This window comes from Paramormyrops kingsleyae, chromosome 5, assembly GCF_048594095.1.
Source record: "Paramormyrops kingsleyae isolate MSU_618 chromosome 5, PKINGS_0.4, whole genome shotgun sequence".
Classification (NCBI taxonomy): Eukaryota; Metazoa; Chordata; class Actinopteri; order Osteoglossiformes; family Mormyridae; genus Paramormyrops; species Paramormyrops kingsleyae.
Genome location: NC_132801.1, coordinates 31,090,412 through 31,234,590, shown reverse-complemented (window position 1 = coordinate 31,234,590; position 144,179 = coordinate 31,090,412). Strand labels below are relative to the sequence as shown.

At 39.5% G+C, this 144,179-nt stretch overlaps 3 protein-coding genes across 4 annotated transcripts; all 3 read left to right on the top strand.

Moving 5' to 3' along the window:
* The first annotated feature begins 23,999 nt into the window (after positions 1-23,999).
* Positions 24,000-39,677, top strand: LOC111845464 (uncharacterized). Its single transcript, XM_023814896.2, has 30 exons — positions 24,000-24,195; positions 24,338-24,450; positions 24,585-24,691; positions 24,835-24,984; positions 25,187-25,401; positions 25,506-25,591; positions 25,724-25,851; positions 25,967-26,092; positions 30,835-31,025; positions 31,281-31,372; positions 31,510-31,640; positions 31,807-31,931; positions 32,383-32,494; positions 32,576-32,788; positions 33,383-33,553; positions 33,693-33,839; positions 34,360-34,409; positions 34,566-34,698; positions 34,860-34,942; positions 36,008-36,134; positions 36,315-36,505; positions 36,743-36,833; positions 36,917-37,037; positions 37,125-37,303; positions 37,452-37,607; positions 37,700-37,836; positions 37,926-38,059; positions 38,588-38,682; positions 38,822-39,068; positions 39,160-39,677. Exons 1-30 carry the CDS (start codon positions 24,029-24,031, stop codon positions 39,267-39,269), a joined length of 4,128 nt encoding a protein of 1,375 aa, XP_023670664.2. The 5' UTR covers positions 24,000-24,028; the 3' UTR covers positions 39,270-39,677.
* A 1,725-nt stretch (positions 39,678-41,402) lies between these two features.
* Positions 41,403-72,273, top strand: LOC140590966 (uncharacterized). The gene is made up of 36 exons (XM_072712807.1): positions 41,403-41,477; positions 50,803-50,877; positions 51,014-51,106; positions 51,239-51,267; positions 51,423-51,444; positions 53,246-53,270; positions 53,462-53,528; positions 53,840-53,974; positions 61,996-62,195; positions 62,287-62,390; positions 62,470-62,588; positions 62,699-62,914; positions 64,118-64,192; positions 64,563-64,819; positions 64,930-65,011; positions 65,300-65,443; positions 65,628-65,827; positions 66,624-66,727; positions 66,874-66,992; positions 67,503-67,679; positions 67,778-67,809; positions 67,898-67,995; positions 68,128-68,150; positions 68,730-68,751; positions 68,993-69,020; positions 69,278-69,362; positions 69,515-69,661; positions 70,091-70,302; positions 70,404-70,507; positions 70,641-70,759; positions 70,867-71,031; positions 71,214-71,413; positions 71,499-71,611; positions 71,753-71,853; positions 71,957-72,133; positions 72,232-72,273. The coding sequence occupies exons 3-36, from the start codon at positions 51,055-51,057 to the stop codon at positions 72,271-72,273; spliced, it is 3,795 nt and encodes a 1,264-aa protein (XP_072568908.1). The 5' UTR covers positions 41,403-41,477; positions 50,803-50,877; positions 51,014-51,054.
* Positions 72,274-72,296: 23 nt separating this feature from the next.
* mslna (mesothelin a) lies at positions 72,297-91,983 on the top strand. Of its 2 annotated transcripts, none has more exons than XM_023814963.2 (37): positions 72,297-72,472; positions 72,558-72,652; positions 72,748-72,773; positions 72,939-72,960; positions 73,069-73,096; positions 73,197-73,281; positions 73,417-73,563; positions 73,784-73,992; positions 74,185-74,288; positions 74,537-74,655; positions 74,847-75,002; positions 76,600-76,814; positions 77,101-77,186; positions 77,530-77,657; positions 77,774-77,899; positions 78,264-78,445; positions 78,690-78,781; positions 79,721-79,848; positions 80,129-80,253; positions 81,478-81,595; positions 81,745-81,951; positions 82,209-82,379; positions 82,603-82,758; positions 82,985-83,034; positions 83,136-83,262; positions 83,592-83,674; positions 83,830-83,959; positions 84,377-84,567; positions 84,727-84,817; positions 84,919-85,042; positions 86,240-86,418; positions 87,035-87,190; positions 87,301-87,437; positions 87,556-87,689; positions 87,876-87,970; positions 88,651-88,873; positions 91,132-91,983. In XM_023814963.2, the coding sequence occupies exons 1-37, from the start codon at positions 72,306-72,308 to the stop codon at positions 91,206-91,208; spliced, it is 4,689 nt and encodes a 1,562-aa protein (XP_023670731.2). In that variant the 5' UTR covers positions 72,297-72,305; the 3' UTR covers positions 91,209-91,983. The 2 variants fall into 2 exon arrangements, with proteins under 2 accessions (XP_023670731.2, XP_023670728.2); XM_023814960.2 differs by having other exon boundaries at positions 73,781-73,992.
* The last annotated feature ends 52,196 nt before the right edge of the window (positions 91,984-144,179 follow it).

Genomic DNA, 144,179 nt, shown 5'->3' with positions numbered 1-144,179 from the left:
CAGATATCGTTTTCTCAGACTTTGGCTCTGATATGTCATTTTTTCCCATGACATTCATGGCTTTTGGCAATTATGTGGACAGTGTTCAAAATCTAATTTTTGTCTTCTTTTCAGAGAAACTTAACCGTCATCGAAAACTCTGCTGTAAGGGATATCATGCTAAACCTGACGTTGACAGCACTGGCACCCAGATTTGATACCTTTCAACCAGACGACTTTGCACTTTGGTTCCAACGCTATTTGGTGGTGCTGATGCCTAGCCTTCAACCTAGCAGTTTGGACGCCATCCCCAGGAACATTACCTGCCAGTCATACCGTGCCATGTAAGATTGTTAAGGCTTACCTTGAGGTCCCGTGTTTTACAGACCAAGGCTTTCACCTGACATGTTACAAACAAAGACACATGGCACCTTTTTCTCTGTTCATGCTCACTCAGATTCACTGGGCTTGACCAAAGCATTGAATCTCTTCCACAAGAACTCACCCATGGCATTGAATCCTGCATGGTCTTGCTAATGCAAAGAGCTCCTAACAGTAGGTGTTCAAGGGATTCTTTTAACCCTGTGGAGGTTGGATCCGTAGCAATGAGCTGTAATTTTAAATTGTCCTTTATTCATAAATATCAGTCTTGCAAATGTAAAAAAAAAAAAAACTGATGATGCCTTTTTTCATCCTCCCCTCCTCCCCTTACCCAATAAAGTGTGCACACCGTTGCCAGTCGCTGGTCACGTAAGTTAATTACGGAATTATGCATATTCAGTCTCAAAGTTTAACACTGAAATTCTTCCATTTACATACACAGATGACAAAGCAATTGAATGACTTTATACATTGTAACATGTTCTTGACTTTATACATTGTAACATGTTCTTCACTTTTTGTCATTTTTTTCCAGTGCGAAGATACACCAGTCGATGGTGAGTTCGTTTTGGAGAGTTATTTTATTTTTAATAATTAGCAAGCAAAAACTGATTTTGATTGTCTCTATTACGTTAAAACTAACTCTGTCTTCTCTCTGCTTTTCAGAGAGAGATGTTTGTGCCGCTCTTCAAGGGTAGGTTTTTCTGCAATTAATTACAGAATATTCTTCAGATGTTTAAGGGGCTGTTTTATTGTGAGAATTCTTGTGTTGGAAGCTTTACAATTCAACTTACAAATGGGAGCAAGAGTGAATGCATCTTGACATTTATTTATTTATTTATTTATGTACGTAAATATTGCACCACTGAATATGGACTTTATTTAAAATCCAACTTTCCCTGATTCTCTTCATAGATCTCCATCGGACCAGTTGGTGGCACCTCAGAGTGCAGCTGGGATGCTGTGCAACTTCAGCATTGCTGATTTTGCCTGCTCCTCAGTACGTCACTTTCCACGATATTCCTAAATGTATTAGGAGCACCTGGATCATGTTCTGTGCTCATGTCGCAAACATTTGAAATAGCAGTTAAATTGCCTCTAGTACAAGGCTAATTCTGTTGTCTTTCTTTCTTTTTTCTGAAGGAAGTGAAAGTCACAAAAGAAAATCTGATCAGTCTCTTGCAGTGCAAACTGGCCACTAGCCTAAGTTACTCGTTATCAACCTGGAAGCTCATTATCACCAAATTCTCTGCAGTCCTTGATGAAGCACTGGATTCATACTCAGATATGGTACACCCAATTCCAAGCCTATCTAATACGTTCTCTTTCAGTTATATCCCCATTTTGCATCCCACTAGATATTCTTTGATAACCTTTAGGCAACTGTGGTCCATTTTAAAAGCTTTGCCAGTTGTCATTGCCAGGTCTCACTGAGACGCTACCTTTCCTCTCCTTCAGTCCAACCAGATCAATAGCTCTGTCGGCTCAGTAGTCCTGGATGCAATCGAAGAAGTCAGAATTAATAACTTCAGCAGTACACAACTCCAAAACATCAGCTTTATCAACCAGTGGTTCCAGAGGAGACTTCACCCGTTCTTGCCATCAGTGTCTGAAGAGTTTCTATCCTGTCTCAGCACAAAGAACTTCAGCTGTGAGACCTACCAGGCTGTGTACGTACAAGGCTGTCCCTCTGCGTCATGGGTGCTTTCAATGGACGTGGATATTATGTTGACCTTTGAATGGAATGGTCACACTTACTGGAATTAATGTCTCCATTTCAGTGTAAAGTCTCTGAGCAACCAAGTCTCTTCCATGGACACGGCACAACAACAGTTGGTTTACACTAATTTCATCTACCTCTTCCTATCGAGGAACGACGCTTCAGGTATTTTTCTCTTTCAGTCTGAGATATTGTTTATTATACATTTCTTCTCGTTTTAAAGACGCTGCTATTTGCAGCATCCAGAGTTTATGAATGGCAACACACTGGTGTTTGTCTTTCAAAAGAATGCTAAAAAGACAGATGGCTCAGGTGTTGTTTCTGTTTTGTTTTCAGACACTGGATGTGTCTCCAACACTGACAGCAGCTTAGACTGGCTTCAAAAGAACTTTGGGGAATTTTCCGTCCTTGCACCTCTGGAAGATCTCGTCAGCCTGAACAGCAATTTCTCCTGTGTAAGTTGCAGTGAAACACATGGTCTCTCAAACAATAATAGTGAATAGATCTGCCTTTGGTTAAAGATCCTTACACTTTAATGAATGACTACCTCTTTTCTTTCATTTTTCTCTTTTTTAGTTTGAGTCATTGGTGGCACTCACAGCTAGCCAAACCGCGGATATGATACTGAGCTCTGGTGCACCGTACAGCGTAGACCAGATGGATGCCGTGTTTGACCACCTGGAGAAAGATAACCCCTTCCAAGGCGTTGATGAGTTTCTGACAGAACTGGCTAAAAATCCTCAGGTGACTGCCTTCAAGTGTAAATCAAAAAGCCTTTGAAGTATTTACAACAAGACAGAGCCAAGTCCATTTTGAAATTCCTCTTTTGTTCTTCTCCAGCTTCCATATATCACACCTGCAGTACGGGATGTCATGATGAATCGGACTTTCTCAGTCATCAGCGAACGTTTCCCTGAATTTGATAAGCAAGACTGGGTCGATTGGTTCACTGTCAAGCTGACAGTTCTCCTTCCCAGCTTCACCGGCGAGATGCTTTCCATCACACTCTCTTACGTCAATTGCACCGAATACCAAGTCATGTGAGTTGATAGACAGTTTCATTTATGAAAGTTTTAAGGCATGAAAAGTCCTGGATTCTCAATGGGGCAATGTGGACATAGCTAAACAATGGTGTCTAGCAGAAGGACCGGAGAACTGCAAAGCACTCACTTCTGAAACTTTTTCCTTTATAGTATCTATGGAATGGACAAGGCCTTCCACCAAATGACATCCGAAAGAATCGGAGAAATCACCAGCATTCTGGTCGCATACCTCAAGGGTTACATTGGCCAAAACCATGATCCTGGTAGGGTTGGAACAGCCAGAAATTGTCTATGTTTTGGTGTGACATTTGCTGCTTTTGCCATTTTAAATGCTAAGTAATCAGTTTTATTCAGTTCACAGTATGTTAAGTGTCTTCTTGATCTGGATGTAAATTGCTTCTTACCCATACCTTTCAGCCTGTCGTCAGAAGATCCATGATGATGCTGAGTGGCTGTCCATCAACTTGGGATTTTTCTCCACGTACCTCAATTACTCTGTGCTGATGGACTTCAATATTACAGGGGTGCGATACCTTTGTTTATTAGTCACTTTTCTCCCTTACGTTTTAGGAAGTTCACACTGAAGACCCTAAACTCTTTCAGTTTCAGCACATTGCACTGCTTTGACTGTAATTAAGCATCTGCCCCCCCCCACATTACTTGTACTATTTTCCAGATTGAATCACTGGCAGCACTTTCACCAACACAAACAGCGGACATGGTACTGAGCTCCGGTGTACTGAAAAATGCAAGCCAGATAGATGATGTGTTTGACCACCTAGTGGAAAATAACCCATTCCAGAGCGTTGACGAATTCCTGACGGAACTGGCCAAAAGCTCGGAGGTGAGTGCCTTCAAGTGGATCAACTGGCGATTGCAAAACCCAGCAACACTCAATACCTGAATGCCCACCAAATCATTTAATCTCTTGCTTTTTCTATGTCCAGCTTCCAGATATCACACCTGCTGTACGGGATGTCATGATGAATCGGACTTTCTTAGTCATCAGCGGATATTTCCATGAATTTGATAGCCAGGACTGGGTCGATTGGTTCACTGTCAAGCTGACAGTCCTCCTTCCAAGTTTCACCGCTGAGATGCTTTCCATTACACTCTCTTATGTCAATTGCACCGATTACCAAGTCATGTGAGTCATTTACCAGTTTCATTGTGAAAATTTTTATGCATATTGTCTCTTTGAGACAATGGTAATGTAGCCAAAGAGCCGAGTCTAACAAATGGACCGGGGAACTGTAAAGCACTCATCTCCACTTTGTCTTCTTTTATAGTGTTTTTGGAATGGACAAGGTCTTCCCAGAAATGACACCTGATGAAATCGAGGAAATCACCAAGGCTTTGGTTGCATACCTCAAGGAAGCCATTTTCCAAAAGCATGATGCAGGTAGGATTGAAAAACTTGTACTTGCTCAACTGGATACATTTCCAACTTTAAATACTATGCTTTCTCTGAACACCATTAGTATCGTTCATCTTGAAAAGTTTCTAGTTCCACTGCCTTCATTATTAGGCTTGAGAATCATTGACCTGAAAGCAAATTGTTTCTTTGCTATGCCTGTCAGCCTGTCAACTGAGCACTCAAAACCATGCTGAGTGGCTGTCCATCAACTTGGGAAATTTCTCAGAATATGTAAACTACTCTGATCTGAAGATCTTTAACATCACTGGGGTACAGTACCTATTTTTATCCTCTAGTCTCTTTCCTCATGTTTCGAAATCATTCATGCTGAACTCATTCCCTTTTAGATTAAGCATAGTAGTACAGTGTTTTGGTTTCAGTGTAATTACAAATCTGACTTCTTTCTGGTCCTTTTCCAGTTTGAATCACTAGCAACACTAACACCAGCCCAAACTGCTGACATGCTACTGAGCTCTGGTGCACTGAGCAACACAGGCCAGATAGATGCTGTCTTTGACCACTTGGAGACTGGTAACTCCTTCCAGAACATCGACGAATTTCTGACGAAACTGGCCCAAAGCCCAGAGGTGAGCGCCATGAGATGCAAATCCAAAGTCCACTGAATTGTTTTATATATGACCAAATGCAACACCTTAGTGCTCCTGGATGGGAATTTTCAATTATCTCTTTTGTTCATGTCCAGCTTCCAGATATCACACCTGCAGTACGGGATGTCATGATGAATCGGACTTTCTCAGTCATCAGCGAACGTTTCCCTGAATTTGATAAGCAAGACTGGGTCGATTGGTTCACTGTCAAGCTGACAGTTCTCCTTCCCAGTTTCACCGGCGAGATGCTTTCCATCACACTCTCTTACGTCAATTGCACCGAATACCAAGTCATGTGAGTCATTCACCAGTTTCACTGTGAAAATGTTGATGCATTTTGTCTCTTTGGGACAACGTGAATGTGGCCAAACAACTGAGCCTGACACATGGACCGGAGAACTGTCAAGCACTCATCTCCACTTTGTCTTCTTTTATAGTGTTGTTGGAATGGACAAGGTCTTCCCAGAAATGACATCTGATCGAATCCAGGAAATCACCAAGGCTTTGGTTGTATACCTCAAGGAAGCCATTTTCCAAAAGCATGATCCAGGTAGGACTGAAAAACTTGTGCTTGCTCAACTTGATACATTTCCAACTTCAATACTATGCTTTCTCTGAACACCATTAGTATCGTTCATCTTGAAAATGTTCAAGTTATGCTTGGTTCATTTTTAAGCTTGAGAAGTATTGACCTGAAAGCAAATTGTTTCTTTGCTATGCCTGTCAGCCTGTCAACTGAGCACTCAAAACCATGCTGAGTGGCTGTCCATCAACTTGGGAAATTTCTCAGAATATGTAAACTACTCTGAGCTGAAGATCTTTAACATCACTGGGGTACAGTACCTATTTTTATCCTCTAGTCTCTTTCCTCATGTTTCGAAATCATTCATGCTGAACTCATTCCCTTTTAGATTAAGCATAGTAGTACAGTGTTTTGGTTTCAGTGTAATTACAAATCTGACTTCTTTCTGGTCCTTTTCCAGTTTGAATCACTAGCAACACTAACACCAGCCCAAACTGCTGACATGCTACTGAGCTCTGGTGCACTGAGCAACACAGGCCAGATAGATGCTGTCTTTGACCACTTGGAGACTGGTAACTCCTTCCAGAACATCGACGAATTTCTGACGAAACTGGCCCAAAGCCCAGAGGTGAGCGCCATGAGATGCAAATCCAAAGTCCACTGAATTGTTTTATATATGACCAAATGCAACACCTTAGTGCTCCTGGATGGGAAATTTCAATTATCTCTTTTGTGCATGTCCAGCTTCCAGATATCACACCTGCAGTACGGGATGTCATGATGAATCGGACTTTCTCAGTCATCAGCGAACGTTTCCCTGAATTTGATAAGCAAGACTGGGTCGATTGGTTCACTGTCAAGCTGACAGTTCTCCTTCCCAGTTTCACCGGCGAGATGCTTTCCATCACACTCTCTTACGTCAATTGCACCGAATACCAAGTCATGTGAGTCATTCACCAGTTTCACTGTGAAAATGTTGATGCATTTTGTCTCTTTGGGACAAGGTGAATGTGGCCAAACAACTGAGCCTGACACATGGACCGGAGAACTGTAAAGCACTCATCTCCACTTTGTCTTCTTTTATAGTGTTGTTGGAATGGACAAGGTCTTCCCAGAAATGACATCTGATCGAATCCAGGAAATCACGAAGGCTTTGGTTGCATACCTCAAGGAAGCCATTTTCCAAAAGCATGATCCAGGTAGGACTGAAAAACTTGTGCTTGCTCAACTTGATACATTTCCAACTTCAATACTATGCTTTCTCTGAACACCATTAGTATCGTTCATCTTGAAAATGTTCAAGTTATGCTTGGTTCATTTTTAAGCTTGAGAAGTATTGACCTGAAAGCAAATTGTTTCTTTGCTATGCCTGTCAGCCTGTCAACTGAGCACTCAAAACCATGCTGAGTGGCTGTCCATCAACTTGGGAAATTTCTCAGAATATGTAAACTACTCTGAGCTGAAGATCTTTAACATCACTGGGGTACAGTACCTATTTTTATCCTCTAGTCTCTTTCCTCATGTTTCGAAAACATTCATGCTGAACTCATTCCCTTTTATATTAAGCATAGTAGTACAGTGTTTTGGTTTCAGTGTAATTACAAATCTGACTTCTTTCTGGTCCTTTTCCAGTTTGAATCACTAGCAACACTAACACCAGCCCAAACTGCTGACATGCTACTGAGCTCTGGTGCACTGAGCAACACAGGCCAGATAGATGCTGTCTTTGACCACTTGGAGACTGGTAACTCCTTCCAGAACATCGACGTATTTCTGACGGAACTGGCCCAAAGCCCAGAGGTGAGCGCCTTGAGATGCAAATCCAAAGTCCACTGAATTGTTTTATATATGACCAAATGCAACACCTTAGTGCTCCTGGATGGGAAATTTCAATTATCTCTTTTGTGCATGTCCAGCTTCCAGATATCACACCTGCAGTACGGGATGTCATGATGAATCGGACCTTCTCAGTCATCAGGGAACAATTCCATGAATTTGATAAGCAGGACTGGGCCGATTGGTTCACTGTCAAGCTGACAGTTCTCCTTCCCAGTTTCACCGGCGAGATGCTTTCCATTACACTCTCTTACGTCAATTGCACCGAGTACCAAGTCATGTGAGTCATTCACCAGTTTCACTGTGAAAATTTTGATGCATATTGTCTTTTTGGGACAACGTGAATGTAACCAAACAACTGAGTCTGACAGATGTACCGGAGAACTGTAAAGCACTCATCTCCACTTTGTCTTCTTTTATAGTGTTGTTGGAATGGACAAGGTCTTCCCAGAAATGACATCTGATCGAATCCAGGAAATCACCAAGGCTTTGGTTGCATACCTCAAGGAAGCCATTTTCCAAAAGCATGATCCAGGTATGACTGAAAAACTTGTGCTTGCTCAACTTGATACATTTCCAACTTCAATACTATGCTTTCTCTGAACACCATTAGTATCGTTCATCTTGAAAATGTTCAAGTTATGCTTGGTTCATTTTTAAGCTTGAGAAGTATTGACCTGAAAGCAAATTGTTTCTTTGCTATGCCTGTCAGCCTGTCAACTGAGCACTCAAAACCATGCTGAGTGGCTGTCCATCAACTTGGGAAATTTCTCAGAATATGTAAACTACTCTGAGCTGAAGATCTTTAACATCACTGGGGTACAGTACCTATTTTTATCCTCTAGTCTCTTTCCTCATGTTTCGAAAACATTCATGCTGAACTCATTCCCTTTTATATTAAGCATAGTAGTACAGTGTTTTGGTTTCAGTGTAATTACAAATCTGACTTCTTTCTGGTCCTTTTCCAGTTTGAATCACTAGCAACACTAACACCAGCCCAAACTGCTGACATGCTACTGAGCTCTGGTGCACTGAGCAACACAGGCCAGATAGATGCTGTCTTTGACCACTTGGAGACTGGTGACTCCTTCCAGAACATCGACGTATTTCTGACGGAACTGGCCCAAAGCCCAGAGGTGAGCGCCTTGAGATGCAAATCCAAAGTCCACTGAATTGTTTTATATATGACCAAATGCAACACCTTAGTGCTCCTGGATGGGAATTTTCAATTATCTCTTTTGTTCATGTCCAGCTTCCAGATATCACACCTGCAGTACGGGATGTCATGATGAATCGGACTTTCTCAGTCATCAGCGAACGTTTCCCTGAATTTGATAAGCAAGACTGGGTCGATTGGTTCACTGTCAAGCTGACAGTTCTCCTTCCCAGTTTCACCGGCGAGATGCTTTCCATCACACTCTCTTACGTCAATTGCACCGAATACCAAGTCATGTGAGTCATTCACCAGTTTCACTGTGAAAATGTTGATGCATTTTGTCTCTTTGGGACAACGTGAATGTGGCCAAACAACTGAGCCTGACACATGGACCGGAGAACTGTCAAGCACTCATCTCCACTTTGTCTTCTTTTATAGTGTTGTTGGAATGGACAAGGTCTTCCCAGAAATGACATCTGATCGAATCCAGGAAATCACCAAGGCTTTGGTTGTATACCTCAAGGAAGCCATTTTCCAAAAGCATGATCCAGGTAGGACTGAAAAACTTGTGCTTGCTCAACTTGATACATTTCCAACTTCAATACTATGCTTTCTCTGAACACCATTAGTATCGTTCATCTTGAAAATGTTCAAGTTATGCTTGGTTCATTTTTAAGCTTGAGAAGTATTGACCTGAAAGCAAATTGTTTCTTTGCTATGCCTGTCAGCCTGTCAACTGAGCACTCAAAACCATGCTGAGTGGCTGTCCATCAACTTGGGAAATTTCTCAGAATATGTAAACTACTCTGAGCTGAAGATCTTTAACATCACTGGGGTACAGTACCTATTTTTATCCTCTAGTCTCTTTCCTCATGTTTCGAAATCATTCATGCTGAACTCATTCCCTTTTAGATTAAGCATAGTAGTACAGTGTTTTGGTTTCAGTGTAATTACAAATCTGACTTCTTTCTGGTCCTTTTCCAGTTTGAATCACTAGCAACACTAACACCAGCCCAAACTGCTGACATGCTACTGAGCTCTGGTGCACTGAGCAACACAGGCCAGATAGATGCTGTCTTTGACCACTTGGAGACTGGTAACTCCTTCCAGAACATCGACGAATTTCTGACGAAACTGGCCCAAAGCCCAGAGGTGAGCGCCATGAGATGCAAATCCAAAGTCCACTGAATTGTTTTATATATGACCAAATGCAACACCTTAGTGCTCCTGGATGGGAAATTTCAATTATCTCTTTTGTGCATGTCCAGCTTCCAGATATCACACCTGCAGTACGGGATGTCATGATGAATCGGACTTTCTCAGTCATCAGCGAACGTTTCCCTGAATTTGATAAGCAAGACTGGGTCGATTGGTTCACTGTCAAGCTGACAGTTCTCCTTCCCAGTTTCACCGGCGAGATGCTTTCCATCACACTCTCTTACGTCAATTGCACCGAATACCAAGTCATGTGAGTCATTCACCAGTTTCACTGTGAAAATGTTGATGCATTTTGTCTCTTTGGGACAACGTGAATGTGGCCAAACAACTGAGCCTGACACATGGACCGGAGAACTGTAAAGCACTCATCTCCACTTTGTCTTCTTTTATAGTGTTGTTGGAATGGACAAGGTCTTCCCAGAAATGACATCTGATCGAATCCAGGAAATCACCAAGGCTTTGGTTGCATACCTCAAGGAAGCCATTTTCCAAAAGCATGATCCAGGTAGGACTGAAAAACTTGTGCTTGCTCAACTTGATACATTTCCAACTTCAATACTATGCTTTCTCTGAACACCATTAGTATCGTTCATCTTGAAAATGTTCAAGTTATGCTTGGTTCATTTTTAAGCTTGAGAAGTATTGACCTGAAAGCAAATTGTTTCTTTGCTATGCCTGTCAGCCTGTCAACTGAGCACTCAAAACCATGCTGAGTGGCTGTCCATCAACTTGGGAAATTTCTCAGAATATGTAAACTACTCTGAGCTGAAGATCTTTAACATCACTGGGGTACAGTACCTATTTTTATCCTCTAGTCTCTTTCCTCATGTTTCGAAAACATTCATGCTGAACTCATTCCCTTTTATATTAAGCATAGTAGTACAGTGTTTTGGTTTCAGTGTAATTACAAATCTGACTTCTTTCTGGTCCTTTTCCAGTTTGAATCACTAGCAACACTAACACCAGCCCAAACTGCTGACATGCTACTGAGCTCTGGTGCACTGAGCAACACAGGCCAGATAGATGCTGTCTTTGACCACTTGGAGACTGGTAACTCCTTCCAGAACATCGACGTATTTCTGACGGAACTGGCCCAAAGCCCAGAGGTGAGCGCCTTGAGATGCAAATCCAAAGTCCACTGAATTGTTTTATATATGACCAAATGCAACACCTTAGTGCTCCTGGATGGGAAATTTCAATTATCTCTTTTGTGCATGTCCAGCTTCCAGATATCACACCTGCAGTACGGGATGTCATGATGAATCGGACCTTCTCAGTCATCAGGGAACAATTCCATGAATTTGATAAGCAGGACTGGGCCGATTGGTTCACTGTCAAGCTGACAGTTCTCCTTCCCAGTTTCACCGGCGAGATGCTTTCCATTACACTCTCTTACGTCAATTGCACCGAGTACCAAGTCATGTGAGTCATTCACCAGTTTCACTGTGAAAATTTTGATGCATATTGTCTTTTTGGGACAACGTGAATGTAACCAAACAACTGAGTCTGACAGATGTACCGGAGAACTGTAAAGCACTCATCTCCACTTTGTCTTCTTTTATAGTGTTGTTGGAATGGACAAGGTCTTCCCAGAAATGACATCTGATCGAATCCAGGAAATCACCAAGGCTTTGGTTGCATACCTCAAGGAAGCCATTTTCCAAAAGCATGATCCAGGTATGACTGAAAAACTTGTGCTTGCTCAACTTGATACATTTCCAACTTCAATACTATGCTTTCTCTGAACACCATTAGTATCGTTCATCTTGAAAATGTTCAAGTTATGCTTGGTTCATTTTTAAGCTTGAGAAGTATTGACCTGAAAGCAAATTGTTTCTTTGCTATGCCTGTCAGCCTGTCAACTGAGCACTCAAAACCATGCTGAGTGGCTGTCCATCAACTTGGGAAATTTCTCAGAATATGTAAACTACTCTGAGCTGAAGATCTTTAACATCACTGGGGTACAGTACCTATTTTTATCCTCTAGTCTCTTTCCTCATGTTTCGAAAACATTCATGCTGAACTCATTCCCTTTTATATTAAGCATAGTAGTACAGTGTTTTGGTTTCAGTGTAATTACAAATCTGACTTCTTTCTGGTCCTTTTCCAGTTTGAATCACTAGCAACACTAACACCAGCCCAAACTGCTGACATGCTACTGAGCTCTGGTGCACTGAGCAACACAGGCCAGATAGATGCTGTCTTTAACCACTTGGAGACTGGTGACTCCTTCCAGAACATCGACGTATTTCTGACGGAACTGGCCCAAAGCCCAGAGGTGAGCGCCTTGAGATGCAAATCCAAAGTCCACTGAATTGTTTTATATATGACCAAATGCAACACCTTAGTGCTCCTGGATGGGAAATTTCAATTATCTCTTTTGTGCATGTCCAGCTTCCAGATATCACACCTGCAGTACGGGATGTCATGATGAATCGGACTTTCTCAGTCATCAGCGAACGTTTCCCTGAATTTGATAAGCAAGACTGGGTCGATTGGTTCACTGTCAAGCTGACAGTTCTCCTTCCCAGTTTCACCGGCGAGATGCTTTCCATCACACTCTCTTACGTCAATTGCACCGAATACCAAGTCATGTGAGTCATTCACCAGTTTCACTGTGAAAATGTTGATGCATTTTGTCTCTTTGGGACAACGTGAATGTGGCCAAACAACTGAGCCTGACACATGGACCGGAGAACTGTCAAGCACTCATCTCCACTTTGTCTTCTTTTATAGTGTTGTTGGAATGGACAAGGTCTTCCCAGAAATGACATCTGATCGAATCCAGGAAATCACCAAGGCTTTGGTTGTATACCTCAAGGAAGCCATTTTCCATAAGCATGATCCAGGTAGGACTGAAAAACTTGTGCTTGCTCAACTTGATACATTTCCAACTTCAATACTATGCTTTCTCTGAACACCATTAGTATCGTTCATCTTGAAAATGTTCAAGTTATGCTTGGTTCATTTTTAAGCTTGAGAAGTATTGACCTGAAAGCAAATTGTTTCTTTGCTATGCCTGTCAGCCTGTCAACTGAGCACTCAAAACCATGCTGAGTGGCTGTCCATCAACTTGGGAAATTTCTCAGAATATGTAAACTACTCTGAGCTGAAGATCTTTAACATCACTGGGGTACAGTACCTATTTTTATCCTCTAGTCTCTTTCCTCATGTTTCGAAATCATTCATGCTGAACTCATTCCCTTTTAGATTAAGCATAGTAGTACAGTGTTTTGGTTTCAGTGTAATTACAAATCTGACTTCTTTCTGGTCCTTTTCCAGTTTGAATCACTAGCAACACTAACACCAGCCCAAACTGCTGACATGCTACTGAGCTCTGGTGCACTGAGCAACACAGGCCAGATAGATGCTGTCTTTGACCACTTGGAGACTGGTAACTCCTTCCAGAACATCGACGAATTTCTGACGAAACTGGCCCAAAGCCCAGAGGTGAGCGCCATGAGATGCAAATCCAAAGTCCACTGAATTGTTTTATATATGACCAAATGCAACACCTTAGTGCTCCTGGATGGGAAATTTCAATTATCTCTTTTGTGCATGTCCAGCTTCCAGATATCACACCTGCAGTACGGGATGTCATGATGAATCGGACTTTCTCAGTCATCAGCGAACGTTTCCCTGAATTTGATAAGCAAGACTGGGTCGATTGGTTCACTGTCAAGCTGACAGTTCTCCTTCCCAGTTTCACCGGCGAGATGCTTTCCATCACACTCTCTTACGTCAATTGCACCGAATACCAAGTCATGTGAGTCATTCACCAGTTTCACTGTGAAAATGTTGATGCATTTTGTCTCTTTGGGACAACGTGAATGTGGCCAAACAACTGAGCCTGACACATGGACCGGAGAACTGTCAAGCACTCATCTCCACTTTGTCTTCTTTTATAGTGTTGTTGGAATGGACAAGGTCTTCCCAGAAATGACATCTGATCGAATCCAGGAAATCACCAAGGCTTTGGTTGCATACCTCAAGGAAGCCATTTTCCAAAAGCATGATCCAGGTAGGACTGAAAAACTTGTGCTTGCTCAACTTGATACATTTCCAACTTCAATACTATGCTTTCTCTGAACACCATTAGTATCGTTCATCTTGAAAATGTTCAAGTTATGCTTGGTTCATTTTTAAGCTTGAGAAGTATTGACCTGAAAGCAAATTGTTTCTTTGCTATGCCTGTCAGCCTGTCAACTGAGCACTCAAAACCATGCTGAGTGGCTGTCCATCAACTTGGGAAATTTCTCAGAATATGTAAACTACTCTGAGCTGAAGATCTTTAACATCACTGGGGTACAGTACCTATTTTTATCCTCTAGTCTCTTTCCTCATGTTTCGAAAACATTCATGCTGAACTCATTCCCTTTTATATTAAGCATAGTAGTACAGTGTTTTGGTTTCAGTGTAATTACAAATCTGACTTCTTTCTGGTCCTTTTCCAGTTTGAATCACTAGCAACACTAACACCAGCCCAAACTGCTGACATGCTACTGAGCTCTGGTGCACTGAGCAACACAGGCCAGATAGATGCTGTCTTTGACCACTTGGAGACTGGTGACTCCTTCCAGAACATCGACGTATTTCTGACGGAACTGGCCCAAAGCCCAGAGGTGAGCGCCTTGAGATGCAAATCCAAAGTCCACTGAATTGTTTTATATATGACCAAATGCAACACCTTAGTGCTCCTGGATGGGAAATTTCAATTATCTCTTTTGTGCATGTCTAGCTTCCAGATATCACACCTGCAGTACGGGATGTCATGATGAATCGGACTTTCTCAGTCATCAGCGAACGTTTCCCTGAATTTGATAAGCAAGACTGGGTCGATTGGTTCACTGTCAAGCTGACAGTTCTCCTTCCCAGTTTCACCGGCGAGATGCTTTCCATCACACTCTCTTACGTCAATTGCACCGAATACCAAGTCATGTGAGTCATTCACCAGTTTCACTGTGAAAATGTTGATGCATTTTGTCTCTTTGGGACAACGTGAATGTGGCCAAACAACTGAGCCTGACACATGGACCGGAGAACTGTCAAGCACTCATCTCCACTTTGTCTTCTTTTATAGTGTTGTTGGAATGGACAAGGTCTTCCCAGAAATGACATCTGATCGAATCCAGGAAATCACCAAGGCTTTGGTTGTATACCTCAAGGAAGCCATTTTCCAAAAGCATGATCCAGGTAGGACTGAAAAACTTGTGCTTGCTCAACTTGATACATTTCCAACTTCAATACTATGCTTTCTCTGAACACCATTAGTATCGTTCATCTTGAAAATGTTCAAGTTATGCTTGGTTCATTTTTAAGCTTGAGAAGTATTGACCTGAAAGCAAATTGTTTCTTTGCTATGCCTGTCAGCCTGTCAACTGAGCACTCAAAACCATGCTGAGTGGCTGTCCATCAACTTGGGAAATTTCTCAGAATATGTAAACTACTCTGAGCTGAAGATCTTTAACATCACTGGGGTACAGTACCTATTTTTATCCTCTAGTCTCTTTCCTCATGTTTCGAAATCATTCATGCTGAACTCATTCCCTTTTAGATTAAGCATAGTAGTACAGTGTTTTGGTTTCAGTGTAATTACAAATCTGACTTCTTTCTGGTCCTTTTCCAGTTTGAATCACTAGCAACACTAACACCAGCCCAAACTGCTGACATGCTACTGAGCTCTGGTGCACTGAGCAACACAGGCCAGATAGATGCTGTCTTTGACCACTTGGAGACTGGTAACTCCTTCCAGAACATCGACGAATTTCTGACGAAACTGGCCCAAAGCCCAGAGGTGAGCGCCATGAGATGCAAATCCAAAGTCCACTGAATTGTTTTATATATGACCAAATGCAACACCTTAGTGCTCCTGGATGGGAAATTTCAATTATCTCTTTTGTGCATGTCCAGCTTCCAGATATCACACCTGCAGTACGGGATGTCATGATGAATCGGACTTTCTCAGTCATCAGCGAACGTTTCCCTGAATTTGATAAGCAAGACTGGGTCGATTGGTTCACTGTCAAGCTGACAGTTCTCCTTCCCAGTTTCACCGGCGAGATGCTTTCCATCACACTCTCTTACGTCAATTGCACCGAATACCAAGTCATGTGAGTCATTCACCAGTTTCACTGTGAAAATGTTGATGCATTTTGTCTCTTTGGGACAACGTGAATGTGGCCAAACAACTGAGCCTGACACATGGACCGGAGAACTGTCAAGCACTCATCTCCACTTTGTCTTCTTTTATAGTGTTGTTGGAATGGACAAGGTCTTCCCAGAAATGACATCTGATCGAATCCAGGAAATCACCAAGGCTTTGGTTGCATACCTCAAGGAAGCCATTTTCCAAAAGCATGATCCAGGTAGGACTGAAAAACTTGTGCTTGCTCAACTTGATACATTTCCAACTTCAATACTATGCTTTCTCTGAACACCATTAGTATCGTTCATCTTGAAAATGTTCAAGTTATGCTTGGTTCATTTTTAAGCTTGAGAAGTATTGACCTGAAAGCAAATTGTTTCTTTGCTATGCCTGTCAGCCTGTCAACTGAGCACTCAAAACCATGCTGAGTGGCTGTCCATCAACTTGGGAAATTTCTCAGAATATGTAAACTACTCTGAGCTGAAGATCTTTAACATCACTGGGGTAGAGTACCTATTTTTATCCTCTAGTCTCTTTCCTCATGTTTCGAAAACATTCATGCTGAACTCATTCCCTTTTATATTAAGCATAGTAGTACAGTGTTTTGGTTTCAGTGTAATTACAAATCTGACTTCTTTCTGGTCCTTTTCCAGTTTGAATCACTAGCAACACTAACACCAGCCCAAACTGCTGACATGCTACTGAGCTCTGGTGCACTGAGCAACACAGGCCAGATAGATGCTGTCTTTGACCACTTGGAGACTGGTGACTCCTTCCAGAACATCGACGTATTTCTGACGGAACTGGCCCAAAGCCCAGAGGTGAGCGCCTTGAGATGCAAATCCAAAGTCCACTGAATTGTTTTATATATGACCAAATGCAACACCTTAGTGCTCCTGGATGGGAAATTTCAATTATCTCTTTTGTGCATGTCCAGCTTCCAGATATCACACCTGCAGTACGGGATGTCATGATGAATCGGACTTTCTCAGTCATCAGCGAACGTTTCCCTGAATTTGATAAGCAAGACTGGGTCGATTGGTTCACTGTCAAGCTGACAGTTCTCCTTCCCAGTTTCACCGGCGAGATGCTTTCCATCACACTCTCTTACGTCAATTGCACCGAATACCAAGTCATGTGAGTCATTCACCAGTTTCACTGTGAAAATGTTGATGCATTTTGTCTCTTTGGGACAACGTGAATGTGGCCAAACAACTGAGCCTGACACATGGACCGGAGAACTGTCAAGCACTCATCTCCACTTTGTCTTCTTTTATAGTGTTGTTGGAATGGACAAGGTCTTCCCAGAAATGACATCTGATCGAATCCAGGAAATCACCAAGGCTTTGGTTGTATACCTCAAGGAAGCCATTTTCCAAAAGCATGATCCAGGTAGGACTGAAAAACTTGTGCTTGCTCAACTTGATACATTTCCAACTTCAATACTATGCTTTCTCTGAACACCATTAGTATCGTTCATCTTGAAAATGTTCAAGTTATGCTTGGTTCATTTTTAAGCTTGAGAAGTATTGACCTGAAAGCAAATTGTTTCTTTGCTATGCCTGTCAGCCTGTCAACTGAGCACTCAAAACCATGCTGAGTGGCTGTCCATCAACTTGGGAAATTTCTCAGAATATGTAAACTACTCTGAGCTGAAGATCTTTAACATCACTGGGGTACAGTACCTATTTTTATCCTCTAGTCTCTTTCCTCATGTTTCGAAAACATTCATGCTGAACTCATTCCCTTTTATATTAAGCATAGTAGTACAGTGTTTTGGTTTCAGTGTAATTACAAATCTGACTTCTTTCTGGTCCTTTTCCAGTTTGAATCACTAGCAACACTAACACCAGCCCAAACTGCTGACATGCTACTGAGCTCTGGTGCACTGAGCAACACAGGCCAGATAGATGCTGTGTTTGACCACTTGGAGACTGGTGACTCCTTCCAGAACATCGACGTATTTCTGACGGAACTGGCCCAAAGCCCAGAGGTGAGCGCCTTGAGATGCAAATCCAAAGTCCACTGAATTGTTTTATATATGACCAAATGCAACACCTTAGTGCTCCTGGATGGGAAATTTCAATTATCTCTTTTGTGCATGTCCAGCTTCCAGATATCACACCTGCAGTACGGGATGTCATGATGAATCGGACTTTCTCAGTCATCAGCGAACGTTTCCCTGAATTTGATAAGCAAGACTGGGTCGATTGGTTCACTGTCAAGCTGACAGTTCTCCTTCCCAGTTTCACCGGCGAGATGCTTTCCATCACACTCTCTTACGTCAATTGCACCGAATATCAAGTCATGTGAGTCATTCACCAGTTTCACTGTGAAAATGTTGATGCATTTTGTCTCTTTGGGACAACGTGAATGTGGCCAAACAACTGAGCCTGACACATGGACCGGAGAACTGTCAAGCACTCATCTCCACTTTGTCTTCTTTTATAGTGTTGTTGGAATGGACAAGGTCTTCCCAGAAATGACATCTGATCGAATCCAGGAAATCACCAAGGCTTTGGTTGTATACCTCAAGGAAGCCATTTTCCAAAAGCATGATCCAGGTAGGACTGAAAAACTTGTGCTTGCTCAACTTGATACATTTCCAACTTCAATACTATGCTTTCTCTGAACACCATTAGTATCGTTCATCTTGAAAATGTTCAAGTTATGCTTGGTTCATTTTTAAGCTTGAGAAGTATTGACCTGAAAGCAAATTGTTTCTTTGCTATGCCTGTCAGCCTGTCAACTGAGCACTCAAAACCATGCTGAGTGGCTGTCCATCAACTTGGGAAATTTCTCAGAATATGTAAACTACTCTGAGCTGAAGATCTTTAACATCACTGGGGTACAGTACCTATTTTTATCCTCTAGTCTCTTTCCTCATGTTTCGAAAACATTCATGCTGAACTCATTCCCTTTTATATTAAGCATAGTAGTACAGTGTTTTGGTTTCAGTGTAATTACAAATCTGACTTCTTTCTGGTCCTTTTCCAGTTTGAATCACTAGCAACACTAACACCAGCCCAAACTGCTGACATGCTACTGAGCTCTGGTGCACTGAGCAACACAGGCCAGATAGATGCTGTCTTTGACCACTTGGAGACTGGTAACTCCTTCCAGAACATCGACGTATTTCTGACGGAACTGGCCCAAAGCCCAGAGGTGAGCGCCTTGAGATGCAAATCCAAAGTCCACTGAATTGTTTTATATATGACCAAATGCAACACCTTAGTGCTCCTGGATGGGAAATTTCAATTATCTCTTTTGTGCATGTCCAGCTTCCAGATATCACACCTGCAGTACGGGATGTCATGATGAATCGGACCTTCTCAGTCATCAGGGAACAATTCCATGAATTTGATAAGCAGGACTGGGCCGATTGGTTCACTGTCAAGCTGACAGTTCTCCTTCCCAGTTTCACCGGCGAGATGCTTTCCATTACACTCTCTTACGTCAATTGCACCGAGTACCAAGTCATGTGAGTCATTCACCAGTTTCACTGTGAAAATTTTGATGCATATTGTCTTTTTGGGACAACGTGAATGTAACCAAACAACTGAGTCTGACAGATGTACCGGAGAACTGTAAAGCACTCATCTCCACTTTGTCTTCTTTTATAGTGTTGTTGGAATGGACAAGGTCTTCCCAGAAATGACATCTGATCGAATCCAGGAAATCACCAAGGCTTTGGTTGCATACCTCAAGGAAGCCATTTTCCAAAAGCATGATCCAGGTATGACTGAAAAACTTGTGCTTGCTCAACTTGATACATTTCCAACTTCAATACTATGCTTTCTCTGAACACCATTAGTATCGTTCATCTTGAAAATGTTCAAGTTATGCTTGGTTCATTTTTAAGCTTGAGAAGTATTGACCTGAAAGCAAATTGTTTCTTTGCTATGCCTGTCAGCCTGTCAACTGAGCACTCAAAACCATGCTGAGTGGCTGTCCATCAACTTGGGAAATTTCTCAGAATATGTAAACTACTCTGAGCTGAAGATCTTTAACATCACTGGGGTACAGTACCTATTTTTATCCTCTAGTCTCTTTCCTCATGTTTCGAAAACATTCATGCTGAACTCATTCCCTTTTATATTAAGCATAGTAGTACAGTGTTTTGGTTTCAGTGTAATTACAAATCTGACTTCTTTCTGGTCCTTTTCCAGTTTGAATCACTAGCAACACTAACACCAGCCCAAACTGCTGACATGCTACTGAGCTCTGGTGCACTGAGCAACACAGGCCAGATAGATGCTGTCTTTAACCACTTGGAGACTGGTGACTCCTTCCAGAACATCGACGTATTTCTGACGGAACTGGCCCAAAGCCCAGAGGTGAGCGCCTTGAGATGCAAATCCAAAGTCCACTGAATTGTTTTATATATGACCAAATGCAACACCTTAGTGCTCCTGGATGGGAAATTTCAATTATCTCTTTTGTGCATGTCCAGCTTCCAGATATCACACCTGCAGTACGGGATGTCATGATGAATCGGACTTTCTCAGTCATCAGCGAACGTTTCCCTGAATTTGATAAGCAAGACTGGGTCGATTGGTTCACTGTCAAGCTGACAGTTCTCCTTCCCAGTTTCACCGGCGAGATGCTTTCCATCACACTCTCTTACGTCAATTGCACCGAATACCAAGTCATGTGAGTCATTCACCAGTTTCACTGTGAAAATGTTGATGCATTTTGTCTCTTTGGGACAACGTGAATGTGGCCAAACAACTGAGCCTGACACATGGACCGGAGAACTGTCAAGCACTCATCTCCACTTTGTCTTCTTTTATAGTGTTGTTGGAATGGACAAGGTCTTCCCAGAAATGACATCTGATCGAATCCAGGAAATCACCAAGGCTTTGGTTGTATACCTCAAGGAAGCCATTTTCCATAAGCATGATCCAGGTAGGACTGAAAAACTTGTGCTTGCTCAACTTGATACATTTCCAACTTCAATACTATGCTTTCTCTGAACACCATTAGTATCGTTCATCTTGAAAATGTTCAAGTTATGCTTGGTTCATTTTTAAGCTTGAGAAGTATTGACCTGAAAGCAAATTGTTTCTTTGCTATGCCTGTCAGCCTGTCAACTGAGCACTCAAAACCATGCTGAGTGGCTGTCCATCAACTTGGGAAATTTCTCAGAATATGTAAACTACTCTGAGCTGAAGATCTTTAACATCACTGGGGTACAGTACCTATTTTTATCCTCTAGTCTCTTTCCTCATGTTTCGAAATCATTCATGCTGAACTCATTCCCTTTTAGATTAAGCATAGTAGTACAGTGTTTTGGTTTCAGTGTAATTACAAATCTGACTTCTTTCTGGTCCTTTTCCAGTTTGAATCACTAGCAACACTAACACCAGCCCAAACTGCTGACATGCTACTGAGCTCTGGTGCACTGAGCAACACAGGCCAGATAGATGCTGTCTTTGACCACTTGGAGACTGGTAACTCCTTCCAGAACATCGACGAATTTCTGACGAAACTGGCCCAAAGCCCAGAGGTGAGCGCCATGAGATGCAAATCCAAAGTCCACTGAATTGTTTTATATATGACCAAATGCAACACCTTAGTGCTCCTGGATGGGAAATTTCAATTATCTCTTTTGTGCATGTCCAGCTTCCAGATATCACACCTGCAGTACGGGATGTCATGATGAATCGGACTTTCTCAGTCATCAGCGAACGTTTCCCTGAATTTGATAAGCAAGACTGGGTCGATTGGTTCACTGTCAAGCTGACAGTTCTCCTTCCCAGTTTCACCGGCGAGATGCTTTCCATCACACTCTCTTACGTCAATTGCACCGAATACCAAGTCATGTGAGTCATTCACCAGTTTCACTGTGAAAATGTTGATGCATTTTGTCTCTTTGGGACAACGTGAATGTGGCCAAACAACTGAGCCTGACACATGGACCGGAGAACTGTCAAGCACTCATCTCCACTTTGTCTTCTTTTATAGTGTTGTTGGAATGGACAAGGTCTTCCCAGAAATGACATCTGATCGAATCCAGGAAATCACCAAGGCTTTGGTTGCATACCTCAAGGAAGCCATTTTCCAAAAGCATGATCCAGGTAGGACTGAAAAACTTGTGCTTGCTCAACTTGATACATTTCCAACTTCAATACTATGCTTTCTCTGAACACCATTAGTATCGTTCATCTTGAAAATGTTCAAGTTATGCTTGGTTCATTTTTAAGCTTGAGAAGTATTGACCTGAAAGCAAATTGTTTCTTTGCTATGCCTGTCAGCCTGTCAACTGAGCACTCAAAACCATGCTGAGTGGCTGTCCATCAACTTGGGAAATTTCTCAGAATATGTAAACTACTCTGAGCTGAAGATCTTTAACATCACTGGGGTACAGTACCTATTTTTATCCTCTAGTCTCTTTCCTCATGTTTCGAAAACATTCATGCTGAACTCATTCCCTTTTATATTAAGCATAGTAGTACAGTGTTTTGGTTTCAGTGTAATTACAAATCTGACTTCTTTCTGGTCCTTTTCCAGTTTGAATCACTAGCAACACTAACACCAGCCCAAACTGCTGACATGCTACTGAGCTCTGGTGCACTGAGCAACACAGGCCAGATAGATGCTGTGTTTGACCACTTGGAGACTGGTGACTCCTTCCAGAACATCGACGTATTTCTGACGGAACTGGCCCAAAGCCCAGAGGTGAGCGCCTTGAGATGCAAATCCAAAGTCCACTGAATTGTTTTATATATGACCAAATGCAACACCTTAGTGCTCCTGGATGGGAAATTTCAATTATCTCTTTTGTGCATGTCCAGCTTCCAGATATCACACCTGCAGTACGGGATGTCATGATGAATCGGACTTTCTCAGTCATCAGCGAACGTTTCCCTGAATTTGATAAGCAAGACTGGGTCGATTGGTTCACTGTCAAGCTGACAGTTCTCCTTCCCAGTTTCACCGGCGAGATGCTTTCCATCACACTCTCTTACGTCAATTGCACCGAATATCAAGTCATGTGAGTCATTCACCAGTTTCACTGTGAAAATGTTGATGCATTTTGTCTCTTTGGGACAACGTGAATGTGGCCAAACAACTGAGCCTGACACATGGACCGGAGAACTGTCAAGCACTCATCTCCACTTTGTCTTCTTTTATAGTGTTGTTGGAATGGACAAGGTCTTCCCAGAAATGACATCTGATCGAATCCAGGAAATCACCAAGGCTTTGGTTGTATACCTCAAGGAAGCCATTTTCCAAAAGCATGATCCAGGTAGGACTGAAAAACTTGTGCTTGCTCAACTTGATACATTTCCAACTTCAATACTATGCTTTCTCTGAACACCATTAGTATCGTTCATCTTGAAAATGTTCAAGTTATGCTTGGTTCATTTTTAAGCTTGAGAAGTATTGACCTGAAAGCAAATTGTTTCTTTGCTATGCATGTCAGCCTGTCAACTGAGCACTCAAAACCATGCTGAGTGGCTGTCCATCAACTTGGGAAATTTCTCAGAATATGTAAACTACTCTGAGCTGAAGATCTTTAACATCACTGGGGTACAGTACCTATTTTTATCCTCTAGTCTCTTTCCTCATGTTTCGAAAACATTCATGCTGAACTCATTCCCTTTTATATTAAGCATAGTAGTACAGTGTTTTGGTTTCAGTGTAATTACAAATCTGACTTCTTTCTGGTCCTTTTCCAGTTTGAATCACTAGCAACACTAACACCAGCCCAAACTGCTGACATGCTACTGAGCTCTGGTGCACTGAGCAACACAGGCCAGATAGATGCTGTCTTTGACCACTTGGAGACTGGTAACTCCTTCCAGAACATCGACGTATTTCTGACGGAACTGGCCCAAAGCCCAGAGGTGAGCGCCTTGAGATGCAAATCCAAAGTCCACTGAATTGTTTTATATATGACCAAATGCAACACCTTAGTGCTCCTGGATGGGAAATTTCAATTATCTCTTTTGTGCATGTCCAGCTTCCAGATATCACACCTGCAGTACGGGATGTCATGATGAATCGGACCTTCTCAGTCATCAGGGAACAATTCCATGAATTTGATAAGCAGGACTGGGCCGATTGGTTCACTGTCAAGCTGACAGTTCTCCTTCCCAGTTTCACCGGCGAGATGCTTTCCATTACACTCTCTTACGTCAATTGCACCGAGTACCAAGTCATGTGAGTCATTCACCAGTTTCACTGTGAAAATTTTGATGCATATTGTCTTTTTGGGACAACGTGAATGTAACCAAACAACTGAGTCTGACAGATGTACCGGAGAACTGTAAAGCACTCATCTCCACTTTGTCTTCTTTTATAGTGTTGTTGGAATGGACAAGGTCTTCCCAGAAATGACATCTGATCGAATCCAGGAAATCACCAAGGCTTTGGTTGCATACCTCAAGGAAGCCATTTTCCAAAAGCATGATCCAGGTAGGATTGCAGCAACCTGAAATTGTTCATGTGGATACATTTTGTTATGACAATTCTTGTCTTTTGCTATTCAGCAGCTTAACGTATGTTAAACAAGTCATTGATCTGGATATAAACATTTTCTTACCCTTCAGCCTGCCTGGAGAATATCAATGATGATTCTGAGTGGCTGTCCGTCAATTTTGGAGATTTTTCTAATTATATAAATTATTCAGATTTAATGGATTTCAACATTACTGGGGTATAGTATTTTCCCCTTAAAATTTTCCCTTTCTTTTTCACACACTGTATCAAAACATATTCGTATTTCATAAGTTTTGCTACGTATCTTATTACACTGAAGTAATCTTATATGTTTTTAAACATGCTTTGATCTGTTTTTAGGAGGATAGTATTCTCACTCAGAAACAGTTGGCGCAGTTCGTAGCCACTCCTGGGGAGCTGAAGCGACCAGATGATATCATCAAAATTATGGCAATGATTCATTTCTCCTTTATAGGACCATTCTTTGACATTGTATCTCCAGTTATTCAGGTATACATTGTCATCAAATGTTACAAGCAAGTAAAAATGGAATGATAACCATATATTTGTGTGTTATCTGTTTTCTAACTGTTGCAAAAATGCAAGTATAGCTACATAAATATACATGTTGTTGCCCCTTTTGTGTGTTTGTTTATATTGTATTTACTCAAATGCTCGTTTGTTCATTTCTTTTTTTGATTCATGATTGCAGAAAAATGAAGGAAACTACAGCCAAGAAATAAAATCAACATTGCTCCAAGTGGTGTTTGACAGAGGGAATTTGTCATCACCTGGTGTCTCAAACAACGAAATTCTTTTATGGCTTAAATTAAGGCTGAGGCCTTTGCTCCCAAGTCTGAATTCATCTCAGGTGGCTCCTTTCTTTAACATTGTGAGGAACAGGAACTGCAACATAAGCCAAGAAGCGTAAGTGCTGAAATAATCTTTACCTTTATTGCAACTCTGAGGTTAAGAGTTTTCCTTCTGTGCTGTTTGATGTTCATAAGTTTTTCCTGCTTTTGAATTTTCAGTATTGATATACTTAACCAAGTTCACTCTTCACTGAATGATGCTACACAGAAAGAAATCTACAATAACATAATGCTCTTACTCCAAGGTCTGTCAATTCAGATATATTCATATCAATATGAAGTATTAATCATTGTGTGTGTGTGTGTGTGTATATTTGATATATATATTGGAACAACATAGCTTTTTTCAAGAATTTCTAACTGTTGTTTGTTTGCAGAACCAAGTGCAATGCAGTGCTATACAAATGGCAGCTTCTATCTGTTCCTGAAAAAATATTTCAATGACTTCGGATTTCCTGATTTAACCGACTTTCTTTTGTTAATGCCAAAAAGACAACAGCCCAAGGTATTTTTTTTTCTTGAATTTGACATTCTGGTGTAGCAATCAATTTTATATTTCAATACTATTGCATTATCCAGGACCATGGCAGACTTTTAAACTTGTTATTGTTGTTCTGCAGCTGATCAACTCCATTCTTGAATCTGAGCTGGAAATCTTGCTTCAGCAGCCCGGTTTTGTTGGAAACACCACAGATCTATGTATTTTATTAACAAACTACAAAAGTATCAGCCACTTCTTGGAAATTGTAAGTACATGATAATATTAGCTAAAGTACTAATTAGAGATCCAGTCCCATACCCACTGTTGCTTTCGGGCCAATACTAGCAATGTAGGCTGGATCAGATATTAGCGGGGGGAGGGGGGGTTAAAGACCGATCCAGTTACCTATCAGATATAATAGTGATAATGCTCATAGCCTTAATGCAACATACCATAAACAGAACTGAGTCATGTGATTTCTAGTTGCTCAGCAACGCATGTGCGTTGGAGGTGTTAATATTAAAAGTCTTGGCTTGGGTATGCCACACATCATTGTTTTGACAACCAGTCTGACTCATGTGTTAGCTGTCTTTGTGACCTTGAAATCTCGCTTTTCTTGCAGTAACTTTTTAACTTTTCGGTACCGTTAATTTCAAGTATGTTTTGCTGCTAGCTGCAGGAAGGTGGGTTTGGACATTCAACTCCACCCACATCCAACCTGAGCCTGTCAATCATGCTGTACGTTCAAGAAGCACTTTGCAGCTCTTGATTTACGCGTGTCACAAGGACATTCTCAAGAAGCACTTTTCCAATTTCTTTGTTAGTTGTGCGAACATCATAGACTGTACTTACATGATATGCACAACATGGGATACTGTTTTACAGTGAACCTTTTCCTATTTAATAAGTAAAAAGATCCACTCTAAAATAATGATAAAAAGTACAGTATCGTAAGTACATAAATATAGTTATTATCAAGTACAGTATTATTATTGAAAATCTTAGAAGACCACCATCACATAGGCTGTGGTCCCTCACTGACTGAAACGTCATTATGCAGTGTGTGACTGTGCATCATTGTTGGTCACAGCCACAACAGTCGCATGGTGGTCTCATTAGGAATTAGATGTTTTAAGATTATATTTTTTGTTTGTTTTATGTCACCCATATGATGACCAGAACATATTATATATTATATATATATAATATTTGCCCATATTGATTGGTTAATATGTGGATTAGTATTAATACAGCCAAAGAATGCAAAGCAGTAATAAAATCCACTGCTATCAAGTACACAGTGCCTTGCAAAAGTATTCAAGTCATCATTATTTTCTGTTGACTTTTTCCCAATCAGTATTTTTAATGCAAATAATTATCCTCTAGTATATTTCCAAAGGCAATGTACGTTATTTCTGTGCTAACATTAAAATTAAAGAAATCAAAAACTTATTTCCATAAGTTGAATTAGGTTATACCTATGGTTAAAGCAAATATATAAAATTAATTTCTAAGGGTCATTAGCCAGGTTGTGAAATAAAATAAAAAATTTAAGCCAAAGAGACAAGGTGATTAATTAAGATGCTAATTGAGTGAGAAAGAGAAAGTGTTTAGTTGGCCAGTTGAGCACCACTGGATCTATAAGAGGATCAGAGGGGAAGTTACCTTACATTCTATCCCTCTATCCATAAATCTGTGTAAATATGGTAGCTTCAAAAAGTTAAAAGTTAAGTTAAAAAAAAATTAAATGGGATGTGTACTTCTGACACCTGGAGTACAGCCAACAGCAGGGTTCGAATTACAAAGTGGCTTTCGGGGGAGCCGTATTTACCGATCCTCCCTGACTGACTTTAACGCTTTTGGTGCATGTTCGGGCATTTTAAACAGTTATGTTTTGAACTTGAAGTTAAGCTAACATTCAAATACCAACTCAGTGAGAAGTTCGAGTGGTGACGTAAACGTAGTACCGTAATTTTCGGACCATAAGACGCACCGGACCATAAGACGCACCTAGTTTTAGAGGAGGGAAATGAAGAAAAAAAAAATTCTGAACCAAATAGTGTCCTAAAATATTTTATGTCAACCATCCTTACCTGGCCACATCCCTCCCCCCTTTTATGGCGCTGATGGGGATGTATCTGGATCGCGTTTCACCGCTGCGTTGTTCAGCAAATTACCATGCGAATGCGATTTGAATACGCGCTAATGCGGCTATTTAGAATGTGAATAGCGATCTTCGGGTGACAGCGGTACTACACACCCCCGATGCAGGTAAAACAAAGTAAGGTGACATGGTTTGATTTAAAAAAAATTTTTTTTAATTTAACGTAATTTTGAAAAGACAGAAGCCAGCGTTTTTTCATTATTCTACATTAAGATTTCAGTGAGATATAAACTGAAATAGACGCGAAAAGTACGCTGTACAATGCACTCGAACCAAGAAGGTTAAAGCACGTGAGCAGAGCAATATTCGGACCATAAGACGCAGGGACTTTTTCCCCCCACTTCTGGGGGAAAAAAAGTGCATCTTATGGTCCGAAAATACGGTAATTTCAGTGCAGCGCCGCCACGCATGGATGGTCACAGCAGGAGACAGCGGAAAATAGTGTTCGGAAATAGTAATGTAATGAGCGAATAAACACACAACATTGACACATTTTTAATATCATCATTTATTTCAGGAACCTTAATGTACAGAAAATCAAAATCTATATGCGACACAAAAAATGGAAAGTGTTTTAGAGCTCCCCCTAAATGTCTCAAAGTAGGCTTTCAGGGGAGCCCAGGTCCTTTTCAGGGGAGCCGAGCTCCCCTTAGCTCCCCCGTAATTCGAACCCTGGCCAACAGTATCTAAATCTATCCTTAAATTCACCTTAGTACTATCGTACTATCACCTCGTTGTACTATGGCATGTTGAGCTAAATGCAGCAACAGTGGGAATGAAAGTCTGATAAAACTTGAAATGTAGTTCAGTCACATGTGTGCAGTCAATGTCACATGTGTGTGTATTAATGACAAGGAAACACAGACACGGTAAGTGCTCCCGCACCCAATGCAGCCCGTGGGAAAAGATACAGAAGCATACTCTTAATATCAAAGCACAGAAACATTGCTGACTTGTTTTTATTAAATGTTACTTTTGAAGAATATTTGCCCAAACTTAAGATGCAACTTGAAATATGTTATTTAAAAAGTAGTTGATGTTCCAGTAGCAAAAAAGAAAGTGAATTAACAAACATACTGAAAGACTTACGAAGAGGAGCCCGTGTCCAGGTTTCCACACAGGAAACAGCAAGCAGTCTTTGGATGCTGCATCATCTTATAGGTGTTAAAAAATAAATATAACATATAACATTTTTCTTTTCCCAGGGCCACACTTTTGGTATTGCACATTTCTGTAACACAGTTATCAAAGATAGTGTAACTGCACCCAAATTTGGCATATTGCAATGCTGGGTGTTGCAATACGATAAAACACCATTTGCCAGTCATGTCCCTGTTATGAATACAGCCACAACATCAATCAACTGCTTATTTTCTTGCATAATTAACAGTTATAACGCAGTATTTTTTACACAAATTCCATCCAGGGTTGTGTCTGTTGTTGGCATAAATTGTCCTTATATCTGTCACATTCTCTATAACTTTTAGTAAAACAATTTGGTAATCATAATCAAAAAACAAAAATAGTAAAAACTCAAAACCACCTCTTAAATTTCTGTTTTCTACATATATATTTTAGAATATTTTTATTACTGACAATGAAATAACTAATAGCTCCGGAATTATACTGGGATACAAACTTTATTATTGTTTATTATTGTTCAGTTCTGTGAGTTCGCTTCAGCTCACATTTTGGCTTCCACTTGAAGATGTGTTGGACATGGGTGTGGCTTTTCCCGTTACGGAAAAACTTCAGTGTAATAAGATACGTAGCAAAACTTATGAAATATGAATACATTTTGATACAGTGTGAAAAAGAAGGGGAAAATTTAAAGGGGAAAATACTATACCCCAGTAATGTTGAAATCCATTAAATCTGAATAATTTATATAATTAGAAAAATCTCCAAAATTGACGGACATGTCCCGTCTTCCTGCAGGTTGCAGCCAGAGGCTACTCATTAATTTTTCATTTACTAATAATTGGTGCAAAATGTAATGTTCTCAGTGCGTACAGTACTAACTTTGTACACAATTATGTTTGTATGTTATATAAAAAGGGCTTGATAAGAAATAGTAATTTGACATGCACAGTGTACAGTGCAGTACTGTTTGTTCATAAATTGGTAATATACAGTATAGACTTTTTATATTATCTTTCAGGCTAGCAGACAATGAGATTAGGGTTGCCCAAGTATTATTAGCAAATTTTCACATTCGCAGGCATCTTCTCACCCCGAATCTCGTGAATGTAAAGGGATTATTGTACTTTATGCAGATGAAAGAAAAAGCAAAACTGCAGGGTGCAATGTATGCAAGGCTAGTGTTGATGTCTGAACACAGTAAAATTTGTACAGACTACATGTCTTCAGACTTGTATTCTTTGTAAAGTTTGGTTAATTGCTACTTAAAAGTTTTGTCTGCACTCCATTGTAGCTTTCTACTGAAGACTTATACAGTATGTACTTTTTGAGTAGGAATGGTTAGTCGGGGATATTTTTATAATTAATTTCTTTATTATATTTAATTTGGCTGCAGCACTAAAGGCAGATTATTTGCCATGTTAATCGAAGTGTATTGATACAAATGTCTCATTTAATGCTTAGTAGTTGATAAAGGGGGAATAAAATCAAATTGATATTGGTATTGACAGATAGATACTCAAAATTTTTATATCGGGATTGAACCAGAAAAAAATTATATTGTGTCATTTGTCATTTGTAGTACTAATACTTAAATTATTGATGTTTTGATTTTGTGTGAGTGGTGTAGGCTGGATTGGTCTCAGTTTTTCTTTCATAGCGTAATGTTCTGAATTTTTGACAAAAACTTTGTTTTTTTGCAGGTGAATGTTCCAGATTCCTTGAGACAACAAATCTTATTTTGTGTGTGGCCTTTAGCCCTGAGTAGTGAGACACAAGTAGATGCTGATGCATGGTTTGACAACACACTGAAAGACTACTTGAAATTCCTTACAAAGGATCTGATCAGTTTCTCTGAAATACAAACTGCCAGCTGTCCATCGTTTTGGAAATTGTAAGCACTTTTTTTAAAAAGCTTATTGCTATGCAGAAACTGTCAAAGTGCCACAGACTAGGAATTTTCATAGTAATTTTAATTGAAGTAATAGAGGCAGAACATTTATTGTGCTGGATGGTTCTCCAGTTCTTGTATTACTGGAGAATTTTAATTTTTCAACAGCACATTTTCAGGTGCTCCCTGATTTGTTGGAGAATTTTATTGGAGTTGATTAATAAGTATATTTACTTTTATTGGTTTATTGTTTTTCAGCGTGTCCTACCTTGGAGAGAGTTACAACTACATCAACTCAGACTTTACCCAGAAAGATGTTTATAATACTATTAAAGACTATCTGAACTCAGGTAAATCATTTTTCGCGGAAAAATGCTTTGTTTTTTTATATTTCATAAAAATTGTATTGTTCAGATATGTTAAATGTTAATCTGAGTACCAATCATTACACATGTATTATGTTTGTATTTGTTTCTTTTCATTAAAGGCACAAAGCCAAAATGTTATGATTCTACTGATCCACAAATGAATTCAGCTGCTTGGTTTGTCAATAACCTCAATACATTCATCTCATTCATGTCTTTGGATGATCTCATCTCATTTGTCCCCACTGATGAAGTATGTTGTTTTCCTTTTATACTCACTCAAATAAATGATCAATTCTGCATGTGAATTGTAGTGAACAAATGTGGATGGTCCTGATATACATTCAAAATATATATATAAATGTCTTTTTTGAGTAATGTCTCATTTACCATAATATATTTATTGTTTGTTCTGACAGATGGGATTATTCTTGGTGAACCCTGAAGATATTCAACTCTTTAGCAGCCAAACACTACCTGAGGATGTCGTCTCTTTTTGCACCTCCCAAATTTATAAGTACAGCCCTAATTTTGACCCACTGAAGTAAGTAATTTTGAATAAGTGTATGCTTGTAATCATATTCACAAAATGCAAAGTTTTGAAAGCAAGCATGTCTAATACTAGTTTTTATCCTAGGTGATGGCAAAGCTCTCCTTTTTATCAGTTATATTACTGACTGTTCATTGAAAACAATGATTATTTGGATAAGTTTAGAGTATATATTTTGTATTAATTCTGTATGTATTCTCTTCTCGGAAACAGATACAGCTAACATTAATGAATTATTACAATTATATTGGGCCAAATCGTTTTAGCCTTAAACAAGAACAAAGCTAGCTAACAAAATGATTACACAGTCTAAATTAATTTTAGTAAATTCAAACTGGTGGGTCAACAGGACTAACCGTAACAGTATGTCATATAATAATAATAATAATAATAATAATACGTAATTTCACTTTTCTTTGTGCTTGTTTTATTTCTCATACTTTAGTCTCCCAGGTCAGTTTCTTTGTAAAGTCCAAATATCAGTGTACATGAATCAAAATCAGACTCAGAGCATCAGTATTCTGAATATACTGAACAAGTTCTGCAATAATTCTGAGGTGAGGGTTCTACTTCTTCATATATATAGAGTACTGTTTATAGTCATGATTACAAACTAACTATGAACACCTTCCTTTCAGAGTGCTGCAGCTTTGGTACAAAATATCCAGACGGTCAATGTAAATACCATCATAAACTTAGGACAGGATAACTCTGCGCTCACAGTCTCACAACTTTCCTCAACTTCAGTCAGTGTTCTTGTGTCCTCTCTACAAACACTGAGTAATGTGAGTGGCTGGAGCCTGGACCAGACCACTGCAATCATACATACCATCACGGCAGGGGGCTATAAGGTAAAGTCATTTTCTTTCATACTACATTCCATTTGTGGTCATCTTTTAGGGGTCAATTCCCCCATGCACTTAAGTCCTAAAAGCATGTAGCTGAGAATGATGCCAACTGTGTTTAGGAACAAATCCATGTACTTCAGCTTTTTTTCCCTCTTAATTCTGTAAACAAACAAATATACCAATAGATACAGTGTTAATGTTGGTATTATTAGTAGAATGGACTGAAAGTTTAGAATGCATTGCTCATAAAATAATAATGATATCAATTGCATAGTCTAAACAAACTTATACTGCTTAGCTTGCGAAGGTTTAATCCAAACCAATTTCTAGTCACTAAAAAAACCACTCGTCTACCCCATTAAGCGTAGAATGGTAACCAATTTGACGAGTGTCCTAGCCCAGGTAGTTTTGTTGTGGACCCTGAACCTAGTGTATCTAGTGTACAGGGGTTACACAATGAAACTGAAAAGTGGTTTTAGACCATAGTAAATTGTTGGTGCACTAGCATATCCACACGTTCTGTCCAAATATATGTCTTTTAATACACAATGAATAAATACTTAGCAAATAATATTCATCCAAATTTGTCATCTACAGATTGACAGTGCTGCCAGCTTGCTGTCGTTGGGAAGTCTAATAAGTGGTGTTCCAACAACAATGTTTGACAGCATTCCCACGTCTGAGATCATCATTACGTCTCAAAATAAAAATTTTATCAATAACATGATCCAAGCACCCGAAATTGTACAGGATGTTTACGTTTCAAAGGTAAGCCAATTATTAACAAAATACTGATTTCAATATCCGAAACTGTAATTTTCAGCAAATATATATATATATATACACGAGTAGTAATTATATTTCAGTTTATATTCTGATTAGTATTGCTTTTGTATCTTCCTTTAAGATTATCACCATCAGTCAAGACCCCAGTAAAATAATGCAGAATGTTCCTGATGAACTGGCCTCGAAAATACCACTACCTCTGTTGGTTTTCTCTGAAAACGATGTTCAAATAACTGCAATCAATGTGAAAGCATGGGATCAAGAACAGGTAATTCAACATAATCTTTCCTTTTACATTTTTTTAATACTGTGGTATGGGTGGAGTGGAGGCTCTGATAGGGATCCATGCCAGCAATTGGAAGGTTGTTGGTTTGAATGCCATTAGTGATTATACTCCGTGGGGCCTTTGAGTAAGGCCTTAACCTAGAATTGCTTTGTCCTGGGTATGACATTAACCTACATCCAGCCCTGCAAGCAGGTCCTCCAACTCACTGGGAGAATTTGGGGGTTGGTGGCAGGATGCACTGGGAAAATCTCACACTGCTCCATTCGGACTAGTGTGGTGCTGAGGTATCGCCCACTGCATGGCTGCACACAGGTTCTCATCCCTGAGGTGGTTTGTCGTGTGATGGGTGCAGCAATGCGCTGTCCTTACCTCTCTCATACTGTGAAGCTTTTGGACCAATAATGACTGGAGATGTTAAATACTTCGTTTATAAAATTTATAATAATTTTTTGACCATAGATCGCAATATCTCACATTCTGATACAGTATTTCTCATTTGCAGGCTATTGTGTTGTTCGGGACAATTGTAAATGCTACTGAGGATGTTGAAGAGTAAGTATTTATACATATATGCTAATCACTTGCAAAACAGATCTTAAATCTTTGGAAATTTATTATACTGACTATTATTGTTATTAATGCAGTTATTCCAGTTACCATATATAACTATTGTTAAAAGTAATTAAATAACATTTTATATTATTACAGACTTGCACCTTCCATATTGCAAGGATTTACGTGCAATGCAGTGAGCCATCTTGAAGTTTCCAAAGTTACACAGCTCATCCAAGCTTCCAGGTTAAGACCAGACCGGAAAAAAGTGAAGCTAACAGAAACGCAAGTAAGTGTACAATTATTTGTGTATAAATTGAAATTTTGCTAAATACCTGATTTGCAGATTAGGATAAGCTATTTTACATGTAAAATGACACGTGTAAATTGACAGTATAAGGCCTTGTACTTTAAGTGTCATTAATTAATCAAAATGTCTTTCTTTCATAGTTAACTTGCATGAACAGTTACATTCAAGATGAGGAATCGCTTAACTTTACAGAATATCCTTCAGACATGTTGCTATATTATAAGTAAGTTGGTTATGTTGCATGTTATATTGTTTTGTATAATTTGTTAGTGTCAAACTGTTTTTTTTTTTATTTTTAAAATTAACAAATTTAATCGTTACATAATATAATGCATTATTTTTGCTAGGGATGCACTGATACAAATACTAGCATCGGTATCAGATCCGATACCGTGCTCATGTCCTCGCAGTCATCCTTATGATAATGTGCCGATGCCTATAATCGATACCACATAATGACATACTACTGATCTCATTAACAAGCAAAATAAACAGGACAAAAATTCTGCAGTGCAGAAATACTTCAGAGTTAACAACGAAATCCAAAACATAGCAAACTATGCTCTACTAAACTATCAAGAGGAGGTATGAAATCAGGTTCACACAAGTAATCTAAATTAAACATCTAAACACTAAACATAAGAAATCACGAGTATCATGAAACTGCTACCAGCAGCAACAATCTGCAAAAACCCAATGTGCAGCAAACACTGGCACAGAGAGAGAAAATGTCAAACAATAAACTTTGTGTAGTAAAAATAACAGCAGCTCTTACCCAGAATCAATCTGGTGGTATGCAGAGAGAATAATGCTTTCTTAAGTGTTACACAGTATAAGAAGTTTGTGAACCACTGCTTTAGAGGTTTTAAAGTGACATGATTTTAAATCATAATTAACCCACCAAACCATCGTTTTCCACAGAGATGATAATATGTATATCTATATTGTCTGTATATCATTTTGTCCAGGCTTTCACATTTTTTTGGGCAAAAAATGTAGTGCCCCACTTGGTGCTGTAGTGGGAGGGTATTTCAATATCATTGTTTCTGCCAATATTTTTAGGTTAAAATATTGCATATTATTTTTAGACATTGAACAGCTGTGATTAGTATCAGTATTGGTGAGTAACAGAAAGTGAGCATCGGTACTCATACTTAGTCTGAAAAAAATGGTATTGGTGCATCTCTAATTTTTACAGTTTATGAAAACTAATAATTAGTAATGAAGAGTATTTGCCATAGCATTTTATGTATAGTGAATTTTAAGTTTTGTATTTTTGGTTTTGTAGCTATGCACAGGTTGGACAACAACAATGTAAGTCGTATTTCACTGCAATTGGAACAGCAGATTTTAGTATCCCCTCTGCAGTCCTCAATATAGATACCACTTTGCTGGATGAGGCGAAAAGCTGTCTTGTGAGTAATACATTTCTTTGATATCTTTGATTTGTGTAAAAACTGCATAGCTGGTTACTTTTGTGTGTACCTCTAAATACGGAAGGAATTACAATGCATAATAATAATACAATGCAAACAATTGCCCATTGTTTGAAATAATACCACCAGACTTTCAACAAATTTTGTGATTTATTCCAGGGCATTTCAGGCACAATCCTCAGTGCAGACAACGTGGAGGTGCTTGGGAATATGGTCTGTACACTTAATGGGTCCTATATTGAGAACTCTGATTCCCTGATCCTGGAGAAACTAAAGAACTGTAACAACTTCTCAATGGACCAAGTCACAGCTATGGAGAATCTGCTGTTTACTGGTGCAACCAAATATGGGTATTAAACATAGATATTGCTAAATAAAGCATATTTTCCATCATACATTAATCTTTCAATAACTCCTGGTCAGCGTCATGGAGTAAAGTATATTCTTGTTCATTTAAATAGACAAAGAAAAGATGTCAATATATAAATTATGAAAATAGATGATGGAAGTATGAAATATATGCATATAAATCTAATGTTTAAGTATATATATTTTTAATATATATATTTTTTTCTTTTCCATTTTAGAAATGCCTCAGCATGGAATGTACAAACCCTGTACAATCTTGAAACACTTCCATTGTACCTAACAACGCAATTCTGGAGCATGTTCGGACAGGTATGTTTTTCAAAAAGTAACTTTTATTTCTAATGGTTGAAAATTATTAAGAAGAAACCAACAATGCTGTTTGTTTTTGGCAGTCTGTGAAACAACAGTTCCTGAGGTCATTCCTGCCACAATTAAGGAAAAATGGAGTTGACATAGAAAAACTGAGAAATTTGTTTGAGATGCTGAATTCTGTTAGAAGTAAACGGGCTGCAGGTAAGTTTATTTAACTTCTTTATCAAAATATATATTCTATGACATTTTCAAATAAATGTTAACTATGCTTGTTTTTTCATATCACAGAATGCAATGGTAACAGCATTACTCAGATTCAAATAAACGACGCATCTTTCCCGTTCGGATTTGGGTTGACGGACTTCAACTGTATGGATGTTAAGCTTGTGATAGACAATTTGGCAACCTTGGCAACAAAAGTTGTTGCTACAGACCTTCAGAAAGCTGTTCTCGCCAAATTAAACCAGGCAATTAATTTCAATTCGTTTAATTTTTTCTATTGCATCTATTGACAAATTTACTGCTGTCAATATAAAGATTATGACCACTTATAATAAAAGATGATCAAGAACCGTAAATGTATATAAACAATGTAATGTTGTTCTTGTCATCCAGGCATACCCTTCAGGTATTCCAGATGGAAATGTTCAATTGCTTGGGTCAATTTCCCATGTGGCTTCATTAAGTGACATCAATAAATGGAACATCACTACAATTGATACACTGTCTGCTTTGATGAACCCGTCTCTCGGACAATGGGAACCAGATATGGTGATAATTCAGTGTTCTTCTGCTTTATTATTATTATTATTATTATTGTTGTTGTTGTTGTTGTTGATGATGTTGCTCTTGTTGTATTTTAGAGTAAGGCCATCATCACAAAGTACTTAGGAACTGCAGGCAAAAGTCTGGGAACACTTGAATTGAATTCAATCGGTGGACAAAACCTGTGTTGTCTGGATGTCAGTATACTTGAGACCATAAATTCAAGCAGCCTTGGGTAAGAAATGCCCCTGTAATAATGGGATAATGTTGAATTATACTTGAACAAGAGACTTCATGTGAATTTTTACCATTTTTTCCCAACAGCTATGCCAAACCTTTAGATATATCATCTTGCACCACTCAGCAAAAGAATCTGCTCTACCAAAAGGCCATCACCTTCTTTAGCACTTACAAGAGTAAAGCTGATGCTTTTTATCAATTAACCAGGCCGTATCTAGGTAAGACATAATTATAATACATATATAAGTGCATAGTCTACGTAAGCTTATTTGTGTGTGAAAGTAAAGTTTATCTAGTGGCAATATAAATAAAAATATTTTCAATCCTGTATAACCATTAATTTGACTGTCCTCTAAATCGCTCCTGTGAAAGGCATAACACCTTGGAAAACTGAACCAAGGTTTTCAGCATCAAACATTATAAAATAAATAATGGACTACTGTTCAGTAAAACTAAAATTCAATTAAATCCAAAAGAGGGTTTAGGGGCACACAACTTTCTAAATATCAAAGAAAATAAGGAGGCAAGCAAACAAAATAATACCTCTCTGCCTGGTCTGGTTCACTGCCAAAACCTAGTGGCTATTTTACAGATTTTTTATTCTTATTGTAATCAATAATACTTATTATTAAGGCAGTCACATTGCGCATACCCAAAACACATCAAAATAGCACACTTTGTAGTGATTCAGTACTGTAAATAACCCTTCATACGGCTGTTTACTAATATTAATTTTGCAATTATAGGTGGTGCGAATCTGCCAGACATAAGGAATCTCTCTGTCATGAAAATAAGCATGGATATATTGACTTTCCAGAACCTTAACACAGATGTTATCATGGTTAGTTTGCATTTTTCAACATTTTAACATTCTAAGTTTAAATATACTTCCAATGATATTTTGTACAAAGTGTACAATTACTTATTCATTTGCCAAGAAAAACATTGTGATTAATGCAAGTATCATTTTCTTTTTTAAGAATCTTACTGTGAAAGAAGTGCAAGGCCTCCTGGGTACATGCTTACCTGATCTGAAAACTTTTAAGAATGTTTCAATACTACATCAATGGATTGCAAATCAGTTTCAATCTGACCTGAACACCCTGAAAATTGGCCTCACTGGAGGAAGATCAGGACCTGTTCCAACAACTGCACCAGCTGGCAATTCTGCAAATAACTCCACAAAAAGCACAACCGCAACAACAACAAAACATGCATCTACAGCTGGTAACATTTGTGTAGTTGTATTTAAATATTCGAGGTGTTACATGATATTTGGTGGAATTACAAATAACTTTTTTTTCTTCTCATTCTGCAGGCAACGGGATCACGAACCCAAATAATGGAGGAATGCACCTAGCATCAAAACGTTGGGCTTTAACTGTTCTTATTGGGATAATCATAATTTCTGTGCAGTTGTTGTGGTGATTTTAATGTAGAATTGTACCTACAAAAGAAGCAATACATTCCTATTGTTATGCTGAATTGTAACAAGTAAATTAATCATTTGATCTTTGTACTCTTTAAAGTGTTCTTAAAAGTTTCACTCATGATTTTTATTATGATTTTAAAGGGCAAAATGGTATCTTGACAATGTTTTCACTAACAATTATATAGTACAATTACACATTATATGGTTATATAGTACACAATTTAGTCTTCTGTTAAGTGTGTTATCTATTAAGTAATCATGTAAACTTAGAGTAAAGATGTGTGAAATAAATAAAGTAAACATAATGTAACATCTATCAAATTTTAGAAAAAAACACATTCAAAATTTGTTATGGGAAAAAATGTTCCTTTCTTTCAATAAAATAAACATTTAACTCTAACCAGTCACTGTCTTTCAACATATTGTATCTGCATTATTATTGTTGTTTTATCATGGAATATCTGTCATTTTAGCTATCCCTTCATTTTCCCTATCTGCATATTGAGGAAGTATGGGGCACAGAAGTAGCAATTTTGAGACACAGAAGTTTCATATAACTTGATTCAGTACAGTAGCTCTGGCAGTAGCAGTAGTGCTCCCCTGTGGGCGGAGTTTACATGCAGTTAGGCAAACTGGCGTTTGTTTTAAATTTCCTTTATTGTATGATTGTGTGTGTGGGTGTATGTATGTGTGAGATCCCTGCCTTGGATAGGCATGCCATTCAGGGTCTACCCCAAGACTGTGCCCTGTGCTTCCTGTGATAGGGTCCAAACCCTCTCCCTCCAAAACTCTTAATGAACAAGATGTAAGGTGGTGTTTGATGAAAAACTTCACCATCACCTCAGGTAATGGTACTCAGATGACTAATAATTAAGCTTATTATAAACAAGGGAGATCTCAGGACAGTTTGGGATTCTAGGCTATGTGTGTTACAAAATCTGGGATCGGACACTGCTGTGGTTTATTTCCTTTGATACTTTCCATCCATTTTCTGTAAACACTTATCCTATTCAGGGTCAAGGGGTTCAGGAGCTGTCCTGGAGGTTGCGGGCACAGGGCAGGGAAGCTCTTGTGTTGATTACAGCCAGGAAGGAATACTGTTGTTGTCAGTTCAAAATCTTTAATAGAGGCCTAAATTAACACATGATAAAAGCATATCAATATAAATGGTATTGTGTCACCTGTATCTCATTTTGAAAATATACCGATATACTGTAAATATTTGATATACCACCCAGCCCTAATGGTCCATCTTGCTTCCTTGTTCCCCAGAAATGTCCATTGTGCTGTAACTGAATTTGCAGCATTTTGTTCTGCATGTATTTTAAGAATTTCAAAGTGATTTCCGAATTGGCAGAATATTGCCCTTAAGGGCCACTGTACCATTGGTTTCATTGAATCACTCCTGGTCCACCATCTTGTCAAATCAATTATGATTGGGAAGGCGGGCTTCATCAAAGATAACCAATCAGGAACTGAGAATTTAGTACCATTTCTATAGTCAAACTCCTTTCCATTGCAATCAGACTTTGTCACATACTGTATACCACTATTCTCATTCACAAATAGTATCATTCTGTCTTATCATCTTGGTCCTTGCACATGATTATTTACATTCACATGTACTATTTATTTCTGTATATAAATATTATATTCTCATACATATATTTGTTTCATATACACAACTAACTACCTTTACCCACACATACTGTTATCCTGTCACACTGACAATCAAGCAAGCATATAATGTGTTTAGGTATATAATATGTGCAGGCATATAATGTGTGTAGCTATAGTTTTTTTTTGTGCAAAAGAGAACAGTGTTGTATGTATGAGAGAATGACAGGAAATACGAATATGATATATAGAGTAAGGTGCGTATTAGGGCTGCAACAACTAATCGATTAAAATCAACTATTTAAATAGTTAGCAACTAATTTAATAATCGATTAGTTGGGTCTATGTTATTATACACGTAATTACAGTGGCTGCCCCCTAATTTGGGAGCAATAAGCTAACCAAAGCCGTGTTAGCAGTAAAGCACCATTAAGCTGGATGCTGACCGCCATAAAAGAAAAAGGAGACGAGAACCAATGCCGTGCCTTGAGTAGCTTACGTGATGAATTCTGGAAGAATTTAAAAAAACGTTTGAAAAATGGCGGAGGCGGACACAGGAGAGTCTTGTTTTAATTCTTCCAGAAACGGTAGTATTTGACGATAATTAGCTGGAATTAGGTCGGAGAGACATATGTATTATGTGACGTTGTGGAGTTTTTGGATTATTTTATGCAATTATTCAGATTAATTAACGCAAATCATTCAGTGGTGTAGTGGAGGGTAAATGCACATAAACGCCGTTTACGCACCTTTTTTGAGATCACTATGTTAAGGGATATGAATAGTTACCCACCGTTTTTACTGCTGTCACTGTGCATATAATTTACCCACCTTAAATTTCTTGTTAACTACTATACCATTGCTTCATTTCTTCATGATAGAAATTTAGAGTAATATCAAATGTTGTGGTACTCAAGACCAGTTTTTGAAGGTCTCGATCTTGTCTTTGAATCAGCCGTATTTGTACTCGTTCTTAATTGTTATGGACTAAGGGTTTTATTTCGAGACCAGCCGAGACCACAACTCTGAGAATATTCTAGTTATGGCCGATTTGCGAACGAATCGTTCTTTCTAACTCGGTTTTTTTAGGGAACGGGTTGAACCGATTCCTAAGTCTGAACGAATCGATTTTTAAAATTATTTTAAAACGTTTTTAAAACTGATCTTTGGCTATTCAACATCCAAAAGCATCCCCCACGATTTCGTATTTTTCATGTTCCGTTTGCGCTTGTCTTATCACATTTAGGTTTATTCTTATGTTCGTCACTTACATTCGTCATTTTTGCGTTCGTAGACTTCCGCCTGGTGCCGAGAACACCCGAACGGCCGAGTAGGCTACCTGGTCTCTAACTCGCTGACTCCAAAAAACCTGAGAGCCTGTTCGATGAACGAATCGAACATGCGGGTTGTCGGACACTGGGTGACTAAAAAAAATCTGTTCGATGAACGAATCGGGTTTTCAGACACTCGGTCGGTGAATCAAAAGAACGGTTGGCGAACCCATCCCAAGAGCCCTCGCGGCGTTTACTGCGGAAATGCAGTTACGCTGTTAAAAGGAATAAAATAAACGCAGCTCTTCATCATTTATCACAGCAGTAAATTATTGCATTTCTGTATAATAAAACTATATGTCTTTCATCAAAGAACAAACTAAGATATTTATTAACTTTGACGTTTACACAACAACGTATGCAAGTTTACTCATGCTCATTGTATGTGTATGTGTGATTGTATTGGTAATATTGCAGTTAACTGTGATGTAGTCCTCGATACTCATGCACATGAATTTGGCTTAAGTAAAGAAAATAAGAAATATATATACACGCGTGATTAATCAGCATCGACACCCTTTCTGTTTTTTATATATTGTTTTTTTTATTGTGAATAGTCAAGTTCAACATTTTTGTTGAACACCAGCGCTCTCTTTCATTCAAATAAAGTAACCTTGAGAAATGTATTATACGATCCTATGATTCGATCGTTGAGTCATATATGTATGGTCTGCGCAAAAAAAGACGAAAAAAAAGTGAATCATAGAATCGGTTTTAGAATCGATTCATTACAACCGACAGTTCGAAAGAATCGAATCAGTTAATTGAGCCGAACTTCCCATCACTAGAATATTCCTATTAATGAGCCGTTTACTGTCGGATTGGATAACTTCGCACTTCAAGTGCAACCAATGACGTTACTGCCGACCGCTTTACCCGCCCCGCCCCTTCACACACGCGCATGTGTGCACATGAACACAGGTGAAGTCGTGGTTGTACGAGAAAGATGTCAACACAATCGGCTATTATCAAATGTGGCTACATATACCACAAAGTGTTTACCCTACCATTCTATTAGGCGGGTGCCCCAAGTTAATTTTTATTTAATTTTATTTTCTATATAGCGCCAGATCACAACGGAAGTCATTTACGGCTACCTTTCCTATACAACAGGTGTATATCTTGTCCTTTTATTAAACAAACTTATTTACAGTTCATCACTGTAGTATGCGCATACAATCGGACATGTTTTAAAACGAAATTTGCCGCCTGCCGTTCGCGGGTTTTTACTCACCAATCGTCTTATTTGCGCCGTTCAGTCACTAAAATCTATGGCGTTTCACGAGAGCGCAAGCCGGTGCATTTTTAACGTAAAATGCGGAAAAGGCTTTTTCTCCGCAATAAATGTTTACTTTCTTTGTCCGTAATAAATGCAGACAGACTCCCTCGCGTGCTCTCTCCCCGTCACATATGTGTATCCAGTGGTGGAATGTAACAAAGTATTTATACTTCGTTACTGTACTTAAGTACATTTTTATGTATCTGTACTTTACTTAAGTAAAAATAATAATGCATACTTTTTATTTTACTCCATTACATTTTGCGGCAATTATCTGTACTTTCTACTCCACTACATTTCTACAATTTATGCCGTTACTCGTTACATTTTCTGAACGCGATTTCCTCAAAATCTTGCATGAAAAAATAGTTAGCCTATTGCGTTCTGGCGTTGTTTGCCATTTCCTACCAATCAGGTGGCTTTATTAGCTCCAATGATGGCAGAGCGCGCGTCAATTGGCAGCAGGAGCTGGTAGACTGGCTGGATTTCAAGAAGACGAGACGTTCAACATGGCTTCACACCACCACTAGTGTTTGGTTACTGTTGTGTTTCCCTTTTACTGCTCTTAACAGATGTGTTGAATAGTTTTGCAAGTACATAAATGATTTAAAGATGTATCATGTCCTGATTGGTTTATCTTAATGGTATATTAGTGGGTAATACCTAGTAGATAACTTGTCATCCACATAATTCTAAGTTAGGGTACACACAGTATTGCAGAGTATTGCAATAAGCACACCCAACTTTCCAATACACATATACTGTATAGTTGCTAGTAATTATTACGAGCAATGACATCGGTAGCGGCGTAAGTTAGTATATCTACTATTCTTTTACAAAATGGCACACCCGAGACGTTGAGACAAACCATTGTGTGAGTACTTTTACTTAAAAAAATACTTTAAAGTAAATTTAAAAGTAATTACTTAGTACTTTCACTTAAGTAAGATTGTTGATGTAGCACTTCTACTTTTACTTGAGTACATATTTTGCAGGATATTTGTACTTTTACTTAAGTACTACGCTTCAGTACTTCTTCCACCACTGTGTGTATCAACATTAAATAATATTAGAGAATTATTTAATAATATTCTTAGTAGCAGCAGCGGTAGTCTGTGCTTTTACTTTAAAAAACTGGAGTACTGAATACATTATCTAAAGCACCATGCTGGTTGCACTTTATAAAAAAAGATTTTGTGATTTTCATTACATTGATTCAGCTGCTACAAAATAAAAAAAAAAAATTGTACTCTTAATGTAGCATACATTTATTTTTTTATGTGAGTTGCTGGAAACAACCTTCGTACAAAGACAGTTTGGGTTATTAAAAAATGCTGGAAATTGAATTGGTTTTCGTACCCCCCCCCCCCCCCGATTAATAATTGATTTTTAGGGGGGGGATATTATCAACAGATTAATCGATTATGAAAATAATTGTTAGTTGCAGCCCTAGTGCGTGTAGTATAATGTATTACAGTATATCTCAAAGGGCCTCTCATATATTTCCATTTTGGCACATTTCTGAAAGGTTTTACTTACTTGACAAGACTTTAGGACAGCTACAATACCATGTGATTTTATTGAAATGCTATTGTGATTGTACATGATAACATATAACCAAATATCTAGCCAAACATTGTTTACATATCAAACAGATGTCAGAACAACAACGTATTCCCCGGACAGCCCCATCACCCCCGCCCCCCATCGAATCCTTAACCTCACACCACCCAACATCTACGATCTCCACCCCCCCGCCCCCCCAACACACACACACACACATCTATCTCTCCATAAAATCTTTATTAAGCTCTTAATTGAACTCTTTATTAAAAGCCCAACTTTGCATGCAGGGCTCCCGCTACAAATTTTGACATATAGTTTTATTATACAGAAAAATTCAAATGACTGTTGATATTTTGAGAACCATGTGACCTGAAAGCCCATTGCAACATACTGTACATTTCTACTTTTCATTTTAAAAACATCCTGTTACATTTAGGGCAGATTCTTGGTTGGTTAGGTCAACCATTATTTTGACTGCCATTGGTAGATGAAGCTTTGGCTGGAGCATCAGTGAAAAAGATGGCTAAATTTTGTGATATTTCATTAAATAATAGTGGCTACGGCAATGTTGGCATGGCAATCATTGACAGAGCATACATTCCTTAACCATCATAGTCACATGTATAAAAGTCAAAGCAGAAAAGCAACTTTGAATCAATTGGCTGCATGTATGTCTATGGTGTGGAAAATCCATCAGAATAAGTGTAGACCATTATGAAAATTAGTGGTCCGCTGAACAATGGAAGTGTCACATGGTCATCATTCCCTGGATAAGTGCTATGGATCAGTTCCTGGTGCGTACAGATCCATCGCCCTCCCCCCTCTCGGCTCTACTGATCACCACATCATCCTACTAGCAACAGTCTACACCCCGGTCATAAAGAGGACAGAGAAGACATCCAGCAGTGCACCAGTGACAGCATTGCAACTCTGCAAGGATGTTTTGAAACCACAGACTGGGACAACCTCCTTTCCACCTCCAGCAACATCAACGAGCAGGTGGACACAGTGTCCTCATACGTCACCTTCTGTGTGGACAGTGTCTTCCCCACCAAGAAGATTACCATCTTCCCAAACAAGAAGCCTAAAGAAGTACTAAAGAACTAAAAGAAATCCGAAATAAAAAGAAGAGGACATTCTTCACCGCCACTGAATCTGAGAAGAAGGAGGTAAACAGGGAGATTAAGCGTGCCATAAAGAATGCCAAGCTGAGGTACAAAAACAAGGAGGAGGAGAAATTCACACAAGGAAGCCTCAGCTTGGCAGGGGATCAAGAACATGGCCGCTGTGAACCATCCACAGGTCCGTGCAGGTGGCAGGTTACAGCCCAACAGCCCTCCCCAACAACCTCAACTCCTTCTTTTCTACATTCAAGACTGACAACACCTCCCGTCTCAAAGACATGGTCTCCTCCCTCATGCCCGCAGGAACAGAACTTTCCTTCGACACGGAGGTGGTGAGAGCCCTCAAAAGGACCAAGGTGAGCACAGCACCCGACCCAGACAACATCAGTGGCCGCGTCCTGCGGTGCTGTGCAGAGCGGTTGGGGGGCATGTTTCAGCGGCCGCGTCCTGCGGTGCTGTGCAGAGCGGTTGGGGGGCGTGTTTCAGCGGCCGCGTCCTGCGGTGCTGTGCAGAGCGGTTGGGGGGCGTGTTTCAGTGGCCGCGTCCTGCGGTGCTGTGCAGAGCGGTTGGGGGGCGTGTTTCAGTGGCCGCGTCCTGGGGTGCTGTGCAGAGCGGTTGGGGGGCGTGTTTCAGTGGCCGCGTCCTGCGGTGCTGTGCAGAGCGGTTGGGGGGCGTGTTTCAGTGGCCGCGTCCTGCGGTGCTGTGCAGAGCGGTTGGGGGGCGTGTTTCAGTGGCCGCGTCCTGCGGTGCTGTGCAGAGCGGTTGGGGGGCGTGTTTCAGTGGCCGCGTCCTGCGGTGCTGTGCAGAGCGGTTGGGGGGCGTGTTTCAGTGGCCGCGTCCTGCGGTGCTGTGCAGAGCGGTTGGGGGGCGTGTTTCAGTGGCCGCGTCCTGCGGTGCTGTGCAGAGCGGTTGGGGGGTGTGTTTCAGTGGCCGTGTCCTGCGGTGCTGTGCAGAGCGGTTGGGGGGCGTGTTTCAGTGGCCGCGTCCTGCGGTGCTGTGCAGAGCGGTTGGGGGGGGCGTGTTTCAGTGACCGCGTCCTGCGGTGCTGTGCAGAGCGGTTGGGGGGCGTGTTTCAGTGACCGCGTCCTGGGGTGCTGTGCAGAGCGGTTGGGGGGCGTGTTTCAGTGACCGCGTCCTGGGGTGCTGTGCAGAGCGGTTGGGGGGCGTGTTTCAATGGCCGCGTCCTGGGGTGCTGTGCAGAGCGGTTGGGGGGCGTGTTTCAGTGGCCGCGTCCTGCAGACCAACAGGACACAGAGAGTGCTGGTCAACAACACCTTCTCTCACCTCTCCATCACCTCCACTGGCTCCCGCCAAGGCTGCGTCCTATCACCTCTTCTGTTCATCCTGTACACCGATGACTGCAGGTCCTCCCACCCAGACTGTCATATGGTGAAGTACGCAGATGACACAGTTCTCCTGTCTCTGCTCTCTGGCTCCTCACATCAGCACAGCTCAGTGCTCAGTGAGTTTGTGGAGTGGTGTGACAATGCCTCCCTGGAGCTAAACGTGGAGAAGACCGAGGACATGGCGGTGACCTTCTCCAGTAAACAGAGGGAGCTGGCGACAGGATCTGTCAGCATAATCCACGGGCAGTCTGTGGAGGTGGTGGAGGAGTACAAATATCTGGGCACTATCTTCCACTTCACCCTAATGTTTGCCTCCAACACCGAGGACATTCTAAGGAGATGTTAGCAGCTGCAATATCTCCTAAGGAAGCTCAACAGCTTTGGGGTCAACAAGGTCATACTCAGAACCTTTTACTATTCCTTCATTGAGACTGTCCTCTGTTTTTCCATCACCTGCTGGTATCACTCCACCAGCCTGCAGCACAGGACCCGCCTGCCAACACAGTGAAAGTCTGCTCTAAGATCATCGGACTCCTCAGAGCACTTTCATCCCTGAGTGAGCAGCAAACTCTGAGAACAGCGTGCAGGATTCTGCAGACCCCCTCCCATGCTCTGTACCCAGAGTTTGAGTGGCTCCTCTCAGGACGACGGCTCTGCTGTCCTAACTGCAGTACACAGAGGAGGAGAGTGACCTTTGTTCCCAGGGCCGATCAACTCCTCAAGTCACAGACTTCTCTGCCCCCCCGCCTCCCTGCACTGGAACCCATCAGTCATTCTGCACTTGGGCCCCCCATGCCCACTAACAATACCTCCCTTTACATATTTATCAGTTCTTATCTACCTAATTGACTGCAATTTTGCACAGCATCTTTCAAATACTGTTGGACTTTATGTCATTGTGTCCTGTCCTTGATCAACTGCCTTGTGTGCCTTTAATTGCCACTTGGAGACAATAAAGTTATTTGTATTTGAATTTGAATTCATGTTCATATTTTTTGTATATATACTGTATATATATTTTGTATATATAGAATACAGGATGGATTGGATTGTAGTAAAAGGCCGTTTTCTAGGAGTCTTCTGGTACTTTCAGGCCATTAAATAGGCAAGGTTAATGTAAATCACTGCGAACCCATTGCTGAATACAATTCATTTCACATGAAGAGTTCCTTTGCAGATGGCAGTGGAAACTTCCAAGATAGCAATCCTCTAGAGGGCATCAGTGTTCATTGAATGGCTCAAAGAGCATAAAAATTATGTAAACTGTATTCCACTTTCATCCCTGTCGATAGATGGAAATTTAATGTAATACATAAGGGCAATTTTGAATAACATCTGAGTAACTGCAATAACAAAAGATTAACTGTTGTCCTGTGAGGTACCTGTACCTATCACACAAGCTATAGTGACTCTCAGCTTGTCTTCTGATTGTGTTGTGACTTTGGGTCTGCCAGATCTCTTCCTATCAGAGTTTTCTCCAGTTCCCAATGGCATTTTCACAGTTTTATTGGTTTACTCTATCACATACTAAAGGCATGCAGGTATACATTAGACAACTGCTTTTAACTGAATCACTTTTCTGGGGAAATGAAGCATTGTTTCAATGAGCTGTACCAACAAATTTGTCCACGTCTATAATATGAGAGTGAGAGTAAGTAATATACTGGGGTGAGTTTCCCGAAGCCTTCTTAACGCTACGTCGTTCTTAAGTTCTGTGTTAAAAGATAGAACTAACGAACGACGTAGAGTTAAGAAGGCTTCGGGAAACTCACCCCTGGTCTCCGAGTGTCATACACTGAGGAGTGAGAAACCAACCTTTTGACTACTGGATGGTGTACAAACACCCTGCATGATGAAATTTTGATTAATCAGTCCAAAAGACTTTTCCAGTTCTTCGGTAGTCCACATACCTGGTACTGGCAAGTACACATTCCCTGTATAATCCACTATAAGGTGCAGCATATCTTATACTAACACAGCAAATGCATGCATTTGTGTTGTTATGACAAGAAATTACCAGGCATTTAAATCCTTAAACAGCGAATCCATACTTCGTTTGTGGTATAAATGTTAAAATGCACTGTAATTTGTATCTACTAGTTGTAAAGCAGAGTGGTTAGCAGGAAGCATTCACTCTTAGAAAAGTTTATTTGTATCCTGAAAACCTACCAAATGTTTGCAGTGTATCTACTATATTTTGGGTACAGAAATAAATAGCAACAAATCATTTGCATACAAACGAACTTTGTCTTCTATTCTTCTTCTGTAATGACCTTGAATTGATTGAGATTTGAGTTTAATGGCCTATAGATCTATGGCTAAGGTGAAAAGCAATGAGTTTAAGGGACATCCCATGTTGTTCCCCTTGGAGAAAAAAAAACAATGCTTTATAGACATTGCTACTGAAGCTTTAGGAGAAGCATAAAACAAACAAATCCATGAGATAAATTTGGACCCAAAGCCAAATTCTTCCAATGTTGCAAATAAATACGGTCATTCGACCATGTCAAAGGCCTTCTCTGGATCTAAAGAAATAACAAACCCCAGAGATATTAGAAGACAACAAGGAGTTAATGATTGCAAGAAGTCTGTGGTTATTAACTTATTTTATGTGAATGTGAATCAGTGGAAAGATCAGTTTTTTGTCAACATTTGTTTTCAAGTTAGTTTCCTGATATCTAGTCTCATATTTCACTTGAATCATGGAAAGTGTCAGATAATAAAACTGTCGTTTAAATTCATGACACATAATCATATATTGAGTTACTGAGTTAGCTGTTACAGGGCTATTTTGAATTAATATAGAAATCTGTATCAAATCATCCATGAGCTGTAACAGCCCATGGCTCAAATTTGGAATGACAATTTCATCAAAATAATGAATGCAATCACCAACAGTAGAAATAATTCATCTTTTTTTTTTTTTTTTTTTTTTTACAAATGTTTCAGCAAGATCATGCTTTGGTATGGAAAGGTACATAGTTCAAACACTCTGAAATGTCACATACCTTGTTTTCACAACAGATGTACTAGACATGTACTGTAGGTAAACCCGGTAAAACCAGACAAACAAGGTATGACAGCATCTGCTTTACACAACTACCTGCGTGAGTGAGACACAAAGGAATATGTTGAAACCAATGAAACGACAAAGGTTGCTGTTATCTTTTTTCTTTGAGTGGGTGTGTAGGGAAGTAGGCTGTTGTAATTACATTAATATTATCTTAAGAGACACATTAGGGGACACGTTCAAATGTTTTACACAGATTACCTGCAAGTGAAATATTTACTGGAACGTATTCAAGGAGACCGAGTGACTGGAAATTGTGAATAATTTTTAGGTAAGTTCCTTCAGCTGGTCAAATTCTAGGAAAATGCATTTTCATGTTTAATGTATTTTGTATATTCTATACAGCTTTCCTCTGAAGTACTACATTTCTAATAGTCATATATATTAATTCAACCTTTTATTTATAGGATTATTTCCCAGTAACCAATGAAGCAATTTAAAAGCTAAAATGAGCCACATCTACCATTTCCTCCCTATTTATGTGGCAATCCTTGGACTTGGTGAGTGGGATTTTTCACTGTGTATTTTGAAAATTATCATTGACTATAATTGTAAGAAAATTAATATACATACTGCAACTTATAGAATACAAAAAATAGCACATTTTCACATCTAATTGTATCCCATTTAAGTTTCCATCAAGACAAGTCTCTCTGTTGAGGTAAGCTGTCTATTCTTAATAGCAGGAATCAAGGCTGCCTTTTTAAATTAAAATATTGGGGAAAAAAACATATATATATATTGCTATCAAAGCAGAGTATATCAACTGACATCTATGAGAATTTATCAAAGTTAAACAAGTTTCTTTTTCCACAGTGCAACACAACAAACGCCAATGGTAAGGACATGAACAGGAAGATGTTGTAAATAACTAAAATACAGTGTAAATGCCAGGGAATGTTTATTAATGAATCACAGTGTAACTAACATAACTAAATGTATATAATAGGCAGATTAACTATTAAAAATACAGCAGCTGTCTAGTTAAGGGTAATGCTGAAAAAATATGTTTAAAATGAGCACTTGCTGTTTTTATGTGATTATTGTTAATTCTCTCAGTGCTATAGGGGGTGGAATGGGTTTGACTCAGCAGGTTATTTTTGCTTTCTTCGTGATTTTAAAATCTGGTTATTCAAAAATAGGCATAATGAGTTTGGAGCCTGTGTGTAATTTGTCATTTGGAATCTAAAAGATATCCTTGTAAAACACCCAGCTTTATTAAATGTGTAAAAAAACACAAGGTACTTTGTGTAACCGCTTATCCTATTCAGGGTCATGGGGGGTCCAAAGCCGATCCCAGAGGCTACGGGTGCAAGACTGGGAACAACCCAGGATGGGGCACCAACCCATCGCAGGGCACACTCACACACACCATTCACTCAACATGCACACCTTTAGGCAATTTGGTAACTTCAATTAACCTCAGCATATTTTTGGACTGTGGGGGAAACCAGAGAACCCGGAGCAAACCCCACGATGACATGGGGAGAACATGCAAACTCCACACACATGGAGACAGGGCAGAGATTCGAACCCCAGTCTCAGAGGTGTGACCACTCTAGCCCCACACCACCCCATAATCGAGCATGTTTTGTATGGTTCTATTCATATTTAACATAATAAATTTTATGTTTTCGGCATTTGTAAAATTTGGTTAAACAGCTTAGTGCCTTGTGTGTATTTGTCCCAAAGGGCTTTATTACTTTGGGGTGTTTCTGCTGTGATGCAAGAACAAGCTATAAAACACTATGGTCTATAGTATGTGGACATCAGCTTGTCCAACATTTCATTCTGAAACCAAGACTATTAATATGAATTTTGTCCACCCTTTGTTGGTAATCTTGCCTTTATTCTTCTGGGAAGGATTTCCGTTTGATGATGGCACATTGCTGATGGTATTTGGGCATTGATTTTGGGTGATTAGGTCCCTTTCTGTGAGTTTGTGTGGCCAATCACTTCCCAGCTGAATTTGTTCCCAGGTGTTTTTCCAATTCATTCATGGGCAGATGTAGATGGTCAGTCATGTAGCAAACTGGAATTATGGTGTCCTATGATGGTGTCAAGGTGGAATGTTCTTCTGGACGACCACCATTTGGTTTGGCTTAATTTGCCAATTCCTGTAGTACACTAGGTTCTCCATATGCTTTTGGCCACATAGTGAATTTTCACTTCAAATACCTTGTACAATGTGAGTTTATGATGCAAGGCTATCAGCAAGTTTATATGGGTTTAACCATATATTATTTATGTGAATTTTGTCTGTTCCTCATTGTTACTGGATTTGGCACTGATGCCCAAAGCAGCATCCATCTTCAAACCATTTATCCTCAGCCGGTCAATCACAGGGCGCGCGCGAGCACACACACACACACACACACAAATACACTTTGGGAAATTCAGAGATGCCACTTAACCTGACCGCATGTCTTTGGACTGTGAGAGGTAACCGGAATACCCCGACGGAAACCGACACAACGTGAGGACAACTCCACACACGTACAGTGGAGGTGTCATTCACAGTCCCACCGGGCCTCCCTTAAATTAATACCAGAATTATTAATATGGATAATGTTTATAATTATTATCTTAAAAATATTTTCATAATAAATATATTTTTTCTGTGTATTTACATTTTACAGAAACCTGGTGTCTTGGTGCAACTCTGTAAGTGAAAATGTTTGGTTGTTTTCATATAATTATCGCATTTTTAGTCTTGAGGCAATAGCTAACTTATGTCAATGCATTTCAAAAGACTTATTTTTAATTGCACTTGAAGCAGCAAATGACAAAGGACTGGTTATTCTGGATCACAAAAACAGATTTGAAAAAAATTGCTTGAATCTTTATTTTTTCAGTTTGATCTATGAAAACAACCTTGATGGAATGTGTAACGATAGTGTTGCACAACCAGCCTGCTTCATGGTGAGCATGATTATTCTCTTAGTTGAATTATGAGCGAAACTAGTTAAGCAAACTTACTTATTGCTGCAATATTCTGAATATAATCAGGTGCATGCATATTTTATTCAACAAATCGCTTCTGTAGTCCAGTGATGTTTTGTAAATATTGACCAATATTTGATTCTGAAAAAATCCAATTATCTATGTAGAAAAAAGGAATCTTAAGTTTAGTTTTATATTACTAAATCAATTAATTGAAATTAATTTCAATGATTAAAAATGAACTCCCACTCAAATTTTTTTTTAATCCAAATATTTACCCTTTCCTGTAGAAACTTCCGGATTCTACAATCAACACTTTTTCACAATGTATTGGACTATCGTTTAACACGCCTTTCAGCAGCAAAGACCACATATGGAATCTCCATGGAATAATAGATACGGCTTTAGATATCTACTCCTTTATGGTAAGCTCATTTAATTAACTCTCCCTTTTTTACTATTTTTACAAGGCACCAATCTAGCCAGCCAATTTCACTTGTATGCGGCATGCATCATCCAAGACAAGCTGTATCTGTAGTCACCAACACGTTGCCCTCTAGCTTCTAGAAGCAAGGGGATCCAGTGAGTAGCTCGCATGACGTTTTTTAGAAACAGGATCAATAATTTTAATTTTGTTTTTTTTATACCCATGTACAAATGGGCCACTACAAGGAATTCCACTAGGAATTTCACAAGCAATTAATAGCAGCAAAGCTCTCATCACCAAAGACAGAGTGAAATTGGCTGGCTAAGTCAGCACTCCTAGAAGTACTCATTCCCTCTGCAGTGTCAGTAAGGGGCAAAAGGTGTCAAGGATGTTTTTAAAATAGCATGGTATGATCAAATTGTTTCATCATAATTAATTGTACACCTTGGCAATTAATCACATATACCGTCATGTTGCAATTGTAATTGTCAAAACAGTGACTCCCTCGTTCAGTATTTCTTGGGGTAAACTACAGTATATAGAGTGAGAAGCAAAAAATTTGAAAAGTGTACAACAGTTCATTAATTTTGTTGTATTTTCATTAAATTTATGTTTAAGGTCAAATGAACATCATGAGACTGAAGTACAGAATGTCAGATTTTATTTCTGGGAAATATTTTCCGTACAGCATAAACTTGAAATCTTGAAAAAATGTCATTTGTTGTGTTTACATTTCCAATTTCAACTGAGCATAAGAACTGGGACAAATGAAATCAAAACTAAGTTGTCCAAAGTTAGTATTTGGTCCTAAATCCTTTACATGCAATAACTGCGTCAAGTCTGCAACCCATTGGCATCACCCCACTTTTGACCACATCATTTCAAATGCTCCACCTTGCCTTTGCTGCAGCGTCTTTCAGTTAGTTTGCTTTGGGCCATTTCTGACTTTGGTTTTTTCTTCAGTTGCCCAAATTCATGCTCGGTCGGGTTTAAATCAGGAGACTGAATTGGCCAGTCTATAACTTTACACTTTTTCTTTCTGATGGACTTCCTGGTTATGTGTGCAGTGTGTTTTGGGTCATTGTCTTTCTGCTTTCCCACCATTGGACATGCGAAGCCGAGATGTTTCTGTAAACCTCAGAATTCATTCTGCTGCTACCGTCTATAGTTACATTATCAGTGAAGACAAGGGAGCCAGTTCCGGAAGCCATGACATTAACTCATCCATGCTTTACAGATGAAGTGGAGTGCTCCTTCTGTATATTTTCCCCTTCCCATTACTTTGATAAAGGTTAAGCTTTACCTCATCTGTCCATAAAACTTTGTTCCAAAACTCTTCTGATTCGCCTTGTGCACTCCAGCCTGGCCTTTCTCTTCTTGGTGCTGATGAGAGCAATCTTGCAGTGTAACTTTTAATTTTTTTAATTCTTCTGCCAATGATGAAAACATGCATGTTTACCCCTGCAAATTGTTTATTTCTGTGGTTATCAGGGACGTAAGTTTCTTAATAACATTGGGGGGACGGGTATATCAGGGTCTGAGGTGTGACATCATGTCACATTACGAAGTGATTTTATAGTTGCACTGTATAGAGTCTGCTTTTTTTTATTTGTAAACTATTGCCATTATAGTTACAATATATAAAGTGAAATGTATCTTCCAATTTTTACCATTATTCATCTTCACTAATAGGGGAGTTTAAGTGCATTAATGTCCTGCATTATGTATGCTGAATTTGCAGGAATTATTAAAATTATGTGCAAATCAGGAGATTCCATCACAAATGTCAGGCCCTGCACTGTGGAAAAATGAGCACACCTCAAGGTCCACGATGATGCCCTTGTCACTCTCCTGTACCCTGTCTTCTCTGACAAATACATCGTAACTTTCCAGAAAGAATCACTAACACAAACATAACACACATAAAATAGCAACTAGGAGATCTTCTCCTAGAAACCCATAGAAGTAAATACAGGGGATTTACTGAATCTCTTCTTAGTGAAAAATGGGGTTTTCTGCCAGCACTGTTTATGAACTAAATGATTCTAAGTTTCTGATAACTAACATTAATATGATGATGAGCTCTGCTCTTATTGGCTGGCTGACAGTGAGGCACTGTGAAGACTCACATAGAACAAACATCCCTACAGTTATGTGCCTCATAATGATGTTTCAGTTAACAATGGACCGTATTTATGATAGTGGTCCCATGAATTTAAAACCGAGTTGAAAAATTCCTATCACCTTGTAACGTCGTAGCACAAAGCATTACTCAGGTGTTTGTGGTGATGCTAATGTTAACATAAACCTACTGTGTTGCCTACAGTACAGTATGTAATACTTGATAATGATAGTAAACTACTATGTTACTGGTTCATACACTTACTATACTGTACTCTTTAGCATTATTTTTTGCAGTGTACACTTTTTTCTTTGTCACTTGTAACTGTAATACTCCCACTTCAGCCTAGGTACAATGTTAGCATATTCATACCTGTGCTTTTAGCATTGTAACAAGAACATGTAACTATTGTGCATCTCAGTCAGCTAGTTTTGTCATGCAATTTGTATCAGCTCCAAACAGCAAACTGAGCAGTTTGTAAATGTGCTGTTTATAATTTTGAGTTCTACTTTAATTTTCTTACTTCAGTATCAATTAGATAATTAGCTCCAGTTTCCCCACGACCTGGATGGATGGATCAATTAGATATTTGTTCAGCTAAGTACTGTACATCAGAATCCTTCTCTTCACCTGCCCCATTTTACTCTCCATAGTCACAGCACAGATTCAACCAATGTGCAGCTCCCCTGAAGCTGGAGGTTAAGGGCTCGCAGACATGTGGCTATTCTGCCAAGGCCAGGGCTTGAATCAGCTGCCTTCTGATCATAAGCACAGAGGCTTAGCCCGCTAAGTCACTCAACTCTCAACTGCACCTCTACAAATCTGGGGTACATTTCCCAAAAGTATAGTTGCTAATAACATTATCAGCTTATATAGCTGGAACTGTGCTACTGAACAGTTCCAAGTTTGTAAGTTGCTAACTGAAGCTTTTAGGAAACATACTTACAGTACCTTTTCAGCATACTAGAAATAAATAATCTTACATTAATAGCTGTCAGTACATATTTTTTCCTTGCCTGGTGCACTTGTGGAAACTGTGCACACATGCCAATTGAGAGTGAAAAAAATGTTATGGGTTGTGCAGATCCATTGGGCTTGAAAGTGCGCTAGTGTATGTTATGTTTGAGGGTGTACTTACAGTAAGACTTTTACATAACAGTCTAGAATTTTTGAATCAGCCCATTTTACCACCTTCTTTTACATAGGCAGGATTTATATTTAAATGAGGGAACAATAGTGTCTGAGAATCACAGTATGTCAGTATCATGTACTGAACCCTCCCTATTCTGCTATGCCATGGTAAAGTCAGATTTTCATTCTATGACACCTTTAACACCGATAATTTTTGCTCATACTCTTGGGGTCACATAGGAGTCATACTCTTGGGGTCACATTGGGGTATCAAAATTAACCCAGTTAACACAAATAATGACTCATTATCACATCAAAGGGCCTGTTTTATAAGACATTAATAAGATTTTATAAGACATTAATACTAAGATTTTAATATTACTATAATTGTTCTTTTGTTGTTTGTTTAATTGTTTTATTGCTTAAAAATAGAAACCCAATTTCCAGAAAAGTTGGTATATTTTGTAAAATGCAGTAAAGACAAATGTTAATTCATGGGAACCTTTAACTAGCAAATGTACAAAGAAAAGATTTTCAGCAGTTGTACTGACCAACTTAATTGTATTTTGGAAATACAGACGATCCTCTACTTACAAACTTTAAATTTCAGAACTTTCAGACATATGAACGAAGAGGACTGTAAGTCCAAATTGTGTTCATTGGGCTCCCATTTCCTGTCCGCAACATAAATTTTTTCTTTCTGTGCACCAATTCCGTCTACTATGACTTCTGGCCACTATTCCCACCGTGCAACAGCGTAGCGTGCGTACTCCCAGCATCCTAGTTCTTTGTATTTGCGTATACCCTTAAAATGATGTTGAATAACGACTTACGAACATTTCAAGTTACGAACTGCTTGGAATGTAACTCATTCGTAAGTAGTGGAGCGTCTGTATATGCAGAGTTATAAATTGAGGTCAGAAACCACTGTTGAATGTGTGGGCTCGGGAGTACATCGCAAAACTATTGTCACTTAACATAGTCCATCACTGTATCCAGAAATGCAACTTGAAACTGTATTACACAAGGAGGAAACCATACATCAATTCTATGCAGAAACACCAACAACTTCTCTGGGCCCATGCTTATCTCAGATGGACTGTGGAACTGTGGTGCTGTGGTCAGATGAGTCCACATTTCAGCTTGCTTTTGGGAATAATGGGCATCAAGTTCTCCATGCCAAAGATGAAACCGATCATCCAGATTGCTATCGTCAAAAAGTGCAAAAGCCAGGATCTACTGTATGAGGGTATGGGTGCATCAGTGCCCACGGCATATAGGTCAATTGCACGTATGTGAAGATACCATTGACTCTGGGACATATATTACGATTTTAGAGACATATGTTGCCATCAAGGTGATGTCTCTTCCTGGGATGTCCATGCTTATTTCAGCAGGACAATCCCAGACCACATTCTGCATGGACTACAACAGCATGGCTTGGTAGACACAGAGTATGTGTGCTTGACTGACCTGTCAGTCCAGATTTCTCTATTGAAAATGTATGGTGATCATGAAGAGGAGAATCGGACAACAGACTGTTGAGTAGCTGAAGTCTTACATGGACAAGAATGGACAAAATTTCCGACTAGAATATTACTACAATTAGTATCCTCAGATCCAAACAACTAAAAAGTGTTAATAAAAGGAAAGGTGATGTACCACAATGGTAAATATGCCTCTGTCCCAATGTTTGTTGAGTGTGTTGCAATCATCAAATTCTAACTTTGCATGTATTTCCGAAATACAATTACTGTAAGTTGTTTACTACCTGGCGGCATGGTGGTGCAGTGGTTAGCACTGTTGCCTCACAGCAAGAAGGTCCTGGGTTCAATCCCTGGGTCACCCAGAGTGCCAGTTTGCATGTTCTCCCCATGACACATGGGTTTTCTCCAGGTGCTCCAGTTTCCTTCCACAGTCTAAAGACATGCAGATTAGGTCAACTGGCTACTCTAAATTGCCCATAGGTGTGTGGCTGTTTGTCTGTGTTGGCCCTATGGTGGACTGGAGGCTTGCCCAGGGTGTACCTTGCCTCTTGCCCGATGATGCTGGGATTGGCTTCAGCTTCCCTGTGATCCAGATGGATAAAGCAGTATAGATGATGGATGTTCAGTAATTGTTTAGTTCAGTGACACCCACAGCATTTAACGTGATAAACAATGCATGGTCGTCAAAGTTGTCAGGAGCCTCAGGTCCGCGGTTTTCCCGCCCAATTGGATTATATTGAAAATGGATTCACGGGTAAATATTAGGATGTTGCGGATTTGGGGGCTGATTTCATAATGTTCCGCGGCCACAGACTGTAAGTGGAAAAAGAAATTATTATGAATGCAAGTGATTCCTAATGCTGAGTTATACTGAATTGTTAGCCACCGAAAGTCAGACATAGGCACAGGGAAAGCAGGGTTGTCAAACTCTAACGCATCTGGCGTGACACTCACGTTTTCAGATTCTCATGCAAGCAATCTTACGGCAAATCTATATTATTCCATTATAAACCTAAAATAGGCTATATCAGAAGCGTTGGGGCAGTTTGCAAATTTAATAGACTATTCACAGGATAATAAAACTGTTACGTACATGTAAATGAATGTGCATCAGTTTATTTCTTTGAAATATAGTATACTGGGATTTCAAATATTGGGTTAGTTTCAGAACGGATGTTGAGCAGACCCTGGAGATTTTTGCAGGACCTGGCAACACTGGAGGTTGTGCGAGATAACACTGTTTGGGCTTTGGCTTTCAGTTTTTTTTTTTGGCTTTTTGAAAACACCAATATATGCTTGACTCTTAGAATCGACAAATGCAAAATGCGTTGATTTTCACGCCCATTAATCTGAGGCTCGTAACTTTCGATAGGTATAACGTACAGACAAGAATCGCATATCTTTACAATTGAGTGAACTTACTCGATCCGGTCCTCCAAGTCGCAACATTGTGCACTGAAATATTCCTGTGCATTCCATGTGAGTAATTATGTGTGTAATGAGGCATATATTTTAAACATTTTCCATGAAAAAGCACCCCTAATAATCTATAAAACATCAATATCATTCACATTAAATGGACAATTACTTGATATTTTTGCAATATTTATTGACAAAAGTTTTAATGTGTATGTCTGATGTCGAGCTCCGACAAAACAGTTGAAACAGAACCCGCCCATCTTGTAATATGAACACCTCCTACATGTAAACACAATGACGTGCTACAGCGTTGGTTTGTTGTTTGGGGGTAAAATGCCAACTAAAAGGTTTTCGTTTTATTAAATTTCACTTTGTCAGTCATAGCGTATATAGGCGAGAAAACGACAGCATTAAACATTCAGCATTAGACTCTACCGAGCCCCGGAGGGGACATGGAGGGAAAAAAATTAAAAATCGGTGCTTCAAAGATAACCATGCACTTTTGCTAAATTTCGCAATACTTTTCCTAAACGACACAGACATGTCCTGTAAAGTGTGCTTTAAGCATTAAACTTTGGGGGACAATTAATGCACACCATGTACCTTTCATATTAGAGTGGAACCCGCTTATTGTGATTGCTATAAGCACTGTATTCATTTCCACCTGGTACTAACCATGTATTCTTTCATAATACTAAGCCATAGAAAGGTCCCCATCATAGAGACTCTAATCTCAACATTTATAAGATTATAATTGTATAATTGCCGGCAAATAATTATATTAGATTAGACTAAAATGGAGAAATTTCAATAAGTAGTTTTTCCTCATAAGAAGGAAGGAGACTGTGTCAGCATTTGCACATCAAATTATGATATATCTGACCAGAATGTCCTAAAAACAAAACACAAAAATAAATAAAATAAAGCACATGTGGCTAATTCATGTACATGCAATGTAATAAGCATAAATTCAAAGGAAAGAAAAACGCTCAAAAATGGATAGGGTTCAAATGGTTAACCAATAGATATTGTGTGAATTTATGTTAGTAATATGAGTAAATATTGAATGAAAGTTTAGAATGCATTGCTAATAAAAGATAATACAATCTACTGAATAGTCCAAAGAAGCTTATGTTACAGTGTATGCTGCTACGAATTTTTGCAAACCAGTTGTCAATCACTGCCACTAAAAAAAAACACATATTTACACAATTAAAAGTATAGAATGGTTACCAGTTAGACAAGTGTCTTGGTCAGTCATTGCACCAACGAGGACAAGAAATTTGGAACAGACACTCCAGGATTTGGCTGACTGAGTCACACACAACTTGCATGTTAATGCTGTGTTGTTATGTCCTGTTTCTGGACACCTGTTCATTTTCAGCAAGAGCCTTTATGGCAATGTGTGCAGTGTATGGCCCAAAGGACATTTGAGAATGGCAGATGCTTGTCACTTCCATGAGGACCAGAATGGAATTTGGGGGGTTGTTGCAGCCGGAAAGTGTTAAGGCAGCAGAGACACACTGTGGTGTTACGCTCCACCCAGAAATGTGCAACACATTCATTGTCTGTTAGCTGAAGTACATCGAGACTTTCTCCCCAAGCGAGCTCGATGGGCCGAATGGCCTCCCCTCGTTTGTATAGTTCTTATGAGACAAGGCCAGAGTATTCTTGGTTGTCCCTGTCTTTGCACCCTTTTCTGTTTCTGTTACGGTGCCACATAGAATAGGACCAGCCCTAATGCCTTGCTTCATATGCTTTTAATATATTTGATACTTTGTGAATTGTTGTTCACAAATTTTTTTGACTTTCTGGCATGAAGAAATGTAACTAGTCTTGCCTGTGTATCTTTTCCAACAGAGATCAAGCTTTAGCCATGGTTCCATCCTTCAGCTGTCTGATGCTATGAATCTGAACCCTGAAGCCGATAAGTTTAATGATACAGACTTTGTCAAGACATGGTTTAAAGTGAAGCTCAGGCCACTCCTATCAACAATATCCCAGGAATTTTTATCATGTCTCAGCACCAAACACTTCAGCTGTGAGACCTACCAGAATATGTATGTATTTTTTACACTGTAAGGCGCAATACATATTGTAGGTTATAATTTCATTTACATAACTTTAACATGATATTCTTAATTCTGACAGGGTACAAGAACTGGGCCCACATTTTTCAGACATGAACCCAGTAAGGAAAAAGTGGATCTATATGTCTTTCATGTACCCTTTCCTATCTAGGAACAGTACAGAAGGTGAGGTTCATTTATGTATGTTTGTCTGTTAAGTTAAAGAGTGATGGAGCAAAAATGTAAAGTGTTCTTTGTGTACTAGGTACAGGTTGTGTATCTCCAGAAGATAGCAGTGAAGACTGGCTATTGAAGAATTTTGGGCCATTTTCTGCCATGGCTCGCCTTAAACACTTCACACAATTGAACTTTTTCTTTAGAGGAGTAAGTAGTTATAAAATGATATATGTAATATTCCAGTTTTATGCAGTTCTATGTAAATATCAGTTTTAGGTGGAAAATACTATTATATCTTTTATTGTTTCTGTCTGCAGCTGGAGGTTCTGCATATCCTAACTCCAGAGCAAAAAGCTGAACTTCTCTTGCACCCAGAGCTTTCCGCTCTGGATAATGACAAATTCAGACTGGTATTTCAGAGCATGTTACACCCTCTCCTTGAAAACCAGCATCTGACTGACTTAACAACCCCACAGACCACAACCCTGGCTACCACAGTATCAGCAACTACTGCAGAAAGGAGACTTCAGAAGGTATGCTGACAGTATTAGGATGTCATTGAAGGTCATTAACACTGAACTATTGTGCAAAATGTATTCCTGCTGTAAGAAATAAATATTGACACTTCCACTCTGAATGTTTTTATATCAAGGTAAATTTTAATATCATTTCATTTTTTAAATGATTTCATTGAATATCATATAATTTTTTCTCTACATGAAAATATTTAATTCATTAATGCTTTGTATTGGTATATTGTCAATTTGAGAAGGTGGAAATGTAACACTAATAATTAACTGTGACTGTCTGCCAGACAGATGCCATATTAATATTAAAATAATCAGACAGTTTAACCAGATAATATTCAATAGGATTTGATATTTGGTTGGTGTGGTAATACTTATTCTAAAAACATAAAGTTTTTTTTTGTGTCTTGCAATTCATACACTTCAGGTAGCTAGCATGTACCAGATACCTTTTATTTTTTGGGGCAGAATTTATTTATGTTATAATTTAATAATGAATGATATCTTACATAAAAAGTAACAATGAATAATAGAATAAATGCCAACTATACTAATGGGACTTTTCTATTACATATATAAAAAAAAAGGGAAACAATATTTAGTCAACAAATTTAATATTTAAAAAATGTTGTTGCAAACCTGTTCCCAATAAAACATATCAAAGGCAGTCCAAAGATCTGTCTATATCCCTGGCTAATGATGGTCCATGTTACGATATTTCGACTTTACAATGGGTAAATGTTTTTCGCTTTGAGTACATTATTCAGTAAATTACATAAGATATTCAACACTTTATTATGAAATAGGCTTTGTGTTAATGATTTTGCCTAACTGTAGGCTACAGTGTTCTAAGCATGTTTAAGGTAGGCTAGGCTAGGCTATGATGTTTGTTATGTTAGGTGAACTGTATTAAAATGCATTTTTGCCATACGGGTTGTTTATTTTGCAATGGGTTTATCAGAATGTAACCCCATCGTAACCTGGGGAGAGGCTGTACTGAGATTTCATGAATCAGAGAACCTCTCAAATGGCGCAGAGATGTGTACTGATGAAAAGCAGACACAGTAGAACTTTATACATAATATAACAGTTCAAATTTATTTTCACTTTTGCATAGTTTTAAGTATGTTCTTGTTTAGAACATCCAGTTAATACCAAAATATTAATTGTAAAGCAGTGTTTAAAATGTATAAATAACCTTTTTTTCAGAGATTCAAAGGGTTTCTGACCTTCTTTAAACCAGTGGGGAGTTTTGTCAAGAAGTTTGTGTCTCTCACTAAGCAGGTAAAGTGATTAATATCATGGTTTATTTATAGTGGAATAAATATAACAAGCATCTGTGTGCCTTAAAAACTTGTTTACCAGGTACCATACCTAAAATATCAATTATGATGCATTTTCTAAATCTTATCAGATTTAAGATAATCATTTTCTTTTTGCTAATGGCCATGCACTGCAACTTAACAAAAAGTGCAAAAGTTAGACATTGCATTTTAAATTTCATTCTTTTAATATTTAATATTAATTATATAGCAAATGTATATATAATGATCATATAACATATATAGTAATAATGTTAGTAGTACAATAGTAATATTTTTCATAAATTTTCTTATTAATACTATATTTACATTTTGAATTTTACTTTTCTCAGGAAGATTTTTCTTCAATGAAAAGTATTACACTCACCCAGGCAATCATGAACTGGACTTTATCAGAACTAGCCAGTCACTTTGTTACAAACATTACTGATGGGGATAACACCACGCCCACTCCACCACCGATCCACTTTGACATCACTAATGTTAATGACTGGTTCTTGCATGTAGCAGTACCGCTTTTAAACCGGTTCCTGCCTCACAATCAAACTATGATCTCTGGAAAACTTAGTGAAATTTTCCACCATGTTTTGTAAGTATGAAAATCATGCTGTAATATAGACTGCATATTCAAATATCAGTTACTCAAAAAAATGTTTGATACAGTATTGTTGATGGGTTATTCATCATTTCATACAACAGCTCTTTAAATAATGTTGCTGATCAAGAACTGCCTGGTCCAGCAGATGATTGTAGTATTTCTTCTGTAGGGGTATCTTGCTCAGTGAGTACTGACATTCCTTAATGTATATTACAAAATGGAATGTAAATAGTAGAAAGCATGTTTAGTATGATTATGAGTTTTGTTTTCAGTTTCAAAGAAAATATATACAATTCCAGCTTATTTCAGGAGGCATACATAACATAGATTGAGCATCAACATTAATGCATTTTGATATTCTATATATCACAGTTGTCTTTAAATAATTACTTTAACATATCTTGACTTTAATAATTACTTTAACATATCCTAACTTGACATGATTGTTCACCGTATTACTTTTCATTTTAGATACCCAATGCAATTGAAAACATGGCCTATGTTATAAATTGTGCCTCCTATGCTAATTTGAGCCTTACTGAAGAAAACATTGTGGCATTACTCATTGAACTCTCCAAAGCTCTTAATTCACTGTTGGAAAATTACTGCTCATTGGTATGATATTTCAATTATATTTCATTATTATTAATATAATGTTAAGCCTATGCTAGTTATATGTGTAGTATGAAGTATTTTTGCATCATTCTTATATGCTAGAAGTTGGTCAAACATCCAAAAGGTTTTGTCAACCAAAAGACAGACATTATAATCTACTTATAATTTTCTGACATCCTTTCAGAATTTTATGTCTGTCGGCTCCTACATAAAAGACATCTTTGGACTGCCTCAAACACACTTTACGGAGGAAAATCTTCAGGATGTGAATTTCATCCAACTCTGGTTCCAAATCAAACTCAGACCACATTTATCATCACTGTCAAAAGAGTTTCTCTCCTGTCTCAGCACCAAGAACTTCAGCTGTCAGACTTTTCAAGCCCTGTATGTATATTCTGCATCGCACTACTGTGCAAAAGTCTTAGGCAGTCAAAGAAAATAATGTTTAAAGGATCTTCATGTTGGTGTAAAACTATAATATTATGTCTGCCAAAGTGTGTCAGCCATTTCCAAACCTCTCCTACAGTCACCTCATAATTTGCAGCAACCATCCCATATACCCATGTATTTTTTTTTACTCGACCGCTACCCCATCTTGTTTAGCTAATCAATACTTCATTGAATCATTTAACTAATTTAATTAATTAATTGAGCTGTTGGTGAAATTTATTGAATCATTGAGGAGAGGTTTGGGAACTGAAGCGGTGTTCATCTAGCCATCCAACAAGATATCAGTAACATTTTGGAGAACAAAGGAAATTCTTCTTCATTTTTTATTGTGTTACTGTTACATTGCATATTTTTGATGTTTTTTTTCTGAGCAAATGTACTAATCTACTAATGAGATTAACAGTTTTGAACATTTTCTATGCCTACCTAAGACTTCTGCATAATACTGTATATTCTTCAAACACATGCTGGAAAAAGGCGCATCTGCAGATTTTTGCAAGTAGTATGGAAATGCATAACAGATAATGTTAACATTATTATTATTAGTAGTAGTAGTATAGTAGTAGTAGTAGTAGTATACTTTACATACTGGAACATTTTATCATTTTTTTAAGCTAAATAGACCTACATATATGTTGCATCTTGCCATTTTTATTTTCAGCTACCTTGTGTTCTAAGAAATCTGCTGTTAAGAACTCCAGTTTCTCTATAATTTTCTTTTTACTTTCAGTGTACTGGACCTGAATAATCACATCTCAGAAATGGATGAAATCCAACAACAGTTTGTCTATAATTATTTTATTTACCCTTTTCTGTCACGGAAAGACATCTCAGGTAGCAGCTTCCTTAAAAATGGGAATATGTCATTTCAAAACACTACCAATTGTTTCATATGAAAATATGAGTACATTTATGAATGTCATCTTAGTTATGTTATACTGGATATTTTTATGTATTCTCAATTTTTGTGTAAATTACAGATCCAAGCTGCACTTCTCAAACAAGCAGTAGTAAGGAATGGCTGATTAAGAATTTTCAGGCATTTTCCATCTTTGCACATCTAGAGGATTTTTATAAGTTATACAAAAACTTCTCAGCAGTAAGTATTTTTGAAAGCACAACAGATAAACTGTAAAAAATGGATAAACTATTGAGAAGAAATATCTAAGCACATGCATAGTATGTATTAAATGACATAGCTCAGTACTGCATATTGACAAAACTTAAGCACCAATCAATGAATAATTTAAATTGTCTTAGCATCAAGACCCACGTATATAAAATATGTCAAAACAAAATATATATTACTGTAATTAAACTAGTACAGAAGCCTTCATCACATCGTTAAAGCAATTTATACTAAAAAGAAAATAATTATTTGTTGTGGTAATGGTGTTTCCCACCAAAATCTCATTGTTTGCGCAATAAATATGTTTGACTGCATGATGACATTAAAAGTAAATGCTCAGTGTTGGATTTATTTTCCTGGCTTGAGTGTAATTGGAGATGTTGGATTAGTAAAAGTTATTACCTGGTTACGAGTAGGTAGTATTCATATTTGTGCATTTAAAGCCATAATGTTACAATAACAAACATAATTTTCTCTCAGCTGGAAGTCCTAGATGTTCTCACACCATATCAGAAAGCGGAGTTGATTGTTTTTCCCTATAATGAACCTGAAAAGCCAAGTGTCGTCATCAACACGGTGTTTGAGTACTTCTTGGAATCACCAAAGGAGACGGATTTTGTAAAATGCCTGCTAAACCTTGTTTCTTTAGCCCAGAAGGTATTCTGAATCAGTATCTATATACAATATTCATTATAGAATGTTAACTGTTCATTGAAATAATTTACCATATTATATTTTGTTTTACCTTTTTGCAGGTAAATATCAGTTGTGACTCCTACAGAACCATGTAAGTTACACAGCAAACTCTGGATTTGAATTGTTTCACGTACCTTTACAGCAGAATAAATACTGATTTTATCTCTTTTGTTCTTCAGCTTCATGAACCTTGATGTGGGTTTGTCGGCAGTGTCTACTGATATAGAGTCATTTATCATTAAAATAAAGGAGCAGTTAATTTACTCAGCGCCACAAGGTTAGTGTTAAAACCTATTTGTTATTAACAATGATGATTATGAATATTGAAATGTTTCTTATGAAGTCTAAGTTGTATCGACTGCATGTATGATTTTGCATTAATTGGTAAAAATTTTTTTACTCATTGTAGATTGCCTAGTGGCCACAGAAAAGGTAAAGTGTCTTTGAAAGCTATGGTCAATTACACCTACTGTACTGTACAAAAGTCATAGGCAGTCAAAAGAAATGTTTCAAGCTATTTATTTGTGTGATAAGTGCACTTTTGCTCAGAACAAAAAACACAATTTAGCACTAGAACATATGCAAATTAAGAATAACACAATAAAAATGAGTAAGAATTTCTTCTGGTCTCCAAAAAGTTACTGATATCTATCACACCACAAGCTCGTTTAATTATTCAGTTTAATTAGTTGAAAAAGTTAATGAGATATTGATTACCAATATGAGGTGTGATAGTGGTTCAGTTAAAAGATATGTGTTTGTATTGAATGGTTCCTTACTGGGGTGATTTTAAAAGACGTTTTGAAATGGCTAAGCTAACACATGTTGACAGGCATAATAGCTTAGTTTTACTCTAACATGAAGATCATCTAAACCTAATTTTCTTTGGATGCCTACAACTTTTCCACAGTGCTGTAGTTAATTAATATTGGTTTTAGAAAAAAAAATGATATCACTTCATGTGTCTATATTAATTTGAAATATTTTAATTGTTATGATTTTTATCCTCAGTGCCTTGTGACAAGAGTTAATGGTAAGTTTCATTTAGACACATATATTAAATACTAGCTATATCATATCTGAATGTGATATATAAATAGGATGTGGTTTGTATACTGCTCTCTTTCTTGGGTGCTGCTGTATTTCAACAATGGGTATATTACATGAAACTGTTACATTGCCTTTTTATTATAAAATATAAATAGAAAATTAACCAGTTAAAGGACATACATTATCTTTACCAATTCCATATTAATTTGTCGATTGTCCTTCAGGGACCAAAATCTGCAATGCAATCAACAGGTGAGTAAATTCAAAACTGAGTAAACTAAATATTAATTACATTTGTATAAATTTTGATTATATATATATATATGTGTGTGTGTGTGTGTGTGTATGTATATATATATATATAGATATAAGTATATATATATATATATAAAGTGTTTATGCTACATGCTATGTTACGTTATGTTTCTAGATAATATCCGCCTATTTATTTTTTTGTTGTAGATTCTGTTTGCTGACTTTTAAAATTTTGTTTTATTTTATTTTTACAGCAAAGCGATATATAACAAGTTTGTTGCACATAACATTGCAAATACACACTGCAAATACAGTATTGAAGAATATGCTTGTATGCCGGTATGAAATGTTTAAAGATTTTTTTAATACAACAATTTTTCTGAAAACAATTAGGTTTATAGATTTATAGATTCCTTCACAAATTTAAAGTTGTATACAAATGTAATGTCTGTTACATTGAAAAATTTCATGATTTTCTGTTTCTTGTATAGTTGACAGACATGTCACAACATGATTACGTTGAACTCCTACAATGCAAATTGCATAATGACATCAGTTCTTCAAAGCAAATCTGGATGTTATTCTTCAACAAAATTTCAGGGCAACTGGATGAAATTCTCGACTTGTACTACAACCCGGTGAGCAAAGTCATTTTAATAATTAATGGTTACCACTGTGACCTCACATCTCCAGGATTGAATTCCAGCCTATAGCTCTATATATAGTGTTTGCACATTCTTTGTTCACGCAAGTTTGTTCCTGATACTCTGGTTCTCCTTCCAAGTCTAAGAACATAGTCAAATAAATTGTCTGTAAATTGACCACAGTCTGTGATTGTATGCCCTGCAGTAGACTGGCATCTCATCCAGAGTGTCCCCTTGTTTGTTACCTGTAACTTCTCTGATAGTCTTCAAAGCCACTACAACCATATATGGGATAAGAAATTATGAAATAAAATGTTGTATGGATGACTGGATAGAACCATGGATGGATAAATGGAAGGATGGAAAGACATATTTAGTTTGATGAAAAGAAGAAGAAATAATATATTCATTTTATGTTAACAGAATATCAGCTTCAGCAGTCTGTCCATCTCCAACGTGCTGGATGTGATCAGTGAAATTAAAATTGACAAATTTAACTCCACATCCCTAAGAAATGTTGATGTCATAAACCAGTGGTTCCAGAGGAGACTTCACCCGTTCTTGCCATCAGTGTCTAAAGAGTTTCTATCTTGTCTCAGCACAAAAAATTTCAGCTGTGAAACATATCAGGCTGTGTACGTACAAACTCCTTGTCATGAATACTTTCAGTGCAGTATTAACCCTTGAAGATGTAAATATTATGGTATTGCTTACTATCATTTTTATTGCATTTAAGTGTGAAGGCTCTGAGTGACCAAGTTTCATCCATGAACACACTGCAACAACAGTCTGTGTATACCCTTTTCATCTACCCCTTCCTATCAAGAAATGACACTTTAGGTATATTTATAAGTTTAGTCCTAGTTCTTAATATGTCATACACTGTCATACTGCATGTGTTTCAGAAAAATACAATTTTCAAGTTGTAGATGCTATAAAACTTATGTATTCAGTATCTCTTTTTTTGCCTCAGATGGTGCGTGTATCTCCAACACCAACAGCAGTTTAGATTGGCTTCAAAAGAACTTTGGGGCCTTTTCTGTCTTTGCACCTCTAGAAGATCTTGTCAGCCTAAACCCCAATTTCTCTGGTGTAAGTGAAACCAGCATTCTATCTGATATTTAATTGAGAATTCTCATTTTGAATTACATTGCCAACTGTTAAAGCTATAACTATTTCTTTTATCTTTCTATTTACAGTTTGATTCACTGCCTCAATTATCACCCACACAAATAGCAGAAGTGGTACTGAACACTAAGGAATTGAATACAAATCAGGCTGAGGCTATATTTAACAGACTGGAGGAAAACAACTCTTTCCATAATGTTGATGAATTTCTGACAAAACTGGCTCAGAATTCAGAGGTGACTGCCTTCAAGTAGAAACCCAGAAACCAGTGAAATGGTTCAAATATGACAAAATGCAGCACTTTGCATTAATGTACTTTCTTATGCTCGGTTTATGTTCAGTTAATGCTAAAATTTATAGATTGTAAAAACACGAATTTTTGAACTGATGTATTGTTTTCTATTTTGTGCATGTCCAGGTTCCAGATATCACACCTGCTGCACGGGATGTCATGATGAATCGGACTTTCTCAGTCATCAGGGAACATTTCTATGAATTTGATTGGCAGGACTGGGTCGATTGGTTCACTGTCAAGCTGACAGTTCTCCTTCCCAGCTTCACCGGCGAGATGCTTTCCATCACACTCTCTTACGTCAATTGCACCGAATACCAAGTCATGTGAGTGGACTGTTGACTTAATTCTAAAAATCAATGAGTCTAGTGGATAGAACAGAGAACATAAAGCACTGCTTTTTTTTTACAGTATTCTTGGATTGAACCAAGTCATCGACAAAATGCCGTATCAAAAAATCGAGGAAATTACTGGGGTTTTGGTGGAATACCTCAAGCACTTTATTAGCCAAAACAATGATCAGGGTAATCAATATGCACAGGTTTTGGCTTCACATTTCATTAATCTTCTCAACATCAATTGCATTTGGTCGTTCTGAGTGATGATATGTTCATGGTATATATAGAAATGTGCTGACCCTGCAGTTTTGTTCCTATGCATTTTAGCCTGCAAAGAGAAGGATGATGCCGTGTGGCTGTCCATCAATTTAGGAAATTTCTCCAAATATGTCAGCTACTCAGACCTGAAGGACTTTAATATTACAATGGTATAGTAACAGCATTTTTTCCCAGTTTTAGAAGAATTTCCAATGTAGATTGCAAGCGCTGTGTTATTTTGAGTTTTTCTTTCTTCTTTCCTTTTCTATGTAGCTGGAAATTCTGGACTCCCTGTCTCCAGAACAAAAACTGGAACTGTTATTCGATCCTCTTAATAACGCTCTAGAGAATGAAACCATCGTGACTGCTGTCTTCAACAGCTTGTTGACCTCTCCAGATGACAGGGAGCTAGATGAGTTCTTTGCAGATTTTGTTCAGGCCGCTGAGAAGGTAAATACCTTTGTATCAGATATCGTTTTCTCAGACTTTGGCTCTGATATGTCATTTTTTCCCATGACATTCATGGCTTTTGGGAATTATGTGGACAGTGTTCAAAATCAAATTTTTGTCTTCTTTTCAGAGAAACTTAACCGTCATCGAAAACTCTGCTGTAAGGGATATCATGCTAAACCTGACGTTGACAGCACTGGCACCCAGATTTGATACCTTTGGACCAAACGACTTTGCACTTTGGTTCCAACGCTATTTGATGGCGCTGATGCCTAGCCTTCAACCTAGCAGTTTGGATGTCATCCCCAGGAATATCAGCTGTAACTCATATGATGCCATGTAAGTAAACCGCATTTTTATCTGAGTTTCACCAAATACTAACATGCTGGCAAAAAAAAACACTTTTCATTTCATATTTTCTTAGATGGTTGGGGCTCGACAAAAGCATAAGATCCCTTCCTGAAACACTTACCTATGGTGTTAAATTGACCAAGGTCCTGCTAATAGATAGAGCTACAAGTAGGTGACATACATCTATTAAATAAGAATTTTACATGTTGTAAGGTCTGTTTCTTATTAAACTTTCTGACTTGTTCCATGTCTTATCCATCAAGTGTGTGTGCCGCCCCCTATTGTCAAGGTAAGTTTTTCAGTATTCCCCATAGCACTTTAGTGCTCAGATATCTTTTTAATAATTGTACTTTATCTGTAAAAATCTTTATGTTTTATTATTATGTATTATTGTTTGTTTTTAAATTAAAAAATTTAAAAATGAAAGATGTGTTTCTCTATTTTATTTATTTAGTGTGAAGACACACCAGTAAATGGTAGGTCTATTTTAGCTATCATTACATTCATGTGTTATACAAAATGATAATTTACTTGAGTTTCTTGAATTTACCTATGATCTAAATTCTAATGTAACTTATTTTCAGAATCGAGCGTTTGTGCTGAACTTGAATGGTGGGTTTTTTAAACGTTTTTTTTTCTTTGGAGTATATGATATAAGCATCATGACATCAGTTTCAATTTTATATACTTTTATGTCATGTTTTTCTCATAGGAGTGCATTTACACAAACTGTGACATCAGGGACTGCTTTGCCAACGCTGTGTAATATCAGCATTGCAGACTATGTCTGTTCTTCAGTAGGTTTCCTTTAAATTTTTGCACAGATTTAATTGGACCAAGCTCCAGCACTCTCTGAATATATTTATTGGGTTTTTTTTTTTTACAAGAGCATTATTAATTACTTGATGTCAATGTATCTTATTTTCTTGAAGGAAGCAGAATTCACAAAGGAAAATCTGGTCAATCTCTTGACATGTGAACTAGCTAGTAACGTGAATTACTCAGTAGCCACTTGGAAAATTCTCTTTACCAAATTTTCATCTGTTTTGGATGAAGCCCTGGATTCATATTCAGTTGAGGTAAACTGCATTCTTATGCTTCATTGAAAGAAAATATTTGCATTAGATAAAGCAATAAGTGAGAAAAGCAATTCAAAAAGGATTAAAGTTAGTATTTAGAGCAATTTAAAGCAATTCGAAAAGTATTGTTTTACCTTTTATACTGCAGTCCATGGTTTTAAAGATAGATTTTAGTGGCCTTAAGGTCTCTCACTGATAACATCTTTCCTTTTTACAGCAGACTCATATCAGTAATTCCATAGCAACATCAGTTCTGGATGCAATCGAAGAAGTCAGAATTAATAACTTCAGCAGTACACAACTCCAAAACATCAGCTTTATCAACCAGTGGTTCCAGAGGAGACTTCACCCGTTCTTGCCATCAGTGTCTGAAGAGTTTCTATCCTGTCTCAGCACAAAGAACTTCAGCTGTGAGACCTACCAGGCTGTGTATGTATAGCCATTATTGTGTACAGGACAATAATGCATTTTTCACTGTTACAAAGGCATTTTGAAATGTGACATCAGCAGCTTTTTAAGAGCAGCACATTTATATATGTCAAACAAATCTACTTTTGATATATATATAAAGGATATGTAATTTTCAAAGACGAGTAATCAAAAGCCTTTTTTCTCCTTAAGTGTGAAGAGCCTCAGTAATAAATTTTCAGAAATGAGCGAAAAACAGCAGCTTTTAGTTTACCAGGATTTTATAACGGTATTCCTGTCTCAATCTAATAGGTCAGGTATGTATTATTGTAGTTTTTATATATTTTTCATTAATGAATAATATTATTCCCAACTGTTGGATCAATTTTAACACCAGTTATCAGAAAAATATATGCTCAGTATTCTATAGTTCAATTTACATTTCTCTAGATGATAATGTAAAATATACTACACAACTTTTTAAATTTCTTTTATTATCATTATATTCATGTGTTTTTCTTAAGTATCCCATGTATACATAAAAATATTATGTCATTCTTTTCAGATGCTGCATGCATATCTAACACACTTAGCAATGCAGAGTGGCTTGAAAACAATTTTGGCAATTTTTCAGTGTTTGCATCTGTGTCAGCTTTGCAGAAGTTGCTGAGTAGCTTCTCTCCGGTATGCCTTACTGAAGCCATAACTTTTTAATTAACCAGTTTTAAAACAGGATTAAAAGCAGATTATTAGAATAGAAAAAATATCTGAATATGAACTGTTCTTCTATTATACAAACTATTTGCCAGCAATTGGTTAGATAGTTCAGTGTTTAGCTGCATATTTAACATTAGTGTCTTTTTTGTGCTCCTCAGTTGAATGCCCTGGGTGGTTTGACTTTGGAACAGTTAACAGAGGTTGCTTGTACTCCTGGGCTGTTGAAGAACCCTAAAGATGTCAATCTTTTAATGAGTTATATGAATGATTTCCAGTTAGCAACTTTCCTCTCTGTTTTCTGTGGAGTCATACAGGTAATCAAATACAGATACAAAAATGCTTGCATAATTGCATTGTTATACTAAGACAATGTAACAGTCATACCAAAGAGCAAGTGATGTCATATTGGACAAATAAATCTCTTAATCCTCACTATACTAACATTGTAGCTAGGGTACTAGAAATGCTGGTTTGGGGATAATCGGTTACTGGATTACAGGTGTATAGAATAAAGAAAGGGCAGGCAGTTAAATCCACATGACAACAAGGGCTACAACAAGGACATAAATAAGCACCACAAAACAAAAGACTAAGGACAACAAGGAACAAGTGAGGGTAATTGCAATCAATGAAACACTTCGGACTATGGCTGTACAGTCGTCCCTCGTTTATCGCGGTTAATCCGTTCTAGACTTTACCGCGTTAAATGAATTTCCGTGAAGTAGGATTCTTTATTTCTTTATTATTCGGCTGCACCTGGCGTTGAAGGATTTGCGGGGGTGCTCAAATACATAGGCCTACAGTCCATACGTACAGTAATTTTAATTTTAATTGTAAAACAGAGGTGCATAATTGACTCAGACAACCGAGCGCGCGCTGTATCATTTTCACTGTCTATCAACTTTTTAATGAATAAATGTATTTGAAAAAACCGCAGTAGAGTGAAGCCGCGAAAGTCGAAGCGCAAAATGGCGAGGGACGACTGTACTGGTGACAAAGGGAACACAGGTGAAACAGGACATAATTACAAAACTAGACACAAAAAGAGAAAAGTGATCAAGGAACAAAACAAGGAGCCCTACAAAAGCACAAGGAGCAGCCACCCACTTAGCCCATTCAGCCACACAGTAGCCCAGGGAGTAGAGGGACACAATAGAAATGAAACAATGCCAAGGCTAGGAACTGTTTGAAAAATGGGATGACCAGCGACACCTGCTGGCCATACATTGAAATGATTTACGATACATGAGTCATCTTTATTTATACTGACTTTGGTTCCTCCAACAAAATCATGTTTGCACTATATCTACTGTTATACAAAGTTACATATTTTCTTGTTTAACATAAAAATCTTTTAGAAAGTAATAGTAGTAGATTTATAAACGTATAAATTCATATTTTTTATGTTTTATCATGGAAAGATTGAAGGGAAATTGTTAAACAACATTTAACTGCATTCAAAAAGCATTATAAACATGACTTTAATTATTTAACAAAAGCCATAGCACATTGTAGGCATGTGTATTTTGTGTAATTAGTTTTTATTATGTGTTAGACCAGACTGGCAAGTTATGTTGGTCCAGGCTTGGTTGAAACCATTTTAGAGAAGAAGGTTTGTGAGAAGAAGATAAACTAAAAGATAAATTAGCAAACTAACAATAAAATAAATTGTTTTATTTTTTAGTTTTGATGTCTCCTAATAAAATTTCCATGTGCTTTTCATGCACATTAATTTAGGGCTATACAGAACAGTGCAAGACTGGGACCAGTCCTGACATAATACATTTGTAGTATTATACCATGATGTATTCCTGTCTATATTTTTGATTTCCTCATCATGAACTCTCTTGAGTCGCAGCAGGAAAAATCTGTCCATGTTTGATAGATATGTTATACGTCTCTCACTTTCAGGGTCAAGAAAGTACATTTCCATCCTCTGTGCTCTCTGCAATGCTCCAGCAAGTCTTGCAGAGAGGCATCCTTTCAGGACAGTCCATTAGTGACACTGAAGTTTTGTACTGGCTGCATTTCAGAATTGATCCCCTGCTAATAAACATGACAGAGGATTTAGTGGCACCGTTATTTAATGTTTTTGAAAACAGGAGCTGCACAACTATACAAGCACTGTAAGCTCATGTTTCTTGATTTTCATGGTAGTACATCTCCAGCACGTTAGCAATTTTACCCATTATCAGTTGTGTAAATGTCATTAATTTAGCTTGACTGGGGGCAGCATGTGTTGCAGTGGGTTATACAAGTAGTGATGAATGACAACAAAGTAATCTGAAAATTGATATCCAGCTACAAAAATTAATGGCTATTTTGTGTAAGATATACACACCTAAATTAGGATTGACATCTTTTCTCTCACTGCCTTAACCTCACGTTCATTGTATTTTTATGAATTTTCAGAATTCAGCAGCTTAACTCTGTACGCTCTACCCTGCAAAATGGGACACAAAATGAAATCTACAATCAGATACTGAGTTTACAAAAAGGTATTACGGTACTGAGTACAGACACCCTTCATCTATGAAGGGGTTCCATATAAATGAAACGCCCTGTTTGTTTTGCGTTTAATGACTGGTTTAGTGATTTATACTATAATTATAACTTAATGTCCATTCTTTTTCTCCAGTTTAAACACCATAAATGTGTCTGTTTGTCAGACTGGATTGTAGGAAGTTAGATATTACATTGCATTGGATGCTTATCTTTGTATATTGGTTGTAAAAACCAATATAGCACTGCAAATAAAACTAACAGCCACATTATTTGCCATTGTTTAAATAAAAATGCATCTACTGTAAACAGTAACATAAATTTTCATTACCCTCCCAGGACCAATTCCGCTACGTTGCTATTCACACAACAGCTTCTACTCATTCCTGGATGGCTTATTCCTTGGGTTTCCATTCCCACCTTTAAGTACGATACTTTCTTTGATGCCAGGGTCTGAAACATCAGAGGTAAACGAGAACAGATAAAAACAGATGTTTTGTACTGCCATTTATATTCGTACTCTTAGGGATTACGGGAAATGTTCCTCAATTCTGATCATGTCTATCTCGTCTCTATTTTACAGCTAATTAGCTCCATGTCTCCTTCTGACCTCGGCAGCCTTCTCAGGCAACCAAACATCATTGACAGTAACACTGCACTATGTGCTCTTCTTAGTCACTACAACAGGACATGTGATTTCCTGGAGACCGTAGGTGTTTTGTTTGAAACAGTTGCACTGTATTTTGAAATCGTCAATAAAATTAAGTAAATAGTGACACTGTCCATTTTATTACTGCGTATTCATGCAATAAATATACAAATGTCAATTAGGTGGTAATCTACCTGAGACATAAAGAATAAAAAAATTGGTTACCATGATAACCTGCCCACAGTTATCAATTTCACCCAGACATACGTGATCACTACAAGTGGATTTCACTGTGTGTATTTATATATGAAACAGGACTGTTAAGAACCTAGTAATATATACAGTATATCTTTATTAATTCAGGGAGGTTTATGAAATTTAAATGTCTATCTACTTGTAACATTACTTCTTTTTTTTTTAACAGGAAGAGATGCCGGATAATGTGAGACAAAAAATCCTACCATGTGTTTGGCCTTTAGCCATAAGCAGCGCAAGTAACGCTTGCTTTAAGGCTTTAAGCCTGAATCAGTACTTAGAGTTTCTCAGCAAGGATCTCATCAGCTCCACCGTAATGCTCAATGCCAGCTGCCTCGCATTTCAGAACTTGTAAGCACTGATTTTTTTCTCTTAAGCCAGTGTTTCCCAACCCGGTCCTCTGGGACCCACAGATAGTCCACATTTTTGCTCCCTCCAAGCTCCCTGCCAGGCAGTTGATATTTTTGCTCAGTCAATATTTTTGCTGCAGGGCCCAGAAGACCAGATTGGGAAACACTGTGACATCAGTCATTGCTGCAGCTTTAAGAAAATGTGACGTCTGATTTCTGAGCATGTTCTGTCTGTGATCTTTCAGTGTTTCAGCCCTTGGAATTGGTTTCAATTATAGCAACAAAGACTTCAACCAGGCGGATGTGTACAATACCATTATGAGCTATCTCAGCATAGGTGAGTCATCCTTATTTACCCTGATTTTGGTACTGTACCTTAGTATAAATCATGTTTTTTTCCTACAATTATACAAAAAGTTAAACACTCATAAAGTGTAATTACAAAATTTAAGTATCATTTGTATGTGCTTACAATGTGTTCATTTATTGTATAAATGATTTCTTGCCACGGTTATAATTCTTGCTACTTTGTAAAGAAAAGAAAGATCCTGAATGAAATCCAAACAAAGCAGAGCTGAGAAGCTCAGGGTTAAACATTTATAAATGTTTATAAGGGGAATACTTCTAGAATGAGCTTTCTTGCATTATAATTGAATGTCAAAGCTTCATGTTAACTGACAAAGTTTTCTGGTAATTTACAAAATTTAAATTTAAATAGTTAGAAAATACATATTTATTTACAGTATTTAATACATTCATGTTGAGGATATTTATGAACTCATTCATTCATATGTTTAATGTTTTATCATGGAAAGTTTGAAGCGAAATTGTTAAACAACATTTAACTGCTTATGCCTATTGCAAATTTTAAAAATGTGATACCACTTTACTTAAGGTCATGTTTTTAGTAATTTATAAAAACATTCATAGCAAATAATAATGCATTCAAAAAGCATTAGAAACATAGCTATAATTATTTCATAAAAGGCATAATATATAATAGCCATGTGTATTTTGCTACTTATGCTTATTACAAATAAACGAATTTGCTTAATTAGTTTGTTGTGTGTTAAACCAGATGGGCATGGAGCTTACAGCCAAGTTTGGTTGGTCCAGGCTTGGTTGAAATGTTGAAATCATGTTAGAGAAGGAGGTTTATAGAAGAAGATAAGCTAAGGGATACATTTGCTAACTAAAAAAAATATATATTTTTTAAATTTGCTGTCTCCTAATAAAATGTCCATATGCTTATTTATTGATAATTTGATTTTTGTAGGAGAGAAGCCCAAATGTTACAACGCTAATGACCCAAACCTGAATTCCACTGATTGGTTTGTCAGATACTTTGGGCCATTTATCAGCTTCATGTCTTTGGATGACGTTGACAAACTTGGTTCTACAAAGGTATGAATGACCTGCCTACTGAAAATATACAGTAATATAATTGTTGCAGCAATGAACAAACACCCCAAACATGGAAACCATCTCTATAGTTTTATTTTTCTTATGTGGGTCAAATCAACATTGCTACATAATGCTCTAGAGCGAAATTTGCTTTGCAACTCAGACTTTGAACTTAATATAATGAAATGTGCTGAAGATCAGCTAGACCCTTTTTTAATGATTCGCATTACAAAGCTAACGGCTAATAGCTTTATAAAATCAATATGCTATTTTTTTACAGCTCCAGGTCTTTATGCTGAACCCTGCAAACCTCCAACTTTTCAGTGTAAATAGCTTCCCTCAGAATGTTTCATCATTTTTCACAGAACTCATTTACCAACAGGATCCCAATTTCAGCCCTTTGCTGTAAGTGTTACAAAGTTCTGCGGTACCTTGTATTTGTAAAGTTTACATTTCTACTCTTTAAAGTGTACATTATATTCTCTTTTCAAATCTATTTCCAACCCACCAAAACCACAGGCACATACAGCTTAATCCCAAAATTAAACTACTAATATTTCTAACTGATTCATAATCAAAGACCTAATTAATGACCTGAATTAGGACATTGCAAAGACATCAGGATTACCATCTAGCATAAATAAAATGCATTTAAATACTAAGTGCAACCTAAATAGTAACCACATTTAGACAACTCACTGTGAGGAATTACAGTAGTTCCACTGTATCCATGTAAATGATCTAACGGTACATTTATTCATGAACAAAAATCTACTGTGTATACATTTATTCAAATATATTCTCATGTCATCTTCTTCTGGAACATCATCGTAAATCTCCATCCTTAATATCTCACAACTCAATTTCCTTTAGAACCAGAATTTCCTCTCTTTTTGCACTCATCTTGTCTGGGGGTCAAAATATTATTTCATGTTTACATATAATCGCATCTCATTCTAGTTACCGTATAATCCATGGGATAGTAACTAGGGCTTATTTTTGGAGTAGAGCTTATATTACGAGCATCTTGAAAAATCATGCTAAGGCTTGTTTTCGGGGAAACACGGTATGTAAACAAAAATCCCGTTATACATGGGGTCCGCAGATGGTTTGCTATTGTCCGCGGTTTAGGCTGTCCGCAGTAGATCGTGGAACGTATGACCCACGGATACCCACAGGGCCGGCTGTAGTACATTAATTCATCTACCATAACCACACAAATAATGCAGGGTGTGACATTTTCAGCAAGATGAAGCAAGAATACACACAGTCACATGCCATGAGCAATTTACAGACAACAAGCACCTACCTTGTATGCCTTTAGAGGAGTGTATGCTGAAATGTATCCTGGGGCTGAATTGGCATTTATAGAGGATCACTTTGTAGAATCCATGAGTCTTAACAAGGCTCCCATTTTTTCCTAGTTATGAGTTTGAAATGGCTACCATAAAGATGAAAGTTTAATAGTAACATATTCTATAGGTAACATGTATGGATCGATACTGTATTTAAGTACAGAATGCATGTGACAACTATGGGATAATTCCACACCGAAATTTATCTTCCATTTATCTTTCTGAAAAGCACCCTGTTTTACTGAATGAGTATATGTTGATTTACCCTCATTAGACTTCCACTGCAGTTCCGCTGTACTGCCCCTGGAACATCGTACTCACAACTGAGCATGGAAAACACTTTGGTCATTCTCCAGACTATAAATCAGGCCTGTGGTGAGATTGACCCTGAGGTGGGAATCCCAGATAACTGTCTTCTGTTTTCTTAATGCATTTGTTACTTGTCTTAAAGAGTGAAGAAATAAAATCAATAGTATCAAACTTCTATTATGTTTATAGAATGTAAGAGCATACTGAAATAAATCCCCCCCTTCCCCCAAAGATTACCACAGCCCTGGCCGGAAATCTGCCAGTCAGTGACAATATGATTCAAGCTCTGGGCCAGGAATGTGCAGGATTTACCACTACGCAAATTTTGGGAGCTCCACCAAATGTCCTTATGTCATCCTTGGACACGCTAAGTACTGTGAATGGCTGGGACCAAGGCCAGGCAACAACCATTATACAAGTTCTTCTCAAAAATTTTCAGGTATTATTTCATATTTATTTATTTTTATTTCCTTATGATACATCTCATGTTAGTCCTTAAAACTGAAATATAAACCAATAATTAGACTTAAAGAAAATACAACTGTAACTGTATACACACAGTCGCACGCCTTTTAATTGCTTACTCTGTGCATTTAAATCATTTGAAAATCCAGAACAGAATGTTAAATAATAATAGCAGCTAAACTCTTTTTGCATTCTCTGGTTGAAAATGTTTTTTCCCCTCTCCATTAACAGATAGACAGTGGTCAGAAACTGCTACAACTCGGAACTCTTATAATAGGAGTTCCCTCTATGATTGTCATGAATATACAATCTTCCCAACTTTTACAAATATCACAAAATCCAACTTTCCTCACCAATATCATGAATGCTCCAGAAATCATACAGTATACCTTTGTTAGTCAGGTATGTATGTACTGTATCTTTCAAAGTACATATTCATTTATTTATCTTAGCAACTGTTTTTTCTGAAGAAACATCGAAGAACTGTATTTGAAAAATCTGAAATTCCATTATACTCTGACCAGGATGATTGGTTAAAAGATGAATATTATTGTTCTTATTTGATTTTAGAAGTATGTATGGTTATTGCCAATCATAAATAACAGCATCTTTCTTTCTTTTACAGATAATTAGTATAAGTACGAACACACAGTCACTGTTAATGAATGTCCCTGATATCATGGCGACCCAAATCCCAAGGTCTCTCCTAGACTTTTCTTCAGTCTCCACACAAACAACTATGATAGAACTAATTAACCAGAAAACATGGAAACCTGACCAGGTACTTAAATCAGTAAATTAGCTACATTATCATTATAACATTTAATCCTTTTAATCCTATATATGTAACTATTGCAATGTAAGAAAAAAATTTAAATGCTGAATGACAAACTATACGTGGAAAATTAATTAGTCGTAAGAAAGTGAAGCATTTAAGCAGTTTTGGGAGGAAAGATTTTGATCACCTTGTGAGTTGATGTTTTGTATTTCCTGTTGGTCTCCTACAGGCAATTTTCTTCTTTGACGTAGTAGCAAATGGAATAAGCCCCCTTGATAAGTATGTTTTAATTGTGTTTTGTGTGAAATTATGCCAGTTATTATAACTACATGCTTGAGTTTGGTGTGCAACATGCGATTCATCAAACGGTTCTGTTCTAGCATTTCACCAGACGTTCTACAAGGATTTACGTGTACACGAGCACAGCGAATACCAAACGACAATGTTGTAACAATCATCAAAGCTTGTCAGAAAAAGAGAAAATATGTAGTCCTACAGGAAACCCAAGTAAGTCTGGGAGTCAATACATCTGCGTGTACCCATGCAAACAGTTCAGCATATATTTTCACATGCACACATTCATCATCCTAGTTTTTGTGAACTTCTGCATACGTATACAGTGCATTCATGTAAGTACACATCACTAGATTATTCATCATATGCATGCATAGTTAGTATTTGCAAAACCAAAATACAGGGGGAAAAGTATAATTTTTTTCTGCTGTTTGCTTAGCTATAAAAATATAATAATGTGCATGCAAACTTTGATGCACAGCGGTGAAATAGGATTTTACGTTGTAAACAGAGATCTTAGTCTTTTTTTTCCACTTTTGCAGTTAACCTGCATGTATAATTACATCAGAGAGAGTCGGCTAAATGCCTTTGCAGAATACCCACCCGAAATGCTGTTGTATTACAAGTAAGTGACATTAACAAATACGCTTTAATAACGAAAACAAATTTATATGAGCTTGACAACAATGTGAATAGAACATTTTGTGTTATGTTACACTATTTAAATCGGTTTAAAGGTATCTGTTTGTTGTTATACTGATCATTGTATTATGTTACCAGTTATGCAACAGATGTGACGTCAAACTGTACCTCATATTTTACGAATGTCGGAGCAGCAAACTTTGACGTCCTGTCAGACATGTTGTCATTCATAAAAATCAATCTGTTGCAGAATGCCAAACAATGCCTAGTAAGTAGTATGGAGCTATTTGCAACAGCATTTTTTATACTTGTACATAATACCATACAAATACCATTGTATTTATTACATATATTTTTATCAATAGATCTTTAGGAAGAAACAGTAAAATTACCTTGGGAACTTAGGTTTGGAAGAGTAACGAAATAAATGTTCCCCAAACTACCTACTAGTTTAGTGCTGCTAATTTTTATACACATGAATATTGCATTTCTTTATGGTGAAAAAAGCATATATGATTGTTACTACTGTATTTCCGTTCATTATTCAGCTTTATACTGTGTGTGTGTATATGTATATATATATATACTGTATATTTATATACTGTATAGGGAAAGCAGTTTCAATGTACATGCACAATGACAATAAAGATACCTTATAGTATTCTTCTATTCTATGAAATTATAGAGTATTTCAGGCACAAGCCTCAGTGCAACGAATGTGGAGGTGCTTGGCAATATGGTCTGTACATTTAATGGGTCCTTTATTGAGAACTCTGATTCACTGATCTTGGAGAAACTAAAGAACTGTAACAAGTTCTCAATGGGCCAAGTCACAGCTATGGAAAATCTGCTGTTTACTGATACAACCAAATATGGGTATGTAAACCTCTTTCCTTTCAAATACAGATTAAGGGAAATCAGTTGTTACTTCGTATAAAAGAGTACTTGTGTAAAGAACTACACGTTGGCTCATAGACAGAATCCAGTTAACCTATTGTTGTTGTTGATCAAAGGATTTTTGGTTATTTTTCCTAGAAATGTTTCATCATGGAGTATACAGACACTGACGGACCTTGGCATTCTTCCCCTGTATTTCACAAGAAACTTCTGGAACAAGTTCACACCTGTACATCCCTATTAATATTCATTTTATGTAAAATGTATTCTGTTACATTTTCAGATAACCTTTATCTTTCAGGTAACTTTTATCTTTTTGTGTTTTTCCAGTCTGTTATAAATCGTTTCCTGAAAACATTCCTGGTATATCTGCGAAGCATTGGAACAGAGAAGTATAAAATGAAAAACCTGTTTAAAGAAATCCAAATATCCTCCCGATTAAAACGTGATGCAGGTTTGTGTTTGAGAGAGCTCTTTTGTCCTTGAACAAAGTGCCAGCAGATGTAATTTACCAAGTGTAATTTACCATGCCCTACAAGTAAAAATTTCCACAATACATTATTACTTTATGTACGTAGTTTAGATATATTTTGACTGAGATGTGTAAATCTTGATATGCCATGCAGTTATTGCATTTTTTAGTGTACCTCAGATCAGAGTGTATACTGAAAATGTTGCTTACAAAAAGCTTCTTTAAATTTTTTTCTGTGGTTTCAAGCATGTACTATGTGTTCTCCCTGAGCAAGTTTTTTTTTTCTGGGTACTCCACAGTCCACAGATAAACAATCTGGTGAATGGCTTATTTAAATTGAACATTGTGTTTGTTTGCATGCTCTATCATAAACAGGCATTCCAACTATTGTGCTTCATTGCCTTATGCCCTGTGCTACCTGGGATAGGCCTCAGATCCCCTCTACTAGATAAATGGTTGGAAGATACTGTAACACTTTACTTGAGGAGACATGAATAATAGAGTAGTACATGCTCACTTAATGCATTAATTAACTAGTAACTAAGCATTTAAGTACTGATTCCATGTTCATTAATCTTTAATGAATCATGACAGTTCATATATTTTATGGGAAAACATATTAGTTCATGATTTGTTCTTGAGTAGTAAATGACTTAAGTAATTTTTGCCTCCTCAAGTGAAGTCTTACCGTTATTTACTAAATGCAAAAAGGTTACATTAATTTATTTAATACATGTTCTTTTGTACATGTTACTAGTATATTTCTGGTTTATGTGTTTTTTGTCTTGAATGGTATGGGGGCTAAATTCAACTCATGAAACGACTTATTTAAGGGTTTGTGGAACTGATTATTATTTCTATGAGTGAAGAACTATCCGTATTGAGGGGAGAACAAGACACAGCAGGGATTTCTTGTTCAGCATAATTGTATTAAAATTTGGACAATGCTAATTTCCATTCACATTAAAATACACTTTGTAATTTCAGCACTAGTAACATGTAAAAAAGCCATCTGGCAGGCAATTTTGTGTGGGACACTGCATTGTATTCTCGCAAAAAAAACTGCATGTTTCTACTGTGGAGTGACCTACTGCATTTCTAATCAGGAGCAATGATTTCAGGAAATATTATATCTATACATCTATTTTAGCAATAAAATAACCTCTTTATTTTTTTTAGGCTGCACAGAGCCCATCAACGCTGTCACTATAAGTGATGTCACGTTCCCCTTTGCATTTAGCATCACACAGTTCACTTCCTGTTTGAGTCCTCAAACTGCAGTGGAAAATCTGGCAGCTCTCTCAGAAAAAGTTTACAGTAACGATTTTCAGATGGTAGTTTTGGACAAGTTAAATCAGGTGAAGTCATACAAAATGTGTGTGGATGTATCACAATTTCACATCTAAATCTACCATTAAACAGGCAATTAAATTGATTAAATTATCCAATGTTCTTGAGTGTGTGGACTGATTACAACGTTATTACTTGAGAACATATATAGAATTTATCATTCCTTGCATACAATAGAAGTGTCTTTAATTGCTAATTATTCATAGAATAGTAAACAGATGGCTCAATGAATATAAACAGTGATTTAAGACAGATAAAAATGACCTGTATAAAGAAGTCAGGAGCACACAAAAAATGCATCAAAATTATCTTGGTAGCTAAGTTAAGCTTAAGTTAGTGAATGAAATATAATGTAGCCATTGCAATCTTTAGGCATTAATTTAAAAGTTGGTTATCATTTATTAGTACACTGCATAAATGTGTTCATTGTCTTTTGGAATTTGTAGCGTAAGCTTTATTTTTGTTAATGCCCAGCTGTTTCTGTCATTGAGCCTATTATCAAAACATTTTTGGTTTGTCACACACTAAACTTTTTCTCTGATTTTAAAAAGATGATGATTAAATAAATTTACCTTAAAACACCCTAAATTCACAGTATTAACATAATGTTAGGTTCTTTTACAGGCATATCCTTCAAGCATTCCAGAAGAACTGGTTCAGTTGCTTGGATCAATTTCCCGTGTGGCCTCATTAGATGATATCAGTAAGTGGAACATCACCAAGATTGACACTCTGTCTGCTTTGATGAATTCGTCTGATGGAGCTTGGGATCCTCTTCAGGTAATAATTCTCATTTAAGATCTCTACTGTTTCCTTATAACAGTTTCTTATTATTTGTGTTCTTTAATGCCATTTAATACCATTTACATTTACACAATTAATCTTTTCAGAGTAACGCCATCATTACAAAATACTTAAGTACAAAGGGCAACACTTTGGGCACTCCTGAACTGAATTCAATGGGAGGAACAATCTTGTGCTCTCTTGACATTGTTGTACTGAGTTCTATCAACATAACAAGCCTTCGGTAGGAATTACTATGAACTTGTATTATTCAGTCCCATTTGTGCTGACAGAAACATTATTTTATACTGCTGTTTACCCCTGAATGTTTTCTGCTCATAATTCACCCTTTGCACTTCCAGAAATGCCAATCCTTTAGATATATCCAATTGTTCACTTGAACAAAAGAAAGACATTTTCACAATAGCTGTGGGTGCCAATCCAAGAGACAATACCACATCGTTGACTATCTACCAGCAAATACAACCATATCTAAGTGAGTGTTGATGTCTATTAGACTTGAATGATATGTGGTTATTTTATTATATGAAATTAAATAGCTTACTCAAAAATATATATTCATGAAGTAACTTGATATGACTCAGAAATATTCTATATTATGAGACAGCTTATAGATAAATACTATTTGACCCTTTGTAAAAAATTTTCTTTCTGATTTTAGGTGGTTCATCGATAGGTTTTGTAAGGAGTTTGTCTAAATCATCGGTTAACATGGATTTGCCAACTTTTATAAGTTTGGATAAATCGGTTATCTTGGTACGTACAAACATTAACGGCCCTATTTTACACCCAGTGCAAAGTGGTGCCAGGCATGAACCAAGTGTGCTTTCTAGCGTGAACCCAATGCAGTTCTCATTTTCCCGTCCAATGCCCATGTCATTTAAATCGCAAATATACTTGCACTCATCTGCTCATTAAAATGAGGCAGAGTCAGGTGCTTTGTTGGTGCATTGCTATCTTCAGGCAGTGGAAAGCGACTGTGCTATTCACAAAAACCTGATCTAAAGTTTGTGGTGCAGTATTTGTTAGAGTTATTTAAAGTGCACAATATCTGTCGTTTAAAGGGCACATTATTAATGTCGTAACATGTACCTACATAGGCCGCTGCACAACATGGAGACACTCCTTAAACACAAAGGGACATGCAGCAGCACACAAGCAGGCAATATGTTATGGCCCAAACACACCCATGACTAATTACGGGACTAAGTACAGCCCTTCTGAACCATGTGCCTGGTGCTGCAGCTATTTTGCCACTATGAAACTAGCAAAAGTGGATTGGCCACGCCTTAAAAAAGATGTGCCATGTGCTTCAGACCGTGCACTTTAGATTGTTAAAATAGGGTCCTAAATGGCCCCAATCCATGTATTTACCGATTGTATTTAAAAATGTAAGACTACTTGAAGTTTGCTAAATCTGATTTATAACTTTCCAGGCTCTTACTGTCAATGAGGTGAAAAGCCTTCTGGGTTTTAATTTACCTCAGTTGAAAACATATGACAATGTGAACGTCATACAAGATTGGATCAAACTGCAATATCAGTCAGATCTCAATACTCTGGGCCTGGGACTAACAGGGGGAATGGTCGCTTCTACAACTGGACCACAAACAACCACAAAGTCAACCGTATCAGGAGCAGTCCCAAATACATTACCTGGTAAGGACTTACCTATTACTAATTGGCATTGTGTTATTGCGGGAGTACAGGACAGGTGTATATTTCAGCATTCAATTAACATGGAATGTCCATTAAGAATTAATCCTACATTCCAGTAATAAGTGAAACAAATAGATTGCATCAGACTTGCATGGATCTTTCCAGTGCTCCTGCAGAACAGGGTGTAATATATATTTGGGGTGTAACAGTACAAAGAAATAATGGTTAGATATGTACCTCAGTTTTGAAGTCATGGTTAGGTGCGTTTTTGGTACAGCGAGGATTAAAGAAACAAAAAATAAATTGCTCTTTTTTTTCTATTACTTCAAACAGTACTTTACTGAACAATGAATGTCTTTGTCAATACTGCTCCAACCTACTAATAAAAAACTAAAATTTACTTAAAAATAAATAAAAATATTCTCGCGAGTAAATAAAAATTAAATGAATATCCATTAAAGTGCATATTAAGAAAATTAACTGTACCTGATTTGTACTGTATTCACGTTAGCAGCTTAAAGCTTCAAATTCGTGCAACACAAATAATGTCTCAAAAAATGCAAAGCATAACAAAATAAATATCTATGGAAGTAAATCTGTGTCATCACAATTTCTAATTTTATATGTGTTACGATCCAGTCTAGGGTTGGACCGCAACAAAGTGAAAGGGAAGGAGGGATTGGGGAGGACAGGACAACTAGGGCTAGGAGAAGGGAACACGGGACACAGAGGGAGTCTTTTTTTATAGTTTTTTTTTATAGTTTTTCACAAACACAGTACAAACACTAGGTGTAACGAACGTCAGGAGTGACAAAGGCCAAAGAAACAAACAAAAGCACATCTACCGAGTATCCCAAGCTGAGCTACCTAAGTGAACACAAAGAAAATGGTGAAATGAAACAACAATGCCTAAATCTATCTCCCTGACCAAACAAACAATAATCCCCACGTTAACGAATAAACCAAAAAAGGCAGACACTCCCTACACACCTAGTGAAACACGAAACACCAAGCCGAGGCAAAGGTATCAAAAGGGAAAACCGAGAGGCGAAGTCGAAACACAGGCGAAAGTCCAAAACCAATCAAGCAATCAGAAACCAAGGCGAAAGTACAAATAAGGGCGAGGCGAGAATCGGAAGTCAAGGGCAAAACAGTCATACACGATCAATCAAACAAAGCAAAAGCGAACAGAGAGCGAGCTAGCAGGCGAGAAGCAAGTAGCGGGCAACGAAGGGACGAAGCGGCGAACTCTTCAGCCGGTGAACCGGAAACAGCTCCGAGGGCAAGGGAGGCGGGGGCAGGTCCTGAGGGCGGAGTCGAGGGGGCGGGCGACCAATCGGCGAGTGGGCAGGACGTCCGAAGGACCTGCAGGCATCCTCCTAAACTTACGGCACGTAACACTTACGGCACGTACCCGAAACTTACGGCACAAATTCCTTACGGCACGTAACCCGAACTTACGGCACGTAACATATGCCACTAAAATTCTTTATAAATAGTTAATTTTTTTCCACTGATAACAGTTTGGATCAGGAGTTGGTTATTGTAAAAGAAGTAATGTGCATGCAGGTGATATTTGTATAGATTTATCTACACCCTGCCATTGCAGAAATGTTGTTTTTGTATTTTTTAACCTCGTATTTTTGCATGTGAATTCGGACCACTGAATTTCCGATGTGTGTGTGTGTATATATATATATATATATATATATATATATATATATATATATATATATATATATATATATACACACACACACACACACACACATTACTGTGCAAAAGTCTTAGGCAGTCCAAAGAAATGTGTACTTTGGCTTACAACAAAAAACACAATTTAACATTAGAACATATGTGTGTGTCTTTGTGTATATCCTGTATGCATGTGAGACTATCCTACCTTTGTAGTTGTCTTGTGCACTTGTGACATAATTTTATTGATTACAGAAGCATTCATAGTACACAGTTTAGTTTGCAAGATGGTTCCAGATAAAACAGTTATGTAACATGCTACATTATTTTGTTAACTAAAAGATTGCCAGTGGAATTGCATTAGATTTTTGCCACCCTGACAATTTAGGTAATTGAAATTTGAAATAAAGTGTGGCTGGTTTAATATTATTAGTATGGTTTTCACTTTTTTGCAGGTAGTTCTATATTTTTTTATATTAGGGAATATTAGGCCATAGATGTTATTCTCTTTCTGTTGATTGTTGTTATGAAGTGAATAGTTCATCTTTATCTTACTTTCTTTCTAGGTGGAGTGCAAACAAAATCAGTTCAGATTCTGCTTTCTATTTTATCTGTCTTGGGAATGACTATACTTCTACAATGAGTATGCAAGGAGATGACATAGTCATTAATAAAATGTAATGTATGGTTTCTTCTCTTCACTGTTACTATAATATAATCCATACTGATAAAAACACTAATCGTAATGTAATTGTCATTTCAATGTTTGTTGAAAAACACGTTGCTGACTTTACACATAATTGGACCCATGTTTTGAGCTTTACTGGCATTACTCATAACAGGAAAAAATATCTGTGTCCTGTAATGGGGAAAGATCCTGAGATCTAGAGAATTAAACAATTTGGGTAATATAATGACTACAGTACCTATTTATTATGGGCTACAGCATATGGAAGTAAATGTACTATGTTATTGTATAGTTTTTCAAATTTAAATTCTCACTCAGGGACATTTAGTAAATTTAAACCAATTAGTTTTTTTTTCTGGAACGATACGAGTTTCAGAGCTAAAAAAATTGTAATGATCGATATACAGAGGACTTGAAATGCTCTGGAAAATGTAGATTATCTGGCTGTATAAAACTGAATAAGTGCCAGAAATATGGCAGTGCTTTCATCTGACATTGGACAGCAACCTTTCCAACAATCAGGTCACATACTGATTAGAAGAAAATTATATCATATATATACTCAGTGAAATCATAGAGAATAAGTTTCTTTACTGTATTTCAAAAATGATTTTTATATACAGTAAAAATAAAATACATATTGAAAACATAAAAGAGTGGTTATTTAATGAAAATGTATATCTTAAGTTATACATTGTAGATCAAATAAAAATATTATGAAATGGACAAATGTTACATTTTTTTCAACTTCTCACTGTCCATTGTGAAAATACAATATTGTCTTTATGAGATGTAGATATTGTGATCACACATGCTTATGTTTATCAGTTTGCTTTGTATTAATGGGTCCTCTGCATCGTTATCTTGCTTATTTCTAGTGTCATTATAGTGTGAGTATCACTATATACTTTCATAGTACTTTCTGTGAAGTGCTATGAAACAGTATCTGATCAAGATTTTTTAGAAATTCTACTATTATGCAATGTTTGAGTGCTTGCATTAATCTCTCATGACAATAAACTGTATTATAAAGTAGGACTATGGAGGACGAAACATGACATAATCAAATAAATCAATAGATAAATAAATGGTAACACTTAAGGCCATGTTTTTAGTAGTTTATAAACATTCATAACAAATAATGCATTCATAAAGCATTATAAACATGGCTATAAATATTTATCAAAAAGCATAACACATTATAACCATGTGTATCATGAATTATGGATCCTTTATGAAGCTCTCATCTATAATGCACCTTTATAATCATTAAAAACATTTTAAACATAAGCATTAAGGGTGCTTTGTATTGCATTATAAAGGTATCTATAGTGCATCGTAGATGAGAGCTTCATAAGGCAGCCATAATGCATAAATTGTCACGTTCCGACAATGAATGACATCAGTGACCAGACTGGGGAGCATAGGACTGGGAAAAAACTATTATTCTAAACTTACGAGGGGCAGCTAGAGTGATCCACATGAGGGCTGAAATGAGAGGCTAGACAAATGATGAACAGGTGTGGCGCATTAGAGCCGCATTAGGAAGCGAGCAAGGGGGCAGGAATCTAGGGTGTGACATAAACATGGCTATAATGTGTTATCCCTTTTTTATAAATATTTATAGGCATGTTTATAATGCTTTATGAAAGCATTATAATACATCGTGAATGTATTTATTACTTACTAAAATCATGGCCTCAAGTAATAAATAAATGTATAGATTTATAGAAAAATAAATTAATTTAATTTTTTATTCCAAAGATTTATAGAAAAAAATATCGATTGTCTATGTCGATTGCTCAAATGACAAAACATTTGTCTGTCGATTAAACTTTACACTGTACTTCTCTCATCTTAGTAGCCTACTCCGTGTCGATTGACTCTTTACATTGCATGTACATTACATATCATTTTCATGCTTCGTTCTCCTTGTCGTTTGACTGCGTCGTTATGCATATCATCCTGATGTGTCATTTGACTGTGTTGTTGTGAATGTAATTTCAATGTGTCATTCTCCTCCTCTTTTGACTACGTCGTTATGCAGGTCATGCTGATGTGTCGTCTGACTTGAATGTTGTCTTGATGTGGTTTGTCTGTATTTTGCATCTCGTCCTGCTTTATTATTCTCCCTGTCCCTTATATCTCAAGTCTATCTAGGACTAGAAAAGGTAAAGAAATCCTAACTTGATTTTGACAAAAGTAGCCTTTGTGGATTCTTGAATAACTGTGAATGTTACAACAAGGCAACATGCAGATCAACACAAACAGGAGGAATAATACAGCAGGACTACAAGAAAAACAACACAGACAAACGACAAATCACAACGACATTAATAACAATACAGTCATATGACACATCCAGACAAACATACATATCGATGCTGTCAAATGACGAGTAGAATGACACATGTGCTAAGTTGACGGAGGTACAGCTTAAAGTTGAACTGAAAAACAAATTCTTTTTCAGGTGTACAATCAACATAGACAATCTCAGTGTCAAAAAAGTATTGTCACAGCTGAAGTACAGTTCAAAGTTATACAGACAGACAAATATTCTGTTACATGTTCAGTGACCATGAACAATGCACTATTTCATATTTTTGGCACAAATTGCGTGTCATTAAATGGTATTTAAGTGGCACGTTTTAGAAACACGAAGCTTGTGAATGACAGAACATGCGCTTGAAGTGCACTGATGGTATTTTATTTCATCTTTCATTTATATACATTTTATTGTAGAGTTCAACTGGTCCTTTCACGTGATCATAAAGTAAAGAACAAACCATATCATTAAAAACCTTTCAAGTTCATTATCAGAATTAAGCACATACTGTAGCTGAAAGGACATTTGGATTGCTGAAAATGCATTTCAGATATTTAGATAAGTCGGGGGAACATTACAATGCAACTCTCAGAAGGTCACGGCATTCTCTGTGGCATGTTGTATGTTGCGTAACATTGTCACGTGCGATGGATGTCTGTTGGACTTAAATGAGGACACATCAGAGGACTTTAGGAGGCGTGATGCTGAACTGCATGTGCTGATACCAACAAAGGAGTAAACGCCGACAGTAGTTCAGGCAAGATGGGATCTGCTGGCAGAAGAGCTGAATCGTCTGTAGCCTGGAATCTAAATTGAGATGTAGAAAAATAACAGCCCAATTGCCTTTTTTTAACATTTTAAAACACTTTAAAACTATAGGTTGTATTTTCAACAAAGATTGCACTTTTATTTATATTATTTCAAGGCTGCCGAATCTTTGAGTAAACCGTGTAATAATAAAGAAATACAGCACTGTCAAGAATGTAACGATTGATGCGATACCTCGGTACAGTACAGCGATAATGTTCATGTGTCACATTCAGCTCACTGAGAAAGAGCATGACATTGAAGAATTGACACATTATTACACTTAATACTTCATACAGTTCCACCGCCAGCACATCGATAGTTAGCCATGATGATGTCTCAGTTCCAACGATCACCACAGTCTCACCTGTTGCTGCTGAGAAGGGCACAAGAGGCTGCAAACTCCGCCAATGCTAACGATAGCATTACCTATCAGGTTAGCTCGGACCTGCATGTTGGGGTGAAATTGATGAAGCTATGAGGACATACTGGATTAAAATGGGACCTGATGTCCCAGATGTCGCTGCCTCAGAAAGACAACACAAACAACAAAAGAGGTACTTCTCCAAAATGCTTTTTAAAAGGAAACTGGCAAACGATGAAATGGTGCAATGAGATTGCTTTACTCTCCTTCAAAAGGCACAGTGTTTTGTTTTGCATGTAAATTATTTGGTAATGTTCCGTGCGCACACACGTTTGGCTATAGTGACTGGAAATATGCTGCCATGCGCTTGGCTGATCATGAAGGATCAGAGAGCCACAGAAAGGCTATGATAGCAGATGTTAGGCGGTGTGCTGATGCTGGGCGCATAGATTCAGAACTGAAGAAACGGTTTGACAATGAATGTGGATTTGGACTGAGGTTTTAAAAAGGGAGGTTGCGGTGGTAAAAGTTTTAACAGAGGGAGGATTACCGTTCAGGGGACAGAGTGAAATCTTTGGGAGACCTGATACTGGGTGTGCTGCAAGTTATCAGTGAATTCGATCCCTTCTTGATGACACATATTGAAAAATATGGCAACATCAAAAACATGTTTAGAATTTATTGACCTGATGGGAGAGCAGGTTCTGGCAGAAATAATCAGTCAGATCAAAACATTTTTCAATTAGTGTTGATTCCACTCCTGACATTACACACACAGACCAGCTTACATTCATCATGCGATATGTGTCAACAAATGGCTGCATTGCAGAGCATTTTGTGAAATTTCTGCCAATTCAGAGTCATTCAGGAGAGTCCCTTTTCCAGGCTGCTCTTGGTGTGTTACAGGACATGCACATTGATATTAATAACTGCAGAGGCCAGTATTATGATAATGCTGCAAACATGTCCAGTAGTTACAGTGTCTTACAAGCACACATTAAACAGATTAACCCTTTGGTCGAATGGGTACCATGCGCTGCACACACTCTCAATTTACTGGGGCTTAACAGTGTTAACTGCTGCCTTGAGACAGAAGAATTTTTTTAATTTCACGCAGACACTTTTAAATTTTTTCTTTCAGATCTACCTCTCGTTGGCAGACAATTACAGTGGGTTTAGAGCCTAATGAGAACCACAGGATAGAGACTTTGAAAAATCTCTCCGATACTAGATGGTCGGAACACGCACTAGCAACGAAAGCAGTACACCAAAACTATGCGAAAATTCAAGAGTTGCTGCTTTAGTTGAGTGCAGATTCCAACCAAATTCTTACGACTCGGGATGAAGCTAGAATACTAAGCAAAAAGATGGGAAAACTAGAAAATGCTTTTCTGTGTAACGTGGAACAACATACTGCAACGTTTTTACAAAACTAGTATTGCTCTACAGGCAGTGGAACTGGATTTATGTACAGTAATGCTGTTAATTTGGTCATCTTATTAAGGGGTTATGTGGCCAGCCTCCGGGATGATTTTGAAAAATTTGAGATTGAAGCAATTAACATGTCTTCCATTGTGTCACAAAACTACAAAGTGGACACACAGAGGCACAGAAAAAGGAAAAAAACAAGCAGGCAAATCAACGGAACCGGACTGTGACAAGTTCAAAGCAAGTTTTTATTGTTGTAATTGATCGACTCGTCGCAGTTGTGATATTGTATATTGAAATATTGTGATATCATTTTTAGGGCATATCGCCCAGCCCAAGTCAAACCAGTTACCTGGAACAAACTTCGAGGCAGTCAGAGAAATAAATCTATCAACAAAGTGTGCTCTTAGCATTTTCCAGTGTTACACCCTACTACAAAAGTTTATTTTCATTATTTATTAAAATTAGTTTCGACAGGCGGGCGCTGCATTGGTCTGTCAAGGTGAAGAAGGAGCTGAGCCAAAAGGCAAAGCTCTCGATTTACCAGTCGATCTACATTCCTACCCTCACCTATGGTCACGAGCTGTGGGTAGTGACTGAAAGAACGAATACAAGCGGCCGAAATGGGTTTCCTCCGCAGAGTGGCTGGGCTCTCCCTTAGAGATAGGGTGAGGAGCTCGGTCATTTGGGAGGGACTCAGAGTAGAGCCGCTGCTCCTCCGCATTGAGAGGAGCCAGATGAGGTGGCTCGGGCATCTGATTAGGATGCCTCCTGGACGCCTCCCTGGTGAGGTGTTCTGGGCATGTCCCACTGGGAGGAGGCCCCGGGGAAGACCCAGGACACGCTGGAGGGACTATGTCTCTCGGCTGGCCTGGAAATGCCTCGGGATTCCCCCAGAGGAGCTGGATGAAGTGGCCGGGGAGAGGGAAGTTTGGGTTTCCCTACTGAGACTGCTGCCCCCGGGACCTGACCTGGAAAAGCGGTAGAAGATGGATGGATGGATGAATGGATGGATTAAAATTAGATTTTGGTTTTTCACCTTTTTCATGTTCTGTCTGTCTCATCTATTTAAGGGCAGTTGTAAGGGAATTAAAGCAAAAATGGAGCACTGAAGTAAAATATGAAAAAATTATCACGATAAAATATTTTGTCATATCTCCCAACCCTATTATAAAGGCAATACACAAGGTATTATAATCCAACATCTTAAATAGGGCTTTAGGGATACAGGCATCCTGCAATCTGGAAAAACCATATGTATATTGACACTTCACTTGAGAGGACACAAAAAAATAATAACATAAGTTAATACTCAAGAATAAATCATGAACTGATATAGTTCCTGTGTGAAATACATGAACCCTCATGATTAATGATAAATGAATGTGGAATCAGTAAGTAACTAACACTTGTAACATTCAGTTATACTTAGATGTATAATGCACTATAGATAACTTCATAAGTAAGGGATAAACCATTTTAAGGTTATAGGAAAATAATCAACAACAATTTTATGTAATGTTAATGAAGTCGGAGTTGATTATTTTCATATTATCAAACACCTCAACGTGAAATATACTATACTGGAATATTAACATGCACAAATAATGAACATGATATATTTTGCAGTGTTTTCTGTTGACTCTTACAATGAACAAAGCACTTGTTTTTCAACGCATTATCTCAGACTTTTTGCTTTGTTGTGCGCTAATGTGCTTCTTCTATATTTCGTAATTGGTATTTTTTTTACTTAACTGCTTAGTTATTCATTTATGCACGTAAACCTAAGTGGAATGTCTTAATTTTATTTTCTATCAATTCTATGTACACTGAAAATGATGAGATTATTGCGTAGGTTATGTACAGTAATACAGACATGCAATATATTTGAGTTATTATGGTGTATATGCTGGAATACCTGTCTGATTTATGAATCTGTCTCCTGACCAATGTTTCCATTATGTTCCATTTTTATGGGCCCCTTTTCACTCACATAACTAAACTTTTAATGGCATATTCTGCTCCAAAGTAGACTGAAATTTAAAAGGAAGTGAGTTTGAATAAGGTAAAGCACATACTGTAGTAAAAGCCTGTGTGTCCTTATATGGTGTGTGTGTGTGTGTGTGTGTGTGTGTGATCCCTCATCACTACAGCTTTTTGCACCCCTTGTTAAGTCTTTAAGATAGAAATGCTAATGTGATATATAATATGATATACATATGAACTTTAATATGATGCCTTGTAAATCCCTAGCATTCACAACAAATTTAAAGGGGGGAAAAAAATTTAAAATCTCTTCATATCATTTTTTTTTTAAAAAAGGAAATTTTTTATCAGTTATTACAGGGAGTACTCACTGAATCTTCATAATGCCTGTATAATGCATTAATAGAACATTCATAAGTATCATACCTTAACATCTTAACACACCCTAACCTGTTCAGTAACACTTTACATTAACTGCACCTTCATAATGCTTTTATATTGCATTCATAAAACGTTCAGTACACCTTCATAATGTATTCATTAAGTAATCATAAAACTTATCATAATATGTATACCTTAACATCCTAACATCCCTTAATAACAAACATTATATAATAACAATTATATAATATTATATAATTACATAATAATAACAAACATTATAATTGCATAATCATGTCATATTTGTTATTAATGTATATTAAAAGCTGTTAAGAGATGTTAGGATGTTAAGGTGTACTTGCATGCTGCTTATGAATATTCTGTGAATGCATTATGATGGTGCACTGAATGTTCTATGAATGCATTATGAAGGTGCACTTAATGTAAAGCGTTACCACCTGTTCAATTTAATTTTGTGCAGACATTTATTGAAGTATACGCCCACTGTCACGTTCAGCTCCGAACGCTCCTCGTGTGTGCCACGCCCCCTCATTACCTCATGTCGAACCCTGATTGTCGTCACCTGTTCCCTATTCCGTTTGCCTTGTCTTATGTATTTAGTCCTAGTCTCAGTCAGTCTTACCAGATTCGTCATTGATGTTCGCTGTTGTGTTTCCCCGGTCCTGTCTGTCTGCAATAAATCCCCGGTTTTACCCTGCTTCCTGGCTCCGATCGCCTGCTTTCCGGCTCGCTTGCCCCGCGATCGTGACACCCACCTTAATTCTCAAGAAACAATAGTGTCACGACCTGTCTAGGGGTGGAAGCCATAACAGAAAGGGAAGGGAAATAGGGGTCTAACAAACAAGTGGGGTACAAATAAATAAACAAAAGGCTATATTTACAACAATGTATACATGATTCCAAGCAATGGTGTTACACAGGGCAAGGTGCAAATCGTAGTCCAGTATACAGTGAGGGAACTAATTATTTGACCCCCTGTTGAATTCCTAGGTTCACCCATTTATAAAGAAATAAGAAGCCTATCATTTCAATGGTAGGTTTATTTTAGCATCAGAAGATAGATTTTCAACAAAACAAAGAAGAAAAAATTACTATGCAACAGGTACAAATCTAGGAAAATAATTATTTGATCCCCTACAAACCAGTAAGAAATTAGGCCAAGTTAGAGGTGCATTAACACAACACAAGTAGTACTTAACAAACCTGTCTACATCTTCAACCGTATAACCATGGGAAATACCAAAGAGCTGTCTAAGGACATCAGAGACACGATTATTCACCTTCACAATGGTGGACTGGGCTACATGACCATCAGCAAGCAGCCTAGTGAAAAGGGACAACTGTTGGTGCAATTATTCACAAATGGAAGAAAGACAAGATAACTGCCAATCACCCTCGGTCTAGGACCCCAAGGAAGATCTCACCTCATGCGGCATCAATGATCTTAAAGATGGTGAGGGCTAACTCCAGAACTACATGGGAGGAGCTTGCTAATGATCTCAAAGCAGCAGGGATCACAGTCACCAAGAAAACCATCAGTAACACATTATGCTGTTATGGTTTGAAAGTACCGCTGCTCAAGAAGGCCCATGTTCAGGCCCATCTGAAGTCTTGGATAAGAACTTCCTTCCTTCAGCCAGGGCACTGAAAATGCATTTCGGATGGGTTTTCCAGCAAGACAACGACCCTAAGCATACGGCCAAGGCAACAAGGGAGTGGTTCAAGAAGAAGCACATTAAGGTCATGGAGTACCCTAGACAGTCTCTGGACCATAATCCCATACAAAATTAACCCACAGAGTGAACTCATGCTTCATGTATCCAAAGTGACAGCCTAAAAACCTTAAAGATTTTGCAGCGAAATTATGCTTTTATAAAATTTCTTTATTAAGGGGTGAACTTAAGAATTCATCATGGGGTTAAATAATTTTTTCCCTCATTGTACAAGCAAAAGAGGTTAGGAAACACCAGAGCTCTGATACAAAACCTGGCAAAATGGTGCCAAGTGAGCAAAACGGGCCTGGGTCATCTGCCTCTTCTGGCTTTATAGGCCGCTGCAAAAAAATGGAGGGTAGGCAGAGACTTCTGGGAAATGGTAGGCTGTAAGATATGGACTGGACTAGCTGGACTGGAGTACCTACAGTATTGCACAGAGAAACCAGATTACGTAACAATAGCAATGAAAAAATATCATGTTTCAAGGGATGGTGGAGGTTTGAAAATCATGCTTTTTATACCCCTTTAAGGATGAAGGAACAGAGTAACGTTACACATTACACAAAAATATTGTATCATGTACCTCAGGGGTGGCCAATCTTATCCGCAAAGGGCCGGTGTGTATGCAGGTTTTTGGGATAACCTGTAGGTCAGCTGTTCAAACCCAGGTGTGAGGACTCTTCAGCCAATCAGTCTTCTAATTAGTGAAAACCTGCATACACACCGGCCCTTTGCGGATATGATTTGCCACCCCTGATGTACCTTGTCATGACCTGCTCGTACGATTCTTCCGTATGCCACACCCCCTCATTACCTCGTCTCAATTTCTGATTGTATTCAGCTGTTTCATGTTATATCTGATTAGTCCTGTGTATTTAGTCCATGTTCAAGTCTGTTTCCCCAATCCAGTCATTGACGTGTTCACCGTGTAGTTGTGTTCTGCCTGCAATAAACCCTGTTTTTGGATTTCCGTGTGCTCGATCCTAATTCCCCGCTCCCTGCTCGTTCGCCCTGCGCACAGTTATCACATACTGTACCTGTACATAACCTGTAAGAAGAAACATTTATTTGTTTAAAAATATCTTAGCCTATAATGAGTATGTACTTTCTTACAACCCGTACTCACTTGGTGCGAAGTTTGAAACTTATGGAATTTTTCTGGTTCATTTTTTTCAGACCGTGGTAAACAGCAGATACTGTGTGATGTGGGGTCCTACTGTAATAATTAAACAACTTCATTCGTTATTACTGCAATTAGCTAATTATGATAAATATAAGTAATCACTATGTCATATTTTTTTAAAAATATCTTGATGTACACAGTAATGATATAATAATGTTTTTATCATCTATTGCACGTTTGTTTGCTGCTGCTCGTCCCCAAGCACTGTATGCGTGTTGTGCACGTGCCTATGTAGGCGCATGTTACTATCTTGATAAAGCGCCCATAAAATGACAGTGAAATGCTGAGCCATTGACTTCAGCTCAGGTTTTTGTTAGTTGTCTAATTGAGCTTTCCGTGCTTCAGCATAGCAATGCACCTGACTCCATTTTAAGACGGACACACCCATGGGTGCTCAGATAGGCGCAAGTTTATTTGCTATTTAAACAATGTGGCCGCTGGATGGAAAAATGACATGGCTGTATAGTGATGCTAATTTCCATCCATCCATCCATCCATCCATCATCTTCCGCTTGTCCGGGGTTCGGGTCGCGGGGGTAGCAGCTTCAGTAGAGGCACCCAGGCCTCCCTCTCCCCAGCTAACCCCACCAGCTCCTCGGGGGGGACACCGAGGCGTTCCCAGGCCAGCCGAGAGATATAATCCCTCCAGCGAGTCCTGGGCCTGCCTCGGGGCCTCCTCCCTGTAGGACAGGCACGGAAAACCTCTCCGGGTAGCCGCCCAGGAGGCATCCGCACCAGATGTCCAAACCACCTCAACTGGCTCCTTTCGACGTGAAGAAGCAGCGGTTCTACTCCGAGGCCCTCCCGGATATCCGAACTTCTCACCCTATCCCTAAGGGAGAACCCAGACACCCTGGGGAGAAACCTCATTTCGGCCGCTTGTATTCGCGATCTCGTTCTTTCGGTCATTACCCATAGCTCATGACCATAGGTGAGGGTAGGGACAAAGATGGACCAATAGATTGAGAGTTTGGCTTTTTGGCTCAGTTCTTTCTTAGCCACGACGGACCGGTTAAGCGCCTGCAGAACTGCAGACGCCACTCCGATCCGTCTATCCAACTCCCGATCCCGCCTACCCTCACTCGTGAACAAGACCCCGAGATACTTAAACTCCTCCACTTGAGGCAGTACGTCTTCCCCAACCCGAAGAGGGCAAACCACCCGTTTCCGGCTGAGAACCATGGTCTCGGACTTGGAGGTGCTAATCCTCATCCCTGCCGCTTCGCACTCGGCTGCGAACCGCCCCAGTGCCTGCTGGAGATCCCCAGCAGATGAAGCCAACAGGACGACATCGTCTGCAAAAAGCAGCGAGGCAATCCTGAGGTCACCAAACTGGACACCCTCAACGCCTTGGCTGTGCCTAGAAATCCTGTCCATAAATATGATAAACAGGACCGATGACAAAGGGCAGCCCTGGCGGAGCCCAACACGCACCCGGAACACGTCCGACTTATTGCCGGCAATGCGGACCAAGCTTCTGCTCTGTTCGTACAGGGACTGGATCGCCCACAACAGTGGACCCCGGACCCCATACTCGCGAAGCACCCCCCACAGAGCACCTCGGGGAACCCGGTCGTAAGCCTTTTCCAAATCCACAAAACACATGTAGACTGGATAGGCAAACTCCCTGGCCCCCTCCAGTACCCCTGCAAGGGTATAAAGCTGGTCCAGTGTTCCACGACCAGGACGAAAACCGCATTGTTCCTCCTGAATCCGAGATTCGACTATCGATCTCACCCTCCTCTCCAGTACCCTGGAATAGACCTTCCCAGGGAGGCTGAGAAGTGTGATCCCCCTATAGTTGGAACACACCCTCCGTTCCCCTTTCTTAAATAAGGGGACCACCACCCCGGTCTGCCAATCCAGCGGCACTGTCCCTGACCTCCACGCACTGTTGAGAAGGCGTGTCAGCCACGACAGCCCCACAACATCTAGAGCCTTCAGGTACTCCGGGTGGATCTCGTCCACCCCCGGGGCCCGGCCACCACGGAGTTGTTTAACCGCCGCGGCCATCTCAGCCTCAGTGATGGGCAAGCCCCCCCCAGCACCCTCGGGCTCTACGCCCTCAGATGTCTCAAAGGCAGTATGCGTAGATGTATCGGAGGCAGGGTTGAGGAGGTCCTCAAAGTATTCCTTCCACCTCCGGATGATGTCCCCAGATGAGGTCAACAGCCCCCCCCCCCCCCACTATAAATAGTAGGAACCAGGAGCTGCTTCCCCCTCCTGATACTCCGTATGGTTTGCCAGAACCTTTTTGAGGCCGACCGAAAGTCACTTTCCATGGCCTCACCGAACTCCTCCCACGCCCGGGTTTTTGCTTCTGTGACCGCCCGAGCCGCGTTCCGCCTGGCCCGCCGGTACCCGTCAGCTGCCTCCAGAGACCCCCGGGCTAATAATTCCCGGTAAGCCTCCTTCTTCAGCTTCACGGCCCCCCTCACCTCTGGTGTCCACCATCGGGTACGGGGGTTACCGCCACGACAGGCACCGACCACCCTGCAGCCACAGCTCCGTACGGCCGCTTCCACAATGGAGGTCCGGAACAGTGTCCATTCGGACTCAATGTCCCCTACCTCCCCCGGCATGCAGTTGGAATTCTGCCGGAGGCACGAGTTAAAGCTCCAGCGAACAGGAGCCTCTGCCAGACGTTCCCAGCAGACCCTCACTATACGCTTGGGCCTACCAGGTCTGACCGGCTTCCTCCCCCGCCACCTGAGCCAACTCATCACCAGGTGGTGATCAGTTGACAGCTCTGCCCCTCTCTTTACCCGAGTGTCCAAGACAGAGGGCCGCAGATCAGTTGATACGATTATAAAATCGATCATCGACCTGTAGCCCCGGGCATGTTCGTACCATGTCCACTTATGGACACCCTTATGCTCGAACATGGTGTTCGTTATGGACAAACCATGCATTGCACAGAAGTCCAATAACTGAACACCACTCGGATTCAGATCAGGGAGGCCGTTCCTCCCAATCACCCCCTTCCAGGTCACACTGTCATTGCCCACGTGAGCGTTGAAGTCCCCCAGCAAAACGATGGAATCCCCCCGCGGCACACCAAATAGCATACCGCTAAGGGAATCCAAGAAGGCCGGGTACTCCGAACTGACATTCGGCGCATAAGCGCAGATGACAGTCAGAGACCTATCCCCGACCCGAAGGCGCAGGGAAACAGCCCTCTCGTTCACCAGGGTAAACTCCGATGTTAATGCACCGAGCTGTGGGGCCACCAATAGCCCTACCCCAGCCCGGCGTCGCTCACCCGCCGCAACTCCAGAGTAAAAGAGCGTCCAGCCCCTCTCCAGGAGATTGGTTCCAGAACCCAAGCTATGTGTTGAGGTGAGCCCGACTATATCTAGTCGATACCTCTCAACCTCACGCACAAGCTCAGGCTCCTTCCCCACCAGAGAGGTAACATTCCATGTCCCGAAAGCCAGTTTTGTCAGCCGGGGATCGGACCGCCAGGGCCTCCCTTGGCCGCCACCCAATCCACAATGCACCGAACCCCTGACATTCCCCTTGCGGGTGGTGGGCCCACCTGGGGACAGTCCCGCGTGCCTCTTTCGGGCTGTGCCCGGCCGGGCCCCACGGGCCAAGGCCCGGCCACCAGGCGCTCGCCAACGGGCCCCTCCCCCAGGCCTGGCTCCAGGGTGGGGCCCCGGTGACCCTAGTCCGGGCGAGGGAAACGGGACTTTGATACCGTACTTTCTCATAGGGTTCTTTCGGATTGCTCTTTGTCTGGCCCCTCCCCTGGGACCTTTTTGCCTTGGGAGACCCTACCAGGGGCTATTGCCCCCGACAACCTAGCCCCCAGGTTCACGGAGGCACGCAAACCCCTCCACCACGATAAGGTGGCAATCCAAGGAGGGGATGCTAATTTCATTCTCCCTAATTGTGTTCCCGTGTGTCTTTTGTTTAAAAATATGTAATTCATTGATATCCATCCTATAGTCTGAAATTGTAGGTGAGGTTAGAAAACAAATACATTAGTATTTGACAGTAATGGGGCGGTAGCGCCGCTACATGTAACGAAGCTATTAGTTTACATTTTCTAGTAGCTTGCCTGTAGCGTCGCTGATTTCATGTCCAGTAGTTACGTTATTTTTTTGATCAAGTAGCGAGGTAGCATCCATAAAAGCTACAATTTCCAGGACATGTCTGAGAAAAGCAGAGGTTTCCTCTGCAGTATGATCTTGAAACGCAACAATCAGACAGAAATATAGCATGTTCATGCGCACGCTTGTACTCTGTTTCTACTGCCTGTCTATCGAAACACGCATGCGTATGGCAGCGTCATGAGATCGATACTTCCGTTTCAATTTCTGTGCTGAATGGACATGATTGTGTAATACCTCTTGTTCCTGTGGCATTGAGTTAATAAAAAAAAAAATTAAAAAAATTCTGTGCTGAATGCACTGCGGCTGTCTGTAAGCGCTGCTGCTCTCAATTGCCACTCCCGGCTGTCACGTGACAACCAAACTGATCGCAATCGTACTGCGTTTGTGCCGGTTTGTGCCGTTAAAACTGTCCTTTGTGCTGCTTTAGTTTCTGAGATATTAATGTTTGTAAGGTTGTGGCCCCTTCCATTTGCGTCTGATTTCGACCAAACCGATCGCAATCGTTTGTGCCATTAAAACTTTCCTTTGTGCTGCTTCAGTGCTGATATATTGCTTATTTACTTGGTCACGTGACTCTGCCGTTAAGTTAGCCCGCCATTTGCCTCCGAATTGGTCTCAATAGTTTGTGCCGTTTAAAAGTAGTCTGTACTGTTATTTTTCTAAGTTATAAATCTTCGTTTATGCCTTTATGTGATCGCCGTATAGTGCTCAGGCTCGTGTTTCTCATGTTAACGGAAGGTGGAGCGTTTGATGACGCCGCGACAAAGCTGTACTGTACGTACTTCGTCAGCCCCGCCAGCCAGTCCAATGTATTTAAGTGCTTTTCTGTGAACGTTTTCCCAGTCCAGTCATTAATGTCGCTTCTGCCTGTTCCGTGCTCTGGAGTGTGTTTTTCCACGAATAAACCCTGTGTTCACCCGACTCCCTGAACTCCTGTGCCTGCTTCCCCTCTCTGTGCCAGCGTGTGTGGGACAGAATGACCAGACCCTGTCTATCGGTCTCTCGCAAAGGGAGAGGCCACTTATGCTGAGGTTGAGTCCTGCCCGCCCTGCCCCCAGGTTCGCCTTCGGTTCCCCTTGCTTCTGCACAGCAGTCGCAGACAGTTCCCCTGCCTACTGCTTGGCTGTTGCCTGTGTTCCCCCTGGCTCCGGCTTGGCGGTCGCCTACGGTCTCCCCTGCGGTCAGTCATCTGCAGTTTCCCCCCCCCCCAGCATGCAGTTTCGCCTTCGCATTCACCTGCAGTGGCCTCAACTCCCACATCGCCTCCTCTGGTGACCCCTTTGTCTTTCTCCTCGTCTCCTTCGGCAGTCCTTCCGCCTCCCTCCTAACCCCTTTCGGTGTTACTTCCACCTCCTGCCTCGCGGTCATCAAGGGTCCCTCTGGTTCTGGCATCACGGTCACCTGTGGCCTCGGCTACTCACGCCTTCAGCCTGCCAGAGTTCCCTCTGGCTCCCTGGTTCCCCCCTGGTTTGGTTCCCCCTGTGGGTGGTCTCCCCGTGTTCTCTCCCCACTTGGTTTTTCCCTGTTCCCGCCTGGTCTTTGTCCTCCTTTGGTCGGTGTGCCCCCTGGTGTAGTTCCTATTGTTGTCCCCTTCCTTGGTGTCTTTGGGTCTTGTGTTTCTGTCCTTGGTGTCCCTGTTCATGTATGAGTTTCGTCAGTTGCTGTTCTGGTTCTTGTCCTGCTTGTGCCTGTGCTGTTCCCTTTGGTTCGTTGATGTGTTTTGCTTTTGTTTCCCCAGGTGCTGTTGTCCTGTCGTGCCCTGAGTCCCGTCGTGTCCCCTGTTTAGACCCTTCGGTCCCTTTAGGCGCGCACTCTGGGGGGGGTTTCTGTCATGTCCCAATTGTTCCGATCCTCCTTTGTGTCATACTCCCTCTTACCTCGTGTGGGATCCTCTTATCAGCTGATTCTAATTGTATTTAACTAGTCCAATGCATTTAAGTGCTTTTCTGTGAACATTTACCCTGTCCGATCATTAACGTCATAACGTCGCTTCTGCCTGTTCCATCCTCCCAAGTGTGTCTTACCCTGAATAAGCCTCTAGTTCACCTGACTCTCTGGACTCCTGTGCCTTCTTCCCAGCTCTGTGCCATTGTGTGTGTGTGACAATTTTACATTAATGATTTGGTTTGCTACATGAATGTAGTCATTTATGCAAACCTTTGTTTGAAAACTTAGTGTAAAAATAACATGTTGCTATGATTGTATGTGTTACAGGAATTTCAACTGTGTGCTGGTATGAGCTTCACATTCCTACTGTTAGTTCCAGGAGCTGTGATACTGAACAACATTCTTGCTGAGATTCATAGCCTTTGCAGCAGGATTACAGTAATCAGTGAATATAGGAATGGTGCGTGGCAGTATTTGACAGTTGTATACGTCACTCATCCATGCGACTTTCTTAAAAATGAAGCATGACCTCTGCGAGACATCACTGTATTACAAAATCCTTTAAGACATTCATCGTGTCTTTGTTGGGAGTGTAGGGTGTTCCCAGGCAAGAGGGCAAAATGTAGGTGAGGCTGTGGGACACTGCTACTGTATAGTATAATGGGTAATTTATTTTCAAAAAACAATGATGAACTATAAAGTAATAGGAAGAAAGCATGGGAACAATATACTCACTTGAAAACATGTAGGCACCCAATAGGCAAATCCACACCACTAAAGGAAACAAAAGATCAGGAAATTGCAGTGTGCACCTCTGCATCTTTTTTATTGTTATATTGCCCCTCAATTAGCATAATGTCTGTAGCTAGCCAAGATAGCTCATGGGTGTTTCTCTATGACAGTTATCTGGTTGTCAGAGTGCTAACTCAGGGCTCCCATGGGTCCTGGCCAGCACCAAACTACAGGAGGAGTGTAGTGTGAGATTTCAGTCTGTTTATACAGAAAATCACAAGACTTCACAGATGGCGGCTAAGCTGTTTGAAATCTATTTTATGTTCCAGAAAACAGAGGCCCTCTAATTTTTCAAAGCAAATTTGTGATGTAAGTTGGATTTAGTAAACATGCTCAGCTTTGTTCAGGTTCATTTGGTCCACGAACAGAGCAAATAAGAGCTCTAATTTTAATATAGTTATCTGGGACAGTGGCATTAAGGAGATGTGTTTTCGTGTTATCTGTAGAAATGAGTACTGTAATAATAGATATGTCAAAAAATGTTGTATTTATTCTAAAATATAGAATTTGGGAATGTCAGATTTCCAAAATAATTGTGATTTTCAGACAACAGAAGCCAGTAAAGTTGCAAGCTGTGAGCAGTCACTTAACTATGAATGATACAAGAAAACCTGTTTCATTTAGGTATCGGTTGCTGTCTGTTAGATGCTGCTGGTTACCTCTTGTCACGCCCCGCTCCGTCCGCTCCCGATGTGTGCCACGCCCACCTCATTACCTCCTGTTTCGCCCTGATTGTGATCATCTGTATCCTATTAGGTCTAGCCCGTCTTTTGTATTTAGTCCTCGTCTGAGTCAGTCTTCCCCAGACTTGTCATTGTATTGTCCGTAGATGTCCGTGCCTGTCTGTCCGTCAGCCAATAAACCTCCTTCTACCCGTAAGTTTGGCTCAGCTCGCCTGCTTCCTGGTTCGCCTACTTGCCTAAACGTGACACCTCTTAGCTCTTGTGCTATTTCTATTGGCAAGTCTATGCCATCAGTCTTATGGCTTTAGAATAGTGGCACACAAGCACAGAATCAACCAGAATACACAAGGTCCTCTATATTTAAGCCCTTTACAGTGTTTAATTTTTCTGGATTCAAATGGGAAAAAGTAGTACAATTTGGATTTAATATCTATTTATGTTGTTATACAATAATGCAATAGCTTTACTATTATTAATTGCACATTTAGATTTTCTGTCTACTGTCCTTTGTCGTGACCTTTATGCAGTTAACAATGCCAGTTTCTATGGTTACACTGGAAATGTTCCAAAAAGACACACACAAGGAGTGATGACCAGGGATAATAAGATTCTTTTCTTTTATTGTGTCATTATAATGATTGTGGCCAGTATCTTTCCCTGGAACCAAGAAATTTATTTAACTGGGCTTGTTAGTAATTAGAAGCAGCAGTGTTTGATTGGATTACTTTAAGAGGGATTATATGTGGTAATAAGACTGGTTAACAAGAGTGTACTATGCGCCTAATCTGAGTTGACATTGATTTTATGTTTATTATTATTTTTTATTATTCTAATAAGACCTCACTGCCTAATGCATGATTGACTAAATGAATTTGTCTGTATAACATACAATTATGGTACAGTAAACTGAAATTAGAGCTACAGTGAGAATGAGATAATTTTCTTTGTGCCTAGATACTGCAGGCAGATTTTTTTTCCAAACAAAAACTGAAAAGAAGAAGTCCATCATGTTGTTCTTCTCCTCTATCAGCACTGAGCTGTATGTTTCATCCTTCAGCTGTTGGTGGACCAGATATGCATCATACAGCACTATAAAAAATGCACCGGGATCTCAAAGTCCGAGGTCATGACAAGTGTTGACCTGGATGCCATGTCATCTCTGGGAAGCAAAAACATACAGGAAATCTCACAGGATGTATATATTGTGTTTATGTCAATGCTAATCAAAAGTAGACGGAGGTGTAGAGTGTTAATATGGAGACCCCCAACTGTCACACCTACCCAAAAGAGCACAATAGGGACTGAAACTAGGCACCCACCCCACTATGCATCTTGCTTTGATCAATACTGAGAGTATGTGGATATTCTAGGACTGGCATTCGTTGAGCAGCTGCAGGAGGCAAGCTGAGATGTTTCATAAACTGACAAAACATTGGTCCTATCAGGCAGTTTATGCATCATTATGTCATGCATTGGTAGTAGGAGGTCACTACCTCTAATTAATTTAAAATTTTGGTTACTTGTTCCCCCAAGACAGGACAAAACAGACCATTAAAACATGGCAAGAAATCACAGAAAACCACTATACAACCTCATACAATTTGTTTCCATTAAGAAGCTTAAAGATTTTATTGTGCTTATTCTATTTATTGGGTCGCTCAGTAATCACTGCAGTGACAGAATAACTGCAGTGCGGCAGTTGTCCATCAACAGACAGAGGGACCCATTTGCACTTTAATTGGGTGCCTAGGAAAGCGAGCCTTCACGGGATCAGCAGCCATTATGTTTCCTGAATTTCATTGGTACATGAAAGAAATTAACTTTGATTGGACAGTTACCAAAACAGTTACATGCCAACCGTTACCTGTCTCTCACCTAATATTTAATCAACAATATATAGCACATCCATTTGTATTATAAGAGAACTCTAAGTGTTATTAGTTCAGTAGTATCTCAGTCAAATTAGGTTATACTGTATGTAGTCACATCTCACACCGATGTGCAATAGGATCCACTGCTACTCTCTGCAGTGACAAGATCCTTCATCTTATTCTTTTAAATTGAAGCACTCTGTCCACTGATGTTCTGTCCATTCATCTGTCTATAGTAAATTAGATTGACTGTGTAACCAAAGCAACTTTTTTGAAGAAACTTTTGCCCAGATTTGCCTATCTTGATGGTTCACACTCATAATTACAAGTGACCCATATCTAATGTGTTTGCATCTGTCCTCTGTGACAGTTTTACATGACATGTTTTTGTCATCTGCATCACCAAAAAAAAACACTCAGGGCATGCGTATAGGCAAAAAAACGCATGAATTCCAATCAGACTGTTGCATGGCCGTGTATTGGATACATATTGGATCTAGGACCACATTGGATTTGAGTCACTTGAGCTTGGTAGTCTGAACGTAGCCTATGTTCTTAAAATTACCATGTGCAACAAAGGAAACTAGAGATTTATCTGATAGATCAATTCTCTTACTAAAAATCCTAAATGAGATTTATTTCACTATAATTTTTTCAGCAATTCTGAAGTGATGCCCCGCAGCCCATATTCCACTTCACCTGAATTCTAGACAAACCTGTTTCTCATCCTTTGGTTAACCTGAGGACATATTCTGAATGGTACCCTTTCATGAGATATCAAATCTATTCTTTCCTCAGCTGTTGACTTGCTGTGCTTTTGTTTGCACGCTACTTGTTTCTGAACACTTGCCTGCTTTTCTGACCTTTGCTGGAAGTGTTTTGTGCTCACAAATCTCCTGGATCAGTTTCTGAACTTGTTTTGACCCTGATTTTCTGATTACATTTTGGATTGGTCTTGTCATTTTTTCAGCGTGAATCACTAGTTATTGTTCCACACTTGGTCCCCAAACTCTTTCATTACACTTTCGAAGCACTGAAACTTGCAATTTAATTAATATGCATTTGAAAAATAATGTGACATTGTTTGTTAGAAAATATTCTTAGGATTTTTTTCTTTAAAAAAGAAAGAAGTGTCCTCTTTGCATACGAATTCAATACCTGTGTTGTGGAAGCGCTAAATTTACATAAGCAAAAAAAGAGTTATTTAATAAGGACACATACTCCTAAACCAAGATGAATACCATCGCATCTTTCAAATGCATTTTATTCCATTAAAAATATGGATAGTCAAGTAGGCCTTCATACTTCAGTAAGAAAACACCTCAAAAATATGAAAGAAATATCTGGTGAAGAACCTATCAGACAAATTATATGCTCTGGCCCCTGTCTGGACTTCAGTATCATAGAAGTTACATAGGATGAATTGGATAATTCAGATTTTCTTGAAGACTGTAGTTCTTATTTTTTTGTATATTGTAATCTGTTTTTTGTCTATAACAAAAATACGAGAAACAACCTAGGTGCAGAAATCATTTGGCTAGAACTGTATATATGTGTGTGTGGGTTTGCATAGATCACATTTGGGGACCAAAATGTCCCCAAAGTGTGGTAAAACCTGAAACTTCCTTGCTTTCAGGGACATTTTTCAGGTCCCCATTTGGATAACCACAATTTTATAGAAAATTGTGAATGCAATCAAAAAAGTAAAAATGCCAAAGTGTTGCATTTTGTTTGGTTACTTATGGTTAAAGTTAGGGCTGGGTAGGGGTTAAGGGTGTCATGATTGGGATTAAGGTTTTTCCCATAGAAATGATTGGAATGTCCCCATTTAGATAGGTACGCCATGTGTGTGTGTGTGTGTGTGTGTGTGTGTGTGTGTGTGTGTATGGTGGCCATTTTATTAGGTCCCCTTGCACAAACACTCTGCTCAATATACAAAGAATGCATATAAGTTCAAGCAGTTCAGCTGCTGCCTGACAATGGGCGGTATGCGTGATTCATACGCTTTGAATTGTCACACCTCCCCCGTGAGAATGCAGACATGCAGCTGTCACTAATAAGTGCAACTCGACCTCTGCCAGATTTAAACGCTGCCTGATCCTTGAGTCAGTGTGAGGTTTTGTCGAGTGTAAAGGAGACTTACTGAGCGTACTTACCTGTGTCTTTTGTCCAGCTCCAATCCACCCTGCTTTCCCTGTCCGATTTACCTGCTTCTCCTGCCCCATTCCCCGCCTCAGACCTCCCCTTCATTTCCTCCTCATGTGTGAGGTCTGCTCGCCCCTTTACTGGTTGTCTGCCGAAGGTTCCGAAATGAAGTGTGAGAGATGCTTTTCCTCACAGTGGTGTGATTATTGGTGCCACACATGGTGATTCCAACATCTCTCCTGGCATTCTCACAGACTATATCGTCCAGCGTGATTAATTAAAAAGTTAATGAGAGAGCTCAGAGAAGAACAGCCAGGCTGATTAAGTGCAAAATTAACAGCTTAGAATAACACTTGTGTGCAGTAAGGCATCTGTGAATATACAATTACAGGCTCTTCTGGAGGAACAATGAGGTACTACCTGGTACTAGGTAGGTGCAGCTCAGTGTGTGTTTTCATACACATACATATAGGAGTACAGATGTCCAAAATATGATGGCACCTAAGCACTAAAATTGTACATTGAATTCAAGATTTTTTTCTGAAGAGTTTTCATCATAAATGCACCTTGAAAAGGAAGATTGCATCTCCTATCCCATCTCTAAAAAAGACAGGTTATTCCAGACTTTTTGCAGTAAAGTTCTCTGCAGGGAGAAACCAGGATAGACTTTTGGCATCGATCATTTCATCAAGGTCTAATGGCCACTGCAAACCTGTGAGCAAATAATGTGCAGATAAAAGGTAATTCAAGCCTTTCTTCACCCATTCAATCAATCTAAACACAGGACCTTTTCAAAACAGCTATAATCAAAGCTATACTTATTACATTCTTGCAGTATTTGATGAGGTCCAGCAATAGTGCAAATCTGTGTTCATGGTTTACTGTCAGAAACAAAAGTATGCGTAGCATGTATAACAGACAATGGAAAGGGGAACCGGTTTAGTGTATTTCTGAGAGCAGAGACAGTCATACACACCCTGTTTCTTTGGATTGGCCTCATTCCAGAGCCTTTAAGCAGGTAATACATAGACAAAGGATAAGATGGTGATAAATTCTAACGTGTTACAGCCCAACACCAATGGAAATGTTGACGGCAAGGTAGACTGTGTGACTTGAACATGTGTTGACAGCAGGGGCTTCAGAAGCATTTTGAATGTGGGGGGGGGACACACTGGCATAAAACTAATATTTTATGTTAAATGTGGGGGGGGTCCAAACGAATAATTACGAAATGTGAGGGGGACGTGTCCCCCTCAGATTTAATGCCGGCGACGCCCATGGTTGACAGCATCTCATGTAGAACTACGCAAAACCAACCTTGACAACTTAAATACCATCAAAACTCACTCATCTTTATTTTCTATGCATTTATTCTAGTTGATCTTGCAGATTTGTTCTGTGTAAAGATGTCCCCTAATTACTAATTTTAATGTAATCCGCAAGAGAATGCTAGCATCGTGGGCTGTTTACTGGTTTTATCTGTTTTAGAAGGAATTGTCATACATTAGGCAAACATCTTCAAATCAATAATCAGTTTCTAAGCCACTTCAATTACCCCATCTCAATTTTAATTCAATCTAATCTAATTAAAGTAATTTCTGCCTCAAACATCTTACTCTTGTTTTGTTATTTTGTTAGAAGACAGTTGAAAATTGATTAAAGAATTTTCTGGGTTGATGAGTTCATAAAATTGACCATTTTCTGTTATACATATTGTATTGTTAACATATTAAATTACAGTTTTCGCTGTATAGGAACAATACACAATTTAAAACTAGTTGTCCATCCATCCATCCATCCATCATCTGCCGCTTGTCCGGGGTTCGGGTGCGGGGGTAGCAGCTTCAGTAGAGGCACCCAGACCTCCCTCTCCCCAGCTAACCCCACCAGCTCCTAGGGGGGGGACACCGAGGCGTTCCCAGGCCAGCCGAGAGATATAATCCCTCCAGCGAGTCCTGGGCCTGCCCCGGGGCCTCCTCCCTGTAGGACATGCACGGAAAACCTCTCCGGGTAGCCGCCCAGGAGGCATCCGCACCGGATGTCCAAACCACCTCAACTGGCTCCTTTCGACGTGAAGAAGCAGCGGTTCTACTCTGAGGCCCTCCCGGATATCCAAACTTCTCACCCTATCCCTAAGGGAGAGCCCAGACACCCTGCGGAGAAACCTCATTTCGGCCGCTTGTATTCGCGATCTCGTTCTTTCGGTCATTACCCATAGCTCATGACCATAGGTGAGGGTAGGGACAAAGATGGACCAATAGATCGAGAGCTTGGCTTTTTGGCTCAGTTCTTTCTTAGCCACGACGGACCGGTTAAATGCCTGCAGAACTGCAGACGCCGCTCCGATCCGTCTATCCAGCTCCCGATCTCGCCTACCCTCACTCGTGAACAAGACCCCGAGATACTTAAACTCCTCCACTTGAGGCAGTACTTCTTCCCCAACCCGAAGAGGGCAAACCACCCGTTTCCGGCTGAGAACCATGGTCTCGGACTTGGAGGTGCTAATCCTCATCCCTGCCGCTTCACACTCGGCTGCGAACCGCCCCAGTGCCTGCTGGAGATCCCCAGCAGATGAAGCCAACAGGATGACATCGTCTGCAAAAAGCAGCGAGGCAATCCTGAGGTCACCAAACTGGACACCCTCGACGCCTTGGCTGCGCCTAGAAATCCTGTCCATAAATATGATAAACAGGACCGATGACAAAGGGCAGCCCAACACGCACCTGGAACACGTCCGACTTATTGCCGGCAATGCGGACCAAGCTTCTGCTCCGTTCGTACAGGGACCGGATCGCCCACAACAGTGGACCCTGGACCCCATACTCTCGAAGCACCCCCCACAGAGCACCTCGGGGAACCCGGTCATAAGCCTTTTCCAAATCCACAAAACACATGTAGACTGGATAGGCAAACTCCCAGGCCCCCTCCAGTACCCTTGCAAGGGTATAAAGCTGGTCCAGTGTTCCACGACCAGGACGAAAACCGCATTGTTCCTCCTGAATCCGAGATTCGACTATCGATCTCACCCTCCTCTCCAGTACCCCGGAATAGACTTTCCCAGGGAGGCTGAGAAGTGTGATCCCCCTGTAGTTGGAACACACCCTCCGGTCCCCTTTCTTAAATAAGGGGACCACCACCCCGGTCTGCCAATCCAGCGGCACTGTCCCTGACCTCCACGCACTGTTGAGAAGGCGTGTCAGCCACGACAGCCCCACAACATCTAGAGCCTTCAGGTAGTCCGGGCGGATCTCGTCCACCCCCGGGGCCCGGCCACCACAGAGTTGTTTAACCACCCCGGCCACCTCAGCCTCAGTGATGGGCAAGCCCCCCCCCAGCACCCTCGGGCTCTGTGCCCTCAGATGTCTCAAAGGCAGTATTCGTAGATGTATCTGAGGCAGGGTTGAGGAGGTCCTCAAAGTAATCCTTCCACCTCCAGATGATGTCCCCAGGTGAGGTCAACAGCCCCCCCCCCCCCCCCCACTATAAATAGTAGGAACCAGGAGCTGCTTCCCCCTCGTGATACTCCGTATGGTTTGCCAGAACCTTTTTGAGGCCGACCGAAAGTGACTTTCCATGGCCTCACCGAACTCCTCCCACACCCGGGTTTTTGCTTCTGCGACCGCCCGAGCCGCGTTCCGCCTGGCCCGCCGGTACCCGTCAGCTGCCTCCGGAGACCCCCGGGCTAATAATTCCCGGTAAGCCTCCTTCTTCAGCTTCACGGCCCCCCTCACCTCTGGTGTCCACCATCGGGTACGGGGGTTACCGCCACGACAGGCACCGACCACCCTGCAGCCACAGCTCCGTACGGCCGCTTCCACTGGAGGTCCAGAACAGTGTCCATTCAGACTCAATGTCCCCTACCTCCCCCGGCATGCAGTCGGAATTCTGCCGGAGGCACGAGTTAAAGCTCCAGCGAACAGGAGCCTCTGCCAGACGTTCCCAGCAGACCCTCACTATGCGCTTGGGCCTACCAGGTCTGACCGGCTTCCTCCCCTGCCACCTGAGCCAACTCATCACCAGGTGGTGATCAGTTGACAGCTCTGCCCCTCTCTTTACCCGAGTGTCCAAGACGGAGGGCCGCAGATCAGTTGATACGATTATAAAATCGATCATCGACCTGTAGCCCCGGGCATGTTCGTACCACGTCCACTTATGGACACCCTTATGCTCGAACATGGTGTTCGTTATGGACAAACCATGCATTGCACAGAAGTCCAATAAAACAGAACACCACTCGGATTCAGATCAGGGAGGCCGTTCCTCCCAATCACCCCCTTCCAGGTCACACTGTCATTGCCCACGTGAGCATTGAAGTCCCCCAGAAAAACGATGGAATCCCCCCGCGGCATGCCAAATAGCATACCGCTAAGGGAATCCAAGAAGGCCGGGTACTCCGAACTGACATTCGGCGCATAAGCGCAGATGATAGTCAGAGACCTATCCCCGACCCGAAGGCGCAGGAAAACAGCCCTCTCGTTCACCGGGGTAAACTCCGTTGTTAATGCACCGAGCTGTGGGGCCACCAATAGCCCCACCCCAGCCCGGCGTCGCTCACCCGCCGCAACTCCAGAGTAAAAGAGCATCCAGCCCCTCTCCAGGAGATTGGTTCCAGAACCCAAGCTATGTGTTGAGGTGAGCCCGACTTTATCTAGTCGATACCTCTCAACCTCACGCACAAGCTCAGGCTCCTTCCCCACCAGAGAGGTGACATTCCATGTCCCGAAAGCCAGTTTTGTCAGCCGGGGATCGGACTGCCAGGGCCTCCCTTGGCCGCCACCCGATCCACAATGCACCGAACCCCTGACATTCCCCTTGCGGGTGGTGGGCCCACCTGGGGACAGTCCCGCGTGCCTCTTTTGGGCTGTGCCCGGCCGGGCCCCATGGGCCAAGGCCCGGCCACCAGGCGCTCGCCAACGGGCCCCTCCCCCAGGCCCAGGGTGGGGCCCCGGTGACCCTAGTCCGGGCGAGGGAAACGGGACTTTCGTTTTTAACTTTTTCATGGGGTTCTTTCGGATTGCTCTTTGTCTGGCCCCTCCCCTGGGACCTTTTTGCCTTGGGAGACCCTACCAGGGGCTATTGCCCCCGACAACCTAGCCCCCAGGTTCACGGAGGCACGCAAACCCCTCCACCACGATAAGGTGGCAATCCAAGGAGGAGAAAAACTAGATGTATCTGGACAAAATCTATCTATCCATCTATTTCATGTTCTGGTCTGGATTGCAGGCCGTAAGAAAAAAGCTTACCGTATGGGTGATCAGGACAAGCCTCAGCCTTCCCTTGGGTCAGGATCTATAGGACGGGGGAAGGAGAAGCACACCCTCATTTGTACGACCAGGAGAACCAGGGACCAGCTAGAAGCAAATAAACCAGCATAACTCCCCATACACACTGGCACCTCCACTTACCATTAGAAATCCCATTTTACTTCAGATTTATATAGCTTTGAGTCAGGAATAGTATATATACAAACCTCTCATAAGCACGTAAAAATGTTTTAATGTTTGCAGGGCTGCCTGCGGTCATATTATAAAGTGAATGCAATGATGAAATAATTAGACAAATACACTTTGCACCTATTTATTTGGCACACGGATTCGCCTAAAGCAACTTAGAAGTCAGCGCATTTCATACTAATCGTAACACGGACCAGGTAGGCAGAGAAGCAGTTACCAGTAATTGGCAGGTTGTGTCTTATGCAGCATGGATATCTGGATGACACACAGAAGTAATACGGTGGTATTAAATATTGTACAAAACATTGTATGGCGATCAAGAAAAGAAAACTCAAAAAAAATATTGATATGGCAAACAGATCGATATTTAGTCCGTTTAAATGTAAAATGACACCACAGTTATTGGGTCACACACTGGCAGATTTAATCTGTGCACTTTCATACTTATGAGATCAACTGTTTTACAAGATATATTGTGCAACTAATTCCTTGCAACATTATTAATAGCTAGTGTTTCTGGTTCGGCGGCACAGAACATATATCCACCATGTTTCATAGATGATGATGAACATTCTTTTTCCTGATGATGAATATTCTTTTTCCTGTTAAACACTTAAATCCACCTGGTGAAACATTATTATAATTAGGTGCAGTCTGGGAGATGGTGACTCCTGGTGGCCATTTAGGTGACATTCCGACGGAACTTTCTGACCTTTGTCCCAGTTCTCAGCAGCGTTAAACACCCTCAGGTTAAAGCTCTTTTTCTTTACTGTGTCCTAAAATATAAAAACAAGCCAAAAGAAAATATGTCTATGTTGAAATACCTTAATCATATCATATATCTTAATACATGTAGTATAGTCCACAATTGATAAGCTACGTATAGACATTTTAGACATAGATTTGCACAATAAGAACTGAGTACATTAATTAACTCAGTAAAAATATAACTGAGACCCAGAGTGTTGGATGGATGGATGGATGGATGGATGGATGGATGGAGCATTGGCTGATCTGGCACCCTCATACTGGAGTGCATTTCCCAAAAGTATAGCTGCAACTGAATGGGCCCAACTATATAAGTTGCTAACAAGAGCTTCTGGGAAACACACACCGTTGTAGCAGCTGATAGTTTTATTATTGACCAGCAGATGGTGGTCTAACCTTTTATTACAAAAACAGTTTTTCATATATTGAAGAGAGTACATTCTCTGTGCAAGTTAAAGACATGAATTAATAGGATATAAGCTACAGAACAAGAAAATCAGCCTTTTTCATTCCAGAGTCTGATTTGAGCTTTGGAAACCTCAGCTATCTGTCTATCCCTGGAGAGAAGGCAATGGAGAAAGTCTGCCTGCCTTTTTCATTTCTGACTCTCAGGTGACTTCAGCAATGGCTACCATGGAGTAACTGCTAGGTAAAAAACAGTCTGATTTTAATATGGAAAAATCTGTAATGCACATACAGCAAATCATTTTGAACACCATCTGAGAAAAAACAAGACAATAGTTTGTACAAATTAACGTACTATTCAATGACTGAGTTCATTTGAACTACACTGCAAACTCTCAGAAAAATATTCTTCATCCCCTAACTTTATATCTATTATTTCGGTTAATTAAATAATGCAGAATCTTATAGCTGACACCAAATTTATATGATTATCACAAAACTGCAGCCAAGCGAAGCATTTCACAATTACAATTGAAATCAAATTTACTTAACCTAACAGTCTCATGTTCTTAATTTAACACCACAGGTATTTAAATGCAGACATTCCATTAACATCATATATATGTGTTGCCATTCAATTTGATGGTATGCAAGATAGCAGGAATGTACTTTACCATCCATCCATTAAGGGGCTGCCAGAATGAGAGTCGTTGCCCATTCCCTGCTGTTGTCACCAAAAAATACCTATTTGAGACCTATGCCTTCTGATTTGTTGATACAAGCTTTCACTGACAGACTTTTATTAATCAATGTCCTGCAACTATACTTGGTGTACATTTTACAGTACAACTCATGGTGATTTTATTAACCCATAAACTTACTCCATACCCCAGACAAAACTTACAAGAATATTTTGAAACATGATTGCATGCTAATGTTCTGAGATATATTGAGTGAGCTGGTGTTTGACAACTTTTGATAATGTTCTTTTCAAGATTTCGGATACATTTATTGTTTTCAACTGGCTATTACCACAAAGCACAAAGGATTTGCAATACACTGGGTGAAACCTACATTGTTTCTATATGGAGGTCAGTGGTAGTGGCCTGGCAGGAATGGAGATTTCTCTGCAATACACATATTTGTGGGACCTCACCGCCTTCGCATAATTGTCTTAAGTAACAACTAATTTTACATTTATTTCGTCTCCAAGTCTGCCTTAATAAAAAGTAATGCATAATCCTCAGTCAGAACGGCATGCATGGCACAACAGATGTCAATGACAAGGAGAAATGCTTTAAAAGAACTATGTGCTGACCTGCAAACTGTGCTCCATTAAAGAGAAATGTTTGACGAGTCTGTTCATGAAAAGCAACACCTGTGTATGTATCAGCGGCAGATAAAAAAGCACTCAGTCAGGCATGTAATGGGGGCTTTGTTACTGTAATGGCATATTATAAATCATTTTAAGCACCATCTAATTATAAAACCCAGGCCACGTCAACTTGTCATGTGTGTCCTTCATGCCTCTTCTAATTTGTTGCTTTCAGAAATCCTGTCTCTCAATTGTTAACCAAAGCTTGGAGCTCTGATTCATGTCCAGACAGAAGGAGCGTCTCCATGGAAAGTTCCAGAATATCTTTGTCACCTTTTCAGATGCAGTGAGCATGCAATTCAGTAAAGAGTCAGGGAGTAACTATTCTAAAGTGTTATTTTGTTGTGATGGTAGAGACAGAGAGAACTGGAATGCAAGACTCCATCCATTTTCTCAAATCACTTGCCCAGTTCAGGGTCGCAGGGTTCTGGAGCCTGTCCTGGAGGCTATGGGCACAAGGCAGGGAACAACCCAGGGTGGGGTGCCAACCCATCGCAGGGCACAAGGCAGGGAACAACCCAGGATGGGGCGCCAACCCATCACAGGGCACACTCACACACCATTCACTCACCCACTCACACCTATGGGCAATTTGGCAACTCCAATTAACCGCAGCATGTTTTTTGACTGTGGGGGGAAGCCAGAGTACCCGGAGGAAACCCCACAACGACACGGGGAGAACATGCAAACTCCACAAATGGAGCCATGGCACAGGTTCGAACCCTGTTACTAACTACTGCACTGCCGTGTTGTCAGATGCAAGACTCATTATGTGAAAAATATTTGAGCAGAATAAAACAGCTGCAATCATTCAGAGTAACAATTACTTTTCTTTTATTTTTGAGGGGGGGCAAAATATTGTGATATTGCAACAACTTTATTAGGGATACTTTTTGCTACACCTTTCAGGGTTACATTAATCCTGCCTACTTTGCAACTTTTATATAATTGGCTATGTTTAAAATCCTATTTTATATGTTAATTTGCCGTTAAAAATATTTGAAGTGGAACTGTGCACTGCCTGGTGTCATTCAAAAATACTGTAAATGTGTCCATTTAAGCATGAAAAGTTCTGCTAGGCCTGCAGCTTTGTGTTTCGCTTTACCTTTATCGGTCTTGAGCAGCACACACAAGAACCGCCAATGGATAGAATCACCTGCAACAAGAGCTGCTGGGAAGGTGAACTGTATGTCCAAGAGAGGTATGAGGCTCTACACGCATTAGAAGATCTAGAATAGACCGGAATGCAAAATTTGTTGGGCCTGCACAGAAATATATGCAAATGTCAAACATAGCACTTTCCATTTCAGAACACTTTTTTGGTGGGATGGTGGGGGTAGGTCAGACATTACAGGAAATGTTTGCATTGGGCAACCGGTCTTTTCATTATGCACGGCAGTTAATCCCTGATCAGGCGAGAATTGTAATTAGATATTGTGTTGCTTGCATTTAAGAAAGATTGGGGCAAAGTCTGTGGGGTGTTTTGTAGCGACTCTTTTTGAGAAAATGTTAATTATCTTATCTTTACTTAGTCAGAAAATTGTGTCTAAATACACACTGAAATGTCTGAATAACACCTGACTGTCAGATGTGATGGACAATCACCAGTTGTGAAGAACCATTATTTAAAAATGAAAGCTACCGTATCATAAAAAAGGGAAAGGAGATTTGGAATTATTAAGTAATAATTGCTGAATTTGAATGCTGAGTCACGATGTTAGAAGTAATGTGTTCAAATTTTCTGCAGACTTTTTGATAGACCATGCATCCAGTTACACAATGCAGGGATGTGACAAGTGAAACTGGGTGACAAGCTCATGCTTGGAATCTGCCCACCGAAGAATCAAAGCTCTTAAATATTCCGCAGTAAGAGAGAAATCCAATGAAAAATGTGGAAATGTTTAGAAATAGGTGTGTCACTGAATAGCTGTGTAAGAAGGATCAACAGTGTATTTGATATGACTATGGAATTTCCTCTACAAAAAGTAGGACATCAAACTTCTTGGTTTTCTTAAGCAGAGGGTACGATTTGTCCAGCATTATGAACTAAGTGATGCCAAAAGAAAAATATTAGTACAATGAATTAAAAATGTGAATATGAAAAGAATTGTCATCCTAGGAAGGAAATAAACCACCCCCAATCAAGCCTAATGTTTGGCTTGGCACCATCAATGCACTTTAGGACTTGTGTTGCACTTGAGGGTGTGTGTTGGCTTGAGATTCAAATGAGCATAAAATAATATGGCTTATGCAGAATAACTGGCATTCAGCCGGTAGCTGTAGGGCCTTTACCAGCAACAGCCCCATTGTGTTCTTGGTTTTGTTGACACAGGCAGTGGAGGATGGATGAACAATGTTGAGATGTGTTGGTTTTCCCAGATGTCCTATGCTTAGATTAAACAGGTTACCCCGACTTCTCTCTGTAGCAGTTCAAAGCATGCATTACACTCACATCAACTTATAATACTCCGTTGCTTCCCCAAAAGCTAATTCCACAAACTCTCTGTAATGCTGCATGCTGGGTTGCTCACACTGTAAGCACAGATAGCATAAATTTATCTTTGCATATTGTAAATCCTTTATGTTTCACCATGCAATCAAAGAAACTGAGGATATGGTAAACCTACTTGTACTAGACTAATTCTAATATGTACAAGTACAAACTGCTGTATATTTAAAATATGTCTGGGCTTGGGGGTCATTATATACATTGTAAGCTACAACACCTGACTAATGACAATGCAGTACTTGCTGCATTACAGATAGTCACGTTGCAGATGCTCATGTGTGATTTAAAATGAGCTGACCTGATCCATTCAACATGCAGTGCACAGCAAAATGTTATATTCATAGCATTCTGAAACAATAACATAGAATTTTTTTTATATTTCAAAAAATGATACATATAAAGATCATATATATGATCTTCCACAAATCATATATTACGTATATACTATACAGTATATAAAATAAAACCTGTAGAGCAAACACTGTTTTGTAACCTCTCCTTATTTAATCCATTGTATAGTTTTATGCATTTCTGTGCAAGTTGTATTTATTTTTAAAAATAGTTCACAAGAGGCAGTCAGCATCTTGAGAAAGTGCTGACGTTTTGATGTGCTTCTGAAGTCACCAGAAGCCTAACACGGCATTCTTTCCTTTCATGGTTTAGTTTAAAAGCTGACAACACCAAATAGTCCGAGCTCTCTAATAATGAACAAAGCTATTTTACACCAAAGCACCTGTCTGACAGAATTCTGCTTTAAAAGGATCACTCTTCTGTCTCTGAATACTTGCACTTCATTCTGGCAGATGAATTACAATACTCTGTGGACACCGATTGTGCTGTTTGAAAAAAAAAACAGCAGCCAAGCTAAGGCAAAGCTTTGTTGCTCTAGAAATGTCAGGCTATATGAGAATTTTAGTCTAAATTGATTTTATTCATCAAACCATGTGACTTTAAAATTGGGGTTATTAGATGATGGACCACTGTTTTTAGTTGTTTTTAGTATAGATTTAATTTTTGGCACATTTTTTTTCCTTTATAAAGTTTCTAACTGAAAACAATTCAAATAACAAGAAAATAACTTTGATAGAGAGGGACGTCATATTTTATAAAGTCTAATATAATATCAAACTCATCCATCCATCCATTTTCTGTGCCCATTGAATCTAATCAAGCCCAATCTATGCAGGGTTGTCTGAGTCTATCCCAGATGCTATGGGTGCAAGGCAGGGAACAACCCAGGATGGGGCGCCATCCCAGCATTCACATATGCACACCAACGGCTTATTTGATAACAATTCACCTTCACGTTTTTGGACTGTGGGGGGAAACCGGAGTACCCAGAGACTCAAAGGCTGGTCCCAGAGGTATGAGGCAATAGCGTTAGCCACAGCTCCATCATGCCACCCCTGGCAACAAACTGTATGTTTACCCATCATCTATTGCACAGTAATTCATGACACATTAAACATTGACTTATTCCTGGTCTATACTTTCATAATCTTTTTTTGGTGCGCTCTGCTTCTCAGCCCAAAAACAAAATGTGACACAAAGAACTTACGGGGGAAATATTATTAACACTATTATTAGGTGCCGTCAAGTCAGTGACAAATCCTGGTGACCATGCAGATGGTACTCCTCCAGAATGTCTGTCTTCGGTCTGGATCTGCAGCGCAGGCATTAACCAAAAACCGAAACCAAAAAGTGACAAACGTGTTGGAGCTTCTAGCACTAGCTGGCATCTTGCTGAGGCAAATTCTGAAATGCTAAATTGCCCCGACACAACACAGCATCAGATTGTGTAAGCAAGGAGCACAATTTAAAAGATTTAACACTGTATGTGGGAAAAAAATTCCCAGAAATTTACTGCTTGTTTGCAGAGCCCATTTCAGGGGCCCTAGGCAAAGCTTTACTTGGGAGGCCAAAAAATCATGATCATTTCCACTACCTCCACAACGCAGGTAATTTCAGGGCCTTAGGCAAATGTCTATTTTGCCTATAGCTAGAGGTCTGGCCCTGCTTGTTTGAGCTAATTACAGTCCAGGCTTTAAATATTTTATCATGTCAACTTTCAATATAAAACTTATTTCCCATATTAGGATGAATAGATTTAAGCAAGCTAAAAATATGTCTATGAACATTGTTGTTGGGAGTGGGAGATCCCCGAGTGGAGCAGTGCAGCGTCGGCAGTAATGCGGAAGCTCTATTGTTCTGTTGTAGTAAAGAGGGAGCAGAGCTGCAAGGCAAGGCTATCGATATACCAGTCAATCTATGTTCCTACACTCATCTATGGTCACGAGCTTTGGGTAGTGACCGAAAGAATGAGATTGCAGATACAAACGGCAGAAACGAGTTCCTTTCACAGAGTGTCCTTGCTTAGCCTTAGAGATAGGGTGAGGAGCTCAGACATTCAGGAGAGGCTCAAAGTAGAGTCTCCGCTCCTCCACATCGGAAGGAGCCAGTTAAGGTGGCTCAGCAATCTATCTAGGATGCCTCCTGGACGCCTCCCTGGGGAGGTGTTTCAGGCACGTCCAGCTAGGAGGAGGCCCTGAGGCAGACCCAGGACACGCTGGAGAGATGCTCTCTCTCGGCTGGCCTGGAAACGCCTTGGTATCCCCTGGAGCAGCTGGAGGAGGTGGCTGGTGAGAGGGAGGTCTGGGCATCCCTGCCTAGACTCCGTGACCCAACCCCGGAAAAGGGGAAGATACCGAATGGATGGATGGATTATGTTGTTTTTAGTACATACATTTTGTCCATTATAATAATGAGCCAAAATGTTTCATTTATCTGATTAATCTATAAGCAACGCTCTTGAGAATTTGGTTTTTATATCCACAATATATAAATGGTTACCTGAATAAGAAGACAATAATAAGATTTGTTTAGCAGAAAGATATTAAACTATACATCATGAATTTTCATTTTCAATTTTTTTTATAATACTACTGTAGTTGAATTTGTATTAGTATACAGAATAGTATTCCAGTAGCTGTAATATATTGAGCACTCATGCCAAAACAGTCTATTATTAGTATTAGTAATATAGTAGCTTGATATACTGTATAGTATAGTAGTTGCTCATTTGTCATCAGGGACAAATGACTAGAAAGGGCAGCAAGATCTATTTGTATAACAAGCTCTTCACATGAACAATTCTAAAAAGGTAAAAATGAGTATTGAAGGGACAATGTAAACCTGATGCAAACAAATGCTCATATTGTAAGAGCCAGTAACAGACCTTTAAGGGAACAGGGAGTGAGTGACCCAAATACAGAGAGCCCCGATTTCACATCTGTCCTAATATCTACAGCAACAACCCATGTATCATTTTGGCCTTTCATAGTCTGTGACTGATAATCTAAACTATAATATTACAGTAAATCATAAACCAGGTCAATGCAATCTAACAATAGAAACTAACAAGACCTTGTGCTGTCACAGATAAAGCCGACATCTTTGAGTGCTCATAGATTCACTAGTAACAAATACACATCTGTATTTTTACATGGGTATGTGTGTCATACTTGTTTCGATATAACTACTTACATTAATCAACACTTGGCATAATAAAGTCATTTTGTTTTTTAAGATGAGAAATAGAAAAAGAGAATAAATGACAATGGTTTCTGAAGCATTAAATATTTTGTCCACTAACTGTAATGAAGACCTTTCGATTCATATACAGTAAAAATATTGCAGATTCATCGTTCCCAGTATCAGCCATGAACAGATGGGAGGTTGCATCTGGATACAGGACTGCAGTTTGCCAACTGGGCTGTCGCTAGAGTGCTTGTTTTCCAGACCTCTGCCAATTCCCACTAGTTTAATGAAGGCTGGCTATCCCCCATTCAAAGGACGTAAGGATTTTGATAAAAGCCAGCTTGGCTGACAGAGAGGACTGTCTTCCAGCCACTTATGCAGTACAGAAAGGTGGGAGCTGGAGCCAATCCCAGGCAGCATAGTGCACCAGGCAGGGGTACAGCCTGGATGGGATGCCAGCTCATTGCACAGCACATACACAATTCAGATATTCCAGTCCACCTAATTCCAGGTCTTTGGACTGTAGGAGTGGCTAGCGAAATCCCATACAATTTAAGGAGAACATTACAACTCCACACACACAGTGTGACCCACAATGCCAACATTCCCCCCATCAAAACAATATTTATACCCCATTAGCTTTCACATTATGGGTTTTTGCTAAATTTCGTAAATACTTAGACACTAAAAATCCAAAACACGAAAAACAATCCAGCATAACCAAATGGCTAAAGCATTTTGACATTATTACTAAAAAAGATACTCTGCATCCTTTATGCACTACACTCCTAATCATGTCATTATATTGTTTTTCCAATGTATCACAAACTGCAAAATGCTAACTGCAAATGCCATACAAATGTATACCTTGCCAATGAACTGACAACAGTGGAATTAAAAGTAATTAAGCTTCTATTTTCAAAAATTTTGTTTAGCATACCTATGCTGATATACATACAGTATAGCATAAATACACTGCATTTACTCAATATGGACATTTGTTTTCAGTGTTAATGTGTGTTGCGTTAATTTGTGGAATAAATATTTGTTGATTTCAGGAGGTTTCATATACATATAAAATAATAGGACAATAATATATTCAATTATTCATACATATTTCAAATTGCATGTTTTTGTGGTACAGTGGGGCATGTGTTGTTCAGGGATGTTAGTCAGAATTTAATTTCATGGTTGAAAAAATAGGCTTGAGCTGATGATTAAAGATAATATAACGTAATCACACATCACAGAAAACATCAGTTAAAATGCATATTTTGCATACGGACCATATGTTATGCATCAGACAATGATGTTGAAAGACCCAAAGCAAAACAACTAGTAATATCAACTTAACATCATGATACCACACAGACTCAATCATTGTACAAACATTCAATCAATGCAAAGTGCAAAATGCTTGCATCATATTTCACTTTACAAATGTTCCTCGCTTATTTTGTGAAGCTAGGCACTTAACCATCTTAATGAAACGTGACTTGTTTAATTATGCTACAGTAGCTGGGAATGCTTGCCATTTGGGCTGCATCACGGTTTGCTGAGGTTTGGATGTTATAGAGTAAGTTGGAGTTAGGGACCGGGGCAAAGTGGCATCATCAGATGTAAACGAAGCCTTCTGTAAGAAAGCAACTGCAGCGCACTGTCATATACCGTACAATACATACCTGTGTGTGTGGGCCCTGTTCTAACTGGAAAATTATATAACCTTAGAAGACATTATTGTTCCCCTGGGAGAGTTTGGAGGATAATAAAAAGTAAATAAAATAAGAACCAGACAAAATAAAAATAACAACCAGAATGTGTTCATGGTATAAAGAATGCTCAGTACGTATATGCAAAGAACACAGTGAAGTAAAATGCGACACAATAAATACACCCAGGGTAGGTAGGTAGGTAATAAGATTCAAAATGTATGTGACTATGCCACGTACACTGGCAGCATGATACTAGGCAGCAGCAGTAATCTGAACAGCAGTCAAGCATCCAAGGTGGGGTTTTAGAAGAAGCTAGTGGATTAAAGATAGTCTATTTGTGAAATCCCTCCCACCTGGCATTGGTCCCACACACTGGAAGAGGCAAGTGGAGAAGGTGCAGGACGAGGTTTGTGGGAACTTGGGAGAAACAAGGCAGGAGCAAACAAAAGCTGGACAAGCGATGTAAAATAATGTTAGATGATGTCAAATTGAACACTACTACTACTACTCTACTACTCTACTACTACTACTACTGATAATAATAATAATAAGGGGGCTTTGCCCTAGCTGAAACTACCTCTTGCTAAGTGGCTTCACTTCCATTTGCCATAATATTCTTAAAATTATAATTGAATCAGTGAAAGCCATCATTGCTTTCTGAGGCTACACACAGCTGGAGTCACTGCTTCATTGTCCTTGTTATCAAATCAACCCTGTGCCCTAGTTTCACCTCACTGGCTCAGTTGATCTAGTTAAATCATGAGCACTCCCAACCAATCACATTTCATTACTTAAAGCATAAAAAGCTGGAGAAGTGAAATGTGCTTAAATTTGCAGGTGCCGTAGGTCTCATGCAAGAATAAACAGGCACAAGAAGTTTAGGAAGTTGTACTTGACCTAATAATTAAATTGGAAAGGTAGCTAAATGGTGTGTTTTGTTGATTCTGTTGGTTTCAAAACCTGAAGGAATCATAAAAATGAAATTTGACATTAAATCTGATGGGCAAAACCTGAGACACAAAATTTCAACTTGTGACGTAAGATTAAGGTGTCTTTGTCCTTGAAGGAACTAATTTGCCTTTTAGACATCTTCCAGTGATGTCTAAATAAACTGTAAGTGTTACCTACAACAAAAAATATTCTTTAGTTCTGCCCCGCTGCCTCGAATCAATATCGACATCTACTCAGTTCAGTTCCAGTCTGGGGGGAAGACTGGTCTTTATTTGGGTGGTCTTTATAAATATTGCCTGTATTGCTGATAGTAAATGCTCATGTCCTCCTCCTACTTCATAGAAGGTGCACTTCATTGTGTATTATAAGCACTGGGAAAGTAAGCAGACTAACACTACAACAAAGAAGTCGAAGAAAGGTAGTGGTAAGTGGACAAATTTGACGGTGAAGACTGCATCCGAATAATGAGAACAAATGATAATACCCAGTAGTCCATTTGATTATGAGTCTTGAGAGAAATGAATTGAATTCAAAGAGAATTAAAGTCTGGCATGGCAATGGGCACCCATGCTGAAATTATGCTTTGCTTTGTGTTCTCCTGGGACAGCTGCTCAGTTGCATGGTGGCTCATTGGGCGTCCTGTCAAGTGCAAAGCTGTCAGGCAAATCAGACTGAAGCCAGAGGGGCACTGTATCATAGTCCACTTGGATTTCAGCTTTTTCTTGATTGAGAGCCAAAAATTTAATAAAATGTATATCCCTCATCCTGTGTTTTACAAAAAAAAAGTGCACTGTGTTAAATTGCCAGTATTTAGAAAGGAGGGGAAGATTGTTCTTGCATAAAAAGCTCCTGAGTTCAGGTTTATATGTGTACAATGATTTTAGTTTTTCAAAAAAATGTCTAACAGTAAATTGCGGGAGCTTTAAACATTTTGGGAGCTTTAAACATTTTGGGAGCTTTAAACATTTTGTTGCAGGACTCGATTTAAGAAGATTATGTAACTGAAATAGCAGGGAATATAGTACCATTAAAACATTTTCCCCTTAAAACTGCCAAAATACTGTTCTGGAGTCTCTCCTTTGTGCTTTATTTAGCCACTCACATGCTTAAGAAATCCTGTCAACGCCCACAGCCACAGCAACAGGTATACACAGTGGCATGAAAATTCCTTCATTATTGGGTATTTTTAGTAGCAAGTGCTTTCAGATTTAAAGATTAAATTAAATACTAGGCAAAATTGAGTGAACAAATAACACATCTTATTTTTGGTTGTTTTGTTTATTTAATGGAGAAAGTCATCCAAAGCCACTGCCCCTGTTTAAAAAGTAATTGCCCTCTTAAACTCAATAATCATTTGTACCACATTGATCTGTAATGGTTGTACCCAAGAACTTCCTGTAATTTGTTACCAATCTCTTGCATTACTGTAGAGGATTTTTAGCCCCTAACTGCTTATTTCATATCGTGTCACAGCATCTTGGGAATCCTAGTTTTACATCTAGACATTAAATTAGTTTTTTCTCAGCCATTCTGATTTAGTGGTGTATTTCCAATCATTGTTTCACAGCATCACTCAGCTTCAGCTCATGCTTATGGAGGGATGATCCAGCATTCTTCTTCAGCATTCCGATAAAAAGCAGAATTCACGATTCCTTCATTGATGGCAAGTGATCCGAGATCCTGACATATCAAAGCAACATCAAGCCATCAAACTACCACTAACACCTTTTCACCTCTAAACCATTCAGTGTGTGTCCAGCAATGGACTGGTCTCCCATCTGGTGCGTCTATACACACACACACACACACACACACACACAAATATATATATATATATATATGGTTAATTTTTGTTTGGTTTGGTTACTTACTACATTTTTCAATAAGTGCTGCTGAAGATTCTACAATGGTCAAGGCCTATTAACTTCCAGTTAGTGATCATGATTGACTGCAGCTGGTAGTGTTTCTTTGCCAGCATAAAAAGGATTTGTTTGATATTCACAACAATTGGAAAGTCCAAGGAACTCGATGAAGATCTAAGAAGAAGAATTGCAGATTTACACAAGTTGGGAAAGTCTTTTGGAGCTATTTCTAAACAACTGAAGATTCCAAGATCATTGGTTCAAACAATTGTACGTAAGTACAATTCGGATGTGTCACCGCTTTGCCAAAGTCTGGAAGAAAACCCAAACTGTCTCCCTCAGATGAAAGGAAGTTGGTTAGGATGTTCAGGAACAACCCGGGAACCACCAAGGCTCAAGCCTGCCATGAACTGGAAGCTGGAACACCAGTGTCATTGTCCACAGTGAAGTGAGTTTTACATCACCATGGACTGAGAGGGTGCTGACCAAGAAGCCCCTACTACAAAATTGACAAGCTTCAAGTTCGACTGAAATTTTCAGCTGCCCACATGGACAAGCCAAATGCCTTCTGGAGAAAAGTTTTATGGTCAGATGAGACAAAGATTGAGTTATTTGGCTACAATGACAAGAGGTATGTTTGGAGGAGTGAAAGTGAGGCTCTCAAACCTAAGAACACTGTACCAGGACTGTACAATCAACAGCTAGATGGCTGAAACTTGGATACATTGAGCTTCTGCAATGACCTTCCCAAAGCCCTGACCTCAGCCCCATTGAAAATTTGTGGACTATGCTTAACAGCCGGGTCCGTGCCAGGAAACCAACCAATTGAAATTAACTCTACCAATTCTGCCAAGAAGAGTGGTCAAATATCCAGCCAGAATTATGCCAGAAGCTTGTTGATGGCTACAAAAAGCATCTGGTCAAAGTGCAACTTCATCCGTCTATCCATATTATGAAACCATTTAATCCCAACTGGGTTGCAAGGGGGACCAGAGCCTATTCAGAATCAATGGGCACCAACCCTGGGCAGTTACCAACACACCACAGGGCCAATTTAGACACACCAATCAACCTATCCTGCACACTTTTGGACAATGGGAGGAAACCAGAGCCCCAAACAAAAACCCACACAAACTCCACACAGAAAGGAAACAGGACCAAACCCAGGACCTTCTTGCTGTGAGCATTTAAACAAATATTAGAGGGGGTGTATGTATATATTTGAGCCTGTATGTATAATTTTGACCCTATGTGGACTGCAGAAAATTCAAAATAAATTCATACTTGTGCGCCCAATTCTTGTTTTTAAAAATCATTGAAAATGTATGTTTCCAACCTGGAAATAGAACGGTTCAAATAAATCATTAGAAGCTCAAAATAAATATGACATTCATGCCCCTGATGAGAGTATGTGAACTTCTGACCGCAACACTGTGTGTGTGTGTGTGTGTGTGGGTCCAGGTCTATACTCATGACTTAATTAGGTCATTATACTGGTAATATGCCTGTTGTTTTAAATATCAAAATAAAAAATATCAAAATCTGGTTAAATCTGATAACTGTCATAATCGGAGATCTGTTAAAATATTCTTCTGAGGCACCCAAAAAAAGTAATATATGTGGCAAACAGGTTTATTAGCCTACCCTGCCTTTGATTAAATCCCTAAACTACAGTTACAAAATGAATTGTTTCTGGCCTGGATACTAAATTATATAACCTCGCTCTCACATAAAAAGTAACATGGATAATTAAATACCTTTATGTGTTAAACATCAATAAGAAAACTAAGACATTCCAGTTCTTTTCACCTTTAATCATGTCAAGGCTAAATTGACTTTTTCACCAGTGACTTACAATTCAAGTGACAACATATAGCATTTTTGACTGACCTACTGATTCATGGTTTTCATGAGGAATTCTGTACTTTGCTGTTCAACTTAGTCCTAGTGCAAACTCGAAAATGTAGTCAGACGAAGGTGGCTCTCATATACCTGTATATATATATACCATTATTTTAACAATTCCCAAAGCACATTTTAATGGTTTTTATACTATTATTCTAGTTCAGATCAGCTAGAGATCACAGTATTTGAAGGTAGCTATAGCAATATACAGTAATATATTAACAGGAGTATTAATAGTTAGTTGTGGTAGCATCAGAACCGAGTACTGATGATGGCACTTTGATTGTGCAGATAGTTTGCATAGAATCACCTAAAATCTAACCATAAACCCAGATAAACTGAAAGTACTATGTTACATAGTAACTAGGATAACTAAAGTTAGTGGTTATATAATGCTTTTTTTATTACGATTATTTTTGTGATTCCCCTTCTTTTGACAAGCTGACGTGAATAAGCCCAAGCCCTCTGCACATAACTCAGCAAGTCCATTTTCAGAGGTATGTTTGATCAGGAATGGTTTCATGTCATTGTTGGTTGTGACATAACACTGAAATCAGTGTGAAGTAAAGTCTGAAAACAACAAGAGTGAAAAGTAATACTCCTAAAATAGATGTAATTTTTCCAGGGACAATATGGCAGTACTTTGCCACATATAGCTTATCTTATTTTAACAGTAGTTTTTCAAGCATCCATCTAATGATGTAGAAAATGTTTCCAGGGATGGCCCAGTGGGTATCAATGTAGCTTCACACCTCTAGTTTTTGGGGTACAAATCCAACCTTTGAGTTTTCATATTCTGTCTATGTTGTACAGGTTTCCTTCAAGTGTACTGGCTTCCTCCCACAGCCCAAAAATACACAGTTAGACAAATTTGTGCCTCTAAACTATCCAGTGTGTGTGTGTGTGTGTGTGTGTGTGTGTGTGTGCCCAGCAATGGATTGGTATCCCATCAGGTAGTTCCCCTGCCTGTTCTTGATAAGGTTGAAGATGGATGGATGATTGTATTGTTATTGCTACTCTGGGTCATTTGTGTGTGTATATACATATGCACATGATACTATATATATGACAAATTGTTAAAATGGCTTATATATGAGAGCCAGCTTCATAAATCCTCAATGTATTCAATATATTGTCTGACTACATTTTCTAGTCAGCATGAGAACCAAGTTCAACAGCATGTATAGTGTCCTCCACAATTATTGGCACCCCTTGTAAAGATTTGTAAAAAGGGTTAGAAAAAAATCAGATGAAACCAAGATCAACCTGTATCAGAATGATGGAAAGAAAAAAAGTATGGAGAAGGGCTGGAACAGCTTATTATCCAAAGAACACCACATCACCTGTAAAACATGGTGGAGGCAGTGTGATGGCTTGGGCGTGCATGGCTGCCAGTGGCACTGGGTCTTTAGTGTTTCTTGACGATGTGACACAGGATGGAAGCAGCCGAATGAATGCTGAGGTGTTCAGAGACATCATGTCTGCTCAAATCCAGCCAAATTGATTGGGCAGCGTTTCATCATACAGATGGACAATGACCCAAAACACACAGCAAAAGCAACCCAGGACTTTATTAAAGCAAAGATGTGGAATATTCTCGAATGGCCAAGTCAGTCACCTGATCTCAACCCCACTGAGCATGCATTTAACTTACTAAAGACTAAACTACAGACAGAAAGACCCTCAAACAAACAGCAATTGAAAGCTGCTGCAGTAAAGGCCTGGCAGAGCATTAAAAAGGAGGAAACCCAGCGTCTGGTCATGCCCATGAGTTCAAGACTTCAGGCAATCATTGCCTGCAAAGGGTTTTCAACTAAGTATTAGAATTGAACATTTTATTTGCAATTATATTAATTTGTCCAATTACTTATGAGCCCCTGAAAGGAGGGGATTGTGTAGAAAAATGACTTTAGTTCCCCACATTTTTATGCAATGTTTTTGTTCTACCCACTGAATTAAAGCTGAAAGTCTGCACTTCAACTTCATCTGACTTGTTTCTTTTAAAATTTATTGTGGTAACGTACAGAATTGAAAAATTTTGTCTCTGTCCAAATATTTATGGTCCTGACTGTATAAGCTACAACTGCAACCTATAATTTAAATCAGTGATTTTAAACCCATGGGTCATGACCCAAATATGGGTCACAGCAAGTTCTGAAAGGGTTGTGAGGCAGAGTTGGAAATGTAACCATTTTAAACCAGTAAGATCCTATGCTGATCCATGATCAGATTTTCCAGCTCCAATCCTAGAATTAACCTATATAAACGCGTCTTGGGTTTACAACTGTTTGGCGCAAAACTAGTGAACACTCAACCAACCCAAGAAGCCAAACCACAGATGCTTAATTTAATATTCACTGGCACATCCAGTCAGATTTGTGCGACAGGCAATGATTGCGTGCTTGATTATAGCGTTAATTATAACCTATACTTGACATGAGGTTGCGACTGAGCTGGCATGGTAAAAATTGAGTCGCTGTGCAAAAAAGGTTTATAACCCCTGCTTTAAACGCAACCCCTTTTCCAAAAAAGTTAAGATCCTTTGTAAAATGTAAATAAAAACAGATTGGTGATGATTTACAAATCATATAACCCCATATTTAATTGAAAATAGAACAAAGACAACATATCAAATGTTGATGTAGTTGTTATAAGCTGAACTAGAACCATAATTAAATACTAGCAATATACAGTATATTCTAGTCAGTTCCTAAAGTGGAAAATGGATCAATAAGAGAAAGTATAGCTTGTATCCATTCATTATATCAATATACAGTATATTCTAATCAGCTGCTAAAGTGGAAAATATATATACGCTGTATACACTATATGTATATGCCATATGTATTTTATTGTTTTATGATAAATATAACTCAGTAAGTCCATTTTCAGAGGCATGTTTGAAAAGTGTTGCTGAAAAAAGTTAGGAGTGCTGCAAATAGGCAGTTTGGTCTTCTAGTGCTAGGTCTTCAGAATGTCAGTCCTGTGGGCAGTGTAGGTTCCAGGTTCCAGGTCTGGATCCTGACCCACAATGTCTCTTAGAATCCGTCAAAAGCAGTATTTTCTTCTTGAAGTTTAGAAGACCATTGCAGTTCAAACGCTATAACATTCAATTCATTTTGCATATCTCAATGCATGGTAACTACAAAAGGGTGCAGGACCTTGTTGATTAGCATATCAATTTAATTCCATGTGGCTTGAGCTTTAATGAACAGATCTGCTTGTTTTGGATAGAGGGTGCCACAGCCATTTAGTATGAAAAACTGCTCTCCAGGTCCTTAAAGCTGGCTGTGAGCCTTGTGTTTTTCTAGCTAAGGACAACAAATCACTACCACAGCTGTCCATATTCCATCAAGCCCCTTTATGTCTAAAGTAACAAGACCCAGAGAAAATATTGTGAACAACACTTACCTGGGGAATCTGTTACTATTAGCATGCATCATAGGGGAAATGCCTGTGATTTAGACTTTCAGATCAGCTAATCTGTCTTGTCAACTGCCTTCCCTTCTGTTTTAAATTAAATCGCCTGGGGCCGCATTTCATGGAGGATTTTTAAGGGTCCAAAGCACGTAGTGCTATGGAACCTTATTGTTTTTGTTAGGATTATTATTATTAAGGGTCCAAAGCACGTAGTGCTATGGAACCTTATTGTTTTTGTTAGGATTATTATTATTTTTTTTATTTTTATTATTTTTCTTCCCTAAAACTGAATGCCCAGCCTAAACCGTAAGTCCTAGGCCGACCAAATTTGGTAGGATGATTGGTATTTCTACCCACTACTCAGGTTGTCCGACCCGTCCGACTCAGCCAGAGGGGGGCGCCGTAGCGCCCCCCAACACGTTTCAGTCAATATCTCCTGTCCTGTTTGTCCTACAACCAAAATTCTTTTTTCTGCTGATACAGACAGCCATGCCCTACCAAAAAGTCAATGGGACCATGAAGCTCCGCCTACTTAGATTTTTTGCTAATTTGCATATTTTGCAAATACTACTTATCTCTTAAAGTCCTAGCTTGTCCTACCAAATCAGACAAATGAGGTGTCAAACGAATCAGAACTGTGAGCTCATCAAGAATTTCTAAAAAAATTCAGACATTTTGTGTATTGTACGGCCATTAGCCACGCCCAAAGAATTCCCAAATTTGGCCCATTTTGGTCTAACAGCTATGACTTGCCCTTGCCTTGACCTACATCGACCAAATTTGAAATTCTACCTCCGGACATCATTCTGGGGACACGGTCCAAGGGGGGCCGCATTTCGTCCATAGGGGGCGCTATGACTAAAAACTGCCAATATCTCCTGACTGCCTTGGCCAATCCAACTGGAATTTGGCAGATATGTACTAGGTCCCAGCCTGAGGTCAGTCACCTACAATGACAGTCATGAGTCCTGAAACAGTGGCCGCCATTGGCCAATCAAAATCAAGCAGCAATTTGACTTGCTTAATGATGACCAATCCAAATCAAATTTAGCTGGTACATTTGTCCTCTGACCCTCAGCCTACCGTGTAAACAGTGGCTACGGCCACTGTTTATATATTACTAAGACCAACCTAGGCCAATTCAGCTCAAATGAGTTACCAGATCAGGTAGGAAGGTGTCTACCGATCTCACTTGCTTTAACCACAGCAACGGGTGGCTCAGTGGGCTAAACTTGTATGCTTGTAATCAGAGGGTCGCAGGTTCGAACCCAGCTTCGGCGGGTACTTGAGCTAGGCAGCCCGATGTGCACAGCATACCCTCCATGAAGTGAGCTGGGGAGACGTGAAGGCGTTTTCCCCACGATGATGAATGAAGCTTATATTATTGTTAATTTAGACGTGCTCAGGCACTACTTCAGACGGTTAAACAATAATTATTTTTCTTCCCTAAAACTGAATGCCCAGCCTAAACCGTAAGTCCTAGACTGACCAAATTTGGCAACAATATTGCTATTCCTACCCACTACTCAGTCCCACTGACCCATCCCAGTCAGTCAGATGGGGGCGCTACAGCACCCCGATTTGCATTTCTGCCTATATCTCCAGACCTGTCAAGCCTACAGTTGAAATTTATTGCCAGGCCAATTCACTATGTCCTGATGAATCAACCTGCATATAGATCTTGGTTTTACATCTTTGCCTTCTTGCATGATTTATAGATGTTTTGAAAACAGGTTTTTTGTTAACCTCCTAGGATATTCACCTAACATCCATAAATCGGGTGTCATTCAAATCAGGAGACAGTCCTTTTAAAGATTTACAGAAAAAACTTAAACTTTCGGTAAGATACAGCCTCCAGCCACACCCTGACTGTACTGATGTCTTGCCCATTTCAATCAGACAGCTATATCTCAGGGATGCTTCAGCCAATCATTACAACAATTGGCTCACTGATGTAGGACTGTACCCCAGAGATAACCTCCAAATTTCGTGTCGATCGGTCAATCGGGAGCGCTACGCCACTGTCTATATACATCTAAGACCCACCTAGGCTCATTGAGCTAAAACGAGTTACCAGAAGGTGTCTACTGATCTCAGTCGTCTTACCCACAGCAGCGGGTGGCTCAGTGTGCTAATCCTGTGTGCCTGTAATCAGAGGATCGCCGGTTCGAACCCAGCTTAGTATTTTTGTATTTCAGCTAGGTATCCTGATGTGCACAGTGTACTCTCTGATGTTGACTGGCCTGTTACACCTGCACTAAAAGCATCTCCATCCTAATGTCTGCCAACTACTGAGACCGTCCAGCTCTGTCCTACATCTCCTATCCTGTTATGGCAGTCTAATTCTGTCTGACTTTCTACTACCCTGGCCGCCGGTTCACTGCCGTTATTCCTCTACTGTCCGACCAGTCCGATCGTCCTGCGCTTTGGACCCTTTCGTAACTGCCTGCAGTTTCTAGTTTTTATTATTTTTCTTCCCTAAAACTGAATGCCCAGCCTAAACCGTAAGTCCTAGGCTGACCAAATTTGGTCGGATGATTGGAATTCCTACCCACTACTCAGGTTGTCCGACCCGTCCGACTCAGCCAGAGGGGGGCGCCGTAGCGCCCCCCAACACGTTTCGGTCGATATCTCCTGTCCTGGTTGTCCTACAGTCGAAATTCTTGTTTCTGCTGATACAGACGGCCATGCTCTACCAAAAAGTCAATGGGACCATAAAGCTCCGCCTACTTAGATTTTTTGCTAATTTGCATATTTTGCAAATACTACTTATCTCTTAAAGTCCTAGCTTGTCCTACCAAGTCAGACAATTGAGGTGTCAAACGAATCAGAACTGTGAGCTGATCAAGAATCATCCACAAATTTCAGACTTTGCTATGTCCTACGGCCATTTGCCACGCCCAAACAATGTCCATATTTGTCCCATTTTGGTCTGATGGCTATAACTTGGCCGTGCCTTGGCCTACCTTGACCAAATTTGATATCCTACCTCCCTACACCATTCTGGGGACACGTTCCAGGGCGGGCTGCATTTCGTCCATAGGGGGCGCTACAATGAAAAACTACCAATATCTTCTGACTGCCTTGGCCAATCGAACTGAAATTTGGAAGGTATGTACTAGGACGCAGCCTGAGGTCAGTCACATACAATGGTAGTCATGAGTCCTGAAACAGTGGCCGCCATCGACCAATCAAAATCAAGCAGCAATTTGACTGGCTTAATGATGACCAATCCAAATCAAATTTAACTGGTACATTTGTCCTCTGACCCTTAGCCCACCCTGTAAAGGACATCTCATTAGGCCAGATGGGGGCGTGACAGCACCCCCATCTGCATTTCTGCCTATTTCTCCAGAACTGCCAAGCCTACACTTAAATTTTATTGCCAGTCCAATTTATTATGTCCTGAAGAATCCAACTGCATATAGAACTTGGTTCTCCATCTTTGCATTTTTACATGATTTATATTTCTCTGAATACAGGTCATTTCATTGACCTCCTGGGATTTTCACCACACCTACATAAGTCTGTTGTCATTTAAATCAAGAGACAGTCCTTTTAAAGACTTAGGGAAAAAACATAAACTTTCGGTAAGGTACGGCCACCAGGCACACCCTGACTGTACTGCTGCCTTTCCCATTTCGATCAGACAGCTATATCTTAGGGATGCTTCAGCCAATCATTACCAAATATCTCTCTTTAATAAAGGGCTGTACCGCAGAGATACCCTCCAAATTTCGTGTCGATCGGTCAAATAGGTGTGCTACTTTCACTGTCTAAATGTGTCTAAAATTCACCTATGCTCATTTAGCTAAAATGAGTAACCAGATCAGGTAGGAAGGTGTCTACCAATCTCACACATTTTAACCACAACAACGGGTGGCTCAGTGGGCTAAACTTGTATGCTTGTAATCAGAGGGTCGCAGGTTCGAACCCAGCTTCGGTGGGTACTCAAGCTAAGCAGCCCGATGTGCACAGCATACCCTCCGTGAAGTGAGCTTGGGAGACGTGAAGGCATTTTCCCAACGAGGATCAATGAAGCTTCTATTATTGTTAATTTAGACGTGCTCAGGCACTACTCCAGAGGGTTGAACAATAATTATTTTTCTTCCCTAAAACTGAATGCCCAGCCTAAACCGTAAGTCCTAGACTGACCAAATTTGGCAACAAGATTCCTATTACTACCCACTACTCAGTCCCACTGACCCGTCCCAGTCAGTCAGATGGGGGCGCTACAGCACCCCGATTTGCATTTCTGCCTATATCTCCAGACCTGTCAAGCCTACAGTTGAAATTTATTGCCAGTCCAATTCACTATGTCCTGACGAATCAAACTGCATATAGATCTTGGTTCTACATCTTTGCCTTCTTGCATGATTTACAGATGTTTTGAAAACAGGTTTTTTTGTTAACCTCCTAGGATTTTTGACTAACATCCATAAATCTGGTGTCATTCAAATCAGGAGACAGTCCTTTTAAAGATTTACAGAAAAATCTTAAACTTTCGGTAAGATACAGCCACCAGCCACACCCTGACTGTACTGGTGCCTCGCCCATTTCAATCAGCCAGCTATATCTCAGGGATGCTTCAGCCAATCATTACAAAATTTGGCTCACTGATGTAGGACTGAACCACAGAGAGACCCTCCAAACTTCGTGTCAATCGGTCAATCGTGAGCGCTAAGCTACTGTCTATATACATCTAAGACCCACCTAGGCTCATTGAGGTACAATGAGTTTCCAGATCAGGTAGGAAGGTGTCCAGCGATCTCTCCAGTTTTACCAACAGCAGCGGGTGGCTCAGTGGGCTAAACTTGTATGCTTGTAATCAGAGGGTCGCAGGTTCGAACCCAGCTTAGGTGGGTCCTTGAGCTAGGCAGCCCGATGTGCACAGCATACCCTCCGTGAAGTGAGCTGGGGATATGTGAAGGCGTTTTCCCCACGATGATCAATGAAGCTTATATTATTGTTAATTTAGACGTGCTCAGGCACTACTCCAGAGGGTTGAACAATGATTATTTTTCTTCCCTAAAACTGAATGCCCAGCCTAAACCTTAAGTCCTAGACTGACCAAATTTGGCAACAAGATTCCTATTCCTACCCACTACTCAATCCCACTGACCCGTCCCAGTCAGTCAGATGGGGGCGCTACAGCACCCCGATTTGCATTTCTGCCTATATCTCCAGACCTGTCAAGCCTACAGTTGAAATTTATTGCCAGTCCAATTCACTATGTCCTGACGAATCAAACTGCATATAGATCTTGGTTCTACATCTTTGCCTTCTTGCATGATTTACAGATGTTTTGAAAACAGGTTTTTTTGTTAACCTCCTAGGATTTTCGACTAACATCCATAAATCTGGTGTCATTCAAATCAGGAGACAGTCCTTTTAAAGATTTACTGAAAAATCTTAGACTTTCGGTAAGATACAGCCACCAGCCACACCCTGACTGTACTGGTGTCTTGCCCATTTCAATCAGACAGCTATATCTTAGGGATGCTTCAGCCAATCATTACAACAGTTGGCTCACTGATGTAGGACTGTACCACAGAGAGACCGTCCAAATTTCGTGTCAATCGGTCAATCAGGAGCGCTACGCCACTGTCTATATACATCTAAGACCCACCTAGGCTCATTGAGGTAAAATCAGTTTCCAGATCAGGTAGGAAGGTGTCTACTGATCCCACCCGTTTTACTCACAGCAGTGGGTGGCTCAGTGGGCTAAACTTGTATGCTTGTAATCAGAGGGTCGCCGGTTCGAACCCAGCTTCGGTGGGTACTTGAGCTAGGCAGCCCGATGTGCACAGCATGCTCTCCGTAAAGCAAGCTGTGGAGATGTAAAGGCGTTTTCCACATGAAGGTCAATGAAGCTTCTGTTTTTGTTATTAACCCAGCCATTAAGACAGGCTTATGCACTACTCCGGAGGGTTCGATTATAATTATTTTTCTTCCCTAAAACTGAATGCCCAGCCTAAACCGTAAGTCCTAGGCCGACCAAATTTGGCAATAAGATTCCTATTCCTACCCACTACTTAGCCTCTCCGACCCATCCCAGTCAGTCAGAGGGGGGCGCCGTTGCGCCCCACAACATGTTTTGGTCGATATCTCCTGACCTACTTGTTCTACACTTAAATTTTATTGTCAGTCAAATTCACAATGTCATGCCAAATCCAGGAACATATATAGTCATATCTCATTAGACCTACGCTGAATCTCCATCATGTTATGGCTGACTAATTCTTTCTGACTGTCTACTACCATGGCCGCCGGATCTCTGCCCTTATTCCTCTACTGTCCTACCAGTCCGATCATCCTACGCTTTGGACCCTTTCGTAACTGCTTGCAGTTTCTAGTTATAATTGTTTCTCTTTTGCCCCCTAACCAGTTGGCAAAGCCAGCATTGTAAAATATGTGCGCCTTAATCAACATGGAAAAGCTATTCTGTAATTACTTCAAATATTCAAAAATGGCCACCTTTTTTCCTCTGTCAATTTTTCATCTTACCAATCGGCAAGAGTGTTTCAGCGGATTTGCCAGGCCATAAGTCATTTACAATGTGCAGAGCTCCAGTCATTTCAGAACAGTGAGGCATGTTGTTTTAAGCCTATATAAAATAAATGAAGCAAATTCTGTTATAACGCAGAACAATTCCATTTTTACATTTGCTCAATCAGTAAAAATTTGTGCAAATAATAGTGCTTTGATTTGAAAAGGGAATATGTATGTTCTGTTGAACAGGATGAAGGATGCAGGCACAGGAGTTTAACAAAACAGAACAGGGTTTATTCACTGAGAACTGAACAGAAACAAACTAGATCACAGGGGATCCAAAAAAAGGAAGGGCAAACAGTAACCAAAGCAAGACAACATTAATGTCAGGACTGGGGAACACAGCACTGGGAAGCATCTTTATGTAGAGGCTAACAAGGTGGCAGAATGAGAGACAGCTGGAATGCATTACACATGTGGAGGAACAAGCGGTTAGACTAACGCATAACAGGCATGGCTCATTAGAGACACAGGAAGGGCAGATAGGCAGGATGTGACAAGGTACAAATTAGCAGGGTGGGTATTATGGTGTGGGAAGTGGAGAGGTGGGAGTCGATGAGCATATAAACTATTGTGCAAGCAGCTGCAGCTGGCCAATAGGGGGCGTGAGGGTGCTGCCCTCCCTGGTGGAATTGTTTTTTATTTTAATATACAATAATTATTTACTTCAAGTATGTGTGTATTTAAAATGCACAACAAATGTGTAATATATAAAATATAAATTATGTTTGGGTGGAAATTAGCTCATGCCCTCTCTCTCAATATTTCTT

Bases quoted from the DNA above. Each gene is read 5' to 3' on its own strand.
- LOC111845464 (XM_023814896.2), top strand. From the start codon at position 24,029: ATGATGAATCGGACCTTCTCAGTCATCAGGGAACAATTCCATGAATTT. The intron at 26,093-30,834 runs GTAAGTACATGA...GTTTTTTTGCAG, and splicing joins TCAGCCACTTCTTGGAAATT to GTGAATGTTCCAGATTCCTT. The intron at 36,834-36,916 runs GTATGTTTTTCA...TGTTTTTGGCAG, and splicing joins TCTGGAGCATGTTCGGACAG to TCTGTGAAACAACAGTTCCT.
- LOC140590966 (XM_072712807.1), top strand. From the start codon at position 51,055: ATGAGCCACATCTACCATTTCCTCCCTATTTATGTGGCAATCCTTGGA. The intron at 62,196-62,286 runs GTATGTATTTTT...TAATTCTGACAG, and splicing joins TGTGAGACCTACCAGAATAT to GGTACAAGAACTGGGCCCAC. The intron at 70,760-70,866 runs GTAAGTGAAACC...TTCTATTTACAG, and splicing joins TAAACCCCAATTTCTCTGGT to TTTGATTCACTGCCTCAATT.
- mslna (XM_023814960.2), top strand. From the start codon at position 72,306: ATGCTAAACCTGACGTTGACAGCACTGGCACCCAGATTTGATACCTTT. The intron at 74,289-74,536 runs GTATGTATTATT...CATTCTTTTCAG, and splicing joins GTCTCAATCTAATAGGTCAG to ATGCTGCATGCATATCTAAC. The intron at 86,419-87,034 runs GTGAAGTCATAC...GTTCTTTTACAG, and splicing joins TTTTGGACAAGTTAAATCAG to GCATATCCTTCAAGCATTCC.